General features: G+C 39.3%; 1 pseudogene; it reads right to left on the bottom strand.

Moving 5' to 3' along the window:
• Positions 1-40,279: 40,279 nt before the first annotated feature.
• On the bottom strand, positions 40,280-101,937 carry LOC127102272 (ACT domain-containing protein ACR8-like; annotated as a pseudogene).
• Between the last annotated feature and the right edge of the window lie 42,242 nt (positions 101,938-144,179).

Below are 144,179 nucleotides of genomic sequence, written 5' to 3' on the forward strand. Positions count from 1 at the left end.
TCCAACCTTTCCTCGATGCATCGTTCACACCCATGTCTCCTTTCAACCGTCCTGGCCGCCCATCAATGAGTCAACCACATCCCAACTTCTCTGGCATGGGTCATGAGCTCAGCTACGGCGGTACACCATTGATGCATACTGAAGACTATGCCGACTTGTCTGACTACCTCAACAAACCTTCTCCTGTAGTTGGTTGTGACGCTCCTGGCCCCTCAGATGCACAAACACCGGTACTGAATCGTCAACGTGGGTTAGGGCCACGGGTTAGGGTAGCTAGAGGATGTGGGATCGGAGGTCGGTTAGGTGATCCCGGTCATCACCATTAGGTTTCTTTGTGTAAACCACAAATTTTATTAATATCAAGTGGTCCTATATCAAATTTATCATTCACATATACCATTTACCCAAAAAATTGCATTTTAGGAGGAGTCTCCAATTGAATTGGCGCCTCCTCTTAAACCCTACACAGGGGCGCCAATTAGATTGGCTAGGACACTTGCCCTAGCCAATCCAATTGGCGCCTCCATTCAATTTTTAAGAGGAGTCTACAATTCAATTGGCGACTCCTCCTAAAAGTGGGGTAGTTTGGGAATTTTTTTGAAACCAGGGGTATTTTGGGAATTTCCTTGAAAAAGTGGGTTATTTTCGTAAAAATTTCTACAAAAGAACTTAATTGATAATTACAAAAATGGAAATATATATTATTGAAGAAGTGTTTTCAAAGAGTAACATCGGTGATAAAGTTTATATAACCATATTATTTTTAACATCTTATGTACAAATGTTTTTCAAATTTCAGCGGAGATAATTTCAAGTTGTTTCATTTGCAATTACTATTAATAAAACTCAAAGATAATTCCTATCAATTTTCTCATATGGTCAATGATATATTATAATTTCAAGAGTTGCTTCAAGAGAATAATTGAAGTTTTTGATAACTAATAAAGATAATGAACATACTAATGTGACTTCAATTATTTTTATGTAAAAGTCTTTCGAAATTTATAACACAAACAATGTTGACATTATTAGTGTGTGAGACAGTTCGAGTGAGAGAAGGAATGAGAGGGAATTAAAAGTAATTGATGAATTGTTATTATTGAAAACTATATAACTGAATTACAATGATGTGTATATATACAACTATGTTACTTCTATACTAAGTAACTAATATAACAAACCCTAACCCTAACTAACTTGAGCTTGGGCTACAACTTGGATTATATTACAACATATCCCCTTATAATCAAAGTTGTCGAACACAAACTAATCATAGTCGATCTGAACTATTCCTAATTTCTTTCTCAAAGTAAGGAATTTTTCGATCTTCAATCCTTTGGTGAAAATGTCAGCCAATTGTGTTTCACTCGAGCAATGCCTCACTTCAAGTTCACCCTGATTTACCTTCTCCCTTAGGAAATGAAACCTAGCCTTAATATGCTTACTCCTTCCATGCAAAACGGGATTCTTTGCAAGATTAATGGTTGACTTGTTGTTGATCTCCAACACTAGAGGTTTCTTCACTTCGACCTCCATCTCTTCTAGCACATATCTGATCAAAATTGCTTGACAAGTAGCATATGATCCTTCTATATATTCAGCCTCACATGATGATAATGTCACCACATGTTGCTTTCTCGAGCACCATGAGATTGGGGCACCAAATAGTTGAAAGAAGTAACCAGTTGTACTTCTTCGTTCTTCCTTGTCTCCACACCAATCAGCATCTAAATAGAAATTAATCATATCATTTTTGCTTTCAGAATCTTGTCGAAATAGGATTCCACTATTCATTGATCCTTTTAAGTATCTCAGTATTCTTCTTGCAACCTTCATGTGTGACACTTTAGGTCCATCCATATATCTGCTAATTAATATGACTGAGAAATATGTGTCAGGTCTGCTATTGCACACATACCTCATAGATCCTACAATTTGTTTAAACAAAGTAGCGTCGACCTTGTCCTTCTTTCCATGTTTCTCTAGTTTCATATTTGATTCGACATGTGAGGATGCAGGATTCGAGTCTTCCATCCTGAATCTCTTGAGTATTTCCTTGACATACTTTCTTTGATGTAGCACCATACCTTACTTTGACATTTGAAATTCCATGCTTAGAAAATAAGACAAATTTTCCAGATTTGACATTTCAAATTCCCTCTTCATCATCTCTTTAAACTTTGACAAGTTCTCCATGCTATTTCTAGTTACTAGCAAGTCATCGACATGTAAGCAAGTGATTATTATATCTTGTGCCACAACCTGAACATAGACACCATACTCAAACTTGCATTTGATGAATCCCAATTCGACCAAGTATGAGTCAATCCTCTTATTCCATGCCTTAGGTGCCTGCTTGAGACCATATAGGGCTTTGTGAAATTTGTACACTTTCGTTGCTTTCTCATGTATCACAAACCCAGGAGTTTGTAAGATATATACGACTTCAACTAAAGGACCATTCTAAATTGTTGATTTCACATCTAAGTGAAATGTCGACCAGCCTTGCTTGCATGCCAAGGTTACCACCAATCAGACAGTCTATAATCTTGCTACGGGTGTATATACTTTAGAGTAGTTGAGTCTTTATCTCTTAAGAAATCTTCGCGCTACTAGTCTTTCCTTGTGTCTCGCAATCGACCCATCAGTATTGTGCTTTAGTTTGAACACCCACTTCACTTTAATAGCTTTTGTGTGTGCTGGAAATTCGGCTAGCTCCCATGTATTATTTCTTTCAATCGCTTGTAAATCTTTGACCATATTTTTCTTCAATTGTTTATCTTTGAAGGCCTCTCTATAGTTGATTGGTTCAACATCTACAAGTAAAGGGAAATGCACCAAATCTCCATCTGGTGTGACTTCATCATCACCAACTACTTCATAGTCTTGAAGCCTTGCTGAGAGGACTCTGGTTCTTTGAGGTCTTTGACTTGTGCTAGCCACACCCTCTTCAACTTCGACTGTGTCTGGAATATCAACAACTACTTTGACTTCATCAGTTTTTATTTCGATGCAATAACTCATTAAAGGCTTGTTAATTGCATCACCAGAATTCCAATCCCAGGCAGAATTTTCATCAATCACGATATCTCGACTCATTACGATCATCTCATTGATTAGATTGAATAGACTCCATGCTCCAGTTTTGTGATATCCTATCAGAATCATAGGTTTACTTTTATCATCAGGCTTTCTTGCATCAGGAACATGCTTGTAGCAAATAGAGCCAAACACCTTCAGATGACTCACTGATGGTCATTTTCCACTCCACACTTCTTCAAGAACCTTGTTCTTCAGCTTTTTAGTAAGGCCTTGTTCAAAATATAAACAACAGTGGTGACCACTTCACCCCATAAGTATTTTGGTAAATTCCGTTGCTTTAGCATGCATCTAGTCATATCCAATATGGTCATGTTTCTTCTTTATGTTATTCCATTATGTTGAGGCGTGTAAGGAGAAGTTACCGCATGATCAATACCATACTTTGGACTTCCAATATCTTGGATGTGTATTCGCCGCCTCCATCTGTTTGCAGAACCTTGATCTTCTTTTCACTCCAGTTTTCGATAATCATTTTGAATATGTTAAAGATTTAAAATACTTCATTTTTGCGCCAGTTCACATAGATCCAAAGCTTTCGACTGTACTCATAGACAAATGAGACAAAATAACCATTTCCACCAATGGTATGATCTTCACACATGCTACATACATCTGAATTTACCACTTCTAGTATGCAAGAGGACCTTATTGGCATATTTTAAACGAAAGACTTTCTGGATTACTTCCCTACTAAGAAACCTTCATAGAGTTTGTTGAGAATCTCAAGACTTGGTATACCAGTTACCATATCTCAAGTAATAAGTTGATTGAGTGACCTAAAGTTCAAGTGGCCAAACCTCAAATGCCACAACCAACTATTCTTATGGTCGACAACTGTTTTGAGGCATTGTACCTCAATCGAACTGATCATGGTCTTAAATGTCTTGTTCTTCGACATAGGAGATTTTAAGACCAAACTATTCTAGGTGTCGAACAGTTCCAAGGTTCCATCTTTCATAATCATTGAGAAACCTTTTTTGACCAGTTGCCTAACACTTATCATGTTTCACTTCATTCCAGAAACATAGAGTACATCTATAATCATAGCTTTTGTTCCATTTCTCCTTTGAATAATTATATTGCTAGTACCTTCTGCTTGCAATAAGCTTTTATCTGCATGTTTGACCTTGATCTTCTTCAAGTCGCCGAAATCTGCCAACCACACTTTCTTACCAGTCATGTGATTCGAGTAACTTGTATCGAGGAACTATATTTTGGAGTCGACATGGTCATCTGCAAATGCAACCATAACCATCATATATTCAGAATCATCTGAATCTTGGTGTGCTAGGTTTGCTCCTTCCTCCTTGCCTTTTGTTGCTACTTTATCTTTTATGTGCCAACAATTCTTGGCCAAGTGACCCCATTTTTTACAGTTATAGCATTGCGCACCTTTTTTCTCTTCTTTGTCTTTCTGATAGGAGTTTCCTTCTCCTCTTTCGGAGGATTCAGAAGTCATATCATCGGCCTTTTGTTTTTAAGGGTTCTGTAAGACCCCAATTTTGTCCCTAAGATCCCTCATGGCATCATATCATATCATTTCATTGCCTCAAGGATCATGGTACACATTGTTTGCTTTCCTTTGGTTGGGTTGCCCTTGTGAGTGTTTCTTGATCACCAAGCATGTTTTGCACTTGTATATCATTGCATTTCCTTTTATCACTAACCAAAAGTACAAAAATATATCATCTAACCTTTGTCTTGCAGATGAAGCAATCACAGGTCAAGACAGTCAAAGGCGGTCATTGAGCAATAGATGGTGACCATTCTTGAGAATTTGGACCCCACAATTATTATCAAGACTTCATATGAATCATGATATCATTTTGAAACAAAATCCCAAGTGGTAGAGGCTTGAATTTCATCAGAACATTACCAGGTCAACTGGAGGCCTAGAAAGTCAACTGTGGATTTGGAGGTGGGAAGTGATTAGAAATACTTCATTCATGTTAAAACAAGTCTCATTTGACATTTCAAACATCAACATTGAAGAAAATAAAGTCAGGTCAAAACTTTCCAAAAATAGAAAGTGACCTATAATTCAAAATTGCCAAAAATGGAAAGGTTTTCATCCAACTTCACCTTCAAATTACATCACCAAAAAAGCTTCAAATGAAATTTTGTTGAACATGAAAGTTGTAGATCTTTCTCTCCCATTTCCAAAAAGTCCAAGATCATCCATTTCTCATGTGTGGTTAAGGAGATATGATCAAAACATAGCCAAGTGCACATTGAACTTCAAATGTGCATAACTTCTCAACCATAGCCCCAATTCAAGTGGTTCTTTTTGCTAATTTCTCGTTTTGACCTCTAATTTCAAAATCTTGCATTGCATTTCATCAATTGTCATCATATGTGTAATACCCCAAAATTTACCCTTCATTTTTCCTGAAAAAAAAATTAACGAAAAAAACAAAAAACGGAAAAAAAAATGAATAAAAAAACGAAAAAAAAAGAAGTTAAAAATAAATAAATAAATAAAATTAATTAAATAAATAAATAAAATATAACAAATTTTTTGGACTTGGGTCTCTCTCATTTGAGCCCACAAAGCCATGGAATTCAGTCTATAAATACCAAGGCTTCACTTGAGAAAAGGAGAAGCAAAATACTCTGAGGTTTCCTTGGAACAAAACCCTGAGGAAAAAGATAGTGAGAGAAGAACCAACAGAGTTCAGAGCAACCTCCAAACCCTGAAGGGAACTCAACTGCACAGAATCACCTCTGCCTCACATAAACCCTAAAGATTATTTTGTAAACCTCACGGGTGCAACTCAATTTCAATCAAACTCTCCAATCAGGTTTGCCATATATCCATCATCTTTATGCCTTTAATTTGAATGCTCTAAATGTATGAGGTATTATGGGTGAATTTGATACCCTTTTGATGCATGTGTTTGACAAGAGGTTTAGGCCTCCTACCCTTGATTGCTTTTTGTGAGCTTTTTGTGAATTTTGATGGAATTATTCATGTGGTTACATTTTAATTTAGGGGCAACTCTTGGTTACCCTATTTTGTTTCTCTAACCTGTTTGTTGAGTTTTTTTTGTGAGGGCTCACATGACATTTGCAGGGATAACTTGCGTGGTTTCCCACTTTATTTGTGGGATACCCCCTGGAGGTTCATTCCGATTACCTGTACTGACCCACTTTCTTTGATGATGTTAGCTTGGAAGGATCTCAGGGTTTATCGTTCCTTTAATTGCTGTTACTTCGGATCTTTATCCGTGTGGTACTTTTACATTTTTCCCGCATTTTACTGCTTTCCTAGCTGGAAGACCTCGATAGGAGGCAATGTTTTTGTGTTTATTTTATGCAGGTTCCTTTGTCCAGGGTTAAGAGCTATGAGGTCTTATCCTCATTACCCTTTTGCATGCGCGTTCCTACAATGCAAACAAACCCTTCATTGATTTTTCTTCTCCATAACACACGTTTACTCCTTCTACTACAGGCGAGTAAGTCTCCAAAGGTCGAGCATCCGGTAGATTGCGTAGTGACGTCGTTCGTCCAAAACACATCCCCCAACCCATAGGTCAGCCGAGCTACGAAGACTCTGATTCTCATATTCAGATGAGATACGTATGCAGTGGATGCGACATCCGCGCGAGTCATTTCTCTTAACCTTTTTAGTAAATAAACACATTAGGTAAACCCACACCCTTTAGACGCAAACCACAAAAGTGGATCCCGTAGAGTACTATGGATGCGTAGGGGTGCTAATACCTTCCCTTCGCATAACCGACTCCCGAACCCAAGATTTGGTTGCGAGACCCCGTCTTGTCCTTTCCTTTTTCAAGTTTACTTCGAGCGTTTCCTTTCCCTCCTTTGGGATGAATAACGCACGGTGGCGACTCTTCTGTCTTTTTCTTTCGCCGGTTGTTTTTTTCGCGCACTGTATTTTTCAGGTTGCGACAATATGAACATGTGCCAATCCACTTGATTTTTGGAGGGAATTTTTAAAGTTTAAAATTGGTGAATTATTTGAACATTTGGCAATTACCATTGATTTTAAAATGTGGTTTTAAGTGAAAATCAAGTGATTTCGTGCACTGTTCACCATGCACACCATGCATAAGGGTGAAAATGCTAAATTGCACAAACACCTCATTTTTGTTAATTACACTTGCATTGGCTTAAACATGATTAAGGGATGATTAACACAGCATATATATAGTAAATCCTAACTGTTTCTGCATAACAACATCACAATTTTCAGATCTAGATCTAGAATACCAAATTTTTCTCTCAAAATTTTCTTCCAATTTCTTCATTTTCAATTCATTTTCTTGCTTAATTCTTGTTGTTGAGTTGATCTTGAGCAGGATCATCCATAGAACCAGTAGAAATCGTGCAAGGTTGGAGCATTTGTAAAGCTTGAAGCTACAATGGCAAATCAAGATTCTTGCAAGACCGTGTACAATTGAGCTGAGTTTCCTCTTCCAATCACTTATTCAAGCACTGTAGAGGAACTGTTTGAGCTTTGTAAGCCTTGGATCTACAAAATTCCAGTTCTGCACTTCAACAAGGTTCCAAATCGACCTCTTTAATTCTTGAAATTATTATGTTGATGTTATAAATCTTGCTACACTGAGTATTATGAGCTTTGAATCAATGAATTTCGTGCAAAATTGAGTGAGAACTGGTTGTTTAAAGTTTTGATAATGAATCTTCCTTGCTTCGATCCATGCGTGTTGTGATGTTTTTTGATGAAATACGTGTTGAATCTTGTTGTATGATGTAAGATCTTTACAATGATGTGCTTGATTTGCAATTCTGGACATGTTGAAATTTTCAGGTCAATTAATGAAACGAGGCGTTTCGTCAGTTGGCGCGCTTCAGTTTGAAAATTGCCTGGCTTCGATTCCGGCTTGTGACATTATTTCAAAAATGCTTCATGATTATTTGTTTTCCCTCCATTCATTCATATGCTATGCTTTATCATTTTTTTTTATTTTTTCTCCATCTTCCAAAATTCATAAATAATTGAAAATTGCTCCAAAAAATATGTGGTTTTTTGCATGATGTCACATTTTCTGTCTATTATTTTTTGGTTATTTTTCCATAATTTGTGCTAGGTTGGAAAATCTTTTGCCCTAGGGTTTGTGAACATGTATGCTATTTGTACCTTGCTTTGTTTCTCCATTTGTGAAATACTGAGTTTTTATCCAATGCTTCTGAAAATTTGCATGATGAAACTAGACACTTTGCTTGACATTTTGGTGTTGATTTGGTATTTTTACCATTTGTGGTTGCTGTTTTATGATCATGTTAATGTTGGTGTGACAATTTGTGTCACACCTTTACTTGTTCATCTTATGTGATGTGATTACCCTATCAAATGATCTCCAATTGCTCTGATTTTTTGGCATGATGCATATTATCGATGTTGTGATTGACATGAAGTTTCTTGGAATTATTTGATTGATTTCTGATTTGATTGAGATTTTTCATTCTGGTTGGTCACATTTGAGCTTTAAAATAGTTTTGAACTTTAATTGATCATGAAATGCTTTTGGTATATGATATTGATGTGAGACCTTTTGGATTGTTTCAAGATGTGTTTGAAGTTGATTCATGTTAATTTTCAGCTTCTGTTTTGAATTTTTTCTCCATCTTTGACCCTAGGCTTTGACCTAGTGGTTTGCCTCTCATGTTTGAGCTTTGATTTCAGGTTGAACATCCAAGTTATATGGTTCATGATGCTCCATCATTTGAGCATTTGATGTTTACCTTTGGATACTAACATTGTGTGTTTTGTAGGGTTGTTAACTCATTTGTGCTTGACTTGTGGCTTATGCCTTTGCTTATTGGGTTTGACTGTTGATATTAACTGTTGGTTGTTTGTCTGTATAGTTGTACTGATTTGTTTTATGTTTCCACAGGTACATAAGTTGCTTATGTTCATTTTGAACTTGCTTTTGCTTGGTTTCTTAACCACTTAGGTATAACCTCTCTTCTTCATGTAGTCTGGAAGACCTGTCCTGTTATGGGGGCAGGCACCTGTCTGAAGTCCTCCTTAAGAGGCAATGCTTGTGATTGTTTACTCTTTGTGCCAAGCAGGAAAAGTCTTCTTATGAGGAAATTGGTAGATAAAAGAGATGTGTAGTCCATCTCATACTATTCAGTGTGTCATCCCTTTGCTCACATAACATGTTGATGCATTGTGGATATTAACCCCAAGATCTTATAGAGTCAAATCATCTGTGGAGAAGAGTTCCAACTTTCTGAACTCCCACACATTCTATTGTTTAAAGCTCTCTCAGGCCAGGGATAAGAGCTATGAGGCACACCCCTCATCTCCATTTCATCTGCTTCACCCTAACTCTCGATGTTAGGGTTAAGAGCACAACTTACCCCATTCCAGTTGACTTTAAAGTCTAACCTTGCTTGAGCCTAATTGCTTGTATATAGTGTGTGCTAATTGACTTGTTTGTCTGCTTACTTGATTCATTTGTGCATATCTGCTTGAGTGTGCCTTAGTGCATTTATCATCATCATTTGTATATCATTTCATAAACTTTGCTTTATAGCATTTTTGCTTTGTCCATGGAGGAGACAAGGATAAGTCCATTACTTGGCAGTTGTTCCTATGATATGGTGTGAGACTAGTGTAAGTCCATTGATTGGCATCTGGTATCATTTGTTTTGTTTTAGGAGATTGGTGTAAATCCATTGATTGGTATCCGGTATCCACCTTTGTTGTGTGAGACTAGTATAAGTCCATTGATTGGCATCTGGTATCATTTGTTTTGTTTTAGGAGATTGGTGTAAATCCATTGATTGGTATCCGGTATCCATGTTTGATTGTGAGATTGGTATAAGTCCATTGATTGGCATCCGGGATCATTGTTTTGTTTTAGGAGATTGGTGTAAATCCATTGATTGGTATCCGGTATCCACCTTGGTTTGTGAGATTGGTGTAAGTCCATTGATTGGCATCCGATATCCATTTGCTTTGCTCATTTGCTTATTTGCATCATTGCCTATTCCAAAGGAATCACTTGAATCATCTACATATGATCTCAAGAGGTGAACATCTAAGAAGTTTTACACTCCCTCACCCTCTCACCTTTTGTTTCTTTAAACCTCCATGTGCATGTTAACTCAAAACCTGAAAAATATTGTGCAAACATTTGTCATTTCTTTTCAAATTAGAAACCTAGGCTTTAGGCCTTTGATTTTCGAACTCCATTTCATAATACTTCTTTTGAATTAAACTCTAATCATACTTTGATCATCTTTTGTGAATAAATCCTAATTGGTTAATCCAACTCATTCAATTGTTTTGTGGCTTTGTCCATTCTTGATAAATTTTCATACATTAGCCATAGGTTTGATTTATCTTAGTTGGTTGATGTTAATCTCACCTTTTGTCCTTAGTGATTGAATTGTAAGACTTCCTTGCTTATTATAGGGTTAACCCCTCACTAGCAAGTTGAAGCTTTTCTCACATGGTGGACTTGTTGTTTGTATAAGGTTGAGTTTTCTCCTGTGGATAACGAAAGACCTTAGGGCTTTTGTTTAAAATGAACCCACTCATATTTTGGAAATCTTTTAGCCGAACTACGGTGTTTTGATCCTTACCTTTCATGGAAGGTACGTAGGCAACGGGTTCATCCGTTCAAACACAAAAAATAATAAATTGTATATTCTTCTCTCATCCCTTCAATCCATGTTTGCACAATAAATATTTCATAAACAAATAACATTTCATACAACAAGTTGTGAAAAGGGCTCCCTAGGAGTACCTAGGACGTTTTGGGTGCCTAACACCTTCCCATTGCGTAATTTACCCCTTACCCAGATTCTCTGATCTTTTCATTAGTTTTCTATGTGTAAAACTTCTTAGGCTTTTGTTCGCTTTTTAGCCATTCCTTTGGATAAATAAAAGTGCGGTGGCGACTCGATTCTTTGTATACTTTGCTTTTGATTTTATCAATAAATCATAAAGTGACGAATACACCGCTACAGAAAAGGGGCGACTCTGCTGGGGATCTAATATATTTTCCTTGGTGGTATTGCCTACTTTTCACCCTTGTTGTATGATATTGTTTATGTGTTATATGACATATTTTTGTACAATTTGGGATAACTGTATTGATTGTAATGTTTGAATTGCTTGATATACAATTGCTGTTTTGCTTGGTGGTCTCTGTGAGATGAGTTCTATACCCGAACTCGAGTGTACCTTAGGATAGGAGAATGGCATAGTCTTGTCGACTTGTGTGGAGTATTCCTTAACAAGTTGACTGCCGAGTCCATTCACTTGGTGGAGGTCATGTTGGATTAATAATGTCACACAAGTTATTTGTGGTTAGGCATTATTCTTTCAATCATGGGCCTTAGAAGCCAAGGACCTTAGTTTACCAAGCCCATCTTGGCCTATTTTTAGGACGTAGTGTGGAGGTCGTTCAGATGTCAGATCTGATGCGATTGTTACGCGATACTACACTCATAAGAGTCTCTCTTGAGAATATTTTTGGAATACGAGTATTCGTTCCTCCGATAATATTCGAAAGATGGGATGATGACTATGGGAACCTCTGGTAGAACATGTTCGGCAGGTTTAAACCCTAGTACACTCCCTTTGGGTGGTTCTTAACCGAGACTCCATGCTCGTGACTCAACAAACCCGTGATTCATGGTTGAGTCGTTCAGACATCCCTAATATCAATGGAACTTGGGTGTTGATAAGGTGTAAACCATAATCCACCAAAATGGATGATTCATATTAAGGATGATTGAGCCGGTTCATCTATCGTTAATATCAATGGAACTTGGGTGTTGATAAGGTGAAAACTATAATCCACCAAAATGGATGATTGATATTAAGGATACTATGAGCTTTCCCATGACCTTTGTCTGGTGTGATTTGCTTGATCCTTGAGTGTGATTGTTGCATTCATGCATTCATGCATTCATCTGCATTCATGTCATCAGAAAAATCAGAAAATTTTCAAGGAACTTAAAGGGTTTATTTGCAAAATTTTCAGACATGGAAAGACCGAAAAGGCATACAAAGAAGTACAGCTTTAGACAACCCGATGTGAAAGAGTTAAGGAATCTGACATCCTTTGTATTAGATCCCTTGGGTTTCAAAGCTCGATATGGGAAGCTTCTGCCTCTGTTGACTACTCAGGTTGATGAGTACTTTGGCTCAGTTCTATGATCCTCTGTATCACTGCTTCTCCTTTCCGGACTTTCAGCTGTTGCCTACGCTCGAGGAGTATGCTCATCTTATTGGGAACCCGATTCTGGATCAGGTGTCGTTCAGTGGCTTAGAGAGTATTCCGACTTCTCGAGAGATCGCAAACTTGTTGCACATAGATGAATCTCTGATTGAAGCGCATATGACCACCAAAGGTGGAATTCAGGGTCTTCCTTCTGATTTCCTCATTGCTCAAGCTACTGTTTATGGGAAGGCCAGGAGTGAGGATGCCTTTGAGGCTTTATTTGTGCTGCTCATCTATGGTTTGGTATTATTCCCCAACATCGACAAATTTGTGGATGTGAACGCTATTAGGATCTTCTCAGTTCTTAATCCCGTTCCGACTCTGTTGGGTGATGCCTATTTCTCTTTGCATATGAGGAATGCAAAGGGTGGAGGAGTTATTGTGTGCTGTTTGCCTCTGTTGTATAAGTGGTTTATTTCTCACTTACCGTAGACGCTTGCCTTCAAGGAGAACAAGGGATGTCTACGGTGGTCTCAGAGACTCATGTCTCTCACTAATGATGATATCTCTTGGTATGATCGCGTGTATGATACAGTCCGGATCATTGATTATTATGGTGAATTCCCTAATGTGCCTCTTCTTGGTACATGTGGTGGGATCAGCTACAATCCTATCTTAGCACGTCGTCAGCTTGGGTTCCCCCTAAAGGATAAACCTCATAACATTCTGTTAGAAGGTGTGTTCTTTCAGGAGGGTAAAGATCCCCAAGGCTTGAAAGCCAGGATGGTCCGCGCTTGGCGCAAGATTCATAAGAAGGGTAGAAATGAGTTGGGTCCGAAGAACTGCATTGCTTTGGAGTCGTATACTTCTTGGGTCAGACAGAGAGCTTCTGAATATCTCATGCCATACGACTATCCGAGACCTACACCATTGGTTGTGGCTGGGCCTTCAACCCTCCCTAACCAAGATGTAGAGGAGTTGAGAGAAGAAGACCTTTCACGTGCCTGGATCCGTGAAAGAGAAGAGTTGCTTCAGCAAATCAAGGAGAAAGACGCTCTGATCGAGTTTCTCGAGCATCAGGTCATAGATGATCCGAATGATACCTGGACTTCTCTGCTTCCTCAGTCTTCCAAGTTCTGGAAGAGGAAGTATGATCGACTCGCTAAGGAGAAAGCGGATATGGAAGCAGCCTATGAGAGAGAGATCAAGAAGCTTTGTGTATCTCGTCTTCCAGCATCTCGAGTTTCTAGGGATCCATAGGATGTTATTTTCCTTTTCCCTTGTAATAGTCAAAAATGTTGTACTTCTTTGTCTCGAATATATATTTGATGAGATATTTTCCATATGCTATTAATTGCTTAAATATTCAAAATTTGCAAATAGAACCCTAAAAAGTTCCTTGAAATATAACAAAGCATATGCACAAACATCACATGCATCATTTTGCATAAGCAGGTTGTTCTGGTCTTCTTGTCTGTGGCCTAACTCTGTGCTCTTCATTTATTTTGAAGACAAGCTGACTCACCGGTACTATACCAGAGCCAATTCTGCAAGAGTGATGGATCAACTTGAACAAGAGAACAGAGAGTTGAAAGAAGAGGTTGCTAGATTGGGTGCTCTGATGGAGCAATTGTTGGCTGCTCAACATCAACCTTCTCCACCTCCTGCAACTCCTCTCCAGAGGACTGTTATATCAGAGGTTGCTTCTTCAACTGTGCCAGCTGCCAGTGCTCACTTTGGGCCGAATGCCATGCCAGTCGGGTTTCCGTGGGGTATGCCTCCTGGTTTTATGCCAGATATTCCAGCTCCTACTTTTGCTTCCATGCCGGTATCTAGCCCGGTCCTTGCTATGCCTCCTCCTGTCGTGCATACCATTCCCAGGGTAGACGACACCATCTATCATTCTGAGCCGTCTGAGGGCCCAGATGTTATTGAGAAGATGGATGCGATGAATGATCAATTCCTCGAGTTGCGAAAGGAATTAAAGACCCTCCGAGGGAAAGATCTGTTCGGCAAGTCTGCTGCTGAACTTTGCCTGGTTCCCGGTGTGAAGATTCCAGTCAAGTTCAAAGTCCCTGACTTTGAAAAATATAAGGGGAACACCTGCCCTCTCGCTCACCTGGTTATGTACGCCAGGAAAATGTCGACACAAACAGATAATGATCAGCTTCTGATCCATTATTTTCAGGATAGTTTGTCCGGTGCGGCTCTTCGTTGGTATATGAGCCTTGATAGTGCAAACATCCGATCCTTCAACGATCTTGGCGAAGCCTTCGTCAAGCAGTACAAGTACAATGTTGACATGGCGCCTGACCGTGATCAACTCAGGGCCATGTCCCAGAAGGATAAAGAGACATTTAAGGAGTACACCCAGAGGTGGCGAGAATTAGCAGCTCAGATTACACCTCTGTTGGAAGAGAAGGAGATGACTAAGATCTTCCTGAAGACTCTTAGTTCATTTTATTATGAGCGGATGGTAGCTAGTGCTCCCTCTGATTTCACCGAAATGGTGAACATGGGGATGCGTCTGGAGGAAGGTGTCCGTGAAGGACGGTTGGCTAAAGATGAGAGCTCTTCTAAACGGTATGGGGCGTTTAAGAAGAAAGATGGGGAGGCACATGCTGTGCAATCCCATGCTAAACCTAGAAGACCCTCTGTTAAGAGGAAGCCTGTGCGTCATGCCAGCGGTCAGCACCAGGTGGCTCATATAGCACCTGTTTTCAGAGATAATGCTCAGCAATATCAGCAACATCATCAGTATCAGCAACAACCTCAGTATCAACAGCAACATCGTCCACAGCAACAGGCTTACCAGCCTCGTGGTAGCACCAGTAATCAGGCCAATCTGAATTATGATAGGAAGAAGATCAGTTTCGATCCCATTCCTATGTCATATGCTGAACTATATCCTTCCTTGTTGGAGAGGAAACTGGTTACTCCCAGGGAGCCTCCGACTGTGCCTGCTAACCCGCAGTGGTGGTACAAGCCCGATCAACATTGTGTTTATCATTCCGGTGCTCCGGGACACAACATTGAGAACTGCTATCCGTTGAAAACTAAGGTTCAAGACCTTATGCGATGCGGCATTCTGAGCTTTGAGGACTCAGGCCCGAATGTTACGAAGAACCCATTGCCCGAGCATGGGAAATCAGTTAACATGGTCCAGGGTTGCCCTGGTAAATATAAAGTCAAATATGTGAGCCATATTCGACAGTCATTGGTCGAGTTGCATCGTTTACTGTGTCAGTACAGTCATATGGAGCACGACCATGACAGATGCCGCATCTGTTCCGTCAACAGATTGGGTTGTTGCCAAGTGCGAAGAGAGCTTCAAGAGCTGTTGGATGAAGGTACCATTGAGATTCTGCAGAATCGAAATGTTGATGAAGATGAACCAGAGGTGAATGTTATTTCTCCTGTGCTCAAATTGCCCGAGCCTGGTATCATCCGTTATGATGGTAGCAAGCCGAAGGTTTCTCCTTCTCTGGTCATCAAGCCTGCAGGCCCTGTGCCTTATTCTTCGGATAGAGCTATTCCTTTCCGATATAATCCCGTTGCTGTGGAAGATGGGAAGGAAGTGCCGTTACCGTCAACCTCTGTGGTTAATATTGCTGACGTGAGCGGATTGACCCGTAGTGGTCGTGTGTTTTCAGCACCTAAGCCTCAGGCTAGAGCTATTGCTTCTGATTCTGCTGAGCGTCCGGTTGGGATTGCTGTGAATGTTCAGAACCCGGCACTTGCTGTTGCCAAATCCTCCTCTATACAAAAGACTCCTGCTTCTTCTGTTGGCCCGAGTGGCACTGTGAATGAAGACTGTGATGAGATGCTGAGGCTCATTAAGAAGAGTGAGTACAATGTTGTAGACCAGCTTCTACAAACGCCGTCCAAGATATCCGTGTTATCTTTGCTTCTGAGTTCAGAACCCCATAGGGAGGCTCTGCAGAAAGTTTTAGACTTGGCTTATGTTGATCATGATGTCACGATTGAACAGTTTGATAGTATAGTTGCAAACATTACTGCTTGCAACACTTTGAGTTTCTATGACGCTGATCTCCCTGAGGAGGGAAGAGACCACAACATGGCTTTACATATCTCTATGAACTGCAAGACTGATGCCATGTCCAACGTGCTGGTGGACACTGGATCATCCCTAAATGTATTACCAAAGACCACTCTTTCAAGACTGTCATATCAGGGGCCTCCCATGAGGCAGAGTGGTGTTGTTGTGAAGGCTTTAGATGGGTCGCGCAAGACTGTGATTGGGGAAGTTGATCTCCCAATCAAGATTGGACCAAGTGATTTCCAAGTTACCTTTCAGGTTATGGATATCCACCCATCTTATAGTTGTCTCCTTGGTAGACCATGGATTCACGAGGCTGGCGCCGTGACATCCACCCTACACCAGAAGCTGAAATTCGTTAAGAATAAGAAACTGGTTGTGGTAGGGAGAGAAAAGGCTCTCCTGGTTAGCCACCTGTCTTCTTTCTCATATATTGATGCTAAGGATGAAGTTGGAACGCCTTTCCAAGCTTTGTCTATTGCTGAGCCGATTGAGAAGAAGTCTCCTTCATTTGCTTCCTACCGTGATGCGAAACAGGCCATTGAATATGGTGCAGTTGCTGGTTTGGGGAAGATGATTGAGCTTGAAGACAATAAATCCCGGGCTGGCATTGGCTATTCTTCTGGGGCATTCAACGAGCAAGGTTTGTTCAAGAGTGGAGGTTTCATCCATGCTGATCAACCTGAAGAAGCTGCTGCTATTCTGGAAGAGGATGCAGAGGATTTGAGCAATTTCATCATACCTGGTGGTGTCTGCCACAATTGGGTCGCTGTGGATGTTCCTACGGTCATTCATAGATCAGAGTAATGGTTCACTTTGTTCAAAACCCTTCTCCCATGCCAAAAGGAGAAGTGATGACATTGTTGGCAGCATTTATACGATGATATTTCATTCAATTAATGCATTGTTAAACATTTGTTTTTCCATTTGTTTTCACTTTTTGCTTTTGCATGAAATCAGTGATCACAAAAAACCCTAAAAAACTAGAATAAAAGCAATCTTTTCATCTGCATAATGATTTGCTTGTTTAAAATTCTAAAGTTTTTTATTAACCAAAATCATTATGCAGGTTGATTCTAAAACCCATTGAACATAATAATCCAACGCCATCTCCCAATTTTGAATTCCCTGTATTCGAGGCAGAGGAAGATGATGTTGAAGGGATTCCTGATGAGATTACCCGTCTCCTTGAGCACGAGAAGAAGATGATTCAGCCGCACCTTGAAGATCTGGAAAAAGTCAACTTGGGGTCTGAGGATTGTGTTCGTATGGTGAAGATTGGGGCACTTCTTGAAGAGTCTGTCAAGAAGGGGTTGATCAGTTTGCTACGAGAATATTCTGATATCTTTGCTTGGTCGTATGAAGACATGCCGGGTCTAGATACAGATATTGTGCAACATTTCCTGCCTTTGAAGCCTGAGTGCGTGCCTGTGAAGCAGAAGCTCAGAAGAACTCATCCAGATATGGCAGTGAAGATCAAAGAGGAAGTTCAGAAGCAAATTGATGCGGGGTTTCTGGTGACTTCTACATATCCTCAATGGGTGGCCAATATTGTGCCTGTGCCTAAGAAAGAAGGAAAAGTCCGTATGTGTGTTGATTACAGAGATTTGAATAAGGCTAGTCCTAAAGATGATTTCCCTCTACCACACATTGATATGTTGGTAGACAATACAGCTAAATTCAAAGTCTTCTCCTTTATGGACGGATTTTCCGGATATAATCAAATCAAGATGGCACCCGAGGATATGGAGAAGACAACATTCATCACACCTTGGGGAACATTCTGTTATCGAGTGATGCCCTTCGGTTTGAAGAACGCCGGAGCCACGTACCAACGAGCTATGACTACCTTGTTTCATGATATGATGCACAAGGAGATAGAGGTTTATGTTGATGATATGATTGCTAAGTCCCGAATGGAAGTGGAACATGTTGAGCATTTGTTGAAGCTTTTTCAGCGTCTGAGGAAGTTCAGACTTCGCCTGAATCCGAACAAATGTACATTTGGAGTCCGTTCCGGCAAGTTGTTGGGTTTTGTAGTCAGCGAGAGAGGTATTGAAGTTGATCCTGCAAAGGTCAAAGCAATACAAGAGATGCCTGCACCCAAAACTGAGAAGCAAGTCCGAGGTTTTCTTGGCCACTTGAATTATATTTCCAGATTTATATCCCACATGACTGCCACATGTGCGCCGATATTCAAGCTCCTCCGGAAAGATCAGTCTCATGATTGGACCGAGGATTGCCAGAAAGCTTTCGACAGTATCAAAGAGTATCTGTCTGAACCTCTGATCTTGTCTCCGCCTGTAGAAGGAAGACCTCTGATCATGTATTTGACTGTTCTTGAAGACTCGATGGGTTGTGTACTCGGTCAGCAAGATGAATCGGGGAAGAAAGAATCTGCTATCTACTACCTCAGTAAGAAGTTTACTGATTGTGAGTCTCGATACTCTATGCTTGAGAAGACGTGCTGTGCTTTGGCTTGGGCTGCTAAGCGTTTGCGCCAGTACATGATAAATCATACAACTTGGTTGATATCCAAAATGGATCCAATTAAGTATATTTTCGAGAAGCCTGCTTTAACCGGGAGGATTGCCCGTTGGCAGATGTTGTTGTCTGAGTATGATATCGAGTATCGAGCTCAGAAAGCTATCAAAGGTAGTATCTTGGCTGACCATTTAGCGCATCAGCCGATTGAAGATCATCAGTCTGTTCAGTACGACTTCCCAGATGAGGAGATTCTGTATTTGAAAATGAAAGATTGTGATGAGCCTACACTTGATGAAGGTCCAGAACCTGGTTCCAGATGGACGATGGTGTTTGATGGCGCTGTAAATCAGTACGGAAATGGAATTGGGGCAGTAATCATTACTCCTCATGGCACGCATATTCCGTTTACAGCAAGGCTAACTTTCAAATGCACGAATAATATGGCTGAGTATGAAGCCTGTATTATGGGACTGGAAGAATGTATTGATTTGAGAATCAAGCATCTTGATGTGTATGGCGATTCGGCCCTGGTTGTCAATCAGATCAAGGGTGAATGGGAGACGAATCAGCCAGGTCTCATTCCGTATAGAGATTATGCGATGAGGATTTCAACGTTCTTTACAGAAGTTGACTTTCATCATATTCCTCGAGAGGATAATCGGATGGCAGATGCTCTTGCTACGCTTGCTTCGATGATTGTGGTCAAGTATTGGAATGAAGTCCCTAACATTGTCGTGATGCGCTTGGATAGACCAGCTCACGTGTTTGCAGTTGAAGAAGTGAATGATGACAAGCCTTGGTATTTTGATATCAAGAATTTCCTCCAGAACCAGGTCTACCCGCCTGGGGCATCTGTGAAAGATAGGAAAACTTTGAGAAGGTTGTCAGGCAGTTTCTACCTCAGTGGTGAAGTGCTGTATAAGAGAAATTTTGACATGGTTTTGCTCAGATGCGTGGATAGACACGAAGCAAACCTATTGATGACTGAGGTCCATGAGGGTTCATTTGGTACTCATTCCAATGGACATGCCATGGCAAGAAAGATGTTGAGAGCAGGCTACTATTGGCTGACAATGGAGTCTGACTGCTGCAAATATGTGAAGAAATGCCACAAGTGTCAGATTTACGCGGATAAGATTCATATTCCGTCGACACTTCTGAATGTGATTTCATCACCATGGCCTTTCTCTATGTGGGGAATTGACATGATTGGCATGATTGAACCGAAAGCGTCCAACGGACACAGGTTTATTCTCGTAGCAATTGACTAGTTCACCAAATGGGTTGAAGCCGCTTCGTATGCGAATGTGACCAGGCAGGTGGTTGTGAAGTTTATCAAGAACCAGCTGATTTTCCGTTATGGTGTGCCAGATAAGATCATTACTGATAATGGATCTAATCTGAATAATAAGATGATGGATGAGTTGTGCGTTGAGTTCAAGATTGCACACCATAATTCCTCTTCTTACAGACCTAAGATGAATGGGGCTGTTGAAGCTGCTAACAAGAATATCAAGAAGATTATCCAGAAGATGACAGTTACGTACAAAGATTGGCATGAGATGCTGCCATTTGCTTTGCATGGTTATCGTACATATGTCCGCACTTCAACAGGGGCAACCCCTTTTTCTCTTGTTTACGACATGGAGGTTGTTCTCCCAGTAGAGGTGGAAATCCCATCAATGAGAGTCTTGATGGAAGCCAAGTTGACTGATGCTGAATGGATTCAGAGTCGTTATGACCAATTGAATTTGATTGAAGAGAAGAGATTAACTGCCATGTGCCATGGTCAGTTATATCAGCAGAGAATGAAGAAAGCATTCGATAAGAAGGTCAAGCCTCGTGTGTTCCGAGAAGGTGACCTCGTGCTCAAGAAAGTCTTGTCTTTCGCGCCCGATTCCAGGGGCAAGTGGACTCCGAACTACGAAGGTCCATATGTTGTTAAGAGAGCCTTTTCAGGCGGAACTTTGATGCTTACAACAATGGATGGGGAGGATTTCACTCGTCCTGTGAATTCAGATGCAGTCAAGAAATACTTTGCCTAAGAAAAAAAAAGTATGCAAAAGAAAAACAGAATAGCTCGCTAAGTTGAAAACCCGAAAGGGCGACTTAGGCAAAAATGAGCGTCTCGGTGGAGAACCCGAAAGGGTGATCCAGGCAAAAATTAGAGACATGAAAAAAAGAGTATTTGCATCCCGCTAGATTGAGTACCTCACCCTGGGGCAATCTAGGCAAAAATTAGGGATTTGGCAAGTAACTGCATCCTGACAAGACTTTCTGTTCTACAACTGTCTTTTCGTCAGAGACTCTCGATTCGTCGTCGACTGAAGCTTCGAATACATCGAAATTCAAATTGGTAGAGAAAGGATCATTATGTTCAATGTAGCCTTCTTCCAATATATATCACTGATTTCAAATTTGTACAGATCTATGGAGTCTTGCCATTTGCAGGCTACCATTCCATCAAATCAATTTGAGCTTTTTATCCAATTATTTGCACTCTTATTTGTTTCAATTCAACAAATGTTTTGCATGTTTTAATGGATAAAATGTCATTGTTTTAAACAAATAAATTTTTCAAACTATTGTTTTAAACAAAGTGAACATTCACAATGATGAAAGGATACCTAAGAATTTCTCAGTGCTCTCCTGAGGGTGGCATGATTTCCAACAGGTAAGACATTCGTACATATTCCTGGTTTGGTTGTATCCTCTTCTCCAGTATTGCTGTTGGGGTTGTTCCCCAAGCAGAGCTTTTGTTGGGGTTGTTCCCCAAGCAGAGTGCTTGTCGAAGACTTTGTTTTCTTCTCCAGCAGTTCTATCTCCCCAGCATGGGTGCTTTCCTTTGGAAGATTCGGTAGTAGGTGGTTTGAGACCCCGGTACCCCAGCACTCTCCCCAGTGCAGTCACCAACGGAGTTGTTGCTTCTCTCCTCAGCACTGTCGCCAGGGTTGTTGATATGATATACTGCATTTATGCTATATTCCTCCCAATCAGAGTGCTTGTTGAGGTTTTTACCTCTTATCCCTTCAGCAGAGCAATGTTTATTTTCCTCCTCAGCAGTTGTGGGTTTATTCTTGGAAGGTTCATCATTTGGTGGTTGATCCTCAGCTCTCCTCCTCGTCCCCGGTAGATTCCCCAGTGGATTCCCCAGTGAAGCCATCAGTAGGTTTGTGGTATGGTGGATTTTATCTGAGAAGTTTCCTGTAGAAGTTTTGTGCTTTCCCTGCAGAATCCTCAATGGAGTTGGTTTCCCCAACAGAGCCAGAGTCCCCTCCAGAGTTGGTATTCTCGACAGAGTTGATGTTGTGGCAGTTTCTGCCTGTTGAAATCTCTGTTTACCCAGTAGGATCGGTTGGTGATCTATCATCCTCGGATTTGGTTGATTTCCTGATGCTTTTGATCCCTAGTAGAATGGCTTGTTGCAGAAACTACTTGTGTGATCTATTTTTTTTTTCTCAGTGGGTGTATTCCCCAATGGAATGGCTGACATTGTTCCCAGTAGAGTTGTTCTTGCGGTTAGATTCTACATGGATGATCTGTTCTCCCTTTGTGGGTTGTTCCCCAGCGGAGTTATTTGGAGTTGCTTTCGTGGCAGTTCTTGCCTGTGCAGTGAACTTTTGTTTCCCAGTAGATACTGAGAATTTCCCTGCAGATATCTTGGGATTTCTCCATTTCCCCAACAGATTTGTCTTTGTGGCCGTTGTTGCCTGTTGTGACTTTCTGTTCGCCAGTTGGGTTGATTGACGATCCATCACTCAGAGATTTTGTGATTTCTTGGATATCTCTGATCTTTTGCCTCCCCGCAGATCTGTTGTGACTTTCTGTTCGCCAGTTGGGTTGTTGCTCCCTCCAGCAAATTGGCTTTCCTTGGGTTTTTTTTTTCCTCTGGAAGTGTAGTACCGGGCGTTTGGTTCCTGGGCCTGTTTGTGTTAGATATGTCTGTTTTATCAGTATTCATCAAACATAAATCACGCATATTCATGCATATTTTCAACATTCAGATATTCATGTTGCATTTTTGCCATATATCTCTTGTTTGTTGTCTCCTGCTATGGGTGATATAGATCTCTTCAATAGATCTCCCCCAAGCAGATGTCGGGTGTTTAATCTCTCAATTTAGAGTCAGCCCCATAAGCAGAAAGTGTCTGTCTTTCCTTCTGCAGTTCCCCACTGAGATATATCCTCGTGGATGACGGTTTCTTCCGTTTCCTCCCAACACATATATTGGGATGGATTTTCCTATTGGGTTATATCCTCATTAGGAGGAGTCTTAATTCAGTCTGTCTTTTCGGATCAATCCCGAATTGGCTATTTGTCAATTGTTTCTCGTGCTTCCCTGTGGAATAAATGAATGAATTGCCCAGTAACCGGCAATAATTCTTTTTATCCCCAGCGGAGTTTGGGCCTCTACCCTCATACCGGTAGTTGTAAGTCCTATGTTCCCTCTTCTTGGCGGAATTTGTGGTTATATACCTTTTATTCCTCAGCAAAGAGTTGATTGGTTTTCTACCTAGTAGTCGGTAGTCGTAAATCCTAGTTTTTCTGCTCTTTAGCAGTTGGTGGTTTGTTATAAACCCTATTTTTGTTTCCCGTGCGGAATTTTGATTCTTTCATTCCCCACGCGGAGTTGTTGTTTTCTACCCAGTATTCGGTAGATGTAAACCCTATCTTTTATCCTCATCAGAGTTGTTGGCTACTACCCAGTATTCGGTAGTCGTAAGTCCTATCTCTTTTCCCCTAGCAGAGGTAACCTTTGTGGTTCAGTCTGGTTGATGGTGGATTTTGTGGTCTTCTACCCAGTATTCGGTAGTTGTAAATCCTATGTTGTTGTGGTTTTATTCCCAACGGAGTCTGTGCTTTTTGTGGATAGTTGCCGGATGCTAGCAACCCTATCCCCAGCCAGAGTTTTGGTCTTCTACCCCGTGTTCGGTAGTTGTAAACCCTAATTTCTCCCCTTTGCAGAGTTAACCTTGTTGTTCATCCTAACCGATGATGGTTACTCTTTGTGGTTATCTTCATTCAGTATTCGATGTTGATATTCCTCCCTTGCTTCTGGATAATTGCCTTTTGCTAGCAATTGTATCCCCAGTAAATCTTCTTCTGGATAATTGTCGTTTGCCTGCAATTTTATCCCCTTTGAAGTCGCCAGCAAGTCCTTGTGGATAATTGTTGTTTATGCAATTTATCCCCGGTGAGTCCTGTAACACCCTTCTAAAATACCCCAATAATCAATTAATTCAACAAAATATAAATCAGAGTAGATATGCAATTTAAGGGTGTCACACTTGACACTTCACACCATTCACCATAATAACTTGTCATGCTCATTTATTAATCAAAATAAAACATTGCACAATTCACAGCGGATAAAGATCTAATCAATCATGCAAACCATGTAACACATTACATGTAAAGTTGTTCAACAACCAAAATGAAAACAAAGTAAAACATCCCGTCCCGATGTTACATCTACCAGAGCATGACCCACTAAGGAACTACACTAGACTCCAAGCACTAGCTTCTACTCAATCACTGCTCGTTACCTGAAACATAGTTGTAAGGGTGAGTTCCTCAATCGATATAATAAGCATTATAAAATATCATGTAATGCTAAGTAATTTAACACATTTCATCACCCAAATCAGATCACACATTCAGCAACGGCACATCAACTCAAAATCATAATCATACTCAACCCAACACAAAACACACGTATAATATTGGAATACATCCATTCATATTATACGCCATACATACATTATGCAATGAGACTCCATGCATGCGGTACCGACTATTCGTGAACACATAGTTCAACCTCACCGATCAAACCCAGATACGGCTACCAAGCTCACTAGTCCCACTCATTTGAGACCTAGTGACTCACTCACTAATTCCTCACCATGGGAATTAGCTACCACACCAAGGGCTATGCTATGCACGCTAAATCACCTAGCATGCAAACATCAACAACAATCCACAATAACTCACTCACTAATTCCTCACCATGGGAATTAGCTACCACCATAAAGGCCATACTATGCACGCTAAACCACCTAGCATGCAACCATCAACAACAATCCACAATGGACATATGCTCACACTCTAAGCCATAAACAGTCCATTCACAATTGCATACATAACAGATACATTCACAGTATTATGCATACCATCATACATCATCAGCATATTTATCACAGAATCATATTCATATCATGCCAAATAATAAATCACAGTATTAGCACACTCTACTAATACCCCTACTGCTCAAAACAACGGGAAATGATCCCTACTATATCATACACCAATATAGTCCAATCATCAAATATGTCCACAATATTTAAATATCAATTTTTCACTTTTCAAACAGTGTTAACCGGTTAACGCCCTGGGTTAACCGGTTAACGCAACACAGAACACGCTTCCTGGCACATTTTAACAGTGTTAACCGGTTAACGCCCTGGGTTAACCGGTTAACGCAAGACAGACAACAATTTCTCATAATTCATAACAGTGTTAACCGGTTAACACCCTGGATTAACCGGTTAACGCAAGACAGAAAGCTGTTCCTGCGCTAACACGAACAGAATGCGGAATCCCCCGCATTTTCGCCGTCGGAGGACTTCCGGACCTCCGATTTCAATTCCGTAAAAAGCTACACGTCCAGAAATTTACGATTCACCCACATATAGATTCAATTACAGTTTTAACATAACTTATTCATCACCATTTGCAGCATTCATCATCCCAATTAGGGTCAATTCAATGGCTTATTACTACCCATTACATGTTAACCCATAATACCCATTAAACGACGATAAACCCCCCTTACCTGAGTTAATCCGGCAATTGATTCTTTGACCTTCAACAATCGAGAATTCTCCTCCTGAGCCCTAGCCTCTTCTTCTCCCTTTTTCAGTTTCTTCTCTTTCTCTCAATGTTACGTGTTCTCTGCTTTCACGTGAAAACCCTTTTTACCAAATGGGACCTTTATATATATTCCAACTTTATTATTCCAATAATAATAATCCAATAATATTCCAATTATTTAATTAAATTAATAAATATACTATTAACTTAAATTAAATAATTATCATATTTTATCGGGGTGTTACAACTCTCCCCCACTAAAAGAGTTTTCGTCCTCGAAAACATACCTCAAGCGAATAACTCTGGATAAGACTCCTTCATCTGACTCTCAAGTTCCCAAGTCACATTGCCACCTGGTGGTCCTCCCCAAGCTACCTTTACCAAAGCAATCTCTTTACCCCGCAACTGCTTCAACTCTCGATCCTCTATCCTCATAGGTGATGTTTCAACAGTCAGGTTATCTCTCACCTGTACATCATCTACTTGGACCACATGCGATGGATCAGGAATGTACCTCCTCAATTGAGACACATGAAAAACCTCATGCAAATTCGCAAGTGACGGCGATAAAGCGACACGATAGGCTACCTCCCCTATCCTCTCCAAAATCTGATAAGGACCAATAAATCGAGGTGTCAACTTCTTCGACTTCAAAGCTCGACCAACCCCAGTTATCGGAGTAACACGAAGAAACACATGATCTCCCTCTTGGAACTCAAGTGACTTCCTCCTCTTGTCGTGATAACTCTTCTGACGACTCTAAGCAATCCTCATCTTCTCCTGAATCATCTTAATCTTTTCCGTAGTTTGTTGAACAATCTCCGGTCCAACCACAACACTCTCATCGGACTCATACCAACATAAAGGTGTCCGACATCTCCTACCATACAAAGCTTCAAACGGTGCCATACCAATGCTCGAATGAAAACTATTGTTGTAGGTAAACTCAATCAAAGGTAAATAACAATCCCAAGCACCTCCCTTCTCCAAAACACAAGCCCTCAAAAGATCCTCCAGTGACTGAATCGTCCTCTCAGTCTGACCATCAGTCTGCGGATGATATGCAGAACTCAATCTCAGCTTAGTTCCCAAATCCCTCTGCAAACCTTCCCAGAACTTCGATGTAAATCTAGGATCTCTGTCCGAAACAATACTCGACGGAATACCCTGCAAACTTACAATTTTCTCAATATACAACTCAGCTAATCTCTCTAACGGATAATCCATTCTGATCGGAATGAAATGAGCCGATTTTGTCAATCTGTCAACAATCACCCAAATAGCTTCAAAATTCTTAATTGTCCTCGGTAAACCAGAAACAAAATCCATACTGATACTATCCCACTTCCACTCTGGAATAGCCAACGGTTGCATTAGCCCAGACGGCTACTGATGCTCAATCTTTGACTTCTGACAAGTCAAACAAGAATAAACAAAACTCGCAATTTCTCTTTTCATTCCCAGCCACCAAAATAACTTTTTCAAATCATGATACATCTTCGTAGCCCCAGGATGAATACTCAGGCCACTACGATGTCCTTCCTCAAGAATACTCTTCTTAAGTTCGGTAACATCCGGAATACACACCCGATTACCAAATTTCAGAACACCATTCTCATCAACTCTGAATTCACCACCTTGACCTTGATTCACTAGAGTCAACTTATCAACCAAAAGCATATCGGATTTCTGACCCTCTCTAATCTCATCCAGAATACCACTCGTTAACTTCAACATTCCCAATTTAACACTATTGTGAGTACTCTCACACACCAAACTCAAGTCTCTAAACTGCTCAATTAAATCCAATTCCTTAACCATTAACATAGACATATGCAATGATTTCCGACTCAATGCATCAGCCACTACGTTTGCTTTACCCGGATGGTAATTCAAACCAAAGTCACAATCCTTCAGAAACTCTAACCATCTCCTCTGTCTCATATTCAGCTCTTCCTGATCAAACAAATACTTTAAACTTTTATGGTCACTGAAAACCTCAAATCTTGACCCGTACAAGTAATGCCTCCATAACTTCAGAACAAATACCACAGCTGCCAACTCTAAATCGTGTGTCGGATAGTTCCTCTCATGAACCTTCAGTTGTCTCGAAGCATAAGCTACAACCTGCTTATTCTGCATCAAAACACCACCCAAACCCAACAATGAAGCATCACAGTAAACCTCAAATGGTTCCGATGGACTTGGTAATATCAGAATAGGAGCAGTAGTTAACCTCCTCTTTAACTCTTGGAAACCTTCTTCACACTTTGAGTCCCAAACAAACGCTTGCCCCTTTCTAGTCAACATCGTCAACGGTAATGCCAACTTAGAAAATCCCTCAATGAATTTCCTATAATAACCTGCAAGTCCAAGAAAACTCCTTATCTCAGAAACTGACTTCGGAGCTTCCCACTTAGATACCGCTTCTATCTTAGAAGGATCAACAGCAACACCACCTCTGGAAATCACATGACCAAGAAAACTAACCTCTTCTAACCAAAATTCACACTTAGACAGTTTAGCAAATAACTTCTTTTCTCGTAGAACTCCTAAAACCACTCTCAAATGTTCAGCATGCTCTTCTTCAGATTTCGAATACACCAAAATATCGTCAATAAACACCACAACAAACTTGTCTAGGTACGGATGGAAAATCCTATTCATATACTCCATAAATACCCCAGGCGCATTAGTCACACCAAAAGGCATTACAGAATACTCATAATGTCCATACCTTGTTCTGAAAGCAGTCTTCTGAATATCCTCAGTTTTCACACGTATCTGATGATACTCTGATCTCAAATCTATTTTGCTGAACACACTCGCACCAACCAACTGATCCATCAAATCATCAATCCTCGGCAAAGGATATCGATTCTTGATCGTCACTTTATTCAGTTGCCTGTAGTCCACACATAACCTCATAGTACCTTCTTTCTTCTTAACCAATAACACTGGTGCACCCCACGGTGACACACTCGGACGAATAAATTTCTTATCCAACAGATCTTCCAACTGACTTTTCAATTCAGTTAACTCAACAGCAGACATACGGTACGGAGCCATCGACATCGGCCTAGTACCAGGTACCAAATCAATCGAGAACTCAACTTCACGCTCTGGCGGTAATTCATGCACTTCTTCAGGAAACACATCAGGAAAATCACACACCACGGCTAGATCGCAAATCGCCAGTTTATCTTTAGCCTCCAAAGTCGCTAACAGCATAAACAACTCTGCCCCATCTGCTACTGCCTCATTCACCTGCCTTGCCGATAGAAACAAACTCTTTCCTTCCTCAATCTCGGGAAAGATTACAGTCTTATCAAAACAGTTGATATAAACTCAGTTAAACACCAACCAGTTCATACCCAGGATAACATCAATCTGCACTAGTGGAAGACACACGAGGTCCATTCCAAAGTCTCTACCAAAAATACTCAAAGGGCAATTTAAACAAACTGAAGTAGTAGTCACTGAACCCTTCGCAGGAGTATCAATCACCATACCCCCATGCATCTCAGATATCTCTAATTTAAGTTTCACAGCACAATCCAAAGATATAAAGGAATGAGTCGCACCTGTGTCAATAATAGCTACAAGAGGAAAGCCATTAATATAACACGTACCTCGGATCAAACGATCATCTGCAGAAGTCTCAGAACCCGATAAAGCAAAGACCTTGCCTCTCGACTGGTTCTCTTTCTTCGGCTTAGGACACTGTGGGCTGATATGACCCACCTCTCCATAGTTGAAACAAGTCATAGTCTTCAACCGGCACTCTGCAGCCAAGTGACCACCTTTGCCACACTTAAAACACTTCTTCTCAGTACTGGTACACTCATGGATACGATGTCCAGCCTGACCACATCTATAACACTTAGCAGGGGCACTGGAGTCTCCCCCACTAGGTCTCCTCATCCCACTCTGTCTCTGGAAACCTTTGCCAGCGGCATACGGCTTCCCACGATCATTCTGATTCTTGCCTTTCCTATCAACCCTCTGCTGATAGCTCTCCGCTCTGGCCTTGGTATCCTGTTCAAAAATCCTGCAGCAGTCAACCAAGTCAGAAAACACTCTAATCCGCTGATACCCAATAGCCTGCTTGATCTCGGGACGTAACCCGTTCTCAAACTTCACACATTTTGAAAATTCCCCAGTAGCCTCATCATAGGGAGTGTAATACTTCGACAGCTCTGTGAACTTAGCAGCATACTCAGTAACAGACCGGTTGCCCTGCTTCAATTCTAAGAACTCTATCTCTTTCTTTCCTCTGACATCCTCTGGAAAGTACTTCCTCAGGAATCTCTCTCTGAACACCGCCCAAGTGATCTCAGCACTCCCAGCAGCTTCCAACTCAGTGCGGTTAGCAACCCACCAATCATCTACTTCCTCTGATAGCATATGCGTACCGAACCTGACCTTCTGGTTATCGGCACACTCAGTCACTCAGAAGATCCTCTCGATCTCCTTCAACCACTTCTGAGCACCATCTGGATCGTATGCTCCCTTAAACATTGGAGGATTGTTCTTCTGGAACTCACTCAGTTGACGAGCAGCTCCCAGTCCCACAACATTCGGATTTCCTCCAAGTACTCCAGCTAGCATACCCAGAGCCTCAGCAATCGCAGCATCATCTCTACCTCTTCCAGCCATCTCTATCCTGAAAACCCAACAAGCTAAAACAATAAGTACTGATAGGGTTACACCACACCTATCACGTACAGGGAAACAGAATAATTACGACTCGACTCGACCGACTATGCTCTGATACCACTAGTGTAACACCCTTCTAAAATACCCCAATAATCAATTAATTCAACAAAATACAAATCAGAGTAGATATGCAACTTAAGGGTGTCACACTTGACACTTCACACCATTCACCATAATAACTTGTCATGCTCATTTATTAATCAAAATAAAACATTGCACAATTCGCAGCGGATAGAGATCTAATCAATCATGCAAACCATGTAACACATTACATGTAAAGTTGTTCAACAACCAAAATGAAAACAAAGTAAAACATCCCGTCCCGATGTTACATCTACCAGAGCATGACCCACTAAGGAACTACACTAGACTCCAAGCACTAGCTTCTACTCAATCACTGCTCGTTACCTGAAACATAGTTGTAAGGGTGAGTTCCTCAATCGATATAATAAGCATTATAAAATATCATGTAATGCTAAGTAATTTAACACATTTCATCACCCAAATCAGATCACACATTCAGCAACGGCACATCAACTCAAAATCATAATCATACTCAACCCAACACAAAACACACGTATAATATTGGAATACATCCATTCATATTATACGCCATACATACATTATACAATGAGACTCCATGCATGCGGTACCGACTATTCGTGAACACATAGTTCAACCTCACCGATCAAACCCAGATACGGCTACCAAGCTCACTAGTCCCACTCATTTGAGACCTAGTGACTCACTCACTAATTCCTCACCATGGGAATTAGCTACCACACCAAGGGCTATGCTATGCACGCTAAATCACCTAGCATGCAAACATCAACAACAATCCACAATAACTCACTCACTAATTCCTCACCATGGGAATTAGCTACCACCATAAAGGCCATACTATGCACGCTAAACCACCTAGCATGCAACCATCAACAACAATCCACAATGGACATATGCTCACACTCTAAGCCATAAACAGTCCATTCACAATTGCATACATAACAGATACATTCACAGTATTATGCATACCATCATACATCATCAGCATATTTATCACAGAATCATATTCATATCATGCCAAATAATAAATCACAATATTAGCACACTCTACTAATACCCCTACTGCTCAAAACAACGGGAAATGATCCCTACTATATCATACACCAATATAGTCCAATCATCAAATATGTCCACAATATTTAAATATCAATTTTTCACTTTTCAAACAGTGTTAACCGGTTAACGCCCTGGGTTAACCGGTTAACGCAACACAGAACACGCTTCCTGGCACATTTTAACAGTGTTAACCGGTTAACGCCCTGGGTTAACCGGTTAACGCAAGACAGACAGCAATTTCTCATAATTCATAACAGTGTTAACCGGTTAACACCCTGGATTAATCGGTTAACGCAAGACAGAAAGCTGTTCCTGCGCTAACACGAACAGAATGCGGAATCCCCCGCATTTTCGCCGTCGGAGGACTTCCGGACCTCCGATTTCAATTCCGTAAAAAGCTACACGTCCAGAAATTTATGATTCACCCACATATAGATTCAATTACAGTTTTAACATAACTTATTCATCACCATTTGCAGCATTCATCATCCCAATTAGGGTCAATTCAATGGCTTATTACTACCCATTACATGTTAACCCATAATACCCATTAAACGACGTTAAACCCCCCTTACCTGAGTTAATCCGGCAATTGATTCTTTGACCTTCAACAATCGAGAATTCTCCTCCTGAGCCCTAGCCTCTTCTTCTCCATTTTTCAGTTTCTTCTCTTTCTCTCAATGTTACGTGTTCTCTGCTTTCACGTGAAAACCCTTTTTACCAAATGGGACCTTTATATATATTCCAACTTTATTATTCCAATAATAATAATCCAATAATATTCCAATTATTTAATTAAATTAATAAATATACTATTAACTTAAATTAAATAATTATCATATTTTATCGGGGTGTTACAAGTCCTCTTTCATTTACCCTTTTGCTTGGTAATGATTGTTGCTCCCTTTGATTGGTCATCTTTATATACCTAGTTTTGGTATTCCGATGCCTTTCTTTTCGGTTGATTTATCCTTTATTAACCCAGTAATCGGTTGTGGATAATCTTCCATGCGAGTATGTTATCCACGTTTTGACGGTAATGGATAATATATCTCATGCACTCTTCAGTCGAAGCCTGTTGTGTTTCCCCAGTCGAGTAAGATTCGTTATTCCTTTATGGACTCGAATATTTCTTTGTTTCCTGGATAATTGCCGGATGCTTACAATTTATCCCCTGTGAGTTATCTTTCGTTTACCCTGTTGTTGGTGGTATCGATTGTCTCTCTCTTTTTGGTTGGTCACCTATTATATACCCTGTAACCGGTATCTCTGGTGTCTCTTCCTTTTCGAGTATATTATTCACGTTCTGACGGTAATGAATAATATATCTCTTTCGCTCTTTGGTTGGAATCCTTTGTTGATCTTCCCCAGTAGAGTAAGATTCGTATTCTTTGTAGAGTCGAATATCCATCCTTTGACAAGTTTGTGTTTTGGATGATGAGTGTCTTGGCATGTATACCAATTCACGTTTTCGATAGGTCACCTATTATATACCCAGTAACCAGTATCCCTGGTGTTTCCTCCCACGCGAGTGTATTATCTACGTTCTGACGGTAATAGATAATATATCTCATGCGAGTATTCTATCCATGTTCTGACGGTAATGGATATTATATCTCATGCGCTCTTTGGGTTTGTGTCCCCAGTTGAGTAAGATTCGTTTTCCTGTTGAGGATTCGAATGTCCATCCTGTAAGTCGATTTGCTTTTTCAAGCCCTCCTTTCGGATGATGAGTGTTTTGGCATATATACCAATTCACGCTTTGGTCGGTCACCTATTATATACCCAGTAACCGGTATCCCTGGTGTTCCTTCCTTTCTGCTCCCTATTATGACCTTGGTCCCCTGTGGAGTCAGATTTTCCTGAGTTGATGTACCTTTTTCAGGTCTTTCTCAGATGTTTGGTTGATTGATATCTCTCACCCTTATACCGGTCTTAGATATTCATTCTTCCTGAGTTTGTTACTCTTATGCCGGTAACACCTCATTCTTTGTTGCTTCTCCAGGAGAGTCTCTTTGTTAGACCTTCTCCAGTGGAGTTTCCTGTTGTGATTTTACCCTTTTGCTGTATTGGCGTTTTCCCCAATATATGCAATTTTCCCCGGCAGGGAAGTTCTTTGTGAATCTTTTCCTTGGTCTGAGTCCGGATTTTCATCCGAAGTATCCTTTGTGGATAGTTTGAGTCAGCTTGAGTCTTTCCAATGGATGTGTTTTCCTTTGGAATTCTTCTTTTCCAGTTTGAGTCCTTCACTCCCCAGTGAGGTCTCTAATCCAGAGTCGTGTCCTGCTCACGCTGTGTCTAGTTCTTGTTTCCCCTAATTCAGAGTCGTGTCCTGCTCACGCATTCTTTTTTATTATCTCCATGAGAGTCCTGTTAGAGTCTCTGCCCCTGGTGAGTGTATTACTCCGATGAATCGTCTTTTCTTCTTTGTGGATCATTCTTCCCCACAGAGTTTAGTTTGTCTTTTGCATGCATACATTTGCATCATGAGGTCTCTTAGGGACCAAAATTTGTCTCATTATTATTATTTAAGCCCATTCTACCGCGTCGAGATGAAGATTTCTAAACTTCACTTCTCCGGCTAAATGACCTTAAATAGGGGCATCTGTAAGACCCCAATTCTGTCCCTAAGATCCCTCATGGCATCATATCATATCATTTCATTGCCTCAAGGATCATGGTGCACATTGTTTGCTTTCCTTTGGTTGGGTTGCCCTTGTGAGTGTTTCTTGATCACCAAGCATGTTTTGCACTTGTATATCATTGCAGTTCCTTTTATCACTAACCAAAAGTACAAAAATATGTCATCTAACCTTTGTCTTGCAGATGAAGCAATCACAGGTCAAGACAGTCAAAGGCAGTCATTGAGCAATAGATGGTGACCATTCTTGAGAATTTGGACCCCACAATTATTATCAAGACTTCATATGAATCATGATATCATTTTGAAACAAAATCCCAAGTGGTAGAGGCTTGAATTTCATCAGAACATTACCAGGTCAACTGGAGGCCTAGAAAGTCAACTGCCAAGTCAATTATGGATTTGGAGGTGGGAAGTGATTAGAAATACTTCATTCATGTTCAAACAAGTCTCATTTGACATTTCAAACATCAACATTGAAGAAAATAAAGTCAGGTCAAAACTTTCCAAAAATAGAAAGTGACCTATAATTTAAAATTGCCAAAAATGGAAAGGTTTTCATCCAACTTCACCTTCAAATTACATCACCAAAAAAGCTTCAAATGAAATTTTGTTGAACATGAAAGTTGTAGATCGTTCTCTCCCATTTCCAAAAAGTCCAAGATCATCCATTTCTCATGTGTGGTTAAGGAGATATGATGAAAACATGGCCAAGTGCACATTGAACTTCAAATGTGCATAACTTCTCAACCATAGCCCCAATTCAAGTTGTTCTTTTTGCTAATTTCTCATTTTGACCTATAATTTCAAAATCTTGCATTGCATTTCATCAATTGTCATCATATGAACATGTGCCAATCCACTTGATTTTTGGAGGGAATTTTTAAAGTTTAAAATTGGTGAATTATTTGAACATTTGGCAATTACCATTGATTTTAAAATGTGGTTTTAAGTGAAAATCAAGTGATTTCGTGCACTGTTCACCATGCACACCATGCATAAGGGTGAAAATGCTAAATTGCACAAACACCTCATTTTTGTTAATTACACTTGCATTGGCTTAAACATGATTAAGGGATGATTAACACAGCATATATATAGTAAATCCTAACAGTTTCTGCATAACAACATCACAATTTTCAGATCTAGATCTAGAATACCAAATTTTTCTCTCAAAATTTTCTTCCAATTTCTTCATTTTCAATTCATTTTCTTGCTTAATTCTTGTTGTTGAGTTGATCTTGAGCAGGATCATCCATAGAACCAGTAGAAATCGTGCAAGGTTGGAGCATTTGTAAAGCTTGAAGCTACAATGGAAAATCAAGATTCTTGCAAGATCGTGTACAATTGAGCTGAGTTTCCTCTTCCAATCACTTATTCAAGCACTGTAGAGGAACTGTTTGAGCTTTGCAAGCCTTGGATCTACAAAATTCCAGTTCTGCACTTCAGCAAGGTTCCAAATTGACCTCTTTAATTCTTGAAATTATTATGTTGATGTTATAGATCTTGCTACACTGAGTATTATGAGCTTTGAATCAATGAATTTCGTGCAAAATTGAGTGAGAACTGGTTGTTTAAAGTTTTGATAATGAATCTTCCTTGCTTCGATCCATGCGTGTTGTGATGTTTTTTGATGAAATGCGTGTTGATTCTTGTTGTATGATGTAAGATCTTTACAATGATGTGCTTGATTTGCAATTCTGGACATGTTGAAATTTTCTGGAAATTCGAGGATGAAGATCTTCAAGATCTTCATCATGTTCATAGTCACCTGCACTTTTCCTGCAAATTTTGCTATGACCTTCATATGCTTACCTGCGAAATTAGTTGCCAGTTCATATGATTTCCTGCGGATTTCAAAACCCAGCGCCTTGCATGTATTATCCTAGGGTTTGAAAGTTGTTGGTCCACGTTGTTGCTTGCTCATCACATTCATTGGCTCTGAAGCGCTTGACTAGGCCACGCCAGCATTGACCATGCCAGGTCAATTAATGAAACGAGGTGTTTCATCAGTTGGCGCACTTCAGTTTGAATATCGCCTGGCTTCGATTCCGGCTTGTGACATTATTTCAAAAATGCTTCATGATTATTTGTTTTCCCTCCATTCATTCATATGCTATGTTTTATCATTTTTTTTATTTTTTCTCCATCTTCCAAAATTCATAAATAATTTAAAATTGCTACAAAAAATATGTGGTTTTTTGCATGATGTCACATTTTCTGTCTATTATTTTTTGGTTATTTTTCCATAATTTGTGCTTGGTTGGAAAATCTTTTGCCCTAGGGTTTGTGAACATGCATGCTATTTGTACCTTGCTTTGTTTCTCCATTTGTGAAATGCTGAGTTTTTATCCAATGCTTCTGAAAATTTGCATGACGAAACTAGACACTTTGCTTGACATTTTGGTGTTGATTTGGTATTTTTACCATTTGTGGTTGCTGTTTTATGATCATGTTAATGTTGGTGTGACAATTTGTGTCACACCTTTACTTGTTCATCTTATGTGATGTGATTACCCTATCAAATGATTTTCAATTGCTCTGATTTTTTTGCATGATGCATATTATGGATGTTGTGATTGAACATGAATTTTCTTGGAATTATTTGATTGATTTCTGATTTGATTGAGATTTTTCATTCTGATTGGTCACATTTGAGCTTTAAAATAGTTTTGAACTTTAATTGATCATGAAATGCTTTTGGTATATGATATTGATGTGAGACCTTTTGGATTGTTTCAAGATGTGTTTGAAGTTGATTCATGTTAATTTTCAGCTTCTGTTTTGAATTTTTTTCTCCATCTTTGACCCTAGGCTTTGACCTAGTGGTTTGCCTCTCATGTTTGAGCTTTGATTTCAGGTTGAACATCCAAGTTATATGGTTCATGATGCTCCATCATTTGAGCATTTGATGTTTGCCTTTGGATACTAATATTGTGTGTTTTGTAGGGTTGTTAACTCATTTGTGCTTGACTTGTGGCTTATGCCTTTGCTTATTGGGTTTGACTGTTGATATTAACTGTTGGTTGTTTGTCTGTATAGTTGTACTGATTTGTTTGATGTTTCCACAGGTACATAAGTTGCTTAAGTTCATTTTGAACTTGCTTTTGCTTGGTTGCTTAACCACTTAGGTATAACCTCTCTTCTTCATGTAGTCTGGAAGACCTGTCCTGTTATGGGGGCAGGCACCTGTCTGAAGTCCTCCTTAAGAGGCAATGCTTGTGATTGTTTACTCTTTGTGCCAAGCAGGAAAAGTCCTCTTATGAGGCAATTGGTAGATAAAAGAGATGTGTAGTCCATCTCCTACTATTCAGTGTGTCATCCCTTTGCTCACATAACATGTTGATGCATTGTGGATATTAACCCCAAGATCTTATAGAGTCAAATCATCTGTGGAGAAGAGTTCCAACTTTCTGAACTCCCACACATTCTATTGTTTAAAGCTCTCCCAGGCCAGGGATAAGAGCTATGAGACACACCCCTCATCTCCATTTCATCTGCTTCACCCTAACTCTCGATGTTAGGGTTAAGAGCACAACTTACCCCATTCCAGTTGACTTTAAAGTCTAACCTTGCTTGAGCCTAATTGCTTGTATATAGTGTGTGCTAATTGACTTGTTTGTCTGCTTACTTGATTCATCTGTGCATATCTGCTTGAGTGTGCCTTAGTGCATTTATCATCATCATTTGTATATCATTTCATAAATTTTGCTTTATAGCATTTTTGCTTTGTCCATGGAGGAGACAAGCATAAGACCATTACTTGGCAGTTGTTCCTATGATATGGTGTGAGACTAGTGTAAGTCCATTGATTGGCATCTGGTATCATTTGTTTTGTTTTAGGAGATTGGTGTAAATCCATTGATTGGTATCCGGTATCCACCTTTGTTGTGTGAGACTAGTATAAGTCCATTGCTTGGCATCTGGTATCATTTGTTTTGTTTTAGGAGATTGGTGTAAATCCATTGATTGGTATCCGGTATCCATGTTTGATTGTGAGATTGGTATAAGTCCATTGATTGGCATCCGGGATCATTGTTTTGTTTTAGGAGATTGGTGTAAATCCATTGATTGGTATCCGGTATCCACCTTGGTTTGTGAGATTGGTGTAAGTCCATTGATTGGCATCCGGTATCCATTTGCTTTGCTCATTTGCTTATTTGCATCATTGCGTATTCCAAAGGAATCACTTGAATCATCTACATATGATCTCAAGAGGTGAACATCTAAGAAGTTTTACACTCCCTCACCCTCTCACATTTTGTTTCTTTAAACCTCCATGTGCATGTTAACTCAAAACCTGAAAAATATTGTGCAAACATTTGTCATTTCTTTTCAAATTAGAAACCTAGGCTTTAGGCCTTTGATTTTTGAACTCCATTTCATAATACTTCTTTTGAATTGAATTCTAATCATACTTTGATCATCTTTTGTGAATAAATCCTAATTGGTTAATCCAACTCATTCAATTGTTTTGTGGCTTTGTCCATTCTTGATAAATTTTCATACATTAGCCATAGGTTTGATATATCCTAGTTGGTTGATGTTAATCTCACCTTTTGTCCTTAGTGATTGAATTGTAAGACTTCCTTGCTTATTATAGGGTTAACCCCTCACTAGCAAGTTGAAGCTTTTCTCACATGGTGGACTTGTTGTTTGTATAAGGTTGAGTTTTCTCCCGTGGATAACGAAAGACCTTAGGGCTTTTGTTTAAAATGAACCCACTCATATTTTGGAAATCTTTTAGCCGAACTACGGCGTTTTGATCCTTACCTTTCATGGAAGGTACGTAGGCAACGGGTTCATCCATTCAAACACAAAAAATAATAAATTGTATATTCTTTTCTCATCCCTTCAATCCATGTTTGCACAATAAATATTTCATAAACAAATAACATTTCATACAACAAGTTGTGAAAAGGGCTCCCTAGGAGTACCTAGGACGTTTTGGGTGCCTAACACCTTCCCATTGCGTAATTTACCCCTTACCCAGATTCTCTGATCTTTTCATTAGTTTTCTATGTGTAAAACTTCTTAGGCTTTTTTCGCTTTTTAGCCATTCCTTTGGATAAATAAAAGTGCGGTGGCGACTCGATTCTTTGTATACTTTGCTTTTGATTTAATCAATAAATCATAAAGTGACGAATACACCGCTACAGGTTCGACCAAGACTTCTTGCTCTAAGTCTTGTCTCCCTTGTCCTTGAACTTGTTGGAACCACCATGTTTCTTCCATGTTTGAGCTGAAGGAGAATGGCGATCCAAAACGCAGTGGAATTTAAAATTTCTCCTTTAATGATCCTTACGAATGGGCATAATCAGTGATAGAATCGTTACCTCTTATGGCGATCACGAACGTTGAACGATGACAACGCCTCACTACAAAAGATCTCGTTAATTGTGGCGTTTGTTTAAGCATATTATGGCGGTTTGAACGGCCACAATTTACAATTACGGCGTTTTAAAAAACGCCTTAAATTTGGCTGCCGCTAGGAAAATATTGGCGGTTTAAAACTAAACGCCGTGCAAAACACCATTTTATACATAGTTTAATATGGCATTTTTTGAATGAAAATAGTGGCGATTTAAAACAGCATATATCTCTTATAAATGTATGTATCAGCAAATTATACGTCCTTTATAACCGACGTAATTTTCTAGTAATTATATAATATTTAAACGTTGTAATTCAGCTAAATAAATTGTAAACTGCTAGAATATTTTTAAATGATCTTTCACATACGCTGAATAAGTTTAATATAAAATCTTATAGATTTTCAAGATAACTACGTAATAATATAATCATATTGTATTATATAACCTTTCAATGATACCAACCTAAAAGATCCAATAAAATCTAATAATTGTAAATCTTAGAGCCTAGAAGGAACGTGAAAGGAAAAGAGAGCTCGAATCAAGTCAACCATTATATTTGATATATTATTAATCATAAAATAACTATATATATATGTATACATGGCCCAAGTACTAAATGAACAATGAACCAAATTTGTTCTATCCAATTTTCTACCTAAATTATTTCTGTCAACGACCAATAATCCAATTATGTACTACTTTCATATCTCAACCCACTAGAACAACTACTAACTATCACCAATTTTCATCATTCTTAACTTTTTATATACAAAAACTTAATCTTAAGCAAACAATATCACCATACACACAAGCATTTGTTTTAAGATCATGATTTAATTAATCCTAAACTATACAAATTTTTTCTCACAAGGCTCCCAATAGACCACAATACTGGACCACCAATTCCACCTGATGGATCCTCTCTTTTTGCCTTATCATGATATATCAATGGTGACTCCTTCACATCTAAACTACTTGACACAATTTTCTGTCTTACAGACTATGATTTTTGGATCAACTTGGTTTCCAATCACATATGTTACATAAAAAACATTTGTAATCATGTTTTTTGTGGTGGAGATTTCAGCTCTTGTAACATTAAGTCCATTTTCTCGGAAGGTTCTCATCACTTTAGATAAAAGTCCCTTCTTATCTTTTATGCATAACTCTAGTTGTTAACCCTGTACACAGTTAGAAACTAATAAATATTAAACACTTGATAAAAAAAGGTTAGAATCGTGAAAAAGTGATTCGACAAACATATACCTCAAATGCCCTTCTCTCCACATAAGCTTTTAGACATTGAATTACGCATTGTCGCTCAGGTTCTGAACTAATTGGTATACCATCATTGTGTCTTATATAAAACTCCTAAAATAATTAATGATTTCAAATTTGAATAACAATAAACATAAACTAAGAAAACATGTATACTGCATTTCATGTAAGGAAGTTGACGAGTAACTATTACCAAGTAAGCTCGGTTACTATTCGTGTTGATGGTTGTGTGAAACACGACATACTCCGTGTCTGCCAAATTGCATACGACATCAAATAATAGTTTGATTCAATCCTTGCACTGAACATTCAAAGTTAAATAACCCCCTTTCCCCTCAATTCTGGATCATCACTACAGTGTCACCGGAAATGATCTTGAGAATGGGAGTCCTCTCGTAGTCTCGATCAACGAACATCATTTGATGCAACCTTCTTTCACTATGCATGAGAGACATTGAGACAATTTTTTGTATTTCTAATGTCAATATGTATCTCGAAAACACTTCTTAAACGAACTTCAATCTTTTTAATCTTCTGAGAATCATCAATAATGGTTCAAGAATCGCGTTTTTTAACATAAAATAAAGAAACAATGCAGTCATTGTGAGTCCAAACCTTAGCTTCAACGACATCACATTGAAGATCAGCAAGTTCCGCAAAAACCTCTGACAGAAGACAAACTCTATCAATTCCTGTTAATTTAAGCGTAGTGAGACTGTTAGAGCAATTAGTCCTTACATTGTGACCACTCGCAAGACTAATGCAACATACAATCAAAAACTAAGATTGACATCAAGAACATTAACAAGAATTCCACTTCTTAAGGTATTAATAATGTCTTATTCTTAGTTATTGTCTCACCTATTCCATATATTTTAAAACACTTATTCTTAGTTTAGTCCTATACATACTTCAAGGTAAAAGTTAGAACTTACAGTTAGGCTGGTCTGGAATTGAATTATCTGTATTCATAATTGTTTGAATATCCTGGTAGTAGGATTAAGATTAAACAGTCTAAAAAAACACATATTTCAAAATTTACTATAAAAGTAAAAAAAAAAAATATTTAAAAAATGATAGTGAAAATATTAAAATAAATTATAACCACAAGAATATTAAAACTTTTCTATTGTATTCAAATACAGTACAAGAATTTTAACCAAAACTTACCTAAAAGTTACTAGTGGATGCACTTAGCCGTTTCCATTGACAGGTAACCTTGCACCCCTCAATATTAGAAGTTAGTGAAATTGAGCATTCTATAGCTAATAGTATTTCTCTGAAGGTTCTCATCACTTCAGCTAGAAGTCCCTTCCCGTCTTTTGTGTATAATTATAGTTGAACATCCTGTAATCACACAATTAGCAACTAATAAATCTTAAACACTCGATAAACAAAGGTTATAATCTTAAACACTCGATAAACGTTACTCTTCGGTGAACTAATTTTAAAAACGTATGCCTCATATTTTAGGCGTTATTGGTTTTAAATACTCGATAAACAAAGGTTCTTTCATCTAATTGGTGAACTGTGATAATCAAACCAATAACACCTAGACTAACCCCATATTTTCACAGTTGTTATCTTTGTCATGGTGTTCCATTGTAGTTTCTCCACTTTTTTGTCTTCTAGTTATCTAACTGAAAGTGAACACATGTTCATCCAAAATGTTATGTTTGTGTTGAACGAGATCCAATATAATTATAAATCCAAATGTATAATATACATATTTAGAATTCCCAGAAATTAAAAACAAAAACAACAACCATATGACAAAATCAAACAAAATTTATGAAAATTGATCTACACAAAGCATGATATTTGAAAACCTAACTCATCTAAATCTTTACATGTTTGTCTAGAAATTTCCATATTAGCATAGACAACAGAAACCATAACATTACCTTGAAATGTAGATTGTGGAACTGCAAATTTTCAAGCAACAGAATGACCGATTGCAAAACTCTGAATTGCGGTGGAGTGGAACAGAGCAATAGAACGAACGGTTGCAGAACTGCGATTAGAGATTTGCAACAGAACGAAACGAAAATGAGGGTTCAAGCGTTAGGGTTGATTGTTAGGGTTCGATATTGATACTGATGTTGAATAGGTGTGATTCAAACTTCAAATCATTGTTAGGGTTTAAGCTTGAATGATTTTAAAAGGAAAAAGGGAAAGCTGAAATTGAAATAGAAATGGTGTGAAAGAATATGAATCGTGGAAAGAAAGAAGAGAAGGTTTGGGAGTTTTTGGAGACGAAGATATGAAACAAATTTAGGTTTTATTTTTTATTTAATTCATAATGAATAAGATTAATATTTTTTATTTATTATTAATTAAATTTATATCATTTAATAAATAAATAAAAACATGTGAATATTAAGGAAAAGGAAGAGGGAAAAAATGTCCCATTTTTTTTACTATAGAAAAAAGGGAAGAGAGAAAAAACGTGATATTTAAAGTGATGTGGTTATTAAAAACAAGTAAGTATATAACGGCGATTGAAACCGCCATTTTACTACACACGTTAGGTCTGTTTGGGAAACCGCCATAATCAATTATAAGTTGTGGCGGTTTTAACTAAACGCCATAACAAAACCGCCACAATTTACATGTTTTTTTGTAGTGCCTCTACTCAGTCCACACGAACGGATTCCTTCAATCTCAGTGCTAGCTGCTACGAATGAAGGCTTTGAGTGAGAGAGAGAGAAACGAAATGCAAGAGTGACAATGCTTCTACCCAAGGGTTCTATTTATAGAACCACTTGTGTGGGCTTCAAGCTAAAAAGCCCACTTAAGTGTATTTTGGCCCATATCTTATAATATGCCCAAAATCACTTAAGCGTGTGGTACCTTACCATTTAAGTGCACCGTACCTTACGGTGTTCCTTAGTTACTCTATCTCTCATCAATCCGTCCTTTATGTGTGATCCTGTAGGTTTTCGCGACATTGGCAATTGTCGCAACCTGAAAAAAGGAGATGCGAAAAAACAACCGGCGAGAAAGAAATGACAGAAGAGTCGCCACCGTGCGTTATTTATCCCAAAGGAGGGAAAGGAAATGCTCGAAGTAAACCTAGAAAAAAAAGGAAAGGAAAAGACAAGGTCTCGCAACCAAATCTTGGGTTCGGGAGTCGATTATGCGAAGGGAAGGAATTAGCACCCCTACGCATCTGTAGTACTCTACGGGATCCACTTTTGTTGTTCTTGTCTAAAGGGTGTAGGTTTATCTAATGTACTATTTACTAAAAAAGGGGTTTGAAGAAAATGACTCGCACGGATGTCGCATCCACTGCATACGTATCTCATCTGGATATGAGAATCAGAGTCTTCGTAGCTCGGCCGCCTAAGGGTTAGGGGGAAGTGTGCTCGGTAAGACATCGCGTCTTATGCCTACGTATCTCATCTGGAATGAGAATCAGAGCAAAACGTAGTTCGGCTAACTACGGGTTAAGGGTTGTGTTTTGGGGTGAACGACGTTACTACGCAATCTACCGGATGCTCGACCTTTGGAGACTTACTCGCCTGTAGTAGAAGGAATAAACGTATTCTTAGGAGAAGAAAAGTCAATGAGTTGTTGGTGTTTTAGGGATGCTCATGCAAAAAGGCAGTCCTAGACGAAGGAACCGCGCTACCTTAATAGACATGCAAACGGGAGACTATACGAAGCCTAGCAAACCTATGGGGAGACGATCACACCATACAAAACAAACATGCATAAAGTAACCACGCCGACAAGGGGCTCAAACATGCAGGGGTAGGGCTTTAGTCAAGAGGGGTCATATCAACCTCGACAAACAAGCCATGGAAGGGTAATCAAATGGGCTCTTAACCACTGACACTGAACGTCAGGGTGAGCAGATCAAAAGGGTAATGAGGATAAGACCTCATAGCTCTTAACCCTGGACGGGGTGAGCTCATGACAAAAAGTGGGGGTTCAGAAAGGTGGAACCCTCTCCACTGACCGACCTGACAAAAGATCTGGGGTTTTTATTCTGAAACATCGACACGTAGTGTGATCTTAAAGAACGACGCACTGAATAACGGGGGAATTGACTACTAATCCCTTTTATCCGTCAATTGCCTCTTCATGGAGGTCTTTAGTACTGATGCCTCTTTTTGGAGGTCTTTGGGCGCAAAAGCAAACAAACAAAAGAAAACATTGCCTCCTATCGAGGTCTTCCAGCTAAGAAAGCGGTAAAATGTGGGAAAGATAAAGGATCAAGGGATCTACCGCACGGATAAGGATCCGAAGTAACAGCAAATAAAGAAATAAGAAACCCGGAGATCTCTCAAGTTGGCACCATCAAAGAAAGCAGGTCAATACAGGTAATCGGAATAGACCTCCAGATGGTATCCCACAAATAAAGTGGAACACCAAGCAGGCTATCCCTGCAAGAGTATGTGAGCCCTCACAAAAACTCAACAAACAGGTTAGAGTAACAGGATGGAATCAGGAGAAAACAATGCCATGCCAAACACAAAACAGGTTAGAGCAAACAGAAAAAGCAACTGCTGTCGCGATCGCTGCTGCTTCGCCTAGCGAGGGCTTAGCGAAGCTTCGCTACAGGCTCGCCTAGCGATGGTGCTAGCGAACGCCTGCGGGTCCTGGATTTCCCATTGATAACAGTATGATTTTAGGGGCTCCAAACCCTATGGTGTCCCTTCCGGGAATTAAGTGATCAAACATTCAAGGCATTGTTTTACACATTCATGCATATCTAAACCCGTGGGCAAAAACCTCACGATAATACCTCATACATTCAGAGTATTCAAATTAAAAAGCATAGAGTAATGGGTATAAGGGCAAACCTGATTGGAGAGATCGAATAAAAATAAATTGCACCCTTGGGTTTGCAAAGTAATGTTAGGGTTTGCGTGAGATGGAGGTGAAAAAGTGTGTGAGTCAGAGTGAACTTCTCAGAGCTGCCTGGAGGTTGCTGCAGATTAGTTCGTAGGTTTCTGTCTCTGCCTCTTTTTCCTGTCTGTCTAGCCTGTCCCCTTTTCCTACTGAAACTCTGGTATTTATAACCTGATTCCGTGACTTTGTGGGCTCAGATGAGGGAAGCTCAAGCCCAAAACTTTCTGTTATTTCTCAAAACGCGTGGGCTTCGCCTAGCGAAGGATCTGCTCGCTTAGCGAGCATGACAGTTCAAGGTTCGCTAGGCGAACCATTCTGCTCGCCTAGCGAGCATGACAGCTCAGGAACAGATTTTTGCTCCTTCAGGATTAGCATTTGGAATGATGAATAGACCCCACTTGAACCTGTTGGAAGTAACTCAAGTCTTTCCCTTGTGTTGACTGATCACCCGGATAGAACCCGCAAAGTGTCTTGGATGATGTTCAAGCTTCTTGGATCTGATTCTGATTAACATGATGAAATGCAATATGAAATGTTAAATGACCTAAAAATGAATGCATGAATGAGGAGGGCAAGTTTCGGGGGTGTTACAGCTGCCCCTATTCAATCATCAGTTAACCCGAGCAGGATGAAAGCGACAGCTTATCAGACAAACAGGGTGAGCTGTGATTGGATACCAAAGATAAACCGAAAATTTACGCTCTGAGAACACCACAAAAATGATGAAATACACCGCGTTGTTTATTTTTCTTCCGATCCTCTGGCTGGATCTGAATCAGTCTTCTGACTTAACCTGGAGTTTCGATCCTCTGGCTGAATCTATACTCAATTTGGCCCTCTGGTTAGATATTAATTTTGATCCTCGGGCTGGATACGATTTTGATCCTCGGCTAGATCTACTTCGATCTTCTGGCTAGATCTTCTTTCTTTGATTCTCTGGCTGAATCTATTTTCGATCTTCTGGCTAGATCTGACTTCGATCTTCTGGCTAGATCTACTTCGATCTTCTGGCTAGATCTTCTTTCTTTGATTCTCTGGCCGAATCTATTCTCTTTGATTCTCTGGCTGAATCTGATTTCGATCTTCTGGCTAGATCTTCTTTCTTTTGATGATAAATTCCCATCATCAGGATCTCGCATCTGAGGCATGCGCTGGTTGACCCTCTTTCGAAATCTACACCTAATCTTCATGTTGGATATGCAGCTTCGAGAATATTCTATATTTTGGACTTCGTACATATTCTTCAGGCTAGAACATGTTGTAACGACTCTTCAATTAGACTTTTATTTACTAAATTGCGATCCGCGGGCTGGATCCTCTTGTAGGTTGACTTTCTGTTGAATTGTCAATATACTCCTCTAGCTGGCTTGCTGGGGAAATAACGTTTGCAGGCGACTCTCTGGCTGAATCTTCAAGTTGAACCTCAGGCTGGCTCATTGGAAAACGATTCTCAAGCCGAATCTTCGAAATGACCCTCCTGCTGGGGAAATAACGCTTGATCCTCTGGCTGGATCTCATGACTTTGGTTGTAAAGTAATTCTTCAGTCTGCTTTGAAAAACCTGTTTATCAGTTTATGTCTATGCTTGATATGCATGCAAATGCAAATGTTATGTATGGTGTAAAAAGAAATCTGCTTGGGGAAGCAAACTCCGGTAGGGAACGGATCGTTGTATCAATCCCTGAATGCTCTGTGGGGAATGATCCGTCTGCCGGGCCGGGGAGCCACCGAAAATAAATCGGCTCTCCCTTTTGGAAAGTTGACCTTGCTGGGGAGAGTATCAACTATGGGAACTTTGCTTGACGAGGCTCTACGAGGAGAGTCTGCGGGGAAAGCACTTTCTGGGGAAATGTCGTAGGAATCGACCTTTGCTGGGGATATGAACTTGCTGATCGTCCTCAGGCTGAGGATCAAAACAAATCTGTTAAAAATAATCTGCTGGGGAATGAGATGAACATTGGGAACACCACCCTCTTGTCTGGTGGGTATGCAACTACTCCGCTGTTGCTGGGGATACAAGGTGCAACTCTACTGGGGGACATGTTCTGCTGAGGAGAGAATTTGTCAACCGCTTGGGGATGAGGATTCATGACTTGGCATCCGGTTCCTGTGACCTGCAATCACACACGTATGTCCCGGGGGAATTACTCGGTTTGAATTCACCGTCCGGGATTAAGCACATTCAAAGCAATTTTAAATGTTTTCCTGTCCGAATCATCTGTAAAAGCTACCATTATGTTCATATGCAATATGTTTAATCAAGAATTTAGACATCTTTTGTAAACAAACTGATAAATGAAAAATAAAGAGGCTCTTTAACTGAATTATTCGACTTTTATTGGTTGAATTTTTTTTGCCAGGAATAGGCGAGTACATCATGAAGTTGATCCCTGAAAAGAGGTGATCGCTATAAGTTGAACAAAAGAAACTATCCTAATGGTAACGTGGAAACAGGGTCCCACTGAGTTTCGACTCTGCTATGGCTCGTATGACCTCAAGACGCTCTACTCATCTTGCCTTCTAAAATGGATGATTAGTCGATCTTTAACCTTCGGAGATTGCCGGATTGAATGAAACGGTGATATAACACGGATGAACTTAGATCGCAGTCATTCGCTTATTCCCTAACTTTTGCCTGGATCGCCCTTTTGGGTTTTCAATCCACTGGGATACCCTTTTTTGCCTGAGCCGCCCTTTCGGGTTGTCGACTCACTGGGTGTACATTTTTTATTTTTATATCCCTAATTTTTGCCCGAACCCTTTTTTTTTTCTGGTTCGTCGGGATGCCCTTTTTTGCCTGGACTTTTTTTCTTTTGTCCAGTGGGTCAATTATGCGAAGTATTTTTTAACTGCGTCTGAGTTGACAGGGGATGGGACGTCTTCGCCATCCATCGTTGTTAGCATCAAAGCTCCGCCAGAGAAAACCCTTCTAACCACGTATGGACCCTCATAGTTCGGTGTCCATTTGCCCCTGTGATCTGTGTTGGGAGGAAGAATTCTTTTGAGTACCAATTCACCGACTTGATATTCCCAAGGGCGCACTTTCTGATCAAATGCCCTCTTCATTCGTCTCTGATATAGTTGGCCATGGCCTATAGCTGCCAGTCTCTTTTCCTCAGCTAAGCTTAGCTGATTGTATCGGGAACGGACCCATTCTGCTTCGTCCATCTTAACATCCAGGGTTTTAATCCGTAGGTTGATGGCTTCCTCAAGTCCTAGGATACAAGCTTCGTATTCGGCTTCATCGTTGGTGCAAGGGAAAGTTATTCTGGCACAAAATGGCATATGAACCCCCTCTGGCGTGATCAACACTGCACCAACTCCGCGACCATTGACGTTGACCGCCCCATCAAACATCATAATCCATTTGGATTCGGGGTCAGGCCCCTCCTCCGGGAGTGGTTCCTCGCAATCTTTCGATTTGAGAAACATGATGTCTTCATCAGGAAAGTCGAACCTCATAGGTTGGTAATCATCAATCGGTTGCTCTTCAAGATAGTCTGACAAGACACTTCCTTTAACGGCTTTTTGTGAAGTGTATTGGATGTCATACTTTGTCAGTATCATTTGCCACCTAGCAACCCTTCCGGTAAGCGCTGGCTTCTCAAAAATATACTTGACTGGATCCATCTTTGATATCAATAGGGTCGTGTGAGTCAACATATACTGTCTTAGTCGGCGAGTAGCCCATGCCAAAGCGCGACAAGTTTTCTCGAGCGGTGAGTATCTTTGTTCACAGTCGGTAAACTTTTTGCTAAGGTAGTATATTGCATGCTCTTTTCGACCTGACTCGTCATGCTGACCGAGCACACAACCCATTGACCTTTCTAACACAGTCAAGTACATGATCAACGGTATTCGATTTTCATTTCCATGTCGGGATGAGTTCGGCGTAACTTCTGCTTCACCGGCGGCATATCTTCATTCAACGGTAACCTGTTGTAACACCTCAAAATTTGCCCTCCTCTTCTTGGGACTAGTTTAGCATATTGCATTTCATATCTTAGGGCATTAGGCATGGCATAGTGCATATCATGTGAAAATAAGGAAGTCATCCTCCAAAGTCTTTTCAGAAGATTGGAAGTTACATGATTCAAGCCTGAGGGTTTCTTTAAATTGATCATCAACCATCTGAGGGTTTGCACTTCAGTTAGGGTTTTCTTGGTTCTTCAATGGTCTTGTGCATTATCTGTTGTGCAAGGATATGTCACCATCATCATGGTTATGTCATCATCCAGGGTTTCATGATTCATTCTCAAGTTCCTCTGGATTAGGGTTTTGACCTCTGGTCAACCCTAACCAATGCATTCTTTCAACCAGGGTTTCTCAAGGAGATGAGGCATTATATTTATATGAGGATCACATGAGTATGATATTGATCTTACAAGAGCTAGGGTTTCATTTTTGAGCCACTTCCTCAAGTGGTAGAGGCTCAAGCTGATCAGAGCATTTCCAGGTCATTTGTGGACCAGAAAGTCAACTGTAAAGTCAACTGAGGGCTATGAGGTGGGGAAATGAGTTTCAAAACTTCAATCATGTTCAAAATAGGTTCATTTTTTATTTCAAACATCTATCTTGAAGATTCTGAAGTCAGGGCAAACGTTTCCAAAAATGGAAAGTGACTTGTAATTTCAAGTTTCCAAAAATGGCAAGTTTCTGGTCCACATTCAACTTGACTTTTCAGAATCAAAGAAGCTTCAAATGGATTTTTGGTGAACATGAAAGTTGAAGATCTTCCTCTCCTCTTTTCAAAAAGTCCAAGATCATGATCATTTGATGAATGGTTGAGGAGTTATGCTCAAATGATCATAAAGTGTACATGGAAGTTCAACATGCCATAACTTTTGATTCAAAACTCCAAATTGGTCCACTCTTTTTGCAAAATTATTGTCTTGACCAATACTTTCCAAATCAACCATTGCCTTTCATGGAAAAAACTCATGTGATAACTTGTTCATTCATGTACATTTTGGAGGGAAAAGTGATAATTCAAAATTGGTTGATGCTACCAACAAAATACCACTTCCATTGTGTTTATTATATGATTTTAAGTGGATTTGGATGCTTGCATGGTACTGTTCACGTATGGGAAGGCCATGCTAAGCACACTTGTGTATTTTGCATCACACCTCTCATTTCCTTAATCTCATTTAACCAAGCCTAATTGTGATTAGCATGGTGATTAACACAGAGTATATAAGCTAAATCATAACAGAATTTGCTCATAATCACAATTCTAGATCTAGAATTCATCTTTCCCTCTCAATTTTCTCTCTCTTCAAAACCAAAAATTCGTCACATATTTCTGAAATTTCCTTGCATAATCATGATCATGGAGTGCTATTGAGCAAGGTTCAAGGTTTATTTGGTTGAATTCAGTGCAAATTTGTGCATGCCAAGAGCTTGAACACATTAATGGAAGTTTGGAATTAAGCTGGATCTGGTTGGTTTCAAGTTCTGATTCCTATTTAAAGCTTCAAAAGAGGTGTTAGAAAGAAGATCTGGAGCTTGTGGAGGCTTGAACACGTGATTCCATCAACTGCCATTCCAAGTAGGTGGATTTTTGACCTTCACTATTTGATGTTTCATGTACATGATTATGTAGATCGTTTGATATTGAACATGCTGATATAAGTAGATTTAATTTTGGCTTAGAAATGAGGAAGATATGATGATTTAAAGTTTGGTTCATGAAACTTCTTTGCTTCGATCCAGAAAATATAGGAGGAATTAGGCTTAGATAATATGATATTTGAATTATACATTGAAAGAGCTTTCCGACAGTTTAAGATTTGTAAAATTCTGGAAAAAAAAATTACAGCTCCGCCGTGTACACGGTCGGAGAAGACGACCGGAACTACTGTTCCGGCGTCTGGTGTGGTGGCCTAGGGTTTCATCCAAACGTTGCATTTCATGTTGTATCTGGACCTTGGCCGAGTGGATTCGAATCCTGGCTTGCGCGTTTTGTGCATTTTAGTTGAATTTCCATTTAGTCCAAGCGTGCGCGTGTTCGATTCCAGGGTTTTGCACTTTTGTTAATTTAATTTGAGCGCATTTTACCTTAGGCGCCTGGGATCGATTCCTGGAATTTACACTTTCTGTTATTTCATTTTGAGCGCCTTTTGCTTACCTGCATGGCGTGGGTTCAAGTCCTGGTGATTGCATTTTGCTGATTTCATTTGAAACTTTGTTTTCCCTCCATTTCATTCTATTAGTTCAATTTATTTGTTCATCTTCTAAAAATCATAAAAAATGGTAGAATGGTCCAATTTGATTCTAATTTTTTTTGAAATGTTTGTTTGGATGTCTAGTATTTTTTGATACTAATTGCATGATTTTTTGAGTTCTGGATTTTTATTTGTGGTTTTTTGATTGCACATTGTGTTATATTGACATGTTGCATTCATTTGATTGTAAAATGCTCATGATTTGTCCAATTGGCTTGAAATTTGACTTTCTTAATCCTAACATGTGACTTGATTTTTGAGAATTGGTTTGGCCTTTTTATCATGTTCTACCACTGTTTTGGATACATGAACATTTGGTGTGACAATTTGTGTCACAATTTGTATGTTGCATTTGTACACTTTCATTCATATGCCATTTGATCTCTTCTGGAGTTGAGTTTTTGTATGATGTTCGTTCTTAACGTTATAAGCTTGTATAAAAAATTTCATGATCATTGGATACATTTCTGTTTTAATGTGAATTTTCTATTCTTGATGTCCAATTTTGATCATATTGTTTGCCTTTGCCTTATCTTGATTAATTGATGGCTTTGCCTTTTGATTTGGATTTGGTCCTTTTGAGGACTCTTTCTTGTTTGATTAAATGTGCTTCATGTGAAATATTGACTTCTGTTTTGGTCATTTGACTTGCCTTTGACCCTAGTCTTGGTACTTGTGGTTTGTACTCACCAATTGTGTTTGTGTTTCAGGTATCTAGCACTAATGGTTGGTTTGCTCATTATTTGAGATGCAAGTTGCTTTGTTTACTAACTATTGTTGTGTTGTAGGTCCATCGATGGGATGAACTCACTTGAGTGCTTGCATTTGAGACTTGCATTGTGTATAATTGTTGGATGATTCCACTGTGTTGTCTGTTTGGTTTTCTGAATACAATATTAATTGTTTGGCTTTTTACATAGGTACATTAGTCGCTTCTAGCTTGCTTTGCTTTGCTTTGGAGTGTGATTGATACACCACTGAGGTTGTTTAGCCTTCTCACTCCATGTAGTCTGGAAGCCCTGTCGCTTTTTTGGCAGGCATTTGGCTGAAGTCCTCCTTAAGAGGCAATGACTGTGTTTGTTTATATTTGTGCTAAAGACCTCCAAGTGAGGCATGTTACTTGTTAAGTCCTCCTAAGTGAAGAGGCAATTGACAGATAGAAGGGACTAGTAGCCAGTCCTCTGTTATTCGTTGAGTCGTCCATTATGCTCGCACTATGTGCTGATGCTCTTGGACATGTACCCAAGATCTTATATAGTGTCAGTCAAGTGGAATAGGGTCCCTCTTTCTGGATCCCCACGCTTTCTTTGATTCAAGCTCACTCAGGCCAGGGTTAAGAGCATGAGGTCTGATCCTCATTTCCATATTTCATCAGCTTCACCCTAACTCTCAATGTTAGTGGTTAAGAGCTTCAGGACACCCCTACAGTTTTGGCTTGTTTGTCGAGGTTGATATGACCCCTCTTGACTAAAGCCCAACCATTTGTCTGAGCCTCTTGTTTGTATATAGTGTGTGATGCTTGATCATTTGTGATTGGTGTTTATTTGCTGTTGAACTGACTTGCTTCCTGTGTGAGTTAGGTTCTGCTTAGAGATCTCAACTTAGGGATTTTGGATTGCACGACAACTATTAGGCTTGAGTTAGTCTCCCTTTTAGTCTGTTGTTTCCCTGGTCTCTGGTTAAGAGAGAGTTTCTCCCCTGTTAAGGGGAATTACGTCGCCCCGGTTCTCATACCAGATGAGATACGTAGGCAGGAGATCGTGCGAGATCTCTCCGGGCAACCTTTTTCCTTTCTGTGTGTGCTTTTGTGACGACTATTAGGTTCGAGTTCCAGACTCCCTATTAGTTTGTTTGTCAACCTTTTTCTTTTTGTGTGTGTTTTGTGTGACAACTATTAGGCTCGAGTTCCAGACTCCCTATTAACTTGTTGATTTGATAACCTTTTGCTATGGTGTTCGCTGGTTAGCGTGTGCTTCTTTGGAGTCAGATGTAAGTCCATGTTTGGCATTCTGTTTCCTTGTTTGATTTTGTTTGGAGTTGGATGTAAGCCCATCTATTGGCATTCTGTTTCCTGTTGAGTGTTTCTTTTGACGTCTCAGCGTATCCTTTTTGTGTTTTGTTTCGGTGTGCGTTAGCCGAGCTACGAGTGCTCTGATTCTTTCTCTGGATAGAGAAGATACGTAGGCATAGGATGCGATGTCCTAGCGAGCATGTTTCCCATTTCCCCGAACTACGTCGACTCTGATGTTTGTTTCGGACAAACTACGTAGGCCCAGGATGCGACATCCTGCCGAGTCCACTTCCTCCATCTTCCCTCACCTGTGTTATTATTCCAGTGTGTGAATTCTTTTTGAGCAGTTTATTAGCAACCTTTTCCTATTCTTTTGAGCGTGGATCCCGTCGAGTACGACGGACATGAGGGGTGCTAATACCTTTCCCTTGCGTAACCGACTCCCGTACCTTGTAATCTCTGGTCGTAAGACCGTTCCTTTCCCATTTCTTAGGTTAGTCCTGCACTTCCTTTCCTTCATAGGATGAATAGCGTCGGTGGCGGCTCTGTAAACTTGTTTTTTTCCGCCGATTGTTTTTCGCGATGCGACAGATGGCGACTCCACTGGGGACTTTTGAAGGTGACCTCTTGTTGGTCCATCTTCCCTGAGCGAGTCAATCCTAGCGCTCTTTAAGGTAGTGTTTGTTGCTTTTGCTGCTTTATTTATTGCATTTATGATTATTATACTGTGACTGTATATATTTGCATATATGTTTGCATGCATCATATTATTATTGTGCGGGATTCTGGACAGGTTTGGTTCCTTTGATTTGGGGTGGGTGTTCTGAGTGGGGCTAAAACCCAGGCCCGAGTATACACCTAGGATTAGCGTGGTCTCACTTCTCCTCACATGTTGGATCAACATGTTGTTGCGATGTGACATACCACAACCGGACGAGGTTCATCTGAGAGAGCTCTTCCGGGTGGAGTAGTCCACTTTGGTTGGGTTACCTCTTTTGAGCTGTTGACTTCGGTGACCGTTCTTTCCCGGATCTTTGGTTTAGATGATCTTATGAGAGCTGTAACGGCACACCCGAAAGGGCAAACCCGTTGAGTAACTTGTCCGATTGTTGAGACCATTATCCGCCTTAGGATGACCTTATAAAATTCACCTGTGAGGGGATGGTTGATTCCTACAGATACAGGTTCTGTTGGTGATGGTGACTTTGGTTCAGTTGGATCATGGATATTTATTTCTGACACGCCGGAGTTCTGCCCGTGGTATTTATCAGCGGGTTCCGTTTATTTCGGATCCCCAGGTTGAATTTGGGGTTTGCTTGTTCAGATCAGTGGTTTTCCAGTGATGATGGTGATGTATCCTTCGGTCCCGTTTATTTCGTAACTCCCGAGTTGGATTTATGGTTACTCAGTCCCTCAGATGGTTGTGATCAGTTCAGAGACCGGAATTCAGTACAGTTGATTTTCAGAGGACTTGGAGGATGGCACAGTGCATTGCATTCATGCATCTACATCATCCATATTTTGCATTCATCCGCATCTGACTCATGTCTATCCATACTCAGGGTACATTCTCGATTGAGATTCTGGTTGAGAGACATCCTGATGTCAGAATGTTATTATCAAAATATTATCCGTCTCGATGAAGCCAGAATCAAAGGACAGAATGTTCCTCATGCGGATAAACATTGTATTCATGCGTGAGTCATAATAACCTGTCTGCTGTTTTGCAGGTGTCAGTATCTAACGTGTTTGATTGACTCAGGAATCATTGCTTGCGCACGCCGAGTCATTCCTCTGCACGTAGCTCGTCCGCATAGATATCCTACCAGACGCAATAAACCCAAACTGATGGATCCATCCAATGCTGACATTCTCGAGCTGAAAGAGAAGATGAGTGAGTTGGTCAATGCCATGCAAGGGTTCGCCCTGGGGAAGCAAGCGATTGCCGAAAAGGTGGATAAGGCCGAGGCTTTAGCCAGGGCAAAAGGAAAACAGGCGGTGAAAGAGGATAGGTTTGGGGTTGGCTATCAGCCGGGCCAAGGCTCGTATGGACAGAGCAAAGGACGTCGTTAGCCATTCACGTTCACCAGTGCTGGAATGCTAGATCCAGATCACGTCTGTGCGGTGGGTGAAGAGATCGACAGTGACTGCGAGTTCAACTCGTGGATAAAACCGTGCGTACCATGGATGGAGATCCAGAACTGGAAGGCCGAAAAGATCATCACTGTCACTCTACGTGAAGAGTAATATTTCTGTTTTTTCAATTATGTCTGCATGAAAGCCATATGGATGTTGGTTTCCTAGCTGTCACTAATTATCCGCCTTGGGTCGCGAACATTGTGCCAGTCCCGAAGAAGGATGGAAAGGTAAGGATGTGTGTGGACTACCGGGATCTGAATAGAGCTAGCCCGAAAGATGATTTCCCATTACCTCACATCGACGTGTTGGTAGATAATACAGCTTAATTCTCGGTGTTTTCCTTCATGGATGGCTTTTCTGGCTATAATCAAATCAAAATGTCGCCAGATGATATGGAGAAAACAACGTTCATCACACCATGGGGCACTTTTTGCTATAAGGTGATGCCATTCGGTCTCAAGAACGTCGGTGCCACATATCAGAGAGCTATGGTGACTTTGTTTCATGATATGATTCATCATGAAATCGAATGCTATGTTGATGACATGATAGCAAAGTCCCAAACAGAAGAGGGGCATCTGGTAGATCTGGCCAAGCTGTTTGACCGGTTGAGACAATTCAAACTGAGGTTGAATCCGAATAAGTGCACTTTTGGAGTGCGGTCCGGTAAGTTGCCAGGGGCTTATTGTGAGTGAAAGAGGAATCGAGGTTGATCCTGCTAAAGTAAAAGCAATACGAGAAATGCCTGAACCGAGAACAGAAAAGGAGGTTCGTGGTTTCTTAGGTAGATTGAACTACATTTCACGGTTCATATCTCATCTAACAGCCACGTGTGAACCCATATTCAAGTTATTGAGAAAAGATCAAACGGTCAGGTGGAATAATGATTGCCAAGCGGCATTTGAAAAATAAAAGAATATTTGCAGGAGCCTCCGATTCTGATGCCTCCTGTGGAGGGACGACCGTTAATTATGTACTTGACAGTCCTGGAGGGGTCTATGGGGTGTGTACTGGGGCAGCATGACGAGTCTGGTCGAAAAGAGCATGCAATTTACTACCTTAGCAAAAAGTTTACCGACTGTGAAACAAGATATTCACTGCTCGAGAAAACTTGATGTGCTTTGGTATGGGTTGCTCGCTGACTGAGACAGTATATGCTGGTTCATACCACTTTGTTGATTTCCAAGATGGATCCGATCAAGTATATATTTGAGAAGCCAGCATTGACCGGACGGGTTGCGAGATGGCAAATGATTTTGACTGAATACGATATTCAGTACACCTCTCAAAAGGCAATAAAGGGGAGTGTATTGTCTAATTACCTCGCCCAGCAACCCATTGAGGATTATCAACCGATGAAGTTTGAATTCCCTGATGAGGACATCATGTTTCTCAAATCGAAAGATTGTGAGGAACCAATCCCGGAGGAGGGGCCTGACCCTGAATCCGAATGGATTCTGATGTTTGATGGGGCCGTTAACGTGAATGGTAGTGGAGTTGGTGCTGTTTTGGTTACGCCGAAGGGATCCCACATTCCTTTTGCTGCCCGGCTAACATTTGAACGCACCAACAATGTAGTTGAATACGAAGCTCGTGTCCTGGGTATCGAACCTTGGTGCGTACGTCTACTGGGGCAACGCCTTTCTCGCTCGTGTATGGAATGGAAGTTGTGCACCTGGTTGAGGTCCAGATTCCTTCGTTGAGAGTCCTGATGGACGTGAAATTAGAAGAGGCTGAATGGGTAAGGACTCGGTATGAAGAGTTTAGCCTGATTGAGGAAAAGAGGCTGGCAGCCATTTGTCATGGGCAGTTGTACCAGCAGCGAATGAAGCATGCTTTTGACCGAAAGGTGCGACCTCGTGTGTATCACGTAGAGGATATGGTGTTGAAAAGGATCCTTCCTCCTCAGAACGATCGTCGGGGCAAGTGGACACCCAATTATGAGGGTCCATTCGTGGTCAAGAACGTTTTCTCTGGCGGAGCCTTGTTGTTGACGGCCATGGATGGCGAGGACTTTCCCTCCCCTGTGAATGCGGACGCAGTTAAAAAATACTTTGTCTAAGAGACCCGCTGGACGAAAAGAATAAAATAGTCCAAGCAAAAAAGGGCATCCCGGCGAACCAGAAAAAATGAAAAAAGGTTCGGGCAAAAATTAGGGATAAAAAGAGAAAAAACTGTACACCTGACAAGTCGAAAACCCCACGAGGGCGACTTGGGCAAAAAAGGGTATCCCGGTGGACTGAAAACCCGAAAGGGCGGTCCAGGCAAAAGAGGGAATGAAACAAACAACTGCGTCTAGCATGATCGTTTGTGTTTTGGTTAAGACACGTGGATAATCCCCGACAGGGATCGGTCGGAAGCGTCTTGTTCAGAAGGCAGAAAGCGCGGAGAGTCTTGAGGACATATGGGTTGTAACCAGATTGGAACTCGATGAGATCACGGTTTCACATTGCCATTAGGATAGATTTTCCTTTTGTGCGCAATTACCTCTTTTAAGGAATTGCTTCCTGTGTATTGCTCAGTTACGAGCCACCTTTTCAATCAATAAAATGCATATTCAGTCAAATAATTTTGTTTTTTGTTTTCATTACCGCTTTGATTGCAAAAACATCCGGTTATTTTTGATAAAGAATCTTTGCATTTTGAGAACAAAATTTGAAATCTTATTCGGAAGGTTGAGTGACTCAGGTGTTGAAATTTTGGCATGCCTGGGGCACGTTTTTATCTAACGATCTCTTTTGCAGGTGCTGTTAGATATTTTCACTCACTTGCAGGTTGTGAGGTGATGCTTTTTGACAAAAGATCCTTTGAGGTCCGATCAGGGACGAGGAATAGAAGAATGGTGAACAGACGGCGGAAGGATTGCGACGATCCTGGAGGGTTAATCAAGAAGACTCTTCAAAGTCTAAAAAAGTGGAAAGTTGATACTGTGGGTAGATGGTGGATGCCAGTGTTCGGCAAATCGACGGGCGTTCCGTGCCAGATATTCCATATCTCCCCAGCGGGTTCGAGATCGGTATTTCTTCGGCAGTCAGGCCTGAAGGTTGTTGTTTTCCCTAGCAGGGTCGGGATTGTTATCTCCCCAGCGGGTTCGAGATCGGTGTTTCCTCGGCAGTCAGGCCTGAAGGTTGTTGTTTCCCCTAGCAGGTTTGAGATTGTTATCTCCCCAGCAGGTTCGAGATTGTTATTTCCCCAGCAGTCTGGAGGTTGCTGTTTCCCCAGCGGAGGTGCGTTGGTAGCCGTTTCCTCAGCGAAGTCCCCAAGTGGATCGGGTTTAGTGGAGGTCATCCATAGTGAGGGTTGTTTTCCCCAGCATCAGTGCTTTTACCCAGCACGGTTGGAGATTGGAGCGATATCGAGTGCCTCGAGCTCCCCAGTAGAGTCCCCTGAGGGGGATACTTTTTATGCATTCATCATTTAGAGAAGCATAACATATTGCATACCTAATTGCGTAACATTTCCATGGTTATGGAGCATTACGCTGAAAAAAACTCATGCATCACGTTGCAAGCATAAGCTAGTCTCAAGCCGTGGTTACCGTTTGAGAATTGGTTTCGTCGGATGGTGAAGATGTTACTCTGAGGAGTTTAGCATCATGACGTTGGATCAGTGCGACTCAAGCCGTGGTTACCGTTTGAGGATTGGTTTTGCCGGATGGTGAAGATGTTACTCCGAGGAGTTTAGCATCATGACGTTGGATCAGCGCGACTCAAGCCGTGGTTACCGTTTGAGGATTGGTTTCACCGAATGGTGAAGATATTACTCTGAGGAGTTTAGCATCATGATTTTGGATCAACAGTATTCCCCAGTTAGTCCCCGGCAAGCGTCTGCCTTGTTTTGACATATGTAGATGTCATCCCTGCGATACCGGTAAGTGTCGTGTCGATCCCCGTGATGTATGTTTTCTTTGGTGTCGGTAAACATCATTGTTCGATGTCGGTAAACGTCGAGTTCCTTCCCAATCATCGGTAAATGTCTGGTCGTGTGTTCTTTCTTTGGTGTCGGTAAACATCATTGTTCGATGTCGGTAAACGTCGAGTTTCTTCCCAGTCATCGGTAAATGTCTGGTCGTGTGTTCTTTCTTTGGTGTCAGTAAACATCATTGTTCGATGTCGGTAAATGTCGAGTTTCTTCCCAGTCATCGGTAAATGTTTGGTCGTGTGTTCTTTCTTTGGTGTCGGTAAACATCATTCTTCGATGTCGGTAAACGTCGAGTTCCTTCCCAGTCATCGGTAAATGTCTGGTCGTGTATCCTTGGGTCGATGTCGGTAAACGTCGAATTCCTTCCCAGTCATCGGTAAATGTCTGGACGTATATCCTTGGGTCGATGTCGGTAAACGTCGAGTTCTTTCCCAGTCACCGGTAAATGCTGGTCGTGTGTCCTTTCTTTGGTGTCGGTAAACATCATTGTTCGATGTCGGTAAATGTCGAGTTCCTTCCCAGTCATCGGTAAATGTCTGGTGGGGTGTCCTTTCTTTGGTGTCGGTAAACATCATTTTTCAATGTCGGTAAACGTCGAGTTCCTTCTCAGTCATCGGTAAATGTCTGGTCGTGTGTCCTTTCTTTGGTGTCGGTAAACATCATTGTTTGATGTCGGTAAACGTCGAGTCCCTTCCCAGTCATCGGTAAATGTCTGGTCGTGTATCCTTTGTTTGATGTCGGTAAGCGTCGAGTTCCTTCCCAGTCATCGGTAAATGTCTGGTCGTGTACCCTCTGATATGTCGCCATCAGAGTGGTGGTTGGTGTTATTTCCGGCATTGCCAACGGAATTAGCACGGGAAAATGGAGAACGAGGTTCATTATTTGGCAACAAGAGTGACATGAAATTGTGGGTGTAGCACCTAAAATTTGAACCTCCCATTTGTATATACATTTTCATTTTTAGGTCATTAACATTGCATTGTTCATTGCATAGTCCATCAAGTCATCAGGCAAGACTGATGAGGAGATTCCACTATGCAAGGCAACCAGTGCATTTTCTTTGGAATCAAAGCCCTAGGGTTGACATCATGAGTTCACATGATTCAAGGATCATTTTGAAGAGGTTTGGCCAAGTATTGGATGCTCAAAGCTCATCAGTCCATGTGCAAATCATCTGAGACCACTAAAGTCAACAAAAGTCAACTGTCAATTCTACTGTGGATTTGGAGGTAGGAGATGGTTAGAGATGCCTCATTCATGTGTAAACAAGTCTCATTTGATATTTCAAACATCAACATTGAAGGATTTGAAGTCAGATCAAGACTTTCCAAAAATAGCAGGTGACCTGTAATTTGAACTTTCCAAAAATGGAAAGGTTTTGGACCAACTTCAACTCAAGATTACATTATCAAGAAAGCTTCAAATGAAATTTGGTCCAACATGAAAGTTGAAGATCTTTCTCTCCCATTTCCAAAAAGTCCAAGATCATGAATTTCTCATGTGTGGTTGAGGAGATATGGTCCAATCTTGACAAAGTGTGGTTTAGACTTCAAATGAGCATAACTTTCAAACCAAAACACCAAATTGGATGGCTCTTTTTGCATCATTCTTCTTTTGACTTCTAGTTTCCAAATCTTGCATTACATGCCATGAATTATCATCATATGAACATTTGCCATTTCATTTGATTTTTGGAGGGAAATTTTAAAGTTTAAATTTGGTGCATTGTAAGAACATTCCATCATTGCCATTGGCTCCAAAACAGGTTTTTAAGTGAAATTCAATTAAAATCCCGTGCACAGTTCACCATGCATTTTCATGCATAGGGTGAAAATCACATTTGCACTCACACCTCATTTTGCTAATTACAATTACCATTGGCCAAAGCATGATTAAAGAGTGATTAGGGGGAGGTATAAAAGGCAAACCCTAACTGTTTCAGAATTAACAACATTCATAATTTCAGATCTAGAAAATTTTTCACAAATTCTCTCTCAAAATTTTCTCTCAATTTCTTCAAATAAATCACATTCCATTGCTTGATTCATCATCTGGAAGCATCCTTGAGCAAGTTTGGAAGAGAATTCACATGAAACAGTGCAGCATTGAAGCATTTGTGAAGCTTGAAGCAACAATGGTGAATCAAGATTTTGGTGAGATCGTGTGCAATTGAGCTCCATTTTCTCTTCCAATCACCTGTACAAGCATTGTAGAAGAACTTTTGAGCATTGCAAGGCTTGGACAACACAAAATCCAGTTCTGCTCTCCAAGAGGTTACAGAATCGACCTCTCTAATTCTTAAATTTCTTATGCTATTGTAATAGATCTTAGTATGCTGAGTAGTTTGAGCTTTGAATCGAGCAAACCCATGCTGTTTTGAGTGAGATATGGCTGTTTGAACTTTTGTTGATGAATCTTCTTCACTTCGATCCGTGCATATTTGGTTGTTTCTTGTTGATTTGTTTATGGATTTGTGATGTATGTTGAAGGATCTTCACAATGATATGCTCATTTTTAATTTCTGGATGTGTTGAATTTTTCTGGAAATTCATGGATGAAGATCTTCATGTGTTCATACTGTTTCCAGATTACCTGCGAATTTTGCCATGAAATGCATACGTTTTCCTGCGAATTCTGTTGCCAGTTCATCCCATTTACCTGCGGATTCCAATTACCATGCATGCACGTGTTTTAGGGTTTGAGCCAATACGCTGTCGTTTCAGCCTTGGCGCGCTTCAGTTCAAATTGCGCTTCACTTCGATTCCGCGCCAATGCATAATTTCAAATGCTTCTTTGATTTTTTCCTTTTTCCTCCATGTATTCATATCATGCTTCATATGTCATTTTTTTAGTTTTTTCTCCATCATACAAAATTCACCATAATTTGAAATTTAATCCAAATCCATTCCAATTTTTTGCATCATGTTCCTCATTTTGTCTTTTATTTTTTTGATCATTTTTCCATAAATTGTGCATGGCTGGATAATTTTTTGTGCTAGGAGACTTGAACATGTGTCCATACTTGACCTTGCCATGCTATATCATTTGTGAAATGCTGGTTTTTGATCCAATGATTATGAAATTTTACATGCTATAACTAGACTCTTTGCTTGACATTTTGGTGTTGATTTGGTATTTTTATCAATTACCATTGCTGTTTTATGACCATGCTAAGGTAGGTGTGACAATTTGTGTCACACCTTGTGATGTTCAACTTGATTGATATGTTTTCCATGCCAAATGATCTCCAATTGCCTTGATTTTTTGTATGAAGCATGATATGAATGTTGTGATTACTCATGATTTTTGTTGGAATTTGTGAGATCATTTCTGATTTAATTGAGATTTTTCATTCTGGTTGGTCACATTTGAGCTTCCAATTGCCTTGAACTTCACTTGATTGTGAAATGCTTGTTCCTTATCCAATGCTTGTGAAATTTTGCACACTATTTCTAGACATGTTGAGTGTTGTTTTGGCTTTGGTTTGAGGTTTTTACCATGATCCATCTCTGTTTTATGCCTATGCTAATTTGGTGTGACAATTTGTGTCACACATGTGCTTGTTGTGCTTGTCTTGACTTATGCTATATGATTGCCATGCCTAATGATGACCAATGCCTCTAATTTTTTGTGTGATTATCATGTTGTATGTCCTGTTTACTCATGAAGTTTGCCAAGATTATTTGAATCATTTTTGATTTAATGTGCATTTATTGCTTCTGATGTCACAATGTGGTCACAATTTGCATACCTTGCCATGTTTGATTCATGAAATGCTTTTGGTTAATGATATTGATATGGGACCTTTTGGAATGTGTTCTTGATTGAATGAATTTGATTCATGTTAAATTTCATGTTCTGTTTTGGATGTTTGACCCTCTTTTGACCCTAGGCTTGGACCTAGTGGTTTGGACTCACTGTTTGGGTTGTGGATTTCAGGTTAATAAGCACATTGCCATGATTGGAGTTGCTCACTCATTTGAGTTGATTAGTTGACTGATGTTGGCTAATATTAAGTTGTTTTGTTGGTTTTAAGAACAAGTCATTTGTGTTGTGCCTATTGGCTTGTGCCTTGCACATTGTTGCCTTATCTGTCTGATTGTGTGATTGACTGTTGTCTGCTTGATTGTTTGACTTATGTACTGATTGGGTTAGATTTTTTCAGGTACCTAAGTTGCTTTGAGTTCTTTTGAACTTGCTTTTGCTTTGCTTGGTTGCTTAACCACTGAGGTATAACTCTCTGACTTCATGTAGTCTGGAAGACCTGTCCTGTTATGTGGGCAGGCACCTGTCTGAAGTCCTCCTTAAGAGGCAATGCTTGTGTTTGTTTATCTTTGGGCCAAGCAAGAAAAGTCTTCTTATGAGGCAATTGGCAGATAAAAGAGATGTGTAATCCATCTCCTGCTATTCAGTGTGTCATCCACTTTGCTCACACCATGTGTTGATGCATTGTGGATATTAAACCAAGATCTTTGTTGTGTCAGTCATGTGTGGAGAGGAGTTCCTACATTCTGAACTCCCATACTTTCATTTATCTGAAGCTCTCCCAGGCCTGGGATAAGAGCTGTGAGGTCTTACCCTCACTTCCCATTTCATCAGCTTCACCCTAACTCTCAATGTTAGGGTTAAGAGCTAACTACACCCGATTCCAGTTGGCTTGTGTTTCACAGCCTAACCTTGTATGAGCCCAATTGTGTGCATATAGTGTGTGTGCTTGCTTTTTGTGCTTGTATGTATTTGCCTGTGCTGTTTAGGATAGCTTGCTCCCTGTGCAAGTTAGATAGAAACCTTAACCTAGGACCATGGTGAATTTACATGATAACTATTAGGCTCGAGTCAGTCTCCCTTCTAGTTTGTCATTTCCCAGTCTCTGGTTAGGTTAGAAGTTCTTTCCCTGCGTAGGGGAACTACGTCGCCCTGATCCTCATACCAGATGAGGTACGTAGGCAGGAGATGAGCTAATCTCTCCGGGCGCCCTTTTTCTTTTTCACCCTTTGTGTGTGTTTGGAGTCTGACGTAAGTCCAGCGATTGGCAGTTGGTTTCCTGTGTCTTGTTTGCTTGTTGGAGTCTGACGTAAGTCCAACGGTTGGCAGTCGGTTTCCCGTGTGTGTGTTTGTTGGTTCGGAGTCTGATGTAAGTCCAGCGATTGGCATTCGGTTTCCATGTTTGCCTGTTTGTGTGGAGTCTGACTTAAGTCCAGCGATTGGCAGTCGGTTTCCTGTGTGAGTTTTGTTTGGCGTGCGTTAGCCGAGCTACGAGTGCTCTGATTCTTCTCCGGTCAGAGAAGATACGTATGCATAGGATGTGACGTCCTAGCGAGCACGTTTCCCCCTGTCCCGAACTACGTCGACTCTGATGTCTGTGCCTGACAGACTACGTAGGCCAAGGATGCGATATCTTGCCGAGTCCTGTTTCTCTTGTTTCCTTCCAGCCGTGTGTGTGCAGTTTGTGAGCAGTTTTCTAGCAACCTTATCCTTTCTTTTGTGCGTGGATCCCGTCGAGTACGACGGATGCGTAGGGGTGCTAATACCTTCCCTTCGCATAACCGACTCCAGATCCCATCTTTCTCTGGTCGCGAGACCATGTCTTTTCCAGGTTTACTTCGAGCGTTTCCTTTCTCTCTTTTGGGATAAATAACGCACGGTGGCGGCTCTGTTGTTTCGTTTTCCCGCCGGTTTTTCGCGTAATGCGACAGCTGGCGACTCTATTGGGGACATAACAAGAAGTTGACCTCTTGCTGGTCCATCTTCCCTAAGCGAGTCTCTACTAGCGCTCTCTAGGATAGGGTTTGGTTGCTTTCGTTGTTTCATTTATTGCATTCATTTATTTATTGTCTGCATTTATGTTTGCATTTATTGTTTGCATTTATGTTTGCATTCATTTGTTCATCTGGCTGTGCTGTGTTGTCTCTCTGTTGGGGTGGGAGTTACATGAGGTAAAAGGCCCAATACCCAGGCTATGAGTGAAATCTAGGACACCTAGGAATAGAGTGATTCATGGGAAGTGGGTGGTATTGCGCCACTTAGCGGAACATTGATATCACGAGCAGTCCAGACTCTGATGGGGTATTATCCTTACATACTTCGGGTATGTATATGATGATATTCTATGAAAGGGTTATTTATGTTGCGTTTCTCTCGACCTTACCCTGGCCTAGATGACACCCGTGAGTGGGAAGGGAATGATCATTATTACAGGTACAGTTGGTGACTTGTCGGTGACTTGTTGGTGACTTGTGATCCTGTTGGTGACTATTGGTTCAGAATTTTGGGGTCTCAGATGACTTTGGGTCTCAGATGATTTATGGTTCCGAGTTCAAGCCGAAGCTTTGATCCTGTGCTCCGAGATACACAGCCAGCCAGTCTTGTCTGCATCATTTGCATCATAGCATGTTTATTTTCAAAAAAAAATTATGCAATAAAAAAATGAAAAAAAAGAAAGAAAAGAAAAAGCTAATCTCTTCATGCATATCATTTCTCAGGTTTATTCAGGAGTTTGATTCATTGATAGAGATGGCAACCGGTCCAGAGTTGAAGCGGAAGACTTGTTCCTACAGTTTTCACCGTGAGCCTTTGATGTCTCTGATAGAGTTGAGTAACTTGGTGACCAGTGGTAATCAGAAGGGGTTTGTTGATCAGTTTGGGGACTTGTTAACACTGTTGAAGACGGTAGTAGATCCAGTGTCGTTGCAGACTCTTCTACAGTTTTACGACTCAGAGCTTCGTTGCTTCACCTTTCAGGATTATCAGTTGGCGCCTACTCTTGAGGAGTACTCTATTCTGCTGAATGTCCCGATTCGGTATCAGGTGCCTTTCTTGGATGTGCCTAAGGAGGTTGATTTCAGAGTTGTTGCCAGAGCTCTTCATTTGGGTATCAAAGAAGTGAGTGATAATTGGAAGTCCAGTGGGGATGTTGTAGGGTTGCCTTTGAAGTTCTTGTTGAGGGTAGCAAGAGAAGAAGCAAAGAAGGTAAATTGGGAGGCTTTTCATGCTCAGTTGGCCATCATGATTTATGGGATTGTCTTGTTCCCGAGTATGCCCAACTTTGTGGATTATGCTGCAGTCATTATCTTCATTGGAGGAGACCCAGTTCCCACTTTGTTAGCTGACACTTACTATGCTATTCACAGTAGGCATGGTAAGGGTGGAGCTATCAGATGTTGTCTCCCATTGTTACTCAGATGGTTCTTGTCTCTCCTGCCAGTCAGTGGACCTTTTGTGGATGCTCAGAGCACTCATAAGTAAACTCAGAGGGTTATGTCTCTTACCTCTTATGATATCAGGTGGCAATCTTACCGGATGGATGTGCGTAATGTCATTATGAGCTGTGGAGAGTTTCGTAATGTGCCACTTGTAGGGACCAGGGGCTGCATCAATTACAATCCGGTTCTTTCTCTTCGCCAGTTGGGGTTTGTGATGAATGGAAGACCACTTGAGGTTGAGGTAGCTGAGAGTGTGTATTTTGAGAAGCGAAGTGACCCTGTTAGATTGGAGCGAGTAGGAAGAGCTTGGAAGACCATTGGTGTCAAAGATGGAACTGTTTTAGGGAAGAAGTTTGCCATTGCTATGCCCGACTACATTGATTGGGTTAAGAAGAGAGTGGAAACTTTGTTGTTGCCCTATGATAGGATGAAGCCTTTGCAAGTGCAACCACCTTTGATCCTTGCTGAGAGTGTACCTGCTGAGCAGTACAAGCAAGCCCTGGTGGAGAATCGTCGGTTGAAAGAGAAGGAGCAAGATACCCAGATGGAGCTCTACAAAGCCAAAGCTGATAAGTTGAACTTGGCTCATCAACTCAGAGACATGCAGGGTGTAGATGCTAGTGGAGTAAAAAGCAAGAAGAGGTCCTATGAAGAGATGGAGAACTTGTTGAATGCAGAACACCGGGAGTGCTTGAGGTTGCAGAGAGTTGAAGCCAGATATCAGAAGAAGATAAGAGACCTGGAGAAGCAACTCAGAGACAAAGACATCCAACTGAAGAAGGAAGTAGACTCGAGACATGCATCAGAGATCCAACTTGGAGGAGAAGTTGTGGAGCTCAGAAGACAATTGAAGGAGAAGCTCACTCCCCTGCCAGAATGCTCAGAGTGTGACCTGTTGATAGACCAGTGCCACTACCTGAAGACGCTCATTCCGGGAAGCCATTTGTCTTATCTTGTATCTTTGTTGTTTATGTTGAGAATCACCTCTAGGCTTGTTGGATGGGATTCATTTGTTGTACTCCGATTATTGGGATCTTTGTTGACACTGTTGTATGATCCTTGTTGCTCATATCTATAGATGAGATTGTTGATGCTTCACCTGGTGCTCAGATATCTTGTGTTGCTTCCTTGTTGTGTATTGCAGGTTGCCATTTCTTGAAGATGAATCAGGCTCTTTGAATGCCTGAGAAATGAACATATCATGTGCATCATACGCATCATTAGCATCATACACATATCATTTCGCATTACAGGTGGTCTTGCTCAAGACTTCTCACTCTGGTTCCTGTGTTCAGGCAAGATAGATGATCAACGACCACGCCGCTACTCAACCAGACTCAATCATCAGAGGAATATGGACCAGGTTCAAGCAGAATTGGCTGAGATGAGGGCTAACATGGCCCAATTTATGACCATGATGCAAGGGGTCGTTCAAGGGCAAGAGGAGTTGTGTGCCTTAGCCCAAAGACAGGAAGTTGTGATTCCTCCGTCCAACCGTGATTCACCAGTGGGTGTACCCGTTCATAAGAATGCTGATGTTGTTGCTCCCGTCAATGATTATGCTGTGGGTGATGAGTTGAGGGGTATTAGAATCAATGGACAGCCTCTTGCTCCAGAGACTGCTAATGTCAGAGCAACCCGTGCTCCGGTTCATCATCCTGCTCCGCTGGTTGACAGGCAGGAGGATATGTTCACTCTCCTCAGTGATGATGACGAGGTTGCAAAAGTTGAAGAGAGGGATAGAAAAGTGGACGCCCTTGCTGAGAAAATTCGTGCCATGGAGTGTCAGAACTCTTTGGGGTTTGATGTGACCGATATGGGATTGGTTGATGGATTGAGGATCCCTTATAAGTTCAAAGCGCCTTCCTTTGACAAATACAATGGCACTTCCTGTCCTCGCACTCATGTACAGGCTTATTACAGGAAGATCTCTGCATACACTGACGATGAGAAGATGTGGATGTACTTTTTCCAAGACAGTTTGTCTGGAGCGTCTTTGGACTGGTATATGGATCTGAAGAGAGAATCAGTTAGAAGCTGGAGAGATCTGGGTGAAGCCTTTCTAAGGCAATACAAGCACAACATGGATATGGCTCCGAGCCGAACCCAACTGCAGAGCTTGTGTCAGAAAACTGGTGAAAGCTTCAAAGAGTATGCCTAGAGGTGGCGTGAGTTAGCGGCAAGAGTACAACCTCCGATGTTGGAGAGAGAGCTGACTGACATGTTCATCGGAACCCTGCAGGGTGTGTTCATGGACCGCATGGGAAGTTGCCCGTTCAGTAGCTTTTCTGATGTTGTTGTCTGTGGGGAGAGGACTGAAAGTCTCATCAAAGCAGGAAAGATACAAGATCCTTGCTCTTCAAGTTCTTCAAATTCTAAAAAACCATCCTCTGGGGCACCCAGAAGGGGAGAGGGTGAAACAAATATTGTGCACCGTCGGAGGAATGTGAACAGAGGACAGTATCGTCAGGTTGCTGCTGTGACTATTCCAGCAACTCAACAACAGCAGAGAAGACCAACTCAGCAATATCAGCATCAACAACATCGTCCTCAACAGCAGGCTTACCAGCCTCACAATGGTAATCAAGCCAGTACGAGTAACGAGAGGAAGAAGATCATTTTTGACCCGATTCCTATGTCGTACACAGAATTGTATCCCTCTTTGATAAAGCGGAACTTGATTACTCCCAGAGACTCGTCGGCTATACCCGTCAATCCTCGGTGGTGGTATAAGCCTAATCAGTATTGTGTGTATCATTCGGGTGCTCCTGGCCACGATGTGGATAGTTGCTTTCAGTTGAAGATTAAGGTTCAAGACCTTATGAGATCAGGTATCCTGAGCTTTGAGGACTTAGGTCCCAGTGGTAATCAAGCTTGAAGATAACAAGCCCCGGGCTGGCGTCGGCTTTTCTTCTGAGGTCTTCAATGAAAAGGGTTGTTCAAAAGCGGAAGCTGCTGATGCAAAGGATACTGACATTTGTCACCCCTGGTGGGATCTATCACAATTGGGTCACTGTGGGCGTTCCTACAGTTGTTCATAAGTCAGAGTAATAATCACTTTGTTTAAAAACCCTTCTCCCATACCAAAAGGAGAAGTGATGACATTGTTGGCAACATTTGTGCAATGATATTTTCATTCAAATAAAAGCATGTTAAACATTTGTTTTTCCATTTGTTTTCCCTTTTCGCTTTTTGCATGAAATTGGTGATCACAAAAAACCCTAAAAAACAAGAATAAAAGCAATCTTTTCATCTTCATAATGGTTGCCTTGTTTGTTTTCCAAAAGCTTTTCATATTCAAAATCATTATGCAGGTTGATTCTTAAACCCATTGAACATAATGATCCAACGCCATCTCCCAACTTTGAATTCCCTGTATTCGAAGCGGAAGAAGAGGATGTTGAAGGGATTCCTGACGAGATTTCCCGACTTCTTGAGCAAGAAAAGAAGATCACTCAACTGCATCTCGAGAATCAGCAAAACAATCCAACTGGGGCATTACAAATGTAATCAAAAAAAAAAGAGGAGGGTGAAAAATAAAAGAAAATCAAAAGAAAAATCAAAATCAAAATCAAGGGAAAAATAAAGAAAGAAACAAAAGAATAATAGCACCCTCAAGTCCCAAGTTGACTGATGCTGAATGGATTCAGAGTCGTTACGACCAAGTGAATCTGATCGAAAAGAAAAGATTAACGGCCATGTGTCATGGTCAGTTATATCAGTAGAGAATGAAGAAAGCATTCGATAAGAAGGTTAAATCTCGTGTGTTCCGAGAAAGTGACCTTGTGCTCAAGAAAGTCTTGTCTTTCGCGCCCGATTCCAGGGGCAAGTGAACCCCAAACCATGAAGGTCCATATGTTGTCAAGAGAGCCTTTTCAGGCGGTGCTTTGACACTTACAACAATGGATGGAGAAGTTCACTCGTCCTGTGAATTCCGATGCAGTCAAGAAATACTTCGCCTAAAAAAAATAAAAAAAAAAGCAGAATAACTCGCTAAGTTGAACACCCCAAAGGGCGACTTGGGCAAAAAGGAGCGTCTCGGTGGATTGAAAACCCGAAAGGGAGATCCAGGCAAAAGTTAGAGACAGTAAAAAAAAGAAGAAAGAATTTGCATCCCGCTAGATTGAGTACCTCACACTGGGGCAATCTAGGCAAAAATTAGGGATTTGGCAAGTAACTGCATCCTGACAAGACTGTGCTCTACATCTGTCATCCGGCAGGAATTCTCAATTCATCGTCGACTGAAGCTTCGGATACATCGAAATTCGGAATTGGTAGAGAAAAGGTCATTATGTTCAATGTAGCCCTCTCCAATATATATCACCGATTTCAAACTTGTACAGATCTATGGAGTCCTGCCATTTGCAGACTACCATTCCATCACATCAATTTGAGCTTTTATCCAATTATTTGCACTCTTATTTGTTTCAACTCAACAAATGTTTTGCATGTTTTAATTGATAAAGTATCATTGTTTTAAAAATAAACAAATCTTTCACAAAATTGTTCTTAAACAAAGTGAACATTCACAATGATGGAATGATACTTAGGAGATCCGCAGTGCTCTCCCAAGGGTGGCATGATTACCAACAGGTAAGACATTTGTTCGTATCTCGAGCATAACTGTATCTTTTTCCTGTAGATCCTCTTATGGTTTCTCCTCAGCGAGGTTGCTCAGTGCAGTGTTGGTTGAAGTTGTTCATCTTCATGTCCCCGGCAGTGCAACACTCTTCCTCCAAGTCCCTGTTAGCCCCTATTGTGGTGCATCCCCAGTAGAGTGTTGTTTGAGCCCTATTGTGGGGCATCCCCAACAAGTTTGCTGTTGGAATACTTCTGTGGGCTAGTTCCCAAGCAGAGTGTTTATTGAAGACTTCAACTTTCGTCTCTCCAGTAGAGCAGTCTTCTCCTCTCCCCGGCATGGGTGCTTGTCTTTGGAAGATTCGGTATTTGGCGGATTGACATCCCAGTAATCCAGCATTCCCTCGGATAGATTCCTCAGCGGGAGTTGTTGGCATGATGAGCTTTATCAATTCCTATCTATCCTCATCAGAGATCTGGTTGCTTCTTGGTATCTCTGATCTTCAGCATGAGTTGCTGTTGTGGCGTGTCTGCCTGTATATTAAACTCTTTCATCCGGTTGTGATTGATGATCCCTCCTGAAGCCTATTGTGGCCTTCCTCCCCTACAGGATGATGTTGTTCCCTGATGTCCCAGTCTCCAGCAGGTTTTCTTTGCTCTTTGGTGATTTTGGCCTTCCCTCTGGAAGAGTAGTACCGGATGGTTGATTCCTGGACCTATGTGTGTTAGACATGTCTGTTTGTCAGCATTCATCATGCATAATGCATACATGCATAATCATAACATTCAGATACTCATGTTGCATCTTTTGCCATGTATCTGTTGATGGTTGTCTCCTGCTAATTGGTGATACAGATCTCCCCAGTAGATCCTCCCCTAGCAGATGTGGGTGTGTCTGATCTCTCCATATAGAGTCGACCCCTTAAGCAGAAAGTGTCTGTCATTTCCTTCTGCGCTCCCCACTGAGTTATATCCTCATGGATGACGGTTGTTTCCGTTCCCTCCTTGCACACATAACGGGATGGGTTTTCCCTATTGAGTTCTTTCCTCATTAGGATGAGTCTTGATTCAGTTTGCCTTTTTGGATCGATCCTAAATTGGCTTCCTATTGGCTGTCTCTTGTGTTTCCCTATGGTGTAAATGAATAGTTGCTCACTAACCGGCACTCATTCATCTTATCCTCAGCGGAATTTGTGGCTTCTACCTACTACCCGGTAGTTGTAAGTCCTATCTTTGTGGTTTTCTACCTACTAACCGATAGTTATAAATCCCACTTTCATCCCCTAGCAGAGGTAACCTTTATGGTTCATTCTGGTTATTGGCGGATTTTGCGGTCTTCTACCTACTACTCGGTAGTTGTAAATCCTTTTTTCTCACTCTGTCCCTCAGCAGATTATTTGTTGGTTTCTACCTACGAACCGATAGTTGTAAGTCCTATCTTTGTGGTCTTCTACTTATTAACCGGTAGATGTGAATCCTCTTTTCTCCCCTTTGTGGAGTCAACCCTTGTGCTCATCCTGGTGGGTGACGGTTACTGTTCCGTGGTTTTCTACCTACTAACCGGTAGATGTAATCCCCTCTTTGCGGTTATCATTATCCAGTTTTCGGTATTGATAGTCCTTTTCCCTTTTGGATATTTGCTTTGATTAAGCAATCTTATCCCCAGCGGGTCTTCCCCTTCCTTTTGGATAATTGCTCCGAGTAAGCCATTTTATCCTCAGTGGATCCTCTTTCATTCACCGTTTGCCGGTAATGTTTATGGTTTCCCCTTTTGATTGGTCATCTTTACATACCTAGTCTGGTATCCCGATGCCTTTCTTTTCGGTTGATTTATCCTTTAACAACCTACAACCCGGTTATGGATGATCTTCCATGCGAGTATATTATCTACGTTTTGACGGCTATAGATAATATATCTCATGCACTCTTTGGTCGAAGTCTTATTCTTCCCAGTCGATTAAGGTTCGTATTCCTTGTGGAATCGAATGTCCATCCTTTAACAAGTTTGCTTTCTCTCTCTTCAGGATGATGAGTGTTTTGGAACACACACCAATTCACGTTTTCGGTCGATTTATCCATTTAACAACCTACAAACCCGGTTATGGATAATCTTCCATGTGAGTGTATTATCTATGTTTTGACGGCTATAGATGATATATCTCATGCGCTCTTTGGTCGAAGTCTTGTCCTTCCCAGTCGAGTAAGATTCGTATTCCTTGTGGAATCGAATATCCATCCTCTAACAAGTTTGCTTTCGCTCTCTTCAGGATGATGAGTGTTTTGGAGCACACACCAATTCACGTTTTCGGTTTATCTATCCATTTAACAACCTACAACCCGGTTATGGATAATCTTCCATGCGAGTATATTATCTACGTTTTGACGGCTATAGATAATATATCTCATGCACTCTTGGGTCAATCTTTTGATTGTTTTCTCCGCAGAGTAAGATTCGTATTCCTTGTGGAATCGAATGTCCATCCTTTAACAAGATTGCTTTGCTAGCTCTCTTCAGGATGATGAGTGTTTTGGAACACAAACCAATTCACGCTTTGGTCAGTCACCTGTTTTATGCCTACAACCCGATATCCTTGGTGTTCCTTCCTGTCTGCTCCCTGTCGTGACCTTGATCCCCAGTGAGCCACCTCTCCGTTGGTTTCGATAAACGTTGAGTTTTTCCCATTCGTCCGTTGACGTATGGTTGTATCTCTTTCCCCATGTCATCCGTTGATGTCTGGTCACCTCTCCGTTGGTGTCGATAAACGTCGAGCTTCTCCCGTTCGTCCGTTGACGTCTGGTCGAATCCTTTCCCATTCATCCGTTGATGTCTGGTCACCTCTCCGTTGGTGTCGATAAACGTCGAGCTTCTCCCGTTCGTCCGTTGACGTCTGGTCGAGTCTTCCCATTCATCCGTTGATGTCTGGTCACCTCTCCGTTGGTGTCGATAAACATTGAGTTTTTCCCTTTCGTCTGTTGACGTTTGGCTGTATCTTTCTTTTGATAACAAAATCAAACTCCCCAGTAGAGTCGTCGGTAAACGTCTTGTCTGGTTGCTGTTGCAAATATCCTGTATCATATCCCGCAGAGTGCAAATTTCTACGATTCTTTAGTATTCAATCCCTGTGTACCTTGAAGGTATGACAGTCGTGGCTCTCATCCGTTCAGGTTCCCAGTTGATTGAATAGGGGCAGCTGTAGCACCTCAAATTTGCACCTTCCATTTGTATATACATTTTCATTTTTAGGTCATTAACATTGCATTGTTCATTGCATAGTGCATCAAGTCATCAGGCAAGACTGGTCAGGAGATTCCACTGTGCAAGGCAACCAGTGCATTTTCTATGGAATCAAAGCCCTAGGGTTGACATCATGAGTTCACATGATTCAAGGATCATTTTGAAGAGGTTTGGCCAAGTATTGGATGCTCAGAGCTCATCAGTCCATCTGCAAATCATCTGAGACCACAAAAGTCAACCGTCAATTCAACTGTGGATTTGGAGGTAGGAGATGGTTAGAGATGCCTCATTCATGTGTAAACAAGTCTCATTTGATATTTCAAACATCAACATTGAAGGATTTGAAGTCAGATCAAGACTTTCCAAAAATAGCAGGTGACCTGTAATTTGAACTTTCCAAAAATGGAAAGGTTTTGGACCAACTTCAACTCAAGATTACATCATCAAGAAAGCTTCAAATGAAATTTGGTCCAACATGAAAGTTGAAGATCTTTCTCTCCCATTTCCAAAAAGTCCAAGATCAAGAATTTCTCATGTGCGGTTGAGGAGATATGGTCCAATCTTGACAAAGTGTGGTTTAGACTTCAAATGAGCATAACTTTCAAACCAAAACTCCAAATTGGATGGCTCTTTTTGCATCATTCTTCTTTTGACTTCTAGTTTCCAAATCTTGCATTACATGCCATGCATTATCATCATATGAACATTTGCCATTTCATTTGATTTTTTGGAGGGAAATGTTAAAGTTTAAATTTGGTGCATTGTTTGAACATTCCATCATTGCCATTGGCTCCAAAGCAGGTTTTTAAGTGAAATTCAATTAAAATCCCGTGCACTGTTCACCATGCATTTTCATGCATAGGGTGAAAATCACATTTGCACTCATACCTCATTTTGCTAATTACAATTACCATTGGCCAAAGCATGATTAAAGAGTGATTAGGGGGAGGTATAAAAGGCAAACCCTAACTGTTTCAGCATTAACAACATTCATAATTTTAGATCTAGAAAATTTTTCACAAATTCTCAAAATTTTCTCTTAATTTCTTCAAATAAATCACATTCCATTGCTTGATTCATCATCTGGAAGCATCCTTGAGCAAGTTTGGAAGAGAATTCACATGAAATAGTGCATCATTGAAGCATTTGTGAAGCTTGAAGCAACAATGGTGAATCAAGATTTTGGTGAGATCGTGTGCAATTGAGCTCCATTTTCTCTTCCAATCACCCGTACAAGCATTGTAGAAGAACTTTTGAGCATTGCAAGGCTTGGACAACACAAAATCCAGTTCTGCTCTCCAAGAGGTTACAGAATCGACCTCTCTAATTCTTAAATTTCTTATGCTATTGTGATAGATCTTAGTATGCTGAGTAGTTTGAGCTTTGAATCGAGCAAATCCATGCTGTTTTGAGTGAGATATGGTTGTTTGAACTTTTCTTGATGAATCTTCTTGACTTCGATCCGTGCATATTTGGTTGTTTCTTGTTGATTTGTTTATGGATTTGTGATGTATGTTGAAGGATCTTCACAATGATATGCTCATTTTTAATTTCTGGATGTGTTGAATTTTTCTGGAAATTCATGGATGAAGATCTTCATGTGTTCATACTGTTTCCAGATTACCTGCGAATTTTGCCATGAAATGCATACGTTTTCCTGCGAATTCTGTTGCCAGTTCATCCCATTTACCTGCGGATTCCAATTACCATGCATGCACGTGTTTTAGGGTTTGAGCCAATACGCTGTCGTTTCAGCCTTGGCGCGCTTCAGTTCAAATTGCGCTTCACTTCGATTCCGCGCCAATGCATAATTTCAAATGCTTCTTTGATTTTTTCCTTTTTCCTCCATGTATTCATATCATGCTTCATATGTCATTTTTTATTTTTTCCCCATCTTACAAAATTCACCATAATTTGAAATTTAATCCAAATCCATTCCAATTTTTTGCATCATGTTCCTCATTTTGTCTTTTATTTTTTGATCATTTTTCCATAAATTGTGCATGGCTGGATAATTTTTTGTGCTAGGAGACTTGAACATGTGTCCATACTTGACCTTGCCATGCTATATCATTTGTGAAATGTTGGTTTTTGATCCAATGATTATGAAATTTTACATGCTATAACTAGACTCTTTGCTTGACATTTTGGTGTTGATTTGGTATTTTTATCAATTACCATTGCTGTTTTATGACCATGCTAAGGTAGGTGTGACAATTTGTGTCACACCTTGTGATGTTCAACTTGATTGATATGTTTTCCATGCCAAATGATCTCCAATTGCCTTGATTTTTTGTATGAAGCATGATATAAATGTTGTGATTGCTCATGATTTTTGTTGGAATTTATGAGATCATTTCTGATTTAATTGAGATTTTTCATTCTGGTTGGTTACATTTGAGCTTCCAAATTGCCTTGAACTTCACTTGATTGTGAAATGCTTGTTCCTTATCCAATGATTGTGAAATTTTGCACACTATTTCTAGACATTTTGAGTGTTGTTTTGGCTTTGGTTTGAGGTTTTTACCATGATCCATCTCTGTTTTATGTCTATGCTAATTTGGTGTGACAATTTGTGTCACACATGTGCTTGTTGTGCTTGTCCTGACTTATGCTATATGATTGCCATGCCTAATGATGACCAATGCCTCTAATTTTTTGTGTGATGATCATGTTGTATGTCCTGTTTACTCATGAATTTTGCCAAGATTATTTGAATCATTTTTGATTTAATGTGCATTTATTGCTTCTGATGTCACAATGTGGTCACAATTTGCATACCTTGCCATGTTTGATTCATGAAATGCTTTTGGTTAATGATATTGATATGGGACCTTTTGGAATGTGTTATTGATTGAATGAATTTGATTCATGTTAAATTTCATGTTCTGTTTTGGATGTTTGACCCTCTTTTGACCCTAGGCTTGGACCTAGTGGTTTGGACTCACTGTTTGGGTTGTGGATTTCAGGTTAATAAGCACATTGCCATGATTGGAGTTGCTCACTCATTTGAGTTGATTAGTTGACTGATGTTGGCTAATATTAAGTTGTTTTGTTGGTTTTAAGAACAAGTCATTTGTGTTGTGCCTATTGGCCTGTGCCTTGCACATTGTTGCCTTATCTCTCTGATTGTGTGATTGATTGTTGTCTGCTTGATTGTTTGACTTGTGTACTGATTGGGTTAGATTTTTTCAGGTACCTAAGTTGCTTTGAGTTCTTTTGAACTTGCTTTTGCTTTGCTTGGTTGCTTAACCACTGAGGTATAACTCTCTGACTTCATGTAGTCTGGAAGACCTGTCCTGTTATGTGGGCAGGCACCTGTCTGAAGTCCTCCTTAAGAGGCAATGCTTGTGTTTGTTTATCTTTGGGCCAAGCAAGAAAAGTCTTCTTATGAGGCAATTGGCAGATAAAAGAGATGTGTAATCCATCTCCTGCTATTCAGTGTGCCATCCACTTTGCTCACACCATGTGTTGATGCATTGTGGATATTAACCCAAGATCTTTGTTGTGTCAGTCATGTGTGGAGAGGAGTTCCTACATTCTGAACTCCCACACTTTCATTTGTCTAAAGCTCTCCCAGGCCTGGGATAAGAGCTGTGAGGTCTTACCCTCACTTCCCATTTCATCAGCTTCACCCTAACTCTCAATGTTAGGGTTAAGAGCTAACTACACCCGATTCCAGTTGGCTTGTGTTTCACAGCCTAACCTTGTATGAGCCCAATTGTGTGCATATAGTGTGTGTGCTTGCTTTTTGTGCTTGTATGTATTTGCCTGTGCTGTTTAGGATAGCTTGCTCCCTGTGCAAGTTAGATAGAAACCTTAACCTAGGACCATGGTGAATTTACATGATAACTATTAGGCTCGAGTCAGTCTCCCTTCTAGTTTGTCATTTCCCAGTCTCTGGTTAGGTTAGAAGTTCTTTCCCTGCGTAGGGGAACTACGTCGCCCTGATCCTCATACCAGATGAGGTACGTAGGCAGGAGATGATCTGATCTCTCTGGGCGCCCTTTTTCTTTTTCACCCTTTGTGTGTGTTTGGAGTCTGACGTAAGTCCAGCGATTGGCAGTTGGTTTCCTGTGTCTTGTTTGCTTGTTGGAGTCTGACGTAAGTCCAGCGGTTGGCAGTCGGTTTCCCGTGTGTGTGTTTGTTGGTTCGGAGTCTGATGTAAGTCCAGCGATTGGCATTCGGTTTCCATGTTTGCCTGTTTGTGTGGAGTCTGACTTAAGTCTAGCGATTGGCAGTCGGTTTCCTGTGTGAGTTTTGTTTGGCGTGCGTTAGCCGAGCTACGAGTGCTCTGATTCTTCTCCGGTCAGAGAAGATACGTATGCATAGGATGCGACGTCCTAGCGAGCACGTTTCCCCCTGTCCCGAACTACGTCGACTCTGATGTCTGTGCCTGACAGACTACGTAGGCCCAGGATGCGATGTCCTGCCGAGTCCTGTTTCTCTTGTTTCCTTCCAGCCGTGTGTGTGCAGTTTGTGAGCAGTTTTCTAGCAACCTTATCCTTTCTTTTGTGCGTGGATCCTGTCGAGTACGACGGATGCGTAGGGGTGCTAATACCTTCCCTTCGCATAACCGACTCCCGATCCCATCTTTCTCTAGTCGTGAGACCATGTCTTTTCCAGGTTTACTTCGAGCGTTTCCTTTCCCTCTTTTGGGATAAATAACGCACGGTGGCGGCTCTGTTGTTTCGTTTTCCCGCCGGTTTTTCGCGTAATGCGACAGTGGGGTTCAAGAAAAGAAAAAAAATCAGAAAGTTTTGGGGTTCAAGAAAATAAAAAATATATAATAATCCCCATCAGAGCGCAAATTGTTCGTCTGTTCTTAGTATTCAACCACTCTTCACTCTGATCATCTGAAAGCCGAGGTTGTTCATATCGACAGGTTCACAGTGGATTGAATAGGGGCAACTGTAACACCTCAAAATTTGCCCTCCTCTTCTTGGGACTAGTTTAGCATATTGCATTTCATATTTTAGGGCATTAGGCATGACATAATGCATATCATGTGAAAATAAGGAAGTCATCCTCCAAAGTCTTTTCAGAAGATTGGAAGTTACATGATTCAAGCCTGAGGGTTTCTTTAAATTGATCATCAACCATCTGAGGGTTTGCACTTCAGTTAGGGTTTTCTTGGTTCTTCAATGGTCTTGTGCATTATCTTGTGTTCCAGGATATGTCACCATCACCATGGTTATGTCATCATCCAGGGTTTCATGATTCATTCTCAAGTTCCTCTGGATTAGGGTTTTAACCTCTGGTCAACCCTAACCAATGCATTCTTTCAACCAGGGTTTCTCAAGGAGATGAGGCATTCTATTGAGATGGGGATCACATGAGTATGATATTGAGCTTACAAGAGCTAGGGTTTCATTTCTGAGCCATTTCCTCAAGTGGTAGAGGCTCAAGCTGATCAGAGCATTTCCAGGTCATCTGTGGACCAGAAAGTCAACTGTAAAGTCAATTGAGGGCTATGAGGTGGGGAAATGAGTTTCAACACTTCAATCATGTTCAAAAGAGGTTCGTTTGTTATTTCAAACATCTATCTTGAAGATTTTGAAGTCAGGGCAAAAGTTTCCAAAAATGGAAAGTGACCTGTAATTTCAAGTTTCCAAAAATGGCAAGTTTCTGGTCCATATTCAACTTGACTTTTCAGCATCAATAAGCTTCAAATGGATTTTTGGTGAACATGAAAGTTGAAGATCTTCCTCTCCTCTTTTCAAAAAGTCCAAGATCATGATCATCTGATGAATGGTTGAGGAGTTATGCTCAAATGATCATAAAGTGTACATGGAAGTTCAACATGCCATAACTTTTGATTCAAAACTCCAAATTGGTCCACTCTTTTTGCAAAATGATTGTCTTGACCAATACTTTCCAAATCAACCATTGCCTTGCATGGAAAAAGCTCATGTGATAACTTGTTCATTCATGTACATTTTGGAGGGAAAAGTGATAATTCAAAATTGGTTGATGCTACCAACAAAATACCACTTCCATTGTGTTTATTAGATGATTTTAAGTGGATTTGGATGCTTGCATGGTACTGTTCACGTATGGGAAGGCCATGCTAAACACACTTGTGTTTTTGCATCACACCTCTCATTTCCTTAATCTCATTTAACCAAGCCTAATTGTGATTAGCATGGTGATTAACACAGAGTATATAAGCGAAATCATAACAGAATTTGCTCATAATCACAATTCTAGATCTAGAATTCATCTTTCCCTCTCAATTTTCTCTCTCTTCAAAACCAAAAATTCTTCACATATTTCTGAAATTTCCTTGCATAATCATGATCATGGAGTGCTATTGAGCAAGATTCAAGGTTTATTTGGTGGAATTCAGTGCAAATTCGTGCATGCCAAGAGCTTGAACACATCAATGGAAGTTTGGAATTAAGCTGAATCTGGTTGGTTTCAAGTGTTGATTCCTATTCAAAGCTTCAAAAGAGGTGTTAGAAAGAAGATCTGGAGCTTGTGGAGGCTTGAACACGCGATTCCATCAACTGCCATTCCAAGTAGGTGGATTTTCGACCTTCACTATTTGATGTTTCATGTACATGATTATGTAGATCGTTTGATGTTGAACATGCTGATATAAGTAGATTTAATTTTGGCTTATAAATGAGGAAGATATGATGATTTAAAGTTTGGTTCATGAAACTTCATTGCTTCGATCCAGAAAATATAGGAGGAATTAAGCTTAGATAATATGATATTTGAATTCTATATTGAAAGAGCTTTCCAACGGTATAAGATTTGTAAAATTCTGGAGAGAAAAAAATTACAACTCCGCCGTGTACACGGTCGGAGAAGACGACCGGAACTATTGTTCCGGCGTCTGGTGTGGTAGCCTAGGGTTTCATCCAAACGGTGTGTTTCATGTTGTATCTGGACCTTGGTCGAGCGGGTTCGAATCCTGGCTTGCACATTTTGTGCATTTTAGTTGAATTTCCATTTAGTCCAAGCGCGTGCGTGTTCGATTCCAGGATTTTGCACTTTTGTTAATTTAATTTGAGCGCATTTTACCTTAGGCGCCTGGGATCGATTCCTGGCATTTACACTTTCTGTTATTTCATTTTGAGCGCCTTTTGCTTACCTGCATGGCGTGGGTTCAAGTCCTGGTGATTGCATTTTGCTGATTTTATTTGAAACTTTGTTTTCCCTCCATTTCATTCTATTAGTTCAATTTATTTGTTCATCTTCTAAAAATCATAAAAAATGGTAGAATGATCCAATTTGATTCTAATTTTTTTTCAAATGTTTGTTTGGATGTCTAGTATTTTTTGATACTAATTGCATGATTTTTTGAGTTCTGGATTTTTATTTGTGGTTTTTGATTGCACATTGTGTTATATTGACATGTTGCATTCATTTGATTGTAAAATGCTCATGATTTGTCCAATTGGCTTGAAATTTGACTTGCTTAATCCTAACATGTGACTTGATTTTTGAGAATTGGTTTGGACTTTTTATCATGTTCTACCACTGTTTTGGATACATGAACATTTGGTGTGACAATTTGTGTCACAATTTGTATGTTGCATTTGTACATTTTAATTCATATGCCATTTTATCTCTTCTGGAGTTGAGTTTTTGAATGATGTTCATTCTTAACGTGATAAGATTGTATAAAAAATTTCAAGATCATTGGATACATTTCTGTTTTAATGTGAATTTTCTATTCTTGATGTCCAATTTTGATCACATTGTTTGCCTTTGCCTTATCTTGATTAATTGATGGGTTTGCCTTTTGATTTGGCTTTGGTCCTTTTGAGGACTCTTTCTTGTTTGATTAAATGTGCTTCATGTGAAATATTGACTTCTGTTTTGGTCATTTGACTTGCCTTTGACCCTAGTCTTGGTACTAGTGGTTTGTACTCACCAATTGTGTTTGTGTTTCAGGTATCTAGCACTAATGGTTGGTTTGCTCATTATTTGAGATGCAAGTTGCTTTGTTTACTAACTATTGTTGTGTTGTAGGTCCATGGATGGGATGAACTCACTTGAGTGCTTGCATTTGAGACTTGCATTATGTATAATTGTTGGATGATTCCACTGTGTTGTCTGTTTGGTTTTCTGAATACAATATTAACTGTTTGGATTTTTACACAGGTACATTAGTCGCTTCTAGCTTGCTTTGCTTTGCTTTGGAGTGTGGTTGATACACCACTGAGGTTGTTTAGCCTTCTCACTCCATGTAGTCTGGAAGCCCTGTCGCTTTTTTGGCAGGCATTTGACTGAAGTCCTCCTTAAGAGGCAATGACTGTGTTTGTTTATATTTGTGCTAAAGACCTCCAAGTGAGGCATGTTACTTGTTAAGTCCTCCTAAGTGAAGAGGCAATTGACAGATAGAAGGGACTAGTAGCCAGTCCTCTGTTATTCGTTGAGTCGTCCATTATGCTCGCACTACGTGCTGATGCTCTTGGACATGTACCCAAGATCTTGTATAGTGTCAGTTAAGTGGAATAGGGTCCCTCTTTCTGGATCCCCACGCTTTCTTTGATTCAAGCTCACCCAGGCCAGGGTTAAGAGCATGAGGTCTGATCCTCATCTCCACATTTCATCAGCTTCACCCTAACTCTCAATGTTAGTGGTTAAGAGCTTCAGGACACCCCTACAGTTTTGGCTTGTTTGTCGAGGTTGATATGACCCCTCTTGACTAAAGCCCAACCATTTTTCTGAGCCTCTTGTTTGTATATAGTGTGTGATGCTTGATCATTTGTGATTGGTGTTTATTTGCTGTTGAACTGACTTGCTTCCTGTGTGAGTTAGGTTCTGCTTAGAGATCTCAACTTAGGGATTGTGGATTGCATGACAACCATTAGGCTCGAGTTAGTCTCCCTTTTAGTCTGTTGTTTCCCTGGTCTCTGGTTAAGAGAGAGTTTCTCCCCTGTTAAGGGGAACTACGTCGCCCCGATTCTCATACCAGATGAGATACGTAGGCAGGAGATCGTGCGAGATCTCTCCGGGCAACCTTTTTCCTTTTTGTGTGTGTTTTTGTGACGACTATTAGGTTCGAGTTCCAGACTCCCTATTAGTTTGTTTGTCAACCTTTTTCTTTTTGTGTGTGTTTTGTGTGACAACTATTAGGCTCGAGTTCCAGACTCCCTATTAGCTTGTTGATCTGATAACCTTTTGCTATGGTGTTCGCTAGTTAGCGTGTGCTTGTTTGGAGTCGGATGTAAGTCCATGTTTGGCATTCTGTTTCCTTGTTTGCTTTTGTTTGGAGTTGGATGTAAGCCCATCTATTGGCATTCTGTTTCCTGTTGAGTGTTTCTTTTGACGTCTCAGCGTCTCCTTTTTGTGTTTTGTTTCGGCGTGCGTTAGCCGAGCTACGAGTGCTCTGATTCTTTCTCTGGATAGAGAAGATACATAGGCATAGGATGTGATGTCCTAGCGAGCATGTTTCCCATTTCCCCGAACAACGTCGACTCTGATGTTTGTTTCGGACAAACTACGTAGGCCCAGGATGCGACATCCTGCCGAGTTCACTTCCTCCATCTTCCTTCACCTGTGTTATTATTCCAGTGTGTGCATTCTCTTTGAGCATTTTATTAGCAACCTTTTCCTATTCTTTTGAGTGTGGATCCCGTCGAGTACGACGGACGTGAGGGGTGCTAATACCTTCCCCTTGCGTAACCGACTCCCGTACCTTGTAATCTCTGGTCGTAAGACCGTTCCTTTCCCATTTCTTAGGTTAGTCCTGCGCTTCCTTTCCGTCATAGGATGAATAGCATCGATGGCGGCTCTGTAAACTTGTTTTTTTCCGCCGGTTGTTTTTCGCGATGCGACACCTGTGCACAATGATGTCTGTATCCAAACCTGGCATATCTTGATAGGACCAAGCAAAGATGTCGACGTACTCACGAAGCAAACTGATCAACTGTTCTTTCACCTCGGCTTGTAGACTGGCCCTGATCTTGATATCTTTCTTGTCGTCTTCGGTACCAATATTGACGGTCTCAATCACCCCCTGATAAGGTGTAATAGCTCGGTCCTCCTGTTTCAACAACCTGGCTAACTCTTCAGGCAATTCACAATCTTCCTCAACCCCTTCTTCGGCTTGATAGATAGGATTGTCGAAGTCATACTTGGCCATAGCAGTGTCGGTAGCAATGAGATCCGAGTGATCGGCTCTGCATGATGGAGGATCATGCTTTACCTTAGAACGAGAGATTTTTGGAAAGAAAAACGAAAGAGAAACATTGCCATTCTTTGTAAAAGTAAAATAGTTGAAAGAAAGAGAACACAAAATTGTTTGCAAAAGCTGTCCTTTATTGATGATGAAAATAATTGCGAAATGTAACTAAATGGGTGGCCCTACAAATGAGTCACTACACCTTGGGCAAAGTGTAAGACTTTATTATGCATGTAATAAAAGGAAAACAATAAAAATTACTCTTTCAGTAGAGTAACCCGGACGACTTTTTCAGACGACCAATTGTTGAGCTTTTCTCCCGGGACACACGGGCGAATCCAGCTATCTAAGTCACAGTCGCTGTCAGCCTTGTCTTCATCCGCAGCATTGATGATGTAGGGAGAAACAAAACCCCCGATGGGGAAAGTACCGGCTTCGTTATTCTGAGACCCCGGAGTATACCCCAATCCAAACTTGTCTTCTTTGATGACTGACTGCACAAATTTGCCCCAGCCTTGGGCATTACCAGCTTTAACCACTTCAACAGCTTGCTTATATGAAGAGATAGAAGTCCCGACCTTCTCGGACTTAGGTGAAAAGACAGCTTCGGGCGCAACCTCACTGATGTTTATGGCTTCGAAGCCCTGACATAGCATCTCATGCATCTCCACATACTTAAATGTAGACAGGTGGCTAACAAAAATATCCTCTTCACCACAGACAGTGACGACCTGACCTTCTAGTTCATATTTGAGCTTCTGGTGGAGAGTAGAAGTAACAGCACCGGCAGCATGAATCCAGGGCCGACCTAGCAGACAGCTATAGGCAGGCTAGATATCCATCACATGAAAGGTGCTCTTGAACACCTGCGGTCCAATCTTAACTGGCAACTCAACTTCGCCAAAGACAGATCTCTTAGAGCCATCAAAAGCCCTCACAACTAAATCACTTAGCTTCAGGATGATGCCATCGCAATCCAACTTCATTAAGGCTTTCTTTGGAAGAACATCAGAGAAGAGCTTGTATCAACCAAAACATGGGAAAGCACCGCCCCTTTGCATTCCATTGTGATATGCAAGGCTTTATTGTGATTTCTGCCCTCAGATGTCAAGTCGTAGTCGGTGAAACCTAGACCATGGCTAGCGTTTACATTTGAAACCACCGACTCCAGCTGGTTAACGGTTATCTCTGGTGGAACATAGGCCATATTCAGTACTTTCAACAAGGCTGCTCTGTGCGCCTCAAAGCACATCAGTAGCGAGAGAATGGAGATCTTTGAGGGTGTCTGATTTAGCTGGTCGACTGCCTTGTAGTCACTTTTCTTGATAATCCTTATAAACTCATCCACTTCTTTCTCGAATGCGGTCTTAGGAGGAGCTTCCTCAGTAGTAACCTCTTCGGCGGCTACCTGTTTTCCTTTAGCCTTGGCAGCTGCCTCAGCTTCAGTATTCGTGCACAATGTTGATGGTGCAAATAGGCGTCCACTGCGAGTGAAGCCACCAACCCCTCCAACATTGTATACACCAGAGCTACCCGTGTCAGTGTCTTCATCGTTAACTTTCCGCCCCTGGAAGTAGATATCAGCCCCATAGTGCCACGAGATAGCACTGTCTTTCTCAAACGGAACAGGTCCTGGTACCGTGATGGTGACCGGACTAACCAAAGCCGGTTGAGGGTTGTCAGAGTAAATTGTAACTGGTGCTGGACTTTCGATGTTCACCGTTGCTGATGCTGTACTTTCTGGGAAATATATTGTTGTCGGAGCGGGTCTCTCGGGAACATATATTTCTTCAGGAGTGAAATAAATCGTCACTGTCGACACATCATTCTTCACTGGACGGGTCTGATCGAACTGAAGACAACCTTCATCTATCAGTCGTCCCGATTCTCATACCAGATGAGATACGTAGGCAGGAGATCGTGCGAGATCTCTCCGGGTAACCTTTTTCCTTTTTGTGTGTGTTCTTGTGACGACTATTAGATTCGAGTTCCAGACTCCCTATTAGTTTGTTTGTCAACCTTTTTCTTTTTGTGTGTGTTTTGTGTGACAACTATTAGGCTCGAGTTTCAGACTCCCTATTAGCTTGTTGATCTGATAACCTTTTGCTATGGTGTTCGCTGGTTAGCGTATGCTTGTTTGGAGTCGGATGTAAGTCCATGTTTGGCATTCTGTTTCCTTGTTTGCTTTTGTTTGGAGTTGGATGTAAGCCCATCTATTGGCATTCTGTTTCCTGTTGAGTGTTTCTTTTGACGTCTCAGCGTCTCCTTTTTGTGTTTTGTTTCGGCGCGCGTTAGCCGAGCTACGAGTGCTCTGATTCTTTCTCTGGATAGAGAAGATACGTAGGCATAGGATGCGATGTCCTAGCGAGCATGTTTCCCATTTCCCCGAACTACGTCGACTCTGATGTTTGTTTCGGACAAACTATGTAGGCCCAGGATGCGACATCCTGCCGAGTTCACTTCCTCCATCTTCCTTCACCTGTGTTATTATTCCAGTGTGTGCATTCTCTTTGAGCAGTTTATTAGCAACCTTTTCCTATTCTTTTGAGCGTGGATCCCGTCGAGTACGACGGACGTGAGGGGTGCTAATACCTTCCCCTTGCGTAACCGACTCCCGTACCTTGTAATCTCTGGTCGTAAGACCGTTCCTTTCCTATTTCTTAGGTTAGTCATGCGCTTCCTTTCCGTCATAGGATGAATAGCGTCGATGGCGGCTCTGTAAACTTGTTTTTTTCCGCCGGTTGTTTTTCGCGATGCGACACCTGTGCACAACGATGTCTGTATCCAAACCTGGCATATCTTGATAGGACCAAGAAAAGATGTCGACGTACTCACGAAGAAAACTGATCAACTGTTCTTTCTCCTCGGCCTGTAGATTGGCCCCGATCTTGATCTCTTTCTTGTCGTCTTCGGTACCAATATTGACGGTCTCAATCACCCCCTGATAAGGTGTAATAGCTCGGTCCTCCTGTTTTAACAACCTGGCTAACTCTTCAGGCAATTCACAATCTTCCTCAACCTCTTCTTCGGCTTGATAGATAGGATTGTCGAAGTCATACTTGGCCATAGCAGTGTCGATAGCAGTGAGATCCGAGTGATCGGCTCTGCATGATGGAGGATCATGCTTTACCTTAGAACGAGAGATTTTTGGAAAGAAAAACGAAAGAGAAACATTGCCATTCTTTGTAAAAGTAAAATAGTTGAAAGAAAGAGAACACAAAATTGTTTGCAAAAGCTGTCCTTTATTGATGATGAAAATAATTGCGAAATGTAACTAAATGGGTGGCCCTACAGATGAGTTACTACACCTTGGGCAAAGTGTAAGACTTTATTATGCATGTAATAAAAGGAAAACAATAAAAGTTACTCTTTCAGTAGAGTAACCCGGACGACTTTTTCAGACGACCAATTGTTGAGCTTTTCTCCCGGGACACACGGGCGAATCCAGCTATCTAAGTCACAGTCGCTGTCAGCCTTGTCTTCATCCGCAGCATTGATGATGTGGGGAGAAACAAAACCCCCGCTGGGGAAAGTATCGGCTTCGTTCTTCTGAGACCCCGGAGTATACCCCACTCCAAACTTGTCTTCTTTGATGATTGGCTCCACAAATTTGCCCCAGCCTTGGGCATTACCAGCTTTAACCACTTCAACAGCTTGCTTATATGAAGAGATAGAAGTCCCGACCTTCTCGGACTTAGGTGAAAAGACAGCTTCGGGCGCAACCTCACTGATGTTTATGGCTTCGAAGCCCTGACACAGCATCTCATGCATCTCCACATACTTAAATGTAGACAGGTGGCTAACAAAAATATCCTCTTCACCACAGACAGTGACGACCTGACCTTCTAGTTCATATTTGAGCTTCTGGTGGAGAGTAGAAGTAACAGCACCGGCAGCATGAATCCAGGGCCGACCTAGCAGACAACTATAGGCAGGCTGGATATCCATCACATGAAAGGTGCTCTTGAACACCTGCGTTCCAATCTTAACTGGCAACTCAACTTCGCCAAAGACAGATCTCTTAGAGCCATCAAAAGCCCTCACAACTAAATCACTTGGCTTCAGGATGATGCCATCGCAATCCAACTTCATTAAGGCCTTCTTTGGAAGAACATCAGAGAAGAGCCTGTATCAACCAAAACATGGGAAAGCACCGCCCCTTTGCATTCCATTGTGATATGCAAGGCTTTGTTGTGATTTCTTCCCTCAGATGTCAGGTCGTAGTCGGTGAAACCTAGACCATGGCTAGCGTTTACATTTGAAACCACCGACTCCAACTGGTTAACGGTTATCTCTGGTGGAACATAGGCCATATTCAGTACTTTCAACAAGGCTGCTCTGTGCGCCTCAGAGCACATCAGTAGCGAGAGAATGGAGATCTTTGAGGGTGTCTGATTTAGCTGGTCGACTACCTTGTAGTCACTTTTCTTGATAATCCTCATAAACTCATCCACTTCTTTCTCGAATGCGGTCTTAGGAGGAGCTTCCTCAGTAGTAACCTCTTCGGCGGCTACCTGTTTTCCTTTAGCCTTGGCAGCTGCCTTAGCTTCAGTATTCGTGCACAATTTTGATGGTGCAAATAGGCGTCCACTGCGAGTGAAGCCACCAACCCCTCCAACATTGTATACACCGGAGCTACCCGTGTCAGTGTCTTCATCGTTAACTTTCCGCCCCTGGAAGTAGATATCAGCCCCATAGTGCCACGGGATAACACTGTCTTTCTCATACGGAATAGGTCCTGGTACCGTGATGGTGACCGGACTAACCAAAGCCGGTTGAGGGCTATCAGAGTAAATTGTAACTGGTGCTGGACTTTCGATGTTCACCGTTGCTGATGCTGTACTTTCTGGGTAATATATTATTGTCGGAGCGGGTCTCTCGGGAACATATATTTCTTCAGGAGTGAAATAAATCGTCACTATCGACACATCATTCTTCACTGGACGGGTCTGATCGAACTGAAGACAACCTTAATCTATCAGTCGCTGAATACCCTTTCTCAAACTGTCACATCCGTTCTCGGCAGCTTGACAATTTTTGCACTCTTCCCCACAGCCCGGGAAAATCTGTCCTTTCAAAAGTCGGTCTTTAACCACCGATAGCTAAGTCTTCACTTTAGTCACATCAGAAACCAAATTCAAAGTTTCCCCGCTATCAACATCATTAATCCTCTTCCCGCCATGGGCTGGCATCGGGTTTTGGATAACATTAGGCACCGGGGAGAAATTGATAGCATGGGCATCTCTCAGATCTTGTACCTTTAGCTGGAGAGCCTTGCAATTATCTGTAGTATGGCCAGGTGCGTTGGAGTGAAAAACACATCTGGCGTTGACATCATAACCCCTAGGAAAATTATTGAGATCGACTGGCGGGGCCAGAGTTCTTAACGTGACCAGATTCAGGTCAATCAGCTTGGGAAGTAATACAGAATAAGGCATTGGGATTGACTCAATGACCCGGTCCGTCTGCCTTGGACGTTGTTGATAGTGTCTCTGCTGACCCGGATTACCTCCTTGTTGTTGATTATTGTACCTGGGTTGTTGTTGCAGATGATACTGCGGTAGTTGTTGCTGTTGAGGAGCAGGTTTTGGAATAGTGACTGCGGCCACTTGATCTTGATAATAATAAGGCGTCCTCTGCCCCTGCCTCTGCCGGCATACGCAACGCTTGTCTCGCCTTCTCTTCTTCGCTGACCGTTACCAGCAAACGGTTTCTTGGGACCTGATGAGCTGGAAACACTATTGTCTTGAATTTGACCCATCTTCAACAGACTCTCGATTCTTTCTCCAGCAATTACTATCTCTGCAAAGCTGATTGACGGGCAAGCAGCCAATCTCTCAATATAATTGCCTTGAAGAGTGTTCATGAACATGTCCGCCATTTCCCTTTCAGACATAGGGGGTTGGACGGACGCAACAATTTATCTTCAATGCTGAGCATATTCTCTAAAGGTCTCCTTGGCGGTCTGAGACATTCCTTGTAACAAGGTCCGATTTGGAGCCATGTCCAAGTTGTATTGATATTGCTTGACAAAAGCCTCTGCCAAGTCTTTCCAGCTCTTGATGGTAGTACAAGACAAATGAGAATACCATTCACGAGAAGCTCTAGTTAGACTGTCTTCAAAATAGTACATCCACAGCTTTTCATCTTCTGTGTGAGCTCCCAACCTTCCCAAATAAGATTGGAGATGAGTGCGTGGGCAAGAAGCCCCGTTGTATTTCTCAAAAGTAGGGGGTTTGACCTTGTGAGGAATCCTTACTCTCTGAACCAGACCAAGATTTGTGACATCAAAACCTAAGGAATTTTGAGACTCCAAAGATTTGAGCTTCTCAGCAAGCTCATCCATACGGCGAGTGGTCTCATGGGCTTCGTCGTGCAAAGAGAATTGATCATACTGATAATCTTCAGTAACGGGGCGCCCGTTAATCCGAATTCCTTGATTTACATTGTACCTTCCGCCAATACCATTTCCAACATTCCCTGTGTTTCCAACATTACCCGGGTTTCCATCAGCATTTGCGTTACCCGCGTTACCAGTATTCACAGGGTTATCAGCGTTCCCATGGTTACCAGGGTTTCCCTCACCATTCGGTATTTCTACCTCTGGATCGGGCCTCGGTTGCTCAACCAATTCCCTCAGCTTTTCCTGGCCTTCTGCCATACCAGTCATCAATGTCATGAACTGATCCATCCTTTCATGCATATCAGCCAGCTCTTTCTGTACTTGGTCCATCGCTAGTTGCGGACGATTTTCCTTGGTCGGGTACTTGTGGACTCGCTTGGGACCAATAATGCCTGAGACAGGGAACAAACATTAGACACTGCGGTGACACCTACAAAACAAACAAGGGTTAGTATGCATGGTATGCAATGCACTGCTTATTCAATTTCAAAGCACCCCCCTTAAAAAGGGAATACCCTACAAATGAATAAGCATGAGATGTTGGATGCAAATATCCAGATGATGTTATGCAATGCAAAGGCATGTCAATCAGGATTGCTGGATCCGCTTGAACATCTGTCAGGTTGCACTGCCTGGAGAGAAACCCACTGAGGAATATAATACAAGATCAAAGCTCTGCTCCAGAAAACCGGGTTGGTTGAAGGTTAAGGTTTCCTGAATTTAGCCCGCCCCTCACTGGTAGGTTCTAAGAACAGAAGTTTGTCAATTTCAGCCCTTCAGTCGAGAATAATACGTTTACCACTGAAGGTTTGGCATTATTACGGGATAAAAGCCCTCCACTGACTCCCCTCAACAGGACATCCTAATAGCAAGTTCCCAGTTTTGGGGTCCTCGGGTTGATCAGCGAGAATGCGCCCACCAGAGCTAACATAAACGCGTCTCGGAGGAGAGGCCTCGACTGAGTTCTTGGGAAATGGTCACCAGAGTCGAGGCCATCCTCAAGAAGATTCCCATTAAGGAAAGCAGTTTTGACATCCATCTGCCATATTTCATAATCATGATATGCAGCGATAGCAAGTAAAATCCTGTAAGACCCCAATTTTGGGCCCTAAGATCCCTCATGGCCCATATCATATCATATCATGGCCTTAAGGATCATTGCATGCCCTAGCTTCCCTCCTAGTGGGTTGGTTGCCTTGTGAGTTGGTTCTTGATCACCAAGCATACTTTGCATTTGTATATCTTTGCCTTTCATATGTTTACTAACCAAAAAGTACAAAAATATTGTCAGTTTAACCTTGTTACTTGCAGCTGAAGCAATCATCAGCCAATTAGGTCAAAGACAGTCAACAGTCAGTCAAAGCAATGGATGGTGGCCATTCTTGCAGAATTTGGGCACCATGACCCATAATCAAGAGTTCATACAACTTGGGACATCATTTGAAATCAAGTTCTCAAGGAATTAGGGTTTGGAATTCATCAGAAATGCTCCAGTCATGCAAAACCCTAGAAAAGTCAACAGAAAGTCAAACTTGGTCAACTGTGGATTTAATCAGTGATTTGATGGATGGAATTGATTTGAAGGAGCTCATTCATGCTTATACAAGCCTCATATATCATGTCCAACCTCATCATGGAAGAAAATCAAGCAAAATCAGAAATTTCCCAAAATAGAAAGCGGACCTGTAATTTTAACTGCCAAAAATGGAAACTTCTTGATCTTAAACTTACATTATGATACAAGCTTCAAATGAATTTTTGCCCAACATGAAAGTTGAAGATCTTGTTCTCCCATTTTCAAAAAGTCCAAGAACTCTCAAATCCCATGGATGGTTTGCAAGATATGATCAATTCAAATTTCAAAAATTTGTGAACTTCAAAGAGCCATATCTCATGAACCATAAGGCCAAATTTGGTGGGGTTTTTTTCTACAAACCACATTTTTCCTCCTCTTTCCAAAAATATAAATTTCATCCTCCAAAACCTTGCCAATCAAAATGGCATTTTTGGCCTTGACTTTATTCATTTCAAGTTTGACCAACCATTGACTTTTTGAATTAAGGCTTTTCACACCATTTGGCCAATTGGGAAATGTTTGGTGTGTTATTTGAGACATGTTTTAAGGCCCAAATCATGCAGAACTTATACCTCCATGTGCATATTTTGAAAATTGGCAAATGATGCATTTTGGTCCTTTTAAACAAAACAAGCTTACCACTCCATAAGGAAACACAAAACAGCAAGAGTAATGGTCATTTGTAGCATGTTACAAAGCACATTTCGTGCAGACTCACACCCTATTGCCAAGTTGGTGAAAGTTAGCAAAATGACAAAAATGCTTCATTTGAACTAATCTTGTTTAGCACTTCATTAATCAACATTAAACAGATGTATATAACCTTATTTTCTGCACAACTAAACCCTAGTAGCTACAGCAGCCTCCACGAAAAAACACTCACTCTCTCATTCTTGCATTCTTGGCATTTGAGAATTTTCTGCTCCAAGCCTCACGAGACCACAAGCACTCTTGCTTCTTCCTTGCTTTAGACCTCTTTTTGAGTCATTTGCAAGCACAAAATACCAACTGGAGCATGGCTTTTTGTTCTGTTTTCTTCAAGAACCAATAATGGCATTTCGAGCTGTGAAGAGTTCCAAGCATTCTTAAGTTGAAAAAGCTTCATCATCCTTCATTACCAAGCATTGTGAGCATCTGTTTGCACTCATATCCATCAAAGAACCACTGCATCTCGATTTTCTTCAAGTCAAGTAAGTTTTTCGACCTTCCTTTTTCTCCAATCCATGGTGTGTTTCTGGTAGAATATGCATCACTGAGTTCATTGCTGCTTATATCATGTTATTTGGTTGGTTATGCTGAGAGAAATATGGATTTCATTTTTTATGCTCAAATTTATTTTCCATCGATTTGCTCATATGTTGTTGATTCAATGAAAACCACTGTTGGATTTGTGTTGCTTAATGTTTGTTGATGCTATTGCTATGATTAATTTGTTGTTTTGGGCATGTTGAGATTTTCGAGTTCATGAAGATGATGAATGCTTGCTGTTATTTTTGAAACTTTAAGCTGCCCAGAAAATTTCTCATTGTTTGTTTTGGTTTGTTGTTTATGTTGTGGTTGCGTGACAGACATGCTGTTTGCCATGCTGTGAGAATGATTCCAGTTGAAATTGTTTGTTTGATGATGAACACTGTAGATGAACATGAGGCATGCTGTTGTGATAAACTCTTGTATTTTTTCCAGAAATCTTGTTTCATGTATGCATGAGTGTTGGCTGCTGTTTTTTGTTTGTGGTTACATGAACCATTTCCCACTGCCATGCTGTTTGGATGTCGCATGTTGATGATGAATTATGAAGTTGAATTTGTTGGCTGCTGCATAAACCCTAGGGTTTTAAAAATCCAGAAAATTTGAGCTGCCATTGGCCCGAGTACTGTTCCATTGGCAACAGCCAATGAGAACATTTCATTTTGTTTGCCAAAACGCAGAGTTTGGTTTAATGAGGCGCTGAATTACCATTATGCCACTGTTGACCCTTGTTTGACCATCTTTGCCATGTTACTTGTTCATGTTTCATTCAATTATTCACTCAACTTCAACAATTCATTTCTCCTTCATTTTTCATCCAAAAATCATGCCATTTTTTCCATCATCTTCACATGGATGTCTAGTATTTGATTATGATTTTTAATTAATTTTTCATTGGCTGGATTTTAAATGGTAATTGGTTTCTTAACATGTATGCATATTTGACACCCTTAGCCATTTCAATTGTGAAATTGTCATGATGTATCCAATGAGCCTGAAATGTTTTGTGGTGAAACTAGACACATTCACCTTTGTTTCCATGTAGAGTTTATACATTTCTCATATGTGGTTTGTGAGTTACAAATTTTTGAAGTGATGTGTTACATTTGGTGCTACATGAATGATATGCATTTTCATGATTTTTGTTCACACACTTCCTGGCCTCCAAATAATCCAAAATTTTGCATGAACCATCTATCACATGTCTAGTTTGTGTATGAATTTTCTTGGATTTAATCTTGCTGTTTTCCATTTGATTGTGAATTTTCTTCCCTGCCTAGTCAAATGTTGACTTTTTGTGCTACACATTGCCATTTCATTTGGGAAATCCTCATATCATATTGTATGATCATGAAATTTCATATGTGCATACTAGACATCTTGAGCTTTGCATTGGTGTTAATCTCATTCATTTCTCATCTGTTTTCAATTTGATATGATTTTTTGAAGTTGACCCATGTTTGTTGACCTTCATTGTGCATACATGAAAATATGTTGACTTCCTGATTTTATTTGACTATCTTCCCATGATCCAATTGAGCTGAAATTTAATATGCATGCTATATTATGGATTGTGATTGAGTGTGAATTATTTCATGATTTTTGGAATTGTTTATGCTTTGTTTTGAATGAGGTCTTGCTGTTGACCTTTTGTATGCTTCTTTTGCCTTGCTTTGCATTCTTTTGTGTATGAAATGACAATGATGCATGATTTGAATGTGGGCCCAATTGTGATTGCTTACTAAATGTTTGACCTTGACTTTGGTTGACTTTTCTTTGCTGTTTTGACTTTTTCTTTCATCCTTGACCCTAGGCTAGTCCTAGTGGTCTTTTGAGCTTACCATTGAGCTATTGTTTCAGGTTAAGCACCAATGCCTCAAAGGTCATTCAAATTTGATTGAGTCAGATTATATATATTGTGCTAACCCTTGTTTTGTAGGTGTGACTCATATGAGTTTGGCTTTGTGCCTTGGCACCTCTGTTTATGGTTGACTGTTGTTTATCCATTTCCTTTGATTTGAACTGTTGACTTGTTTACTAATAAGTTTGACTTTTTCAGGTACTTTAGTTGCCTAAAGTTCTTTGAACTTGCTTGCTTTGCTATTTAGCATTTGCTTTGAGGTATAATTACTTCTTCTTCATGTAGTCTGGAGACCCGGTCTGTTATTTGACCGGGCAAACTGTCTGAAGTCCTCCTTAAGAGACAATGCTTGTGTGTGTTTAAAATTGTCCCAAGCAGGAAAAGTCCTTCAAGTAAGGCAATTGGTAGATCAAAGGGATAAGTAGCCTATCCCCTACTATTCAGTGAGTCCTCTCCTTGCTCCCATTACATGGTTGAAGCATCGAGATAAAAACCCAAGATCTATCGAGTCAATAATGGGGAGAGAGTTCCACCTTTTTCTTCCACCTTTCTATTGGAAGATCGGCGTGACTCATCATGGATCGGACCATGTCCAACAGGGTTCGATTTCTTCTCTCAGATACACCATTCCATTGGGGTGTTCCAGGAGGAGTAAGTTGGGATAGGATCCCACACTCTTTCAGATGGTCATCAAACTCTAGGCTTAAATACTCACCATCTCGATCTGATCGAAGAGTTTTAATATTCTTACCTAGTTGGTTTTGTACTTCATTCTTGAATTCCTTGAACTTTTCAAAGGACTCTGATTTGTGTTTCATTAAATACACATAACCATATCTACTTAAATCATCAGTGAATGTGATAAAGTACTGAAAACCTCCTCTGGCTGGTATGTTCAGTGGTCCACATACATCAGTATGTATGAGGGCCAAAAGATCATTAGCTCTTTCACTTTTTCCTGTGAATGGAGACTTTGTCATCTTTCCAATTAAACAAGATCTGCATGTCTCATATGATTCATAATCAAAAGAATCCAAGAGTCCATCTTTATGGAGTTTGGAAATGCGTTTCTCATTTATGTGGCCTAATCGACAATGCCAAAGGTAAGTTGGATTTAACTCATTAGGTTTCATCCTTTTAGTAGTAATGTTATAAATAGGCATTTCAAGATCAAGGACATATAGTCCATTGTTCATTTGTGCAGTAGCATAGAATATATCATTCAAATAAATTGAGCAACAATTGTTCTTTATTATAAATGAAAAACCAAACTTGTCCAAACAAGAAACGGAAATAATATTCCTGCTAATTGCAGGTACATAATAACAGTTCTCTAACTGGATTATTAAACCACTAGGTAAAGTCAATACATAAGTTCCTATGGCTAAAGCAGCAACCTTTGCTCAATTGCCAACTCGTAGTTCGACTTCACCTTTTGCCAAATCTCTACTCCTTTTTAGTCCCTGCACATTGGTACAAATGTGAGAACCGCATCCAGTATCTAATACCCATGATGCAGAAGTAGATAAATTAATTTCAATAACAAAAATACCTGAAGTTGAAGTCTCTACTCCATTCTTCTTATCTTCCAGGTACTTTGGGCAGTTTCTCTTCCAATGTCCGGTCTTACCGCAATGGAAGCAGATGCCTTCTTTTGCTATGCCTCCACTAGGCTTTAAAGCAGCAACGGTGGGTTTGGGTTTGGCAACTTCCTTGCCTTTCCCTTTATCACCCTGCTTAGTGGGTCTTTTGTTCTGTCTCTTTCCATTTCCGATCATCAGAATGGACTTCCCTTTTGACTTCAGATTCTGCTCAGCAGTTCTTAACATGGCGAGCAGTTCAGGACGAGATTTGTCCATATCATTCATATTGAAATTTAGGACAAATTGACTGAATCTATATGGCAACGATTGCAAGATCAAATCAGTCGCAAGTTCCTTTCCGAGGGGAAAACCCAATCTCTCAAGGTTTTCCACATACCCAATCATCTTGAGCACATGGGGACCTACAGGGGCTCCCTCAGCTAACTTGCCTTGAAAAAGGGCTTTTGAAACTTCAAACCTTTCATGCCTTGCTTGCTCTTGATAGAGCATCTTCAGGTGTTCGATCATATCGAACGCTGCCATGTTCTCATGTTGCTTTTGCAATTCTGAGTTCATGGTAGCTAGCATGAGACAAGCAGTTTCATTGGCATCATCGACATGCTTCTTATAAGCATCTATGTCTGCCTTAGGTGCAGAACTAGGAGGTTCCTCTTCAGGAACAAGTTTCTCCAAGACATACAGCTTTTTATCATGTTTGAGGATAATCCTCAGGTTTCGGTGCCAATCCAGAAAATTTATCCCAGACAATTTTTCTTTGTCAAGGATTGATCGCAAGATGTTGTTAGAGGTGTTTGTTGTCATGGTAATCTACATAAGAATTAATGAAAACATAAGTATCATTGACATATTTAATTAGGCCTTTAATTAAATATGCTCCCACTATTTTACTCAAAACAAATGACCCTCATCATTTGATTCGGGAAATCCCGTTGGAAGATTTTCTAGTGGGTCGAGATCCATATTTCACTTCGTTCTAAGTTCGCGTAGGAGGATTACACAAAACTAAGTTATTTAGGTAAGAACTCCTCCCAATTGTATCTAATACAACTCTCGAATATTTTAGTTGGGTGAATAACTCCTTATTCCAATCCATCACATGGATAATATCCAACTCTTGCTTCTAAACATATATAATCTTATTATAATTTGTTTAGTCAAGTTTGACCCATTGTTTTAACAATTGGATATTACAATTATCCCATCGCACCTTACTAATATAGAACATGCACCTCGCGTAGGCGAAACCTACATTATCCGATACTAGTCTTGATGAGTGTTAAAACTTGGAAAGCATAAACTTAATATTTAATTTGAGGGAATTGCAATTTTTTCTGATCTCACCGGCTTATTTATCATATAAATCGTCTCTCACATGCATCAACATACATTCACATGCATCAACATACATACATACATAATGAAACAGTTATGGCCCCTAGCGCAATTGTTCTCCCAAGTCAATGAGAGAACCTACGCTAACCTAATAACGATCTAAGCTTCTCCAAGCAAGATCTTCAAGGTTGTCCTCCTTTGGCATTGACTTCTTTGCTTTCTTCATATCATTACATTACATAAAGAAACTCGTTTTACATACGAGGGAGTGAGATGAGAAAAGAAGTTACATTGAGAGATTAAAAGAGAGGCACGACACGCAGGTCGTATTTTAAAACCCAAAACAAAATAAAGGAAAACTAAGGCCATAACCGATACCACAAGACAATAATAAACACATTATTATTATTATCAATTTTAATTCTTTTAATCAATTAAAACCAAATTAAATCTCGACGACCGATCACATTACGCAGAGTTAGCCGAACGGGTGAATTTTGCCTTGCGTTAACCGGTTAACCATATGCGTTAACCGGTTAACACTGTTTGAAAATCTGTTCATAATTTGTATTCTGTTTTGCGTTAACCGGTTAACCAAATACGTTAACCGGTTAACACTGTACGAAAATTTGTTAGAAAGCACAACTCTTGTGCAGTCACAACCCCAATCGCATAACTCTCTGACAACACAACCCTTGTGCCGTCACTAACCCTGATGCACCAATTTCAGACCGTCAAACACATCTCGATTGTTGATTCGGTATGATTGATCAATACGTCATTGCTTCACCATACTAATGTCGGATCAAGAAGCAAACGACCATTGATCGCTCAAAGGAAAACAACCATTGAGTGTTTGAATGAACGAAACAAGAACGTTATATCATATATAATGTATTTTGCATCAGGATTACTTATATCATATATATAACTTGATCGATCTCAATTTAATCTTTGATTCATTCTGTCTTTAATCGGATTAATACAGAAAATAAACAGTTATCAGATTCATGGTTTCGTAAGTGGCTCTGATACCACTGAAGGAGAATGGCGATCCAAAACGCAGCGGAATTTAAAATTTCTCCTTTAATGATCCTTACGAATGAGCATGATCAGTGATAGAATCGTTACCTCTTATGGCGATCACGAACATTGAACGATGACAACGCCTTTACTCAGTCCACACGAACGGATTCCTTCAATCTCAGTGCTAGCTGCTACGAATGAAGGCTTTGAGTGAGTGAGAGAGAGAAACGAAATGCAAGAGTGACAATGCTTCTACCCAAGGGTTCTATTTATAGAACCACTTGTGTGGGCTTCAAGCTAAAAAGCCCACTTAAGTGTATTTTGGCCCATATCTTATAATATGCCCAAAATCACTTAAGCGTGTGGTACCTTACCATTTAAGTACATTGTACCTTACGGTGTTCCTTAGTTACTCTATCTCTCATCAATTCGTCCTTTGTGTGTGATCCTGTAGGTTTTTGCGACGTTGGCAATTATATTAAATCACGCATTTAACATAATAAACAGTGAGCGGTATCTAGCAACACATCACTGCTACCCAAGTCACGAAAATGTCATGTGATCTGACAAATCCTTCTGTGATAATAATTATGTGTATAATTACCCTTTTGCCCTTATGTCTATATTGAACACAAGGCATAGACCGTGTCATCCCTGTCCAGTTCAATATTGGGCCCATAGACATTTATCTTGTTACGCAGGATGGGCAAATTCCATCTAGGTCACTCATGTCCCTTAGCATGCTTTGTGGAGTACCCATCAACTGTCTTTATGGTTATCCAGTTACGGACAACATTGGATCAACAATAAAGCACTCGACTCTACATTTAGGGTCCATAGTGGTTTCAGGTCGAAGAGTGGTATACACCATTATCACCATGAGAATAACTTATGACACTTTGCATAACATTCTATATAGTATTCTCATAGCGGGTCAATCCAGTATAAATATTACTCTTAATATTCATACCTATGTTTGAGACTTGATAACTCCTTATCCATGATCCATGAGATGTGATCATCAGTCTATAAACATAATAGTCTTCATGCTTTAATGTTATCCCACTTCACAATAAAGCTCGACTACGGATACTTTAAGAATAGTGTCCTTATGTTTAATGTGATCTCATGATTAAGTCATACTTGATACATTAAACGGACTAGCTATTCTAGGGACTTTATTAAACAAACATAATAAAGAAAAAGTCTTTTATTATTAATAAATAATTCGATACAAGTACCAAAAGTATTGACCTCTAGGGATTACACCAACATGAGCCTATAGTGCTTATCTCGAATCATAAACACCTTTCATTTCGACAATCCTCATCTCATGTGCCTCCAAGGAACCAACCAAATCTTCCAGTGTCATGATTTCGAGATTTTTGAATTCTTGAATAGCTACGATAATGCGATCAAAGTGTGAGGTCAACATACGCATTACCTTCTTAACTGTCATATTATCAGTTAGGGTTTCACCACAACCTTTCATGATATAGACAAGATTCTGCACCTTCGAGACATAATCTGCAATCTTTTCTTCTTCTCCCATCTACAGTAATTCATATTACCTTCGTAATGTCTGCAATTTGATGACTTTAACCTTCTCACCTCCTTCTTAATACTTGACAAGAATATCCCATGTCTCTTTCGCTGATTCAATATGAGAAATCCGATAAAAGTTCACTGCATCTACTGCAGATTGAATATAATACGCAACTTTGCAATCTTTCTTCTTCGCATCCATGTGAATGACTCTCTGAGCATTGATTACATTGTCAGCAAGCCCAGGGATGTCATTGTTGACCACTTCTATGGTTTCATGAAAATCGAACAAAGACTTCACCTGCTTACTCCATCAATTCCAATTTTTACCGTCGAGAATTGGAAGAGAATTCAGAATGTCATTAGTATCATTCATCTCTGCATCAACTGTGATTCACGATCCTTGGAAACACGACCACCAACATGAAGTTCTTGAAAACACGACCAAGAACACGAACCAGAAGCTCTCTATACCAATTTGTTAATGCGTGAGGCACTTTGAGTAAAAGAAAGAATGAGAGAGAAAGAAAAGTAGTTGATAAATTGTTATTATTGAAAACTATATAACTGAATTATAATGATGTTTATATATACAACTATATTTCTCGTATACTAAGTAACTAACATAATAAACCATAATCCTAACTAACTTGAGTTTGAGTACAACTTGAATTATATGACAACAAACATTATATTTTTTACAATTGTACTAGTTTTTTATGTAATAAACCAATTTTATGATAAACCGTTAAATCTCATAATTTAATTAAAAATACTTTATATCAAAGTGCAACAGACTCGTGTGCTAAATGAGTCAAAAGTATGATATTCTTGAAAATAGTCCAATATTCTCTCAGATTCTTATTCTAAAAGAAAATTTATCTTTTACATATTTAAACTATATATGAATTAGATAAATTAATTTTCAATTTATCTTAAAATGTTATAATAAAAACCGGCGGAAATACTGTTATGCATTCAATTATAAAAAAAAATTGTTAGAGTAAAAAAAATAATATATATATATATATATATATATATATATATATATATATATATATTGAAGTATCTTATATTAATTCTTCAATCTTGTGAATGAAGATTGATATAGACTAGTAAATGTCTGGATGAACATGATTTTCTACTGCCTTTTAGGAGACCACAAATTGAATATGTATCTGACAGGAATGATAGAAACCCTATAGACATAGCGGATTGATTCCTTACTTTTTCTCTTTTTTCTTGGTTGGACAGAGAACACATATGAGTAGTAGCTGCATATGTTGTATGTAGTGTAGGACCGTGCTCTTACATTCCAATGAAACATGGGACTTTTTTCTCAAAATGTTCCAAATCTGAAATTAATATCTCATAATATCCCAGTTTGAAAAAAAAATCTCAATCTGCCCCCTTTTATTTATTGGACTCGTTCATTTATTGGACGAGTTTGCGAAGTCCATTTTGTGCTAGGTAGGCTCGGTCATTCATTGGCCGAGCTAGTGAAGGAAGTAAATTTTTTATTTTTTATTATTTTAAAAACTATTATATAATTAAATAATTTTATTAAAATTATTATTAAATAGTTTTCTAATTAATTTTATATTTAATTAATATAATTAATTTTTAAAAAAATAATAATAATATCTTTATAAAATACAAATAATAGTTTTCTAATATTGTTTTATTAAAATATTAATAATAAAAATGATTATTTTTTATAATATTAATAATAAAAATAATTTTTTTCTTATATATTAATAATAAAAATGATATGTTTTCCTCCAAAATTTCAATAATTTTTTGGGAATGATATATTTCCCTCCAAAATTTCAATGACCGAACAATTGCTTTGTGTTTGTACTGTCTCGGCCAATGATTGACCGAGTATTCAAGTATTAATTTTCTATAAATAGCAGAACTTGTAGAAATGTAACTCAGATCACAAAATCCTTTCTTTTGGTCAGAATGTCTGTTTGGGGTCTTGTATTTTATGGACAAGGTGAAAAAATGAGTGTTTGCCTTGATCCGCAATGGAATTTCAGAACATTGATTTCAGCCATCCACACTGGCTTCCGATAGTTGGGCGGACGTCGTATGAAGGTGAGGAAAGTAGAGTATCGTTGTCCATACATAACGTTGACTGATGCAAGCCCCGATGATACGTACATGTATTACCTGGATTGTATAGAAAATGATGAAGATGTTCAGTGTATGTTTTCGGCACATAGTGGTGAAGTTAATAGAGGAGTTGAAGGTCCACTTGTGTTGGATGTTGTTGTTGATTAGTTTTTTAATTACCACTTGTGTTGGTTGTTGTTGTTGTTGTTTAGTTAATGTGGTCGTACTTTGTAATCAGAAGCCTTTGATTATCAAATGTATTTCATAATTGTTTGTTCCCAAAAGACATTAGAAATACACAATGGTTTATATATATTACGTGCATAGTAGTTAATAATTAAAAAACCAACATAATCATCTGGATGGATATTTAAAATAACAACATAATCATCCGGATGGTCGCTGGGACAGTCCTGCAACATTAGGACATTTCCTACGCATGTGTCCTATTTCACGGCAAATTCCACACCTTCTCTTTTCCTTCTCAACGTCGTCCATCTCGGTTCTAATCCTGGTGCTGTTTGGGCGCCTTTTCTTCCTCCTTCTCATAGAGTCGCCGTGGCAAAGACTAAATCCTTCATATTATGGCCAATTCTCCTCATGGGGAAGTCCTAGAAAACTCTCCTTATAGACCTTGAAGATGTTAAGAATTTTGAAGACATCTGGAATGTGAATGGAGTAGTCCTGGTGTATGCTCGAACATGCTGCGATTACATGGGAGCAAGGTAAGTGAAATGCCTGAAATTTCCCACAGTCACAGTGTTGTTTCCTCAGATCAACGCTGAATGTTTTGGTTGGTCGACCGTCGTTATGATTAATCTTCTCTTGGACCATGAAATAAAATCTCTCTCGATCGAACTGCATGACGTTGTGCGTGTTAGCTTTGATGACTTCCTCAGCCATCCCCTTGTTGCAGTTATCAGTGAAAACCTGCCCAGAGGCTAACATTTTTGTCCATTGATGGCCTCTTCTACCAAATAGTGATCCTAAATGATAGTACGTAGATTTGACCAATGTAGTGATTGGAAGGTTTCAGGTTTCTTTTAGCACCGAGTTCATTGCTTCTGCTAGGTTAGTTGTCATGTGACCCCAACGTTGCCCTCCGTCAAATGCCCTTGCCCACTTCTCCCGAGGGATGTTGTTTATCCATGATAAAGCGTCGTTGTTTGTTCTTCAGATTTTCCCCCGATAGTAGTTAAATTTTGCCTCTGTTAACGCATAACCCATGTTAACAACTATTTTGCGCAGATCCTTGTCTTTAATCTCGCGCATGAAGTTTTGCGCGATGTGTCTAATGCAATAGACGTGTGATGATGGAGGATACTGCCATCCATTTTCCGTATTGTTGTATGCACTCTTTATCGATTCATCCCTGTCTGATATTAAGCATAGATTTGCTTGGGGGGTAACGTGTATTCTTAAATTCTTAAGAAAGAAACTCCAAGCTTCCTTTGTCTCACTTTCAACCAATACGAACGCTATCAGAATATTTACTCTCTACAAATCCAAAATGTCTTTGTTATGGATGGGCGAATCACACCGTGGGACGGCGACAAACATTGTCGAATACGTAAGTCTCTTTCAAATCTATTTCACAAATTCAATATGTAAATATCACATCAAATATTCATTACCATTTTTTATTTTAATTTCAGCAAGATGGTAGGTTTCGGGTCCATTCGCATACATACATTCAACCAAGTGCGATTATAATACCGTATTTGGGACCAGCCGGTTTTGCAAGTGTGGCCAAGATTGCAAGTCTAAAAGTAGACTCTAAACTAATTGTTGCATTGTTAGAGAGATGGAGACCAGAGACACATACCTTTCATTTACCAACAGGTGAATGTACTATCACACTAGAGGATGTGAGTATGTTACTCGGTCTCCGAATCCATGGTAAAGCTGTTAATGGCCCAACAAACGTAACCAATGATGTTTACATGGAGAATTTGGGCATCGAACCAACAACTTCGGATATAAATGGGGCTTCTGTCAAAATAGTTTGGTTAGAAGCAGTATTAACACAACTGAAAAATAACCCTAACCCGACCGAGGCAGAAAATATTCTTCATGCAAAAATTTATATTTTACTTTTAATTGCTACTTTTTTAATGTCAGATAAGAGTCACAATTTGTTGCATTCTTCTTGGTTACCTTTAGTAGGAGACCTTGAAAAATGTAATACATACAGTTGGGGTTCTGCTTGTCTGGCGACACTATATAGACATATGTGCAAGGCAACCCATAAAGGAGTCAAGAGCATAGGAGGATGTGTTGTATTACTAACTGTATGGGCATTCACACGCATACCCTTGTTAGCCCCGGTTAGTAACGAGGTTCCATCACATCCTTATGCATTAAGGTAACGATTTTCATTTAAATGCAATTTATATTTCTCAAAATTATTTATACGCCGCTTTAAGGTATTTTTTTTTAATATGCAAAATGGTGCAAACGAGGTATGAATTATGGAAATAATCCTCGTCATCATCTACGAGGGTACCGTGTTGCAATAGAACACATGGAAGAAAACGATGTAAGAATGATTAATTATAATATTCAACTTATTTAAATTTATTTTATACATTATAATAGTTATATTTCTTTTAACAGTTTATTTGGAGGCCGTACATACAATATCCAGTGCCTGATTATAATGACAGTCGAGTTTGGAGTGCAACAACATATATGGTATGTTTCTTTACCGTTGAGACGCATCAGACGGATCGAGTCAAACTCCAATTTGGATTTGAACAACAAATACTGTCTCAGCCAAGATGTCTAAGTGAACACCATAACATGACTATGGTCCAAGCTTGGGACACACATTGGCAAGATTTAAATAAAGAAGAGCTAAAAGAATGGAAAAGAAGAAGGCATTTGGTGTTACAAGGAAACTCAGTGATTGGTGTGTCTAAGTCGGGTAGAGAATACATGAATTGATTTTTATCAATTCCTTTTATGCACGTTGCTCCGACACAGTTTTTGAATGATCCCCGTCAACGTGTAGCTTCTTCAACCCAACAAACAACATCACCCTCACAACAACATAACCAACCATCATCCTCAGCTCAACAAACTTACCAACACACCCAGACCACACAACAACACACAATTTATTCCACCTTAACCCAACACCATAATCCCCACACTCCATTCCCTCAAACAAACTACTATTACAACCAACAATATCAACAACAAACCAACCTACGCTCACCCATACAATACACTCCAATTCCTCAACCCAACTTTGAATACTCAAACCCTCATTCTCAACCCCAAACATCTAACACCACATTCGCACATCCCACTTCCACATACAACCCTGATGATGTCTATTATCCTCATATCCAACACATCCAATCCAGCACCTACACACAAGCCACACATTCACTACCCAACTTTGACCTCACTGATGACCATCTAATGAATATGCCTTCTTTTCGCATTCAAGAACTCGACGGTATGGATATGCCTCCAAACACATCACAACAACATCAAAGTCAACAACAACATCAACAACAAGACGCCCATGATGAATTATCTTCCGACTCATCTTCGTCTCCCGCACACTACGCCAAACAAGACCTTAGACAGCGCTTTTTTTAGCCTTAGACAGCGCTTTAAAGCGCTGTCTAAACCTCCGCTGCTAAAGGTTTAGACAGCGCTTTTTGAAATCTTAAAAGCGCTGTCTAAGCCCCCCCCTTTAATGCTATACCCAGATAGATTCCCGTATGCTGGAAAATCATTAATTGTGCCAAACAACATCGCCCTCAAATTGAAACTTTCTTTCCTATATCCATCATAAACCTCCACACCGTTCTCCCACAAAATCTTTAAATCTTCGATCAGAGGTGTCAAGTATACGTCAATGTCATTCCCTGGTTGTTTAGGCCCAGAGATTAACATAGATAACATCATGTACTTACGCTTCATACATAGCCACGGAGGTAGGTTATAAATCATAAGAATCACAGGCCATGTGGTATGTGAGATACTTTGAAGACCATGTGGGTTCATTCCATCAGTAGATAATGCCAATCGAAGGTTTCTTGCTTCTGATCCAAACTCAGGATAATCATTATCAATCTTCGACCACTGTGGTGAATCAGCCGGATGCCGATACATTCCATCAATAATTCTTTCATCTGCATGCCAAGTAAGATGTCTTGCATCGGTTTCACTACGAAACATGCGCCTAAATCTCGGAATTATCGGAAAATACCATAAGACTTTTGCGGGAGATAATCTTTTCTTATATCGAGACAAACCGCATTTAGGGCACTCATTTAACATTGCGTATTCGTTACGAAACAAAATGCAATCGTTAGGACAAGCATGTATCTTATCATAGCTCATGCCAATAGAGCACAACATTTTTTTTGCCTCATAGGTTCGATTAGGAAGAACATTATCATCCGGTAGCATTTCTCTCATAAGGGCCAACAACTCTGTGAAACTTTTATCCGACCATCCATTGCCCGCCTTTAAGTTGTACAACTTTAATACCGCAGAAAGTCTTGAGAATTTAGTGCAACCTTTGTACAACGGTTTCTCTGCATCGCTTACCATCCTCTCAAACATTTCAGGACAATCATGAAGATCTTCTTCCAGTGCTTCTACAATCTCTTCAACTCGATCACAATCGTATGTTTCCGTGTCTTTGTCGTATGAAGCATAGGTCGTACTACTTTTTCCACTCGATTCAACATTCTCGTTAATTTTCTCACCATGAAATATCCAACACTGATAACTTTGATCAATTCCATGCCTCAGCAAATGCGATTTCAATCCATGTGCGTCAACCTTACCAATATAACAACAACGCAAGCAAGGACAATGCATTCGTCTGGGGTTTTCAGCGTGTTGAACAGCATACTTAACGAATTCCAAAACCCCACTCTCGTACTCTTTGGTCATTCGATCGGCACAGATCCATGTTTTATCCATGGTTTCCCTACTTATTAAAGTAAACAATTAATCCAGACGAAAATACATAACTAAAGTAAACACTTTCAAGGTTTGATAGCTAGGATGTTTGTTATAAAGAGCATGGTATGGTGAATCAAACTTAGTGAGTATGGATGATGGTAACCTATTGATCAAATAAACTGCAGTGGAAAAACTATGATCCCAATAGGTTACAGGAATGGATGAATGAGCAAGTAGGGTGAGGCTCATTTCAACTATGTGAATGTGTTTTCTTTCTACATATCCACTTTGGTGAGATGTATGTGAGCAGGTAAGCCTGTGACTTATGCTTAGGTCTACTAAGAACTTGGAGAAAGATCTAAGTTTACCTCCATAGTCAGATTGGACTGACTTGATAGTTGTCTTAAATTGAGTTTGAATAAACACATGAAATAGCTTAAAGGATTGTAGAGCTTCTGACTTTTGTTTCAGAAAGTATAACCAAGTATACCTAGTGTGACCATCTACAAAGGCAATGTAATATCTATAGCCAGGACTAGACGGATTAGGAGAGGGACCCCACAAGTCAGAATAAATAATATCAAAGGCATTATCATAGACAGTAGTTGAAGTAGGGTCATGTAATCTATGAGCTTTGCCTAGATTGCAAGATTTACACAACAAAGAATCATGTTTATTAGGTAGAGAAACATTACACTTTCTGAGAATTTGTTTGACAGAATTGAAATTGGCATGACCTAATCTATGATGCCATACAGCCAAAGAATTACAAGAGGAAACCTCATCTAAACTAGGTTTGACAACAGTGTAGCCTTGAGCATCAAGCTGTGTAGGCAAGGATTTATTTAAGCAATTGAACCCTGAGAGCTTCAATGAGAGCTTGGGAAGGCAGTGCAAGCCATTATTATCAAGGAATCCCTCAATAAGAACTTGTTTAGAAACCTGACATTTCACACAATTTGTCAACCCTAAACTCAAAAACAACATTGTTATCAACAGAAAATTTGGAGACAGATATCAGGTTCCTAGTGATAGAGGGCACATGAAGAACATTGTCAAGCACTAACTTATGGTGAGATACTACCTTAGTCACCACAACTCCAATCAAAATTGTATATGAACTAGTACAACAATCAGCTACTTAAAAGCTAAAGCTTCACAATGATGCATAAGGGAATGACGCTGCAGAATGTATGAAGTGGTGGGTACTGTACTTGAAAAACCAGTTGTAATAACATGAACAATAGAAATGAAGAAAGATTGAAGAACATACCGCAAGTGTATTCGTGTTCGCTGGTGTTCGCCGTTAGGGTTGTCGCCGCTGGTTTTCGCCGTTAGGGTTGTCGCCGCTGGTTGAAGCTTGAAAACAAAAGAACAGAGAACGAAAATAGAAATGAAGTCTGAAATTTTATTTTAATTACACCTTAGACAGCGCTTTTGTGGAAAGCGCTTTCTCAGGTATGCCTTAGACAGCGCTTTCCAAAAGCGCTTTCTAAACCCCCCCTTAGACAGCGCTTTTGGTTTTAATTTTTTTTTAAAACTTAAAGACCTTAGACAGCGCTTTATCAAAAGCGCTGTCTAAGGTCTATATTTAAAAGCGCTTTCATTATTTTCTTGGAACATTTTCAGCGCGCTATTTTAATTTTACCCTTAGACAGCGCTTTCTTTTAAAAGCGCTGTCTAAGATGCGCTGTTAAAAGTCATTTTTGCCATAGTGGCAAGACAAAGATAAGAAGACTTGGGCAATTATATTTTAAAAAAATCATTTCTATTATTAATATTTAAAAAAAATCATTTTATTAATAATATTTAAAAAAAACAATATTAGAAAACTATTATTATTAATATTTTATTTTAAATATTTTTATAAAAATAATATTATTATTTTTAAAAAAATCAATTATATTAATTAACTATAGAATTAATTAGAAAACTATTTAATAATAATTTTAATAAAGTTATTTAATTATATAATAGTTTTTAAAATAAAAAAAATTAAAAAATTTACTTCCTTCACTAGCTCGGCCAATGATGGCCGAGCCTACCCAGTGCAAAATGGGCTTCACAAACTCGCCCAATGAATGGACGAACCCAATAAAAAAAAGGGGATAGATTGAGAATTTTTTTTCAAACTGGAATAGTATGGGATATTAATTTCAGATATGGGGCATTTTGAGAAAAAAGTATGGTGGGTCGATAACATGATGTTGTTGATCTGTCAATGGACAATCATGTACTACGATACAACTTTCTCTACTTTACCTATGCAACCTAAACAATTTACTACTCTCACTTTGTTTATATAGTTTCATCACCTGTTGGAAGCCATTTGAAATCAAACCAAAAAGACAGATAATTATCTTATCGACCAAAGTTGATTTTGAATTACTTAACATAAAGGTTTCTTTGCACAAAAAAGTAATTCTTGCAAACAAAACAAAAGCATTGTCATTACGCGTAAATATACTTAAGAGTTGTTAGCTGAGAACGGTCGATGGATAAAAGTTAACCAAATAAAAAATAGTTGAATGTGAAATAGATGAATCTTTTGTATGTCCCCCGAGTTTCACGTGGTCCATGAAATGACATAAATGATCAAAGACACGGGTAATTCAACAAGTCAACTATGTGGTGTTTCTTCTTTAAACTACCAGTGGGATACAAATGTATTAAACGCATTTATTTTTTAAATATAATAAGAATATATAAAAGAAACATATTTCTTTTTATTAAAAGAGTTTATTATATTTAAAAGAAAGATATATTTTGATTTATATATTGATCATAAATATAATTTTTTCATATATGAAAATATTTGAATGAACGATATTATTTTTGTTTTGACATTATTTATAAAAATATTTGAATGAAAATACTTACTCCCATATTTTAAAAAAAAATAAGATTCACTCATTAATTTGAAAATAATATTTGTCATTAATAACATATATTTGTGAAATGATTAAATCAATAATATATAGCTTATTTTCCATATATCACCTTAAAAAATATATTATCTTAAATTGAAAATAATTTTAAAATAAAAATATTAGTAACATAAATATATAAAAAACAATATTTTTTTTCTTATTTGGATTCATACATTATTTTAAATATATTTACTTTTATTTTCTTTAATTGTAGAAAAAAATATAATAACATGTAGGTTCACAAGAATTCAGGTGCAGATATTTGTGCGTTGCACATGTATTTGTGTGTTACGCGCATTTGTTTTTAAAATTTAATAAGAATAAAAAAACAGAAAGACAAAATTATTTAACGAAAATAGTTTATTATTTTTAAAAGAAAATATATTTTTATTTATATTTGGAGCATAAATATAATTTTTTTCATATATACAAATATTTGGATCAACCATATATTTTCGCGTATGTAAATATTAGTTTTGTTTTGAACTTTTTTTATAAAAACATTTATGTAATCATTTAGTTTTATAAATATTAACTAATAACATAATATTTGTAAATATTATTTTAATTGGATAAATAAATATTAATGACATAAATAAATATATTTTGTCCGTGTTTGAATTTATACTTTATTTTAAATATATTTATCTTTATTTCTTTAATTATACAAAAATTGTAATAACTTGTGCGTTCCCACAGATTCTAATCGGGATGCCCATGTATTTGCATTGGTACCGATGAGTTATGGGCATTTGTTTTCAAAATCTATTAAGAATGAATAGAAAGAAAATCAAAATTGCTCATATAGTAGTCAAATTATTCCATCAATAATATATAGCTCACATTCTATTTATTTTCTTAACAAGTATTGTATCTTAAATTAAAAATAATTTCAAAATAAAAATATTAGTAATAAAAATAATTAAAATAACAACATTTTTCACCTGTGTGTTTGGGTTCATGGATTATTTTAAATATATTTACTTTATTTTCTTTAATTGTACAAAAAAATGTATTAATTTGTGTGTTCACACAGATTTTGGTCTAGATACACATGCGTTCATGGTACTGTGTGTTACGCAAATTTGTTTCTAAAATGTAATAAAAAAAACGGAAAGATAAAATTATTTAACAAAGAAAATTTATTATTTTAAAAAAATATTTTTATTTATATTTGGTTAAAAAAATTCTTTCTCGTATTTGAATTATTAATATATATTTTTTCCATATTTATATCAATAACACATAATCTATTTTTTTGGTATTTATATCAATTTTTAATATTTTATTCTATATTTTACCGTATTTATTGATACAAATATTTGTCTAACAATTTTTTAATTATTTATCAATACAAACATAATTATTGAATTTTATTTGAATGTGTATATTATGAACACAAGGAGAAAATTAGAAAAAGTAACTGTTTGATAAAAATAGAGGTAATAAATATATATGAATCAAATTAAAACATATTAATAATATAATTGTGATAAAAAAACAAAAGAAATTATATTACATTTTATTCACTAACTAAAAATAAAAAATTAAATTTACACATATTTGTAATTAATTTGATAAATGACACATTTTTTTATATTTGGATCAATAATATATATTATTTCCATATTTATATGGATGAGACATATTTCTATAAGGTTTATAATCTATAAATTACAATTAATTAATTATATATATATATATATATACTATATATATATATATATATATATATATATATATATCATATATATATATCATATATATATATATATATATATATATTATATATATATATATATATATATATATATATATATATATACACGTATATATATATATATATATATATATAATATATATATATATATATCAGATATATATATATATATACACGTATATATATATACACGTGTATATATATATATATATATATATATATATATATTATATATATATATATATATATATATATATATATATATATATATATATGTATTTATATATACACGTATATATATATATATATATATATATATATATATATATATATATATATATATATATATTATATATATATATATATATATATATATATATATATATATATATATATATATATTTATATATACACGTGTGTATATATATATATATATATATATATATATATATATATATATATATTTATATATACACGTGTGTATATATATATATATATATATATATATATATATATATATATATATATATATATATATATATATATATATATATATATATATATATATATATATATATATATATATATATAAACAAGTTAAAATATCTAAAAAAACCTAACACATAAACTTTCATCATTTTTTATATTTGCATTAACTATACACATTTATTAAATTAACATTTTAATGATATAAATGACTAATATTTATATCAATAACACATAATCTATTATTTTTCGTATTTATATAAATGACTAATATTTATTCTATATTTTGTTGTATTTTTTCGATAATATAACTTAAATTGTTTTCAGGAAATATATGTTAAACATTTGAAATCATAATTTCATTTATCAATGTCAAAATGTTTTCCCACTTTTTGATCAATGGTAACTATAATAGGAAAGTAGCATAATTATTAATTATTTTATAAATAAAAATAAATTAATGTGATTAAATTATAAATAGTAAATAATATTTTAAAAAATAGATGATTTTTCATATAAAGTCTAATAAATTTTATCAATAATTTAATGATGAATCTATGGTATAAATGACACAAAATAATAGTAACTTACATTTAAAGTTTTATATTATTGATTATGGTTTTGTTTCTCATAAAGTTTAATAAAACTTATTAATCATGTTATGATTTAAAATTTTAATATTATTGATTACGAAACAAAATAATAGCGATTTAAATTTAATATTGTAATATTTTATCCTTTCATTAGATGTTTAATTCTTTCTTTTATAAAATATTAATTTTTAAAAAAAAATGTTAAACCTAAAGAAGAAATAGCAAATGATCAAGAATATAGCATTTTATTAAATTGAATATAAAAATTAACTTTGATTACAACATTGAAGTTGTAGATCTTCAAACCTCATAATTTGAGGCCTCCTTATTTCATCCCTTTATTGCAATATAAGTGATATTAAAAAAATTAAATAAATAAGAAAGGAAAAAATAAATTTATTATCATTTTATCCCTTTTGTGAGATTTTTTTTTAAATAACCATCTTTTTTAAAAAAATCGATAATAACTAATAATTCAAAAAAATAATCAAAATAACCAGGTTTTATAGAGGATCCGTCAGATGAATTGGTGCACCCCCAATGTAGTAAGAGGAGACGCCAATAGCATTGACATGCATTGAGCTCCTCATGAGGAGGCGCCAATGCTATTGGCGCATGCATTGACTGACCCTCATGAGGAGGCATTAAAAAAATTAAATAAATAAGAAAGGAAAAAATAAATTTATTATCATTTTATCCCTTTTGTGAGATTTTTTTTTTAAATAACCATCTTTTTAAAAAAAATCGATAATAACTAATAATTCAAAAAAATAATCAAAATAACCAGGTTTTATAGAGGATCCGTCAGATGAATTGGCGCACCCCCAATGTAGTAAGAGGAGACGCCAATAGCATTGACACATGCATTGGGCTCCTCATGAGGAGGCGCCAATGCTATTGGCGCATGCATTGACCCTCATGAGGAGGCGCCAATGCTCCTGACACCTAGGTGCATTTAGTTGATGTATGCATCAATTCATCTGGTGCATACACCCCCCTTGTATTTATTTATTTAATTTTTTAAATTTTTTAAATTTTTTTAGTTTTTTTAATTTTTAATTTTCGTTATTTAATAAATAAAAAATTGTAATGGAAAAAAATAAATTTATTGATGATGTGATAATTGGTTACATTAGATTTACAATAAACTAATGACCGAACCAATTATAACGTCCCCCTGTTCCACATCCAGGTGCGTTAGTTTGTCTCTGAGGTCTCCCACAATTTTCTTGAGGTGTTTGAGGTCTTTGTGTGCTGACCTGATCGAGCGATGGCCGGTGGGAATGTCCGGCGGAAGTTCCAGCGGTATTTGACAAATGTGTCATCATTTGCTCCCAATATCCGGAGGGGCTCTGGCCAACGGCGCTTCCGTAATGGAGTTCGGTGCCCATGTCATCTTAGTTAGGTCGTTGGGGTTGGGTGAGTTGGGGACAGTATAGTTGCCCAAACTGGGCCATTGAGTCGTTTTGGAAACGAAGCAATGGTTCCTAGGGCGTGCTATAGTTAAACAATGGTTGGGTGTTATGTTGATGGGATGTTTGGATGGTCATTGGTGGGGGACTACGATAAAGTGACCCATATGAATCATCTGGGCTATAGACAGTTGTGGTTGCGGGGTTTGATTCTTGGTTTTGTGTTTGGGTGGGTGGTATGAATGGATTGCGACGTTGGATGGTTGGTTGTTGGGTGGTTGACATGAACGGGTTGCGAGGTTGGATGTTTGGTTGTTGTGTGTATGTGGTAGGTTGATGTTGTGTGGTTGATTGTTGGGTTTGGGTGGGTTCACATTGATGTTGGGTGGGGAATTGTTGTGGGGCGTATGATGACGAAGCAAGTTTGCGTGGATCCATCAAATACCGCGGCTCAGATATAAATTGGTGAGTTGTTACCGACCTAAACCATGCCATATATTATTGAGTCGGTCTTGCACCATGGATGACTGGTTCGTTTAAGATGTGTTGTCGTCGATTCCTCAATTGACGACACATCTCTTTTGCAAAGTCTCTCCAGTTAGAATAATCCCATTGTGCATTAACCCTTTTTTGCTGTCAATTCTCCAAACACGTGGGAGATTCTGGAATCTGTTGTAGCATTCCAAACTGCAGTTTGACCCGGTCACTCTGGTGCATTTCCACCGTAGTGAATCGGATAATCGACGTCTTCGTTGTCCAAACTGCAGCATCGTCATGGTTCACATCATGATCCAGACCCAGATATGGCCTCCAGATAAACTGTAAAGCAATACGAAACGATTAGATGGAAAATAATTTGAGAATTATTTTTAAATTAAAATATAGTTGGGTAGGATTATTACATCGTCATGTCCAATGTGGTCCAATAGATTGCGATAGACTACAATAGCGTGTTTCAGATACCTATTGTAGTTCATCCCCCTTACTGACCACCTTAGATAAAAAAGAAGTGAAAAATATTATTTACTGTTAATTATAATATAAAATATAATTAACTAAATGGTAAATGGTAAAGTGTTAGACTTACTTGGTTGCAAACGGAAACATGAATGGACGCTCATTTATCGGGGCGAGCGACGACATTCTTGACCAACCCTAAGCTTGAAGCAAATACACACATGAAAAAAATACAGGTATTCTTTTTTGCAGTTTTACACATTGCACTATATATATGGGCTAACACAACTGAACCCCAACTATAAGTGTTTACCTTATTAATGTTGCGTAATAAAGGTAAATACATTATATTTACAGAATTACCTGTACTTTCTGGAAACAAAAAATTACCAAATAAAATCATAATATAACACCGAGCTTTTATTATTTTCTCATACTCGGTTGAATCTTCGGACAATACTATACTGGCATAATATTGTTTAAGGTATTTTAAATTTATACCTTACCCCTTTGCTTGATCGGATGTGTCTCCCTTAGTTTCGTCGTCTAACAAAGGGGCATCCAATAATTCATTGCAGATATTGTTGTCTTGGTTAACTCTACCATTCCGGGTCTTTCCATCTATACGGAGACCCAACAACATGTACATGTCCTCAAGTGTGACGGTACACTCACCGTCGTCTAACGAGATGTGTGGGTCTCGGGTCTCCACCTCTCCAACAAAGCCAAAATGAACTTGTAGTCCACCGAGTACGAAATAATGTTGAGTAGATTTCCAAATCCATATCCTCTAATATATGGTTCTATTAAAGGATCGTGGGGTACATATTCATGTATACGGCATCTAAAATGCTTCGGATCCTAATAACAAAAAAGTAAGAAAATGCAATAAGAAGAAGAAATATATAATCAACAAAGACAATTCTATAAGAAGTAAGAAAAACATAGATAACAAAGGTATAAGACTAAAAACGAAAAAAGTAAAAAGAGAGAGATAACATACAAATGCCGAAATATTCTCGAGTGTGCCTCTGTGTTCATTGCCCATAGTCAACAAAGACATGATTTGATTTTGCAGAGCTTGAGTGTGGTAGAGGATTAGTGTGACAAAGAAGAATATAATTGAGTATTGATGAAGATGATTTGATATTGTTGATATGAGAGGCTATTTATAGACGAATGAGTGAGTAGGTTTGTAACCTAAGAAGAATGGGATTGGTTGCATGCAATGGCAAAAGAAGACAATGGAATGATAAAATGCAGAAACCATGTGAAGAATCTTTATTCTAGGCGCATGTGAAGAATCCACGTGCAAAGGAAGATGTGCCCTTTCTCTTGGCGCCTGCATGTGATTCTTCACATGCAAGGAAGAGGTGCCCTTCCTCTTGGCGCCTTAGTGTAGGGCAATAGGAAGAGGCACCCTTCCTAGTGCCGCCTTGGTACAATTGTTGTGAAGGGGCGCCCTTCCTCTTGGCGTCCAAGTTACTTTATGGCGCCTAGGGAATGGGCGCCTGTTAGGAATATTAGGGCACATGGATTCCACAAGGATTCCTTGGTTCAGAGATTCCTGGATTCCCTGGGCGCATGTGTGTTTTTGTCACTCTTGTCATTGTATGTTAGATTCTTTTTACTGCATGCATGGTCAAGTCTGTACAGACAATGACCAAGTGATCAATGCAACGCTATTTATGCTGTGCAGATGAACAACTTACCAATGCATTCAATTCCAGTAAAGAAATTTACATATTTAATATTTGAACAAAATGTCTTCCACATAATATTACATGATCAGTACCCATGTCAAAGGTGAAATATTTGATCATCAGTTGTTCGGTTTTTGTTTTCGAAACACAGAGGTAACTCGGTTTACAATAAATCGATGATCAAAATTTTCACATATGAAACAAAGAATAGAAAAGAAATTGCAGTGCAGTAATGTGGGCCAAATCATCTATAAAAATCTGGTTTGGTTTGTAGAAAACCAGGTAAAATTTTATCAGAAGAATATTCGAGATGATGACAATGTTCAACATATGTTTGTCAGTCACGAACAATCCGGTTACAACGATATAGAGTTGTATATATTACCACATCAACAACAGGTGTCTCAGTTCATTGATCAGTCACAAGTGTTTTGTGATATTGATGACGAATAAGTTGAGGTGAATGTTCCAGATGACGAAGAAGAAGAAGCCGAGATCATGGTTGATTCAATGGTGAATGCTGAAGAGGAAGAGGAGCCAATACCAGCAAGTCATGTATACTGCCCACCCCAACACATGACAAGGTTGAATTTGGGTTCAGATGAACCTTCAGCAAATGTATGGTACAATCCTTACGTGTAGATGCAAGGATATTTGAAACAAGGAGACACATTTCGCACAAAAGAGGAATGTGTAAAAGCCATTAAGAAATTCCACATGCAACTATCAGCTGATTTCAGAGTTGACAGAACTGACGCATCGAGGTATAAAGTTTATTGTCCGAATGAGAACTGCCTTTTTAGGTTGTTATCTTCGTACCGGAAGAGGTGTGAGTCTTGGGAGATTGGATCAATGGGTTCATATCACACATGCATGCTGACAAACCCAATGCAGGATCATTGTAAATTAAGCTCTCAGCTAATATGCGATGAAATATTGTTTGTCATTGGCGACAATCCGTCGTTAATGGTGAGTATGATAATCTTGCATATTAGGGCAGAGTACGAGTACACTCCATCATATAGGAAGGCATGGATAGCTAGGACAAAGGCTGTTGAAAAAGTGTTTGGCAATTGGGAGGGGTCTTACAAACAACTTCCAAAATACATGTTGGCTCTAAAACAATATGCTCCCGGGACAATTGTCAAGTTGGAAACATTGCTCGCGTATACACCAGATGGTACGTATGCTGTTGGAAATATAATATTTCACCGTCTCTTCTAGGCGTATCAACCATGTATCATAGGTTTTTCTTTCTGTAAACCAATTATACAAATTGATGGTACATGGTTGTACGGAAAATACAAAGGAATGTTACTGATGGCAATGGCACAAGATGGAAACAATAATAATTTTCCAATCGCCTTTGCCCTAGTTGAAGGGGAGACTGCTGAGGGATGAAGTTTTTTCCTAAGAAATCTCCGATTATACGTTGCACCTCAGCCTAACTTATGTTCGATCTTCGATAGACACCCTTAAATCATTAGTGCATATAATAACATTGATAACGGCTGGAAAAATCCTCCTTCGACGCATGTGTTTTGTATTAGACATATTGCTCAGAATTTCATGCGGGAAATCAAACATAAGACGTTGCGGAAGAAGGTTGCCAATGAAGGTTATGCATTATCAGAACCTTCTTTCAAACACTATCGCGAGGAAATAAGATTGTCAAACGAAGATGCAGTACAGTGGATCGATAATATTCCATTGGAGAAGTGGACTAGGGCATACGACAACGGTCAGCGTTGGGGCCACATGACAACAAATCTTGTGGAATCAATGAACTCTGTCTTCAAAGGCATCTGTAACCTACCAATAACCTCTTTGGTGCAGACAACATATTTCAGGCTAGGGGCGTTGTTTGAAACCAGACACTCAAAATGGAGTTCAGTGTTGCAATCTGGACAGTTGTTCAGTGATGCTTCAATGAAATTCATCAAACATGAAGCTGCAAAAGCAAACACACACGTGGTTACGGTCTTTGATCGAACTAAAGGTTGGTATAGTGTTGCCGAGTCCATGGATCACAATGAGGGCATGCCGATGAGACAGTACAGAGTCGAACTAAATAGAGGTTGGTGCGACTGCAGAAAGTTCCAAGTCTTTCGTAACCCCTGCTCCCATGTAATTGTGGCATGCTCAAAGGTTCAAAGAGATCCATCCTACTTGTTATCTAATGTCTACAAAGTCGCCAGCCTTTCAAATGTTTATAAAATTAGTTTTTCCATAGTGGCAAAAGAGGATTATTGGCCAGAATATCAAGGGGACATCGTCTGGCACAACGAAGTTATGCGAAGGAAGAAAAAGGGTCGCCCAAACAACACCCGAATTCGAACCGAAATGGATACGGTAAACAAAATGGTTAGACTATGTAGTTCATGCCGTCAGCCAGGTCATAATCGTAATAACTGTCTTAGTGTTGGAACGAGCACAACCAGATAAATTTACATGTACCTCTATTGCAATATATGAAAAACTAAATTTATTTCATATTAGACGTCTGCGACGAAAGTACCATTACATAAACAGTAACACAAATAATTATAACAAATACAATACAAGAACTATGCAATTACAACCATCAAAACAATTTTGAACATGTAATGCATCATCCTACGAGCGTCTTGGTCGGTCTTAATATCCATCCATTCGCTCACTTCTCCGTTTTGGTTGAACATGGACACAAGCCATTGTATTCTTCTAATCCTTTCACCCTCTCCAATTTCTCCCTCTAACCAACTGTACAACGTCCGATTAAGACGTTCAAACGTATCTGTATTCCAAAGTCGAATTTGTATCGGAGCCGCAACGGCGGAAAATATTACATCAGCATTTCATTTCTGAATGTATGCAGACATTGTTAAAACAAAGAAACTTGAAGGTGATGTGGTTGAACTAGAGAAATTATGGTATTAGGAGATGATTTTGAGTGAAAAATATTGCATCCAAGGCGTGGTATTTATAGAGACAGAACATCAATTGTACATAACATGTGGGAGCCTGAGGGATTGGCGCCCACATGAAAGAACATGTAGGCGCCAGATGAATTGGCGCCCACCAACCAAATGCACATAGGCGCCAAGAGTATTGGCGCTTCCTCATGAGGGTCAATGCATGCGCCAATAGCATTGGCGCCTCCTCATGAGGAGCCCAATGCATGCACTAATGCTATTGGCACCTCCTCTTAATGCATTGGGAATGCGCCAATTCATCTGGCGCATCCTCTCCAAAACCTGGTTATTTTGATAATTTTTTTGAATTATTGGTTATTTTTGAATTTTTTTTGAAAAAGATGGTTATTTAAAAAAAATTCCCTTTGTAAAGAAGACAACAATTAATGTGGGAAAAGAAAAAAAAACTATGTGATTTTGACATGTATAGTAGAAAGAGTCTACTTTTGTATAATGAGTGATGGGACAACACAACCTTAATTTTTTATTCTTAAAGTTTGCAGTCTTGCATCCTCTATTATTTCAATTGATCTTTTACTAAAAAGTTATAAAACAATTCTTTTGTCAAATCAATAAACACATTTACTATAAGAGTTTTGCAATTCCAATGCTCAATTTGGCTGTTTACAGGATGCCACTACCTCATTTTCCATCATTTTTCTAGAAATTCCAATTCTCAATTATGTTGTTTGTAGAATGCCTATACCCCATTTTTCATATTAAAAAAAAACAATTTTATCACTACAAGTTTCTCATCTAGCTTTGACTTTTCAGGGTCAAGCTTATCATCAAATCTAACATGAATTGATTCTTCCATAATTTTGGTTTCTGTGTTGTATACTCTGTAGCCTTTAGAGCGTTCTGAGTATCCTAACATAATACCTTTTTGTGCTTTTGAATCAAACTTGTTCATATGTTCTTTAGTATTCAGAATAAAGCAAGAGCATCCAAAAGGATGAAAATAAGAAATGTTGGGTTTTCTTCCCTTACACAGTTCATAGGGAGTCTTCTCCAGAATAGGTCTTATAGAGATTCTATTCTGAATATAACACGCTGTATTTACTGCTTCAGCCCAAAAGTGCTTAGCCACATTTGTTTCATGTATCATGGTTCTGGCCATCTCTTGGAGTGTCCTATTCTTCCTTTCTACAACTCCATTTTGTTGTGGAGTTCTAGGACAGGAGAAATCATGGGATATTCCATTAGAATCAAATAGTACCTCAAAAAAATTATTTTCAAATTCTCCACCATGATCACTTCTGACTCTGATGGTTTTAGAGTCAAATTCGTTTTGCACTTTGGAACAGAAGCTAGTGAATAAAGAGTGAGACTCACTCTTGTGCTTTAGGAAATTTACCCATGTCCAACAACTAAAATCATCAACAGTAACTAGTCCATATTTCTTTCCATTGACTGATGTTATTTTAACAGGTCCAAACAAATCAATGTGAAGAAGTTCCAGAGGCTTAGAGGTGGAAACAATATTTTTCTTTTTAAAAGATGTTTTAGAAAACTTCCCTTTCTAACATGCCTTACATCATAGCCGTTATCACTTAATTGACTTATTGATAACAGGTTATGCATTAATCCTTCTACATAGAGAACATCAGATATAGAGGGAAGAGTTCCATTACCAATAGTTTCGGAGCCTCTGATCCTTCCTTTCTGATTTCCTCTGAAGCCTACGAAGCTAGCATCTTTAAGTTCCAGGCTTTGGAACATATACTTTCTTCCCGTCATGTGTCGCGAGCATCCAGAGTCCAGGTACCATGACTGGTGTCTTAACTCTGCTGCATAAGATATCTGCAACATAAACAATCTTATCCTTTGGTAGCCATAATCTTTTGGGTCCTTTATGATTAGTTTTAGAGTTTCTTGGAACTTTGGGCTTTCTAGTATTATTAAAACGTTGTGCTTGTGTATGTGTGTAGTGATAAGAAAACGGAGATTTAGGTATGTCATTTATGGAATATTTATCTTCACTAGGGTCATACCCAATTCCTCTTCTATTATTCTGACTGACTCCATAAATCATGGATGCCATTCTGCTTCTCTCTATCCCATTCTTTAGAAACTTTTGAAAAGATTTTTCATATTCATAAATTACTGTGTTCGAAGTATGTGGAGCTTGAGATAACGCTTCTTCAAGTTTTAAACATTGTTTATTTGTGGATCTCTTTCTAATATCAAAGTTCGATTTTCATCTTTTAGATCTGAAACTGTCATCTCAAGTTTACCACATTCTTTGATGGTTTCTTCAAGAACCTCTTTTACAGCTTTAAATTTTTGTTTAAGTTTCTGGTATGAGTTTAGAGTTTCAGAAAGGCATGATTCGAGGTCAGAGCGAGAAAGATCAGAAAATACCTCTTCAGATTCAGATTCTCCATTTGATGTATTTCTGGAGGTGGTAGCCATGAGTGCAACAATTGCCTGTTCTTTAGAGTCTGATTCTGAGGAATCAGATCCACTGTCATCCCAGGTGGCCATCAGTCCCTTTTTGGTTCTGAAAGAACTTTTCTTAAAATTTTCTCTTCTAGAGCTTTCTTTCTTCAACTTGGGACATTCGTTTCTGTAATGACTTGTTTCCTTACATTCATAACATGTTATATCTTTGTTAGATTTACCTCTGGAAGTTGATTCTGATCGATCTCTCTTGGGGCTTGGTCTTCTGAAGTTATTATTCCTTTTTCTCCAGAGTTATTTTACTCTTCTGGTTAAAACGGATTATTCTTCTTCATCGTCAGAGTCTTCCTTTTCAGAGTCATCAATGTCTTCTTCTTCAGCCTGGAAGGCTTTGTTTCTATCTGGTTTGCGTCTTTCGGATCTGGACTTTAGTGCTACAAATTTGATCTTCTTTTGAGGTTCATCTTCCTCCAGTTCTATCTCATGGCTTCTGAGTGAACTGACGAGTTCCTTAAGGCTGATACTGTTCATATATTTTGATAACTTTAAAGTTGTGACCATAGGTCTCCATTTTTTGGCAAGCTTCTAACAATCTTTTTGACATGATCCGCAGTTGTATATCCTTTATCTAGCACTTTGAGTCCTGCAATTAAAGTTTGAAATCTAGAAAACATTACCTCTACAGCTTCATCGTCCTCCATTTTGAAGGCTTCATATTTCTGGATTAGAGCCAGAGCCTTTGTTTCTTTGACTTGAGAATTTCCTTCGTGAGTCATCCTCAGGGAGTCAAGTATTTCTTTAGTTGTTCCCCTGTTGGTGATCTTTTCATATTCATTGTAGGAAATAGCATTGAGTAGTATCATTCTGGCTTTGTGATGGCTCTTGAATTCACGCTTCTGATCATCTGACATTCTGCTTCTACGAATAGCAACTCCAGCGTCTATCACAGGTGATGTGTATCCAATTATGACAATATCCCAGAGATCAGCGTCGTAGCCCAGAAAGAAACTTTCAATTCTGTCTTTCCAATAATCAAATTTTTCTCCATCAAAGATTGGAGGTTTAGCGTTGTAACTATCTCTTTCATTGATGTTGGCCATAATTTTTCTCACGCTGGATCTCTCTACACTGTTAAGTGTTTGATTAGAAAATCAATAACAGAGCCGAAGCTCTGATACCAACTGAATGTTGAGAAAAACAAGAAAGGGGGTTTGAATTGTTTTGGAAATAAAAACTTCTTCAGAAATTAAAACACACACAAAATTTTATACTGGTCCGCTTGAAATTCAAAGCTACTCCAGTCTACCCGGCCAAGGGGATTTTGCCTTCAAAAATGACTTAATCCACTAATCTTGAAAGATTACACAACCAATCGTCTAAGAGAGTAATCTCTTAGCCCTCTAAGTATTCAGACTACGCAGAGTCACTTATGGAAATAGTTTAAGCAAAAGTAAATTGTAATGTAAAGTGCTTCTAACAACAAACAAGTATTTCAGTAAATATGAGAGCAATAACTTTTCACGTAAGAGCAGCAGCTCGTGAAAGAGAGAGAGAATGAATGAGATTTCTGTGTGTCTCAGGTGTGTTCTCTAGAGAAGTAATTCGTCCTTTATATAGTCGTTGTGAAGGACCGTTGGAGTGATGACAGAATCTTGGTCTTTGAAGAATAATTAATGTCATTACTTCTATTGTTCCTTTCTAAAACCATTTTGTCCGCCTCATTATTCCTTTCTTTAAATACTTTCTTTCCATAATGAGATTCTTTTCGGTTACGCGTTCTATACTGGTGAGTCTGCATCAGAGTCTTGATATACCAGAGTTTGTCTTTAGAGGATGATTATGTCTAACTTCATCAGAGCTTCTCAGTGCTCTAGACTTCTTAAGTATCAGAGTCTGAATCCAGTAGTCTTTTGTTAGAGCTTCTGACATTTTAACTGTTGTGCTGGTATCTGCGTTGATCAGAATTAGAACCTTCTGGACGTATCCTTTCTGAGTGACATCTGATCATCGAATACTTTATATCTGATGTACTTTTGTATCTGATGTATGGTCAGAATCCTGCGTAAATGTTCAGAGTCCTACACACTAAGAAAAATCTCGTTAGAGTACCATTTTTGATTTCATCCTTTGTTATCATCAAAATCTTAGAGATATATTGTAGAACCAACTTTGTTCTTATATCTGAATGGTTATTTTTCTGGTTCGTTGGAAGGTCGTAAGAGAGAGTGATGAAAGAGGTAGTGTGAGACATAAATGGTGAAAGAGAGAGAGGAGAGGAAAGAAAGACGAAGAAGAGGAAATGGAAGAGCAGAAATGAAACAAATTTGAATTTTCAAACCAATTAATTTGTAATGTGGAGTCCCAAAAAGCAAAGAAATGATGTGTTGGAAAAATAGGCAACGCAGAAGCGTGGGAGGCAGAAGGGTATTATGGTAATTTCCAAAACATAACTTCACATAACACTCTTGAGGATAGCAAGAGAAAAATATGAATAATGTGAAATAGGTTAAACAGGGGAGACATGCACACCAAAGAACACCAGGAATTATGCCTTACCTGCAAAAACAAAAAAAAATAGTAATACGAGACTGGGTTATGTATGTCACGATGTTGTTGGCTAAAATGATTAGTTTTGTCTATGAATATGAGATTCACACAATTTATTTAACATATACAATCAATAAAAACATCTTATTTTTGCAAATTTATCATTTATCCTTTTACATTATTTTTTACTAATGCGCAACTCTTACTTGAATAACTCATAAAAATCTCAATAGCACACTTAACACTCTTCTGAATGACGAAGTATTATTTAGAAAAATGTTTTACCTTTTCTATTTATTTTTATTTTTATGAATATTTGAATTCTCTTTGTGGTTTTTTTACCGAGATAACCCAGTTTTTAAAAAAAATCCCAAAATACCCCTGGTTTTAGAAAAATTCCCAAAGTACCCCACTTTTAGGAGGAGTCTCCAATTAAATTGGCGACTCCTCTTAAAACTTGAATGGAGGCGCCAATTGGATTGGCTAGGGCAGGTGCCCTAGCCAATCTAATTGGCGCCTATGTGTAAGTTTTAAGAGGAGTCGCCAATTCAATTGGCGACTCCATCAAAAAAGCCTCAAATGACAAAACCTCCAACATTAAAGTTGTAGATATTTTCAAGACAATGAATTTGGACATACATTTTGCATCATTTGGAGTTTTTATGAGAAAGTTATGGGCACTTGAAGTTGGACTTCTGATTTTTTCAACTGTTATCTGACCTATAATGTTTTGTATAATCACATGTGTTTCTTTTAGAATTATGAAATTTTGTCCAACATAACAATTGAAGTAGACATCTCAAACTTTCCAATGCACTTGGTACCAGCTCAAAATAATAAAAAATGAAGGAGTTAGGTCCTTGGGAAGTTGACCCAAAATTAGGGTTTCTGTCAAAATATGTGTATGTGAATTTTGCCAAAAGGGACCAACTTCAATGAAGGAGTTAACTCCTTGGATCAACTTCCCAAGGACCTAACTCCTTCATTTTTTATTATTTTGAGGTGGTACCAAGTGCATTGGAAAGTTTGAGATGTCTACTTCAATTGTTATGTTGGACAAAATTTCATAATTCTAAAAGAAACACACGTGATTATACAAAACATTATAGGTCAGATAACAGTTGAAAAAATCAGAAGTCCAACTTCAAGTGCCCATAACTTTCTCATAAAAACTCCAAATGATGCAAAATGTATGTCCAAATTCATTGTCTTGAAAAGATATACAACTTTAATGTTGGAGGTTTTGTCATTTGAGGCTTTTTTGATGGAGTCGCCAATTGAATTGACGACTCCTCTTAAAACTTACACATAGGCGCCAATTGGATTGGCTAGGGCACCTGCCCTAGCCAATCCAATTGGCGCCTCCATTCAAGTTTTAAGAGGAGTCGCCAATTTAATTGGAGACTCCTCCTAAAAATGGGGTACTTTGGGAATTTTTCTGAAACCAGGGATATTTTGGGATTTTTTTTGAAAAATTGGGTTATCTCGATTAGAAAACCTCTCTTTGTACTTCACTTGATTTTAATTGTAACTTAGTCCAATAATAATTGTATTTCAAAAAGGCTTGAATGTACTAAGTCAAAAATTTGAAAAGACTAGAATGTAGTCATTTTGAGGATATTATACTCTAGTGGAATTTTGATAAGCGTTATCTTTGAGCACCATTATTGATTTCATGTCACAATTGTTTCACAACTACCTATTACATTCTGAAATAAATACATTGATATTTGCATTTTGTTTGCGTTCTTTAATTTAGTGTCGTTCTTCCGCAAGAGAACGATGTTTATCATTTTAACTAGATTAAAAAATTATATTTAATTAAATTTTAGTTATATTATGGTATTTAATGAGACTCACATTAGAGTATTTGATTAGTTATATGGATATTTAGAATAAATAAATGAATAGTTCAAATAATTTAAAAGTGTAAAATTATATTTTAAAAAATGGTTTAAATAGTATTTTGGTCTTTGTGAGTTGACGATTTTTTGGTTTTAGTCCCTAAATTTTTTTTTGTTGAAATCCCAACATTTTTCTTTCTTGTTGGCGTTAGTCTCTAACGTCAAAGTTCTGTTAAAAAAAGCATATGTGATAGATGGTGCTGAGTTGACTTTTATTTTTAAATTTTTATCATTACACATAATATTACGTGTGGTTCAAATATTCTCCACCATAAATAAAGTCATAAAATTGCATTTTCCTATTTTAGTTTTAGTCCCTGTAAATTAGGATTTTAGAAATAGTAACATTTGTGAGTTCTGTGTGAGGTGGGAGGCGATTGCGAGGAAGACGAGGTTTGTGGGCGGCTAAATTGGTAGACATATTAAAGGCGTGTTTAAGCAAGGCGATCGATGCAAAAAGGTATGATTTTTACTCTGAACTTTAATTACATGGGAAATTTTTTTAGGGACAATGTAATATGTTACCTAGTTGGGCATGAACATATAGTAGACATTGATCCTGATAAGTGGAGCTTCTTTGAAGCTATTGGTATCGTGAAAGATCTTTGTCATCTTGAGTATTTAGATTATTGGTTATGGTTGTATAACAATGAATTAGACAGGCAATGCGTAGCGGTAAATTCATGACCACTGAGTTATTGGTTAGCTCAACATCAACTAGAGTCACCACCGCATTTTTATTGTTTCCAAAAGAAAAGGAAAAAGTATGAACAAAACCCAAAGATAAGAAGTTTTCAAATTAAAACTAATAAAATGTCAGAGATTACAGGTAAGGGGATTGGTTACACAGAGGGGAGGTATTAGCATCCAAAGTGTCTTAGGTACTCATAGGGAGCCTTTTTTTTGTGTGTAACTGTTTTTGGTTGAAAAGATCTTTGTTGAAAATTGAATGTGGGGATGAGAAAAGAATTCATTTATTATATTTTTGTGTTTGACAAGACCTTCGGTCTTATGCCTACTTACAAACATAAAAATGAGGGATCAAAATCTCGTAGTTCGTGGTAAAAATTTCAAAGATCGGTGTATTGATTTTAACAAAAGTTTAAATATCTTTTGTTATCAATGAGATTTTACTCAACAAAACATCCACCGATAATAAGGTCTTTACACATTTAAGAGGGAGGGCTCCAACTTGAATTCAATCAACAATTATGCCACTAGCCCATAATAAATGGAAAGACTTACTATCAAAATATCATGGAATAGGAGAATTATATCTCGACCAAAGATAACTCAAATCTAAATGCTCTCTTTTGAAAAGTTTAAAAGAAAAAGGCACAAAGTGGCCATAAGGATTAGATGAGGTTGTTAGTTCTTTTTGTCTTTTTAAAATTTAAGTCAATATGATTAAGTTTATTCACAAGTTTGATTAAAAAATATTTTGAAAATCAATGACATAAGGCCAAGGTTTCTACTCATTAAAACAAGTCTAAGTTGAAAACACAAACAAAGAAGGTTTTGAAATGAGGGAGAGATTTTGAAATTAAAGAATGAGAGGAGGAGATGAAGGGACTATCCTAGACAAGATTTAAAAGTTTAGAGGTGAAAAGGTCTAACCAATGGGATGCATCCACAAGACAAGAGTGTCAGATAGAAACCCATTTCTTTTGGACTTTTAAGCAAGCAACAAGCATAATCATCCAAGAAATTAATAATAAGACCAAATGGCATCAAATAAAGATATCCAAACATCCAAGCAAGCACTCCAAAGGCAAGCCGTCTTCAATGTCTTCAAATGTATCAGATGAATATCCCTTGTAGCAAACTCACAGAGGCAATCATTGGATACAAACAATAAGATCAAAATAATAACTTAAGCATATAGACAAAGTAATAGATAAACCAGTGGAGTTCTCAAGGCTTGTATCAGATGAATGACATTGGCCAAGATAACTCAGTCTCAAACCAATGGCATTGGCCAGGTTTCCATAGCACATGGATGTTTCCTACTCTAAGTCCAAGGATCCAAACCAAGTCAAGGGCAGAGGTCCAACAGTCTACCAATATATTTTTTAGAGTTTTTGTTTTTATTAAGTATTTTAAGGTCCTAAGACCACAAATAAAACAAAGTCGCAAGCACATAATATAATACAAGCACAAAGTATGGCTCAAATGAACAAAATGAAAATGACTGAATAATAAACAAGTTGCATGAATGTAAATCACAATGAATGATAAAGTGCTAGAATTTAAATTGCATTAAAGGTAAATGATACTTAAAGTAAATCAATAATAAAGAGATGTTAGTGAAATGTTAGTAAAGAATGCAATTGTTTAAGTCATTCTTTGGAGAATACTCAACCATCCACTCATAAGCATGAAGATATGAATCAAGACATCATCCATGAGAAGGGCTTCAACTTGGAAAAATCAATAAGTATGCCACTAGCTCTCACAAATGGAAAAAAAAGTTAAATCTTCACACAATACCATGAGGAATGGGAAACTTGCAATGTCACTTACAAAAATGCTATGCCTTTGGGACAAATTTAGCTATATGTTAAGAAATCATAATTGGACTTATATAGAAGTCACAACTATCTGAGGTCGGGAAATAATAATATTGGTGTTAATGCATGCTAGAGACATGGTGCAAAGAACCAAGCTCCTAAAGCATACCACACACAAAAATACAATGGGATGGACCTATCTCAATCAAGCTCATGTTGATTTATCTGACACAAGGTCACTGATGAATCAACTAGCATTTGATTCATTGAAAAGTCATTGGCATGGAGGGAATGTGGAAAAAGAGAGATGGAGGTTAGAAGATGAAGTGAAATAGAATCCCAAATTGATCAAGGGAGGAACTTCATCTGATCAATATTATTCATTCTTCTTGAGGGACGAAGTTTACACTTCAGCAACCCCCTACATCCAATAGTATTGATCAAATTGGAGCTTAAATCAACTAAGGTCAAGGCCAAACAGAAGATGAAACAAAACAAGGTCAATCAAATAGCTCAACATAATTTTAAAGCAATTAATCAAATTAAAATCAATTTAAAAATGAATAAAAATACATTTAAAAAAGGGAAAAACCTTAAATCCCTTTAAATCACCAATTAAATGGCCAAGGGATTTATCCTAGGTCAAACAAGGTCAAAGGACCTTAGATAATTTTTTTGGAATATTTGAAAGTCAGAAGTATTTAAAATCAATAAAAAAAAGTCAAAAACCATTAAATTCACTAAAAATATCAAATCCAATCTAAAAAATATTTTTAATTCAGAAAATGGAAGAGGAAATTATTTGAAATTATTTGGTGAAAGTCTCACATATTTTGGATTAAAATGAAATTTATAATGAATTTAATAAAAAATGGCATTTTTAAAATTAAAACAGAAAATTAATTAAATCCAAAAAACAAAGGCCATCAGATCTCCCTCACTAATTGAGGTGACAGATCTGATGGCCACGCGCATCATGTCCATGGTGTTCCAAGGTCAACGCGTGTGTACACATGGTATGCAAGATCAATGGATGAGATTATAACGTGGTCATGGGATCAAACGACTTGGACAAGACCAATGCATCACCGGAGCCCTAGCCCCGGTCGTCTTCTCCGGTCACCCTCACCAGACTGGTCAGGACCAAAACATCACCAAAATTAATGGATCATATGTCATTTTGAAGACAAAATCATGAGGATCTCGAATCTGACCTCCAATTTCTCCAAATCTTACTATATAAAAAGATATGTGGAGTTGAAAAATGAGGTATGCAAAGTGAGTTGCTTAGATTCAACCTCAAAGAAACTCAACCAAAAATTAATCAAAAAGGCGGAGAAATGAGAGAGGATCGAAGAAGGAAAGTTTGAGAAATTTCGTCTTCGGTTTGCAGTGATGAAGCTCGATCTCGATTCCAATCCACTTGGCCTTGCTTCTTCTTGCTTGCAGGAGATGATTCAAATGAAAATGGTTGTGAACCCTTGGAGTTTTAGCTCTCAATCATAATTTGAACTAAAATTAGATTTCAATAAAATCTTCAAGGTTGTTCTATCAATGGAGGTTATGGGGATTGCAGGGCAGAGCTTGGGCAAGGATCCTCCAATGCTGAGGAAATGGACATGTATTATATATAGGCTCTTGAGTTCATTTCCACACTAATTCAAAATTTTCCCAAAAATAGCAATATTGTGCATGGGTGCATGGGCATGTAACTAGGCCCAAACAATGATGCAATCCACTTCCAATTCGTGTACAAATGGTGTTGGAGTCACTACATGGAAGCATGCAAAGGTGTGTGTCGCATTACGCGAAAAACCGGCGGGAAAACAGGACAACAGAGCCGCCACCGTGCGTTATTTATCCCAGAAGAGGGAAAGGAAACGCTCAGAGTAAACCTGAAAAGAACATGGTCTCGCGACCAAAGAGAAAGGGTAAGGGAGTCGGTTACGCAAGGGGAAGGTATTAGCACCCCTCACGTCCGTCGTACTCGACGGGATCCACGCTCTAAGAAAGAAAAGGTTGCTAAAACAAACACCACACACACACACACTGGCTGAAAGAGACACAAGAAAACAGACTGAAACTGACTCGGCAGGATACCGCATCCTGGGCCTACTTAGTCTATCAGGCATAAACATCAGAGTCAAAGTAGTTCGAACCGGGGAAACGACACATGCTCGCTAGGATGTCGCATCCTATGCATACGTATCTCCTTTGGACGAAGGAGAATCAGAGCATTCGTAGCTCGCTGACACGCACACAAAAACAGGCAAAGGCAAACGTGGAGCCCGAATGCCAATCACTGGACTTACATCAGCATCCAAACCAACACACGCACACTGGAACCCAGATGCCACTCGATGGACTTATACCGGCTTCCAAGCACACAACAAGAACAAACAGACAACAAATTGCTAAGGAGTCGGGAACTCGAGCCTAGCAATCGTCAAACAACACACACAAAAAGAAAAAAGGTGCCCAGAGAGACCTCGCACGATCTCCTGCCTACATACCTCGTCTGGAACGAGGATCAGGGCGATGTAGTTCCCCTACAGAGGGGAGAAAGACTAGCCTAACCAGATAACAGAGGGAGACACAACTAGGGAGACTACGACTCGAGCCTAGATGTTATCATGCAAATCATCCCTAAGTTATGGTTTCTAGCTAACTGGCACAGGGAGCCAGCCTATCCTAATCATGACTTGCACAGGAAGCAAGCCACACACACACTTAACTTGCACAGGAAGCAAGCTAAACTAAACCTAACTTGCACAGGAAGCAAGTCACACAAACACACAAGCACAAGTAGCACACACTATATGCAAACAATGGGCTCAATCAAGGTTAGGTTTTAGTCGAGGGGTCATATCAACCTCAACAAACAAACCACTGGAACTGGGTAATGTTAGCTCTTAACCTTGCCATTGAGGGGCTAAGGTGAAGCAGATGAAAGGTGAGTGAAGATAGGACTTCACAGCTCTTATCCCTGGCCTGGGAGAGCTTAAGACAAGAATGTGTGGGTTCAGAAAGTGGGAACCCTTCTACACATTTAAAACTGACTCAACTGTACAATTGTACAAGATCTTGGGTTTGTATCTGCAATGCATCAACACAGTGGTGTGAGCAAAACAGATGACACACAGAATAGCAGGGGATAGGTTGCATATCCCTTGGGTTCTGCCAATTGCCTCTTCACTTAGGAGGTCTTTGACTCTATACAAGGACAAATGTAAACAGTCACAAACATTGCCTCTTAAGGAGGACTTCAGACAGTTGTCTGGCCAAGTAACAGGCCAGGTCTTCCAGACTACATGAAGATTAGAAATATACCTCAATGCAAATTGCTTATACAAGCAAAGCAAAGCAAAAGTTCACAAGGAACTGAGCAACTAAAAGCACCTGAAATAGTCAAGCAGACATTAGTATACAACTTCAAAACAAAGCAAAAGGAAACAGACATCAACAGTTAATCATAAGCAAGTGAATGTGCAAGGCACAAGGCTCAAGGCATGTGAGCCAAGCAACCTACAAAACAAACAAGTTAATCAATGATATTCAAGCAAGCTCAATCAAAAAGAATTGGTCTCATTGGTCATTTGTTGGTCAACCTGAAAACATGAGCTCAAAGGTGAGTAACAGGACCACTAGGGCAAGCCTAGGGTCAAAAGAGAATGAAAAAGTTAAAACAGCCAAGGGAAAGTATCCAAAATCATGTTCAAACAATCAAGAAACAAAACCAATTGGGTTCACATTCATATCAATCATCATCATCGTTTCATGAACAAATTAGGTCAAAGCATGGCATATGGAAGCTCATAGAAGTCAACAGCAAGACTTGAATCAAAAGCAATCTTAAACATTTCCAAAAATCATAAAATAAATCATGATCAATCACAATCCATAGCATGGTAATCATGTCAAATTTCATCCCATTTGGACAAGTAGAAGATAGTCAATGAAAATCAGAAAGGCAAGGCAATTTTGAACATGCTCAAAGAAGTCAACCAAACATGCATCAACTTAGAAAAATCATAAATCAGGGATGGCATATGATAAATGAATGGGACTAAAACCATGGCAAAGCTTAAGATGTCTAGTAATCTCATGTAAAATTTCAAGTTCATCTAATAAAGTATGAGAATTTCACAAATGAAATGGCAACATGTATCACAAAAGTCAACATTTTGGTCAAACAGGGGAGAAAAATCTCAAACAATTAGGAAATGCCACAATTAATTCCAAGAAAAATCACATGTAAACTAGACATACACAAATAGGTTCATGCAAAAATTCAGATCAATTGGAGGTCAAGAAGCATGGTATCAAAAATCATGAAGTTGCATATCAATGGTGTGACACAAATTGTCACACCCTAATTCAAAAAATCATAACTCAACAACCAGAGATGATAAATTCATAAACTTTACACCAAAATCACCATGATTGAGTCTAGTTTGTGTACAAAAAATTTCAGGGCCATTGGATAAATCATCACTATTTCACAAATGATTTGGCAAAATGTACAAAAAATGGATACATGTCACAAACCCTAGCATAATAAAAAATCCACTCATCCAAAAATTCTGGAAAAATCATGATAAATAAGGAGAGATCAAGCAGAGAATAATGCAAAAAATTTCATGAAATCTGGATCAAAGATGATGATGATATGATTTTTGTAAGTTGTTGAACCAAAAATGAAATAAACATTGAAACAAATAAATGAATTAATTTAAAATAATAGGACCGATGGCATTTTTGTAATATCTTGGACAACTTAATAAAACGCCGCGTTTAAGGAAGAACAATGGAATGTTCTGATTGGCCCATGCCAATGAAACAGTAGTGAGGCTCATGCAGCACGTGAACAGGGAAAGAAAATCTGGAAATTCTAGGGTTCATCATGTACAGTGCTATCATCATCTCCTTCCCCAAACTCGTGAAATTCGAAATGCCCAGAAATTGGAATCCAACATATCACTAGAACCAGTACACCACACACATCAAGAATCCATCATTCATTTTCCTTAAAACACACTAACAATCATGAATCGAAGATAAACACATTCACACATCAGATTTCAAGTCAACATATCTTTTAGCATAGGCAACCATTTGACATGATTCAAAGCTTAAAACAACCAGCTAAGTAAGATCTACACAGTGCATAGCATCATTTCAAGAAATGAGAGATTCGAAATACCTACCAGATTTGAAGAGCTGAGTTGGATTGTGGTTTTCTGGTTGCAAGAGGCCAAAACAGATGCTCCTTGTGGTTGGAAATGATGAATGGGGAGTGACTTGTAGCTCAACAGCCTTTGAAAATGCTCAAATCGAAAATCACCATTGATGGAGCTTGGAGAAAACAGAACTCGAAATGAGCTTCCAGTTGGGATTCATGGCCATAAAATGCTTCCAATGTGTTGGTTAAGGAGGGAACAAACAAGCAAATTCGTGCTTCTTTGGTGTTTTGATCAGAAATCCAAAATGAATAAATTGAGAGCTTTTTGAGAGAATGAGTTTCTGTTTGTAAAATGTGGCTGCTAGGGTTGTGTTCAGAGTAAATGTGAGGTATATATGTGGTGATTAGTGGAACTAAACTTCATTAATCCAAGTGGTAAAACAGAATTTTGTTTATGGAGGTGTTTTGACTAATTATGCAATTCCACTCAAATGGTGCATGTGCATGAGCTGTGCTGCGAATTTGGGCCTAAACAAATCCAAAACATCATTTCAGACCTGTCTCAATTGGCAAAATGGATTGAAAAGGGTTAATTCAAAAGTTCATTTTTTCACCACACTTGAAATCAATTCATGTAGGTTCAAAAGTGCCATTTTGATTAGCAATGTTTTGGTGCATGATGATGACATTTTTGGAAAGAGGGGATCAAATATGACTTATAGGAAAAAACCCCACCAAAATTGGCCAAATGGTTTGAGAGATATGGCCTTTTGAAGTTCAAAAATTTTGAAAATGAATTGATCATATCTTGTCAACCATACATGGGAATTGAGAGTTCTTGGACTTTTTGGAAATGGGAGAACAAGATCTTCAACTTTCATGTTGGGCAAAAATTCATTTGAAGCTTGTATCATGATGTAAGATTGAGGATCAAGACTTTCCATTTTTGGCAGCTAAAATTACAGGTCCAGTTTCTATTTTTGGAAATTTCTTGTCTGGCTTCCAATTCTTCAATAATGGTCTTTGACATGATATATGAGGCCTATTTGGACATGAATAAGCTCTCTCAAACCAAATCCATCCATCAAAACCATAAAATCAGTCACAGTTGACCAAGTTTGACTTTTTAGGGTTTCTGACTGATTGTGCATTGCCTGATGACCTCTGAACATCCAATCTTTGACCTAAACACTTCAAATGGATCCCCAAGTCATGTGAACATGTTGGACCAACCCTAGGGCCTTGGCTCAATGAAAAACACACTTGCTTGACTGATTGACTGATCTCCTGATCAGTTTGACCTAATTCTCCTGATGATCTTGCACTTGGGCAAAAGGGACAATGCAATGTTATGCAGTGGACTATATTATGTTAATGAACTAATGATGAAAATGTATGTACAAAATGTAGGTGCAAATTTGAGGTGCTACAGCTGCCCCTATTCAATCAGCTGGGAACCCGAATGGATGAGAGCAACGGCTGTCAGACTTTCAGGGTACACAGGGATTGAATACCAAAGAACCGTAGAAATTTGCACTCTGCTGGGAAAATAATTAACAACGCCTGTCATAATCGGCAAAGGAACAGTCTTGAAATAAGAATCCGTCTGGAACGGAAAAAGTCGGCCTGATCACCGAAATAGTAACGTCGACCTGGATACCAAAATAAATGGTAACGCAGGGATAACCATGGTCTGAACACCACACGTCTGCTGGGGATTATTATCTCTCCTTTTCATGCTTTTCTTGAACCCTGAGATTTTTCTTTTGCGCAAATGATCCCCGATCGCTGCAGTTGAACCCCAACATCTTGTTTTGCCAAAATAATGAACCCCATTCTCCAATTTGAACCCCAGTCGCCTGACGATAACTCGCGATCGCCATTGTGAACCCCATTCTCCAGAAAATGCCGCAACATCTCCCTTTCTCCATTTGAACCCCGCTCTCCAGAAAATGCCTCAACATTTCCCTTTCTCCATTTGAACCCCGTTCTCCAATTTCTCGTGATAATTCCGCTGGCAACGTCGGAAATAACACCAACACCACTCTGAGGGCGACATATCAGAGGGTATACCTTCACAAAAGGAAGGTAACATGTGTGTCTCTTCCCCGGAAGACACCTATAACGACCTCCATTGGCCTCAGCCAAAGTCTAAGGTGACACATGAACAGAAGATAATCCTGAGGACCTCATCCCGGATATAATCTTCAACTCCAATCTCCATTTGAACCCCAGAAAATGCCGCAACATCTCCTTTTCTCCAGTTGAACCTCGATCTCCAAAAAAAAATGTGTCAACATTTCCTTTTCTCCAGTTAAACCCCGTAATCACGCTGATTGCGTAACGTCCTTTGATTCAATTTCCTTCTCCGCTTGACAGAAAAAATTCCTCCAATATCGCACTACTGGGGAACATTGCTGATCTGACGTCATGATGCTAGACTCCTCAGAGTAACATCTTCCAATCGCTGTCTCGCACGACAGAAAACTCCTCCAGTATCGCACTACTGAGGAACAACTCTGATTCAAAATCAAGATACTAAACTCCGCGGAGCAACACCTTCACTTCTGATAAAACCACCTCTCAAACGGTAACCACGACTTGAGCCTAGCTTATGCGTGCAATATGATGCATGATTGACTTTTCTGCGTAATGCTCCATAATTATGGAAATGCTACGCGATTTATTATGCAATATGCTATGCTTATTCTTCATGATGAATGCATAAAAAATGTCCCCCTCAAGGGACTCTCCTGGGGAGCTCGAGACATTCTGCTGAGGAACTCGTCAATACTCCGATTCCACCCTAATGGGGAATGACGCTGCTGTCGGGAAAAGGTAACCCCTGCTGGGGAAAGCCTCCTTTGCACCCAATCCGCTCGGGAATTTGCTGGGGATAAGAACCACCAATGCACTCTGTGGGGATACCACAATCTTTGACTTGCTGGGGATATACATCCACCTGCTTCGGGGAACCCTCACAGATACCCGGTGACTTCACTGGGGAAATGCTCACATATAGCCCCGCTGGGGAAACAACAACCTCCAGGCCTGGCGTCTGGGGAAGCATCAATCTGACACCTGCTGGAGATATATTTCGTTGAAACCCGCTCCACTCGGGGATAGCAACCTTCGGGCCTGCTGCTGAGGAAACATCGTTTTAAACCTGCCTGGGATAACCATCCTGACTCTGCTAGGGGACCCACAGACCTTGGATCCGCTGGGGAGTTAGTTCTCACGATTCTGTTTGGAGACTACGCTGGGGAAATGAGAAAAATTGGTACAGAACACCCGTCGACTTGTCGAACCATAGTATCCGCCTCCTAATCTCGTATCAGCTTTCCACTTTTGAGAATTCCCAGACTCGTCTGGACCTTTTCTGCTCCATCATCTTGTATTCCCAATCGCTCTGCAGTCGACAAAGATCTAAATCCTGGGACTTATACAGAAATTTCAATTTTCCGACTTTGAAGAGTCTTCTTGATTAATTTCAAAGGCCCTCGGACGTCCTTCGCCGTCTCTTCACCGTTCCTCCAACTCGCCTGTCCCTGATTGGACTCTGCGGGGAATTTCCACAGACTTTCCAGTCTTCCGACTTTGAAGAGTCTTCTTGATTATCATTCAAGGATCGTCGCACGTCTCAACGTCTCTTCGTCATCCTTTCATACATTCGTCCCTGATCGGACTCCATGGGGATTTGTCTTGTCAAAAGCTTCCACATCATAACCTGCAAGTGAGCGAAAATATCTAACAGCACCTGCAAAAGGAGATCGTCAGATAAAACCGTGCCCCAGGCGTGTCAAGATTTCAACACTTGGGTCTCTCAACCTTCCGAATAAGATTTCAAGCTCTCAATCTTATAAACATGCATTGGAAGGGACCTGTATGTCTCAAAATGCAAGATTCTTTATCAAAAATAATTGGATGTTTTTGCAATCAAAGCGGTAATGAAAAACAAAAACAAAATTATTTGACTGAATATGCATTTTATTGATTGAAAAAAGTGTGGCTCAAATGAGCAATACAAAGGAAGCAATTCCTGAAAAGAGGTAATTGCGCACAAAAGGAAAAATCTATCCTAATGGCAATGTGAAACCCGTGATCTCATCGAGTTCCAACTCAGTTACACCCCATATATCCTCAGACTCTCCGTGCTTTCTGCCTTCTGAACAAGACGTTTCTGATTGATCCCTACCGGGTATTATCCATGATGCCTTAACCAAAACGCAAGCGATCATGCTGGACGCAGTTGTTCGTTTCAATCCCTCTTTTGCCTGGACCGCCCTTTCGGGTTTTCAGTCCACCGGGATACCCTTTTTTGCCCAAGCCGCCTTTCCAGGTTTTCGACTTGCCGGGTGTACAATTTTTCATTTTATCCCTAATTTTTGCCCGAACCTTTCTTTCTGTTTTTGGTTCGCCGGGATGCCCATTTTTGCCTGAACTGTTTTATTCTTTTCGTCCAGCGGGTCTCTTTACACGAAGTATTTTTTAACTGCGTCCGCATTCACAGGGGATGGAAAATCCTCGCCATCCATGGTCGTTAGCAACAAGGCTCCGCCAGAGAAGACCTTCTTGACCACGAATGGACCTTCATAATTCGGTGTCCATTTGCCCCTTCGATCGTTTTGAGGAGGAAGGATCCTTTTCAGCACCATATCACCTACGTGATATACCCGAGGTCGCACCTTTTTGTCAAAAGCACGCTTCATCCTTTGCTGGTATAACTGCCCATGACAGATGGCCGCCAGCCTCTTTTCCTCAATTAGGCTCAACTCCTCGTATCGGGTTCTTATCCATTCAGCCTCTTGCAATTTCACGTCCATCAGGACTCTCAAAGAGGGAATCTGAACCTCAATAGGTAATACAGCCTCCATCCCATACACCAATGAGAAAGGCGTTGCCCCAGTAGATGTACGCACCGACGTTCGATACCCGTGCAATGCAAACGGCAACACCTCATGCCAGTCTTTATAGGTTACCACCATTTTCTGCACAATCTTCTTGATATTCTTGTTGGCTGCCTCAACCGCCCCATTCATCTTCGGACGATAAGGAGAAGAATTATGATGCTCGATCTTGAATTCCCGGCACAGTTCTGCCATCATCTTATTGTTCAAATTAGAACCATTATCAGTAATGATTCTCTCGGGAACCCCATATCTGCAAATGATGTCTCTCTTGAGAAACTTGGCCACAACCTGCTTCGTCACGTTCGTATAAGAGGCTGCTTCAACCCACTTGGTGAAGTAATCAATAGCCACTAATATGAATCGATGCCCATTCGAAGCTGTAGGCTCAATCTTTCCGATCATATCAATGCCCCACATAGCAAACGGCCATGGAGACGACATTAAGCTCAAAGGATTTGGAGACACGTGCACCTTATCAGCATAAATCTGGCATTTATGACACTTCCGCACGAAATTAAAACATTGGGCCTCCATTGTCATCCAATAATAACCTGCCCTCAGCAGCTTCCTTACCATTGCATTCCCACTGGCATGGGTACCGAACGATCCTTCATGAACCTCTTTCATCAATTGGCTTGCTTCTTTATCATCAACACATCTTAGCAAGACCCAATCAAAGTTCCTCTTATACAAAACCCCATCCTTATTCAGGTAGAACACCATGGCCAACCTCCGCAGAGTCTTTCGGTCCTTTTTAGATGCTCCCTCGGGATACTCTTGAGTCTCCAGATAGCGCTTGATATCGTAATACCACGGCTTCTCATCATCAGGCGCTGTATCAACAGCCAACACATAAGTCGGCCTATCCAAACGTCCAACCTCAACACTGGGGAACTGATTCCACCACTGCACCTTAATCAAGGCGGCTAGAGTAGCCAAAGCATCTGCCAAAGGATTCTCCTCTCTAGGCACATGATGCATCTTCACCTTGATGAAAAACGTCAACAATCTCCTCGTATAATCTCGGTACGACACTAAATGAGATTGATGCGTATACCACTTCCCGTTAACCTGATTTATCACCAGAGTTGAATCTCCATATATGACAAGGTTCTTGATCCTCAAATCAATCGCCTCCTCAATTCCCAATATACAAGCTTCATATTCAGCCACGTTGTTGGTGCACTCAAATGTTAGCCGGGCAGCAAAAGGAATGCGGGATCCTTTCGGCGTAACCAAAACAGCACCAACACCGCTTCCATTCACGTTAACGGCCCCATCAAACATCAAAATCCATTCGGATTCAGGGTCAGGCCCCTCCTCCGGGATTGGTTCCTCGCAATCTTTCGATTTGAGAAACATGATGTCCTCATCAGGAAATTCAAACTTCATCGGTTGATAATCATCAATGGGTTGCTGAGCGAGGTAATCAGACAATACACTCCCCTTGATAGCCTTCTGAGAGGTATACTGTATATCATATTCAGTCAAAATCATTTGCCATCTCGCAACCCGTCCGGTCAATGCTGGCTTTTCGAAAATGTACTTGATTGGATCCATCTTGGAAATCAATAAAGTGGTATGAACCAGCATGTACTGCCTTAGCCGGCGAGCAGCCCAGACCAAAGCACAGCAAGTTTTCTCGAGCAGTGAATATCTTGTTTCACAGTCGGTAAACTTTTTGCTAAGATAGTATATGGCATGCTCTTTTCGACCAGACTCGTCATGCTGCCCCAATACACACCCCATAGACCCCTCAAGGACCGTCAAGTACAGAATTAACGGTCTTCCCTCCACAGGAGGCATCAGAATCGGAGGCTCCTGCAAATATTCTTTTATTTTTTCAAATGCCGCTTGGCAATCATCATTCCACCTGACCGTTTGATCTTTTTTCAACAACTTGAATATCGGTTCGCACGTGGCTGTTAGATGAGATATGAACCGTGAAATGTAGGTCAATCTACCTAAGAAACCACGAACCTCCTTCTCCGTTCTCGGTTCAGGCATTTCTCTTATTGCTTTTACTTTTGCAGGATCAACCTCGATTCCTTTCTCACTTACAATAAACCCCAGCAATTTACCGGACCGCACTCCGAACGTGCACTTGTTCGGATTCAACCTCAGTCTAAACTGTCTCAGCCGGTCGAACAACTTGGCCAAATCTACCAAATGCCCCTCTTCTGTCTGGGACTTTGCTATCATGTCATCAACATAGCATTCGATTTCATGATGAATCATATCATGAAACAAAGTCACCATGGCCCTCTGATAAGTAGCACCGGCGTTTTTGAGACCGAATGGCATCACCTTGTAACAAAAGGTACCCCACGGTGTGATGAACGTTGTTTTCTCCATATCATCTGGCGACATTTTAATTTGATTATAGCCAGAAAAGCCATCCATGAAGGAAAACACCGAGAATTGAGCTGTATTATCTACCAACACATCGATGTGAGGTAGCGGAAAATCATCTTTCGGACTAGCTCTGTTCAGATCTCGGTAGTCCACACACATTCTCACCTTCCCATCCTTCTTCGGAACTGGCACGATATTTGCAACCCACGGCGGGTAATTAGTGACAGCAAGGAAACCAGCATCCCACTGCTTCTGCACTTCTTCTTTGATTTTCATCGCCATGTCAGGTCGAGTTCTGCGTAATTTCTGCTTCACTGGAGGACAATCTGCTCTCAACGGTAGCTTGTGCACAACAATATCGGTATCCAACCCTGGCATATCTTGATAAGACCAGGCAAAGATGTCGACATACTCTTTCAACAGTGCTACCATTCTGCTCTTGACACTTTCCTCCAAAGCAGCCCCGATTTTCACTTCTTTTTTGACCTCGTCGGTACCCAAGTTCACAACCTCAATCTGCTCTTCATGCGGCTGAATCACCTTCTCCTCTTGTTTCAACAACCTGGCTAATTCCCCTGGCAGTTCACAATCTTCTTCGCCTTCTTCTTCAGCATGATAGATTGGATTGTCGAAGTCATACGAGGGTGTAACAGGATTGTTATCAATGAGATCCGGAGAAGAATCACATCTGCATGAATGTTGATTCATGCATGGCTTTAGAACCGGTGTGAGACAAATGGAAAAAGAAAAATGAAAACATTGCCATTTTTATTTTATTTTTATTTTTTAAACTGCAAAAATAAATGAAAAACAGGGAACACCGCT

This window comes from Lathyrus oleraceus, chromosome 1 (genome assembly GCF_024323335.1).
Source record: "Lathyrus oleraceus cultivar Zhongwan6 chromosome 1, CAAS_Psat_ZW6_1.0, whole genome shotgun sequence".
Taxonomy (NCBI): domain Eukaryota; kingdom Viridiplantae; phylum Streptophyta; class Magnoliopsida; order Fabales; family Fabaceae; genus Lathyrus; species Lathyrus oleraceus.